This window comes from Dysidea avara, chromosome 11 (assembly GCF_963678975.1).
Source record: "Dysidea avara chromosome 11, odDysAvar1.4, whole genome shotgun sequence".
Taxonomy (NCBI): Eukaryota; Metazoa; Porifera; class Demospongiae; order Dictyoceratida; family Dysideidae; genus Dysidea; species Dysidea avara.
In genome coordinates, this window is record NC_089282.1 from 25,037,411 (window position 1) to 25,181,589 (window position 144,179).

The 144,179-nt window shown below is 38.4% G+C and overlaps 9 protein-coding genes and 3 long non-coding RNA genes across 18 annotated transcripts in view; 6 read left to right on the plus strand and 6 right to left on the minus strand.

Moving 5' to 3' along the window:
* Positions 1-2,183: 2,183 nt before the first annotated feature.
* On the minus strand, positions 2,184-8,144 carry LOC136239533 (fatty acid hydroxylase domain-containing protein 2-like). The gene is made up of 6 exons (XM_066030277.1): positions 8,014-8,144; positions 7,643-7,767; positions 6,658-6,770; positions 6,113-6,321; positions 4,557-4,829; positions 2,184-2,479 (listed from the first exon to the last, which is right to left on the minus strand). The coding sequence occupies exons 2-6, from the start codon at positions 7,743-7,745 to the stop codon at positions 2,311-2,313; spliced, it is 867 nt and encodes a 288-aa protein (XP_065886349.1). The 5' UTR covers positions 7,746-7,767; positions 8,014-8,144; the 3' UTR covers positions 2,184-2,310.
* Positions 8,145-8,158: 14 nt separating this feature from the next.
* LOC136239534 (uncharacterized) lies at positions 8,159-52,579 on the plus strand. Its single transcript, XR_010693511.1, has 4 exons — positions 8,159-8,366; positions 14,709-14,823; positions 51,979-52,050; positions 52,106-52,579. It is a non-coding gene; the product is annotated as an uncharacterized lncRNA (long non-coding RNA).
* LOC136239192 (uncharacterized) lies at positions 24,623-45,285 on the minus strand. The gene is made up of 7 exons (XM_066029922.1): positions 45,263-45,285; positions 42,238-43,149; positions 30,022-30,146; positions 28,651-28,757; positions 28,088-28,296; positions 26,736-27,008; positions 24,623-25,734 (listed from the first exon to the last, which is right to left on the minus strand). The coding sequence occupies exons 1-7, from the start codon at positions 45,283-45,285 to the stop codon at positions 25,596-25,598; spliced, it is 1,788 nt and encodes a 595-aa protein (XP_065885994.1). The 3' UTR covers positions 24,623-25,595.
* Positions 52,580-60,644: 8,065 nt separating the features above from the next.
* LOC136239599 (fatty acid hydroxylase domain-containing protein 2-like) lies at positions 60,645-66,241 on the minus strand. 3 transcript variants are annotated; one of them, XM_066030363.1, is made up of 6 exons: positions 66,133-66,241; positions 65,684-65,803; positions 65,037-65,149; positions 62,451-62,659; positions 61,052-61,324; positions 60,645-60,908 (listed from the first exon to the last, which is right to left on the minus strand). In XM_066030363.1, the coding sequence occupies exons 2-6, from the start codon at positions 65,784-65,786 to the stop codon at positions 60,740-60,742; spliced, it is 867 nt and encodes a 288-aa protein (XP_065886435.1). In that variant the 5' UTR covers positions 65,787-65,803; positions 66,133-66,241; the 3' UTR covers positions 60,645-60,739. The 3 variants fall into 3 exon arrangements, with proteins under 3 accessions (XP_065886435.1, XP_065886433.1, XP_065886434.1); XM_066030361.1 differs by having other exon boundaries at positions 60,645-61,000; XM_066030362.1 differs by lacking the exon at positions 66,133-66,241 and adding an exon at positions 65,970-65,988 and having other exon boundaries at positions 60,645-61,000.
* LOC136239603 (uncharacterized) lies at positions 65,924-68,570 on the plus strand. Of its 2 annotated transcripts, XR_010693531.1 has the most exons (5): positions 65,924-66,280; positions 66,386-66,467; positions 66,756-66,819; positions 68,145-68,226; positions 68,273-68,570. It is a non-coding gene; the product is annotated as an uncharacterized lncRNA (long non-coding RNA). The 2 variants fall into 2 exon arrangements; XR_010693532.1 differs by lacking the exon at positions 66,756-66,819.
* Positions 68,571-69,400: 830 nt separating this feature from the next.
* LOC136237795 (uncharacterized) lies at positions 69,401-71,243 on the plus strand. The gene is made up of 2 exons (XM_066028003.1): positions 69,401-70,498; positions 70,569-71,243. The coding sequence occupies exons 1-2, from the start codon at positions 69,401-69,403 to the stop codon at positions 71,241-71,243; spliced, it is 1,773 nt and encodes a 590-aa protein (XP_065884075.1).
* A 1,359-nt stretch (positions 71,244-72,602) lies between these two features.
* Positions 72,603-80,849, minus strand: LOC136239601 (fatty acid hydroxylase domain-containing protein 2-like). 2 transcript variants are annotated; one of them, XM_066030364.1, is made up of 6 exons: positions 80,524-80,849; positions 79,846-79,963; positions 78,966-79,081; positions 78,709-78,917; positions 76,596-76,868; positions 72,603-72,873 (listed from the first exon to the last, which is right to left on the minus strand). In XM_066030364.1, the coding sequence occupies exons 2-6, from the start codon at positions 79,946-79,948 to the stop codon at positions 72,705-72,707; spliced, it is 870 nt and encodes a 289-aa protein (XP_065886436.1). In that variant the 5' UTR covers positions 79,949-79,963; positions 80,524-80,849; the 3' UTR covers positions 72,603-72,704. The 2 variants fall into 2 exon arrangements, with proteins under 2 accessions (XP_065886436.1, XP_065886437.1); XM_066030365.1 differs by lacking the exon at positions 80,524-80,849 and having other exon boundaries at positions 79,846-80,472.
* LOC136239598 (uncharacterized) lies at positions 80,611-92,935 on the plus strand. Of its 2 annotated transcripts, none has more exons than XM_066030359.1 (17): positions 80,611-80,908; positions 81,109-82,562; positions 83,106-83,203; positions 83,262-83,292; positions 83,476-83,625; positions 84,093-84,220; positions 86,070-86,272; positions 86,849-86,941; positions 89,372-89,547; positions 89,595-89,665; positions 90,959-91,067; positions 91,402-91,449; positions 91,511-91,612; positions 91,700-91,804; positions 92,410-92,564; positions 92,619-92,688; positions 92,736-92,935. In XM_066030359.1, exons 1-17 carry the CDS (start codon positions 80,746-80,748, stop codon positions 92,799-92,801), a joined length of 3,222 nt encoding a protein of 1,073 aa, XP_065886431.1. In that variant the 5' UTR covers positions 80,611-80,745; the 3' UTR covers positions 92,802-92,935. The 2 variants fall into 2 exon arrangements, with proteins under 2 accessions (XP_065886431.1, XP_065886432.1); XM_066030360.1 differs by having other exon boundaries at positions 91,511-91,606.
* Positions 92,936-92,969: 34 nt separating this feature from the next.
* On the plus strand, positions 92,970-93,742 carry LOC136239602 (thioredoxin domain-containing protein 9-like). Its single transcript, XM_066030366.1, has one exon. It carries the CDS (start codon positions 92,990-92,992, stop codon positions 93,647-93,649), a length of 660 nt encoding a protein of 219 aa, XP_065886438.1. The 5' UTR covers positions 92,970-92,989; the 3' UTR covers positions 93,650-93,742.
* Positions 93,743-109,563: 15,821 nt separating this feature from the next.
* LOC136238197 (uncharacterized) lies at positions 109,564-111,737 on the plus strand. The gene is made up of 2 exons (XM_066028545.1): positions 109,564-109,580; positions 109,676-111,737. The coding sequence occupies exon 2, from the start codon at positions 109,746-109,748 to the stop codon at positions 111,636-111,638; it is 1,893 nt and encodes a 630-aa protein (XP_065884617.1). The 5' UTR covers positions 109,564-109,580; positions 109,676-109,745; the 3' UTR covers positions 111,639-111,737.
* Positions 111,738-123,921: 12,184 nt separating this feature from the next.
* Positions 123,922-138,838, minus strand: LOC136239135 (uncharacterized). Of its 2 annotated transcripts, none has more exons than XM_066029876.1 (5): positions 138,567-138,838; positions 126,605-126,733; positions 126,448-126,544; positions 126,261-126,390; positions 123,922-124,533 (listed from the first exon to the last, which is right to left on the minus strand). In XM_066029876.1, exons 1-5 carry the CDS (start codon positions 138,696-138,698, stop codon positions 124,101-124,103), a joined length of 921 nt encoding a protein of 306 aa, XP_065885948.1. In that variant the 5' UTR covers positions 138,699-138,838; the 3' UTR covers positions 123,922-124,100. The 2 variants fall into 2 exon arrangements, with proteins under 2 accessions (XP_065885948.1, XP_065885947.1); XM_066029875.1 differs by having other exon boundaries at positions 126,605-126,739.
* A 1,125-nt stretch (positions 138,839-139,963) lies between these two features.
* Positions 139,964-144,179, minus strand: part of LOC136239146 (uncharacterized) — a 223,461-nt gene continuing 219,245 nt past the window's right edge. Inside the window, exons 2-3 of the long non-coding RNA XR_010693367.1 lie at positions 140,140-140,329; positions 139,964-140,091 (exon numbers count right to left, since the gene is read on the minus strand). This is a non-coding gene — a long non-coding RNA (uncharacterized lncRNA). The remainder of the gene's footprint in view (positions 140,092-140,139; positions 140,330-144,179) is intronic.

Consider the following 144,179-nt stretch of genomic DNA (forward strand, 5'->3'; position numbering starts at 1 on the left):
GAGTTCACAATTTTAGTATACAAGTCCAAATTTTCAGGAGCAAAAGCCATTAGCTACAGTTTACTAGATACCACTAATAAAAAGCTAAATTAAGTGCTCCGAGTAACCAGGGGCGGATACAGGGGGATCAAAGGGGGCTCTTGACCCCCCCTCCAAAAATTTTAGTATACCAAAATCGAGATACTCTAATAGAGCAGTCACAGTATTAGAACAGTGTGTAGTGAGCTATTTAAGGATTTTTATGTACTATAAATGGGTGGTTGGTGAGGTGGGCAGCTATTTATTGTCAGCTGGTTGTGACCTTTTTTTTTTGGTCTCACCTTATCAAACCAGAGACAATATAATGCCTCAGTTCAATTTTGACCCCCACTTTCCATCAGTCTGGATCCGCCTCTGCGAGTAACTCATTCAGTGCTTGTATTAAATGCATTGCAAGATCGAGATACTCTAATAAAGCAGTCAACTGCTCTAATAGAACAGTCACATTTACATTTTCTATTAAAAGCTACTTAAGTTACATGTAGATTGTCTAAACCGAGCTTTCATTAAAATATAAGATTTTGGTGGATTAAGTCCCTCCATGCAGAGCCCACGAATAGCATTCATGCTTCAACTTCATGCAATGTGTAAATTTCATTGTTTAAGACACTCTTTTGTTCTGCTCCACAGCCCCTGTTGATCATGGCAGAGTGCTCAATCTTTCCCATTCTTATTCACTGCGACATTCCAGTATATTATATTTAGACACATGTATGTGCAGATGGTACAATTATTATAGTAGCAGTAGAGATATTTTTCCAGATATCATCCGTACAGCTGGTCTTCAGCTTACCTAACAAAATTGTTATTTTTATTGACTGAAATGCCACTAAATCCAACCTTTAGTATCTATTTTCAAAAATTTTTCTGGGGGACATGCCCCCAGACCCCCTAGTTTCAGTATGCAAACACACACCATAATATGATCTGAATTATGTCATATAAAAAGGTCCACTTTTCTTCTAAAAGAACCTACCCATGCAGATAAAAGTCTGGCTACGGCCCTGCTGTCTGATTTGTATAACTATCTAGAAATATATGTGTCATCAGGGAGCTAGAGCTATAGATTGGACATGCAGGTAGCTCTTGATAAGGCCAGGCAAACTTGATTAATTGCTTCTCATCCCAGCCTGCAGTCCTTTATACTCCACCGTCTCTAATTTCATTATTGCTGCTATCAATCACATGCACATGTATTTTGATGCTAAGAAGTGATGGAAATCACAGCACAGCAAATGTTATACTTGCACCTCAGAAATGGTAAAACACAGTACTAGTGCTTTATAGCTGACCTTTATAGTAACCAGACAGCTTGATTTGGAGTATGTTATTTAATAAATAATGAAAAATGACCTCCCACCTGGATGGAAATCCGAATTTTTGATGAGAAACAAGTAATCAAGTTTGCCTGCCATAATATAAAAATTTGATAATATAATACTTATTGATACTGCGTGCATGTTCTTCACAACTAACACAAATAAAAAATTAGCTTCTTTACCATTTCTACCACAATATATATATTGCTATTGACCATCACTAAGTGGCTCTGGTAGTGTAGTGACCATCACTGATTACTAGGGAGTCATTGTGGCAGAAATTAATAGTGGCCTATGCATACTACATTTTTATTATATAAGGCCACTCTGCATGCTGGCTATGGGGATACTATCAGTAAGGCTGATGAAGCAGTGTTTTCTGACAAGCTAGTACTTGCATTGAGCTGGATCCTCAAAACCATTTAATAACTCATGGATGCAATTACACAGTCTTAAAATTTGGCTCAACCTGCTACAGTAATTCAAAAATCTTTTTGTTTAAATGCCAATATTTACAATTTCACCATACATTTCCTATGGGAAAGAAGTGTAGCTTCTATTTCAATTCTTTCCTGGATATGTAATGGAGCCAAATCACATTTGTCTCTTGTTGACACCTTTACTGTCAATCATCTGGTTGATTGAAATGTTAATTTTCTTCATTTCAGGATCCAGTTCAACTTGTAGCTGCATGCTATATGCTAGAATCATGTCCCTGCATTTGATCACGATGAAGTATTTTGTACATGTCAATAGTTATATATATAGTGAATCAAACAGCATACCCTCTTTAATGCCTCCACAAAATCATCTGGAAATATCTGATTCTGATCACTACATTTCATAGTTAATATGCCATAAATAAATACAAACAAATACAAGCATTATTGGATAGATGATCTGATAACATATTTTACAGCGCAGGCAAAGTACATGGATTAATTTGTACCCGTCAATCATCTTTTTCCTTCAAGCTTTCTTCATAGTCAGTGTAGAGCCGGTTGGCAGGTGTAAAACTGAACATTATACGATGTCTCTTGTAAGCAGCTGTCTTCTTGAATGCTTCATCAGTACCATGGAGATGATCCAGTATACCCAACACTCCAAAATTGTTAGTAAACCTGTAACAAGATGTGTGGGTGTTGTGATTGGAACACCTACAAGCAACAAATAAGTGTAAACTACATTAGGGGAATTTTAAAAGAGGGTTTCCAAATTTTGTAGTAGGTTATAGTAGCAGGGTGCAGCCCCCAAGCTGCTGACAGATTTGAACGTGAAAATGCTTCAAAAATTATTGGTATAAATTTTCAACACATGCTTGGTCCAAAATGTCATTATTATGGCTGGTCAGGTAATGTAGTGATGTAATAAATATCCAAATTCTCCAAACAAAATGGAAAAAGTCAAGATTTAGTTAAGTTGCTGTTATCTTAATTGTATCGTTCTGTAATAACCATTTTAATATTACAGTGGAACCTCGATTATCCGAACACCAAATTGACTGCTCAATTAGGGTATTTTGTCAACAAGTGTATGTTTTATTAGCGTAGTTGAGCAAAGCTCTGTATATAAATGTATGGAAGTTCAATTTTACGTACTATTCAATTATATGAACACCCCTTCCCCCCGATTAGTTTGGATAATTGAGGTTCCACTATATAGCTACTAAATATTTCAAGGGGGAAATTTTTCACTGATTTTGTGGTTTTGGGGATTATCAGCAAAAATTTTAGCTCCATATAGTCTAATAAATTTTGGAAGTGTTTGCAAATCCGCAATTTTTAGCAACCTCAAAATACTTGCCCCTTGAAATATTTAGGTTATACGGTATTCTGTTATGAATGTTCTATTAGAGTTGTTTGACTATTAGGATACATCTGACTAGATCTTAGGTTTTTGCATACTCTTGTTCTCCCTTTTCAAGGAATCAATGCAAGTTCCTATTACCTTCCTTTGTTCCCATTTATTCTGTATATTTGTGTTGCTAAACTAAAACATGACCCACTGAGTGAAAACTCGAGTTGTTTGCATAATTCTGTTTTTGAGATAAATTCCATTGAAATACTTCGGGTAAAAAACACATGCTACATAAATAAGTTTACGCATGTTTAATCACTTCAGTAAACAGTGAAGGAAGATTCAAATTGAAATACACCAATGAATCCGCCTCTTCATGGAGAGTAAGATTTCTGTACCAGCAAATTTGAGTTTCATGTGTTTGGCACATTGCGGTAAAACGTAACTTTATCATCGCCGTTTCTAAGCTTTCTTGCTTAATAGCATGGCTGTATTTAGGCCATAAACTATACCTTGATGAATGCCACAAGTCCCAACTCTGTAGCCCATTGCACTCGAGACTTATGATCAATTAAACAAATGCCTTAGTTTTTTCCCCGTAACGCACAATACAAATTATTTGTGTTGCTCTTCTTAGCAGCCCATTGGTTTTTCCCTCTAGACAACAAAAAAGTCGTAAAATAAGTTCAAAGAAAATGCAAACAAGTCTCAGGGGGTCACAAATAGTTTAGTGTTCCAACTGCAAGCCCACCAGTTAAGAGGGGGTTTCTGGACCCCCCCCCCCCCCCCCCAAATACACCCCTGTACACGTAATACACTGTAGTTGAAACATGGGCATGAGTGATTTGTCTAAAAAATATACACAGTTATGAGAGCCACAGGCCCGAGTACATACATGTCAGGCACATATAAAAAAAGTTTGTGGAGATATGCCAAGATTTTGTACCAGCCGCACCAATTTATTCACAATAAAATTGGATAGTTTCTATTCCTGTCTAGTAGCTCAGTACACCAGAAATAAATACGTACTTCATGTGTGGGGAATCTAAATTCATATCGCTCTGTGTACTGACAACTGTTGTGTGCTCATTGCTGTAAGTCACATGTGTAATCCAGAATCATAATCCATTGCATTGAACAACCCTGAACCCATCTAGTAACTATACTTTACTACAACAACCTGAACATATACTGAGCAACTAGAGGCTTGCAAACAGTTTGCACTACAGGCGGAGCCTATGGGCCAACCAATATATCAAGGTGCTATGATTTTCCAAACTAGTTTATGTCCTAAGGGATATCTTACGGATATCTTAGTCCCTTAAATAAGTGTCTAAATTATGTAGGTATCCTTGAGTGTCCAGGTTGTAGTAGTGTACAGTAAAGTAGCAGGTTACTTACTTCAAATGATGGAAATCATGTCCTTCAGACGACAGCAAGAAAGGCAAGTGATATCCTGAGTGAGAGTTCAATGTGTTCACAATGGCAATGGTATACCACAACCATGTCAGTGACAGGTGAGCCTTCACTACCAGTGGTCCTAGTATTATGGGGGCAGTGTTGCTGATGATATGCTCCAGAGGGTGGGCATAGATGGACACTACTCCAACTGGTGCAGTCCACTCATGATGAGTCTTGTGAACGTGTTTGTAGAAAAATGGATGATGTAACAACCTATAAAATGTGACGTGGACAACACCACAATAAACATCTTCGTTTCTAACACAATCTATATGATGCTAAAGTGTCCTTATTAGTGAGGTGTCCTGATTTCAGGGTGTGTATACACTAATACAATTGGGACCATGGACAAGTGTCCTGATTATCTGAGGTATCCTGTTTAAATGTACACCAATACAAAACAGAAACCGAACAAGTACCTGATTACCAAGGTATCCACATTTCAAGGTAACATATTGACTCCATTGTACACTATTGGTCTAATACACAACTACATTACTTTATCTGGTTGATTCCTTTCATACTGTATAGTCTAAATATTTCAAGGGGGAAATTTTCGCTGATTTTGCAGTTTTGGGGATACCATTGAAAATTTCATCCTTGAAATATTTAGACCTCTATAAAGTCTAATTCATTTTGGGATTGTTTGCAAATCAGTGAAAAATTTAAACTAGGTAGCTAATATTGCTCAACCTCGAAAAATTTGCCCCTTGAAATATTTAGGCTATATGGTAACCTATTTAACTATGACAAATTAATCTATCAACTTATGTTGCAGAAGCCATGATGTTCTAAATATCAACTATAGATGACAGACATCATACAGAACAAAGCAGTTGGAGTGACATCCCTTGATTGTCTGGTGGACCTCCAGGTATCATATAGATGTAGAAAATCATGAATAGCCACACCAATACACTGCACCATAACCATGTTGCTAGGTTGCTTGGGAGGTATTGGGAGCCCATAATCATGCTAAAGGTTCTGCTCAGCCACTTTTTAGTGATATACCTTTTGCCCACCCACTAACAATGGCTAAGTAAATACAGTCTAAATATAAAGATGAAACTAATACATAGCTCTGTCACAAATGTGATAACCGGGAAGCCATCAGGATATTTCATACTAATATTTTTGGTACTGAATCACCGTCACTACACAGTTTATTGCCACACATTCCCGTTCCCAGCCTAAAGTACTCACTAAAGCATGCTCAGATGATATCGCTATCCATGGGATATTCAAAATAGTTCTATTTGAGCGTAAATTGGATGGCTACAGGTTCGAGGCTACCTAGGTCCAGTCATGGATTTTTTCTCCTTTCTCCAACTTTTCAAACACACCTTCTGTAGCTAAAGCCTTTGAGCAGGCTGTAGGACCAGGTGTCCTATAGACCTTTAGCACTTGTGCTGTAAAGCATTAGTAAATAAAATAAAAAAAAATAAAAAAATTAGGACATCCAGATAGTAAAACTATCAAAAGCGTGGTCTACGTACCTGTGAGAGTAATAGAAACATACTTCTTCTATCAGTGCTATTGTAGCCAACTGCCATACAGCAGTAAACAAGTCTGGTATACCATCATAACCAAATGAGACACCACGCCACACAGCTATGTGATACATCATCATTGTCATCGGTACATTAACAAAGGCAATGTTCAGTATCGCCCGGATAACAGCCAACTTGTACTTCTGAGGGTCAACCTGTGGGAAAGAAAAATCAAAAAGTGAAGTCATTAACAGGGCCATATCTTCCAACCAAAACATAGTAATAATGAGGTGGTTTCGTTACCAAAGTTATGACAGATACCTTTGAGGTTTACTAACTATAAGGAGGCCATTAGCTACCTTTAATACCCACTCAGCATGGCCACCCACTCCCATACAGAAGGAAACTGGAATTTGACAAATTTGTGTGACTTTTTGGGGGGTATTGCTGTATGCTTTCACGACTTTCTTCAAAGCTGATAAACTGAGGATATGTCAAAGGTTCATGCTGTGCTGTTAGTGGAGCTTTGTGCTATAACATTATTGCCTTACATGTTCTCCTTGTATCTTATACTTGTACAAGAAGGCTGGTCTGCCAGTCAGGTCCATCATACCATAGAATAAGTTAACACCAAAAAAGAGACCAATTGTAACAGTCAGTGTACCTGTTAAGAAAACCACATCATGTAAACCCTAATCTTGTGTCAGTAGCCATGCAGACCACTTATTTACTTTTCTTTTAAGGTAGAAAAAGGATCTGATACAACTCCAATAACCGTTTTGTTCAGACCCCACAGAATTGAAATATCAACCACCTAATACAGCAGGTGCAAATGACATGTGTGAATGATCTCTGATCTCATGACAATTATACCTGTTTTACTAGCTATATACCTTAACCAATAGAGGATATGCATACTGCAAACATTCTAATAAGTATGTGATTTTTTTAAGTCATGTCGTTTTTGGAAATCGATTCATAATGTGAACAGTAGACCAGTTATCAGCACTTCTTACAGAGCAGTGATTTCTACCTAGGAGGTAGTACAACTGGCGAGCAAAAGCCTACCCGTAGCATTATAGTCTGAGCTGCATTGCTACCCATACCTTTATAGGGTATTTTCGATTGTTATTCACCATCAACTTTTTTTGGAAAGCGCCACCACACCACTTTAATTGATCATTTTTCTTTCAAATAATATAGCATGCATATCCTCTATTAGCATCTGTGGTATATTAGTGGAAAAAATAGAATCAGAGTTGTACTATCATGGAATATTTGGATCCCAAAATATTAGTTCCCCTGGTACAGATTTAACTGAAATATTTGTTACCTTTTGAAGTATTTTCTCCCCCTTAGTCATGCCTGACAGTACCAGACCCTTTCCTTACGGGCCACACAGGACCAATAAACCCCACCCACAGGACCTTGAAATACTAGAGGTTATCGATTATAGTCTTGTATGTTTTATTGGTAAGGCAAGGGTCTGCCGGTAATGCTACACAGACTAGTCACATCCATACCCAGTCACCTCACCATACACAGCAATCACATAATCATCCTCTCCACACAATTGGTACAGTGTACCCCACAATGATGTTATGAACATCTTACAACTCTGCAGGACTGTCACCAACATATCTGTTGTCTGTAACACACACCTACAAGACAAGAACAAATTGATGCTGGGCGGATGATGCAATAGTGGCACATCAAGTGACAACACTCTGTCCATTCAACAACGCTGCATTATTTTATTAATACTTATGGTCATAGATGTAGTATAAATGATGGCCCTTGTGAGGAACTGTACAAGGAACTGTACGGCACCCGCCCAAAGGTGGGAAACCACACCAGTGGAGCACAAGATCGTATTGTACACTACATAGCTTTAGGCACTAACTTACCAATACACAATCGAACAAAACCAAGACCGGTACGGCTGCGTCTCACTACGTCCGCTACGTCCCCTACCTCGTCCCTACGTTGTAAGCGCGCATACAAAATTTTAATTCTGCGGGGGTTTTCGAGGGGGAAAATTTCAGCATAGATACGGCCCGCTATTTCCAGGAATTGAAACGTACGGGAAACGTGATCTCAGTACTTTCTGACTATGAGCGGTGAAAATAACAATACTTTTCCATTTCAAAGGCTGTTAAGGTGTCCTGGTCTAGGTATACTGTTTGTCCGGACCGCACTGACAGTAGTGAGGATCTCAGTGACGATCCGGCGCGCAGATGATCGTGAGGAGCCACTCGAGGTACAGTTCCATATAGTGTTTTTTTTTTTTTTTTTATAAAGAATTTATATGATAATAGGATATATAGTGTACTAGTCTGGCGCAGCCGCCCCTTCGCAAACAATAGTGTACAGTATTACTCTACGCTATCGGAATGTGCAAGCTAGTCTTAATTGTGCGCATGCAGACCTAACATGTGTCACAGCGAGTGCAGTAACTATATTAATTTCTTTTTCCCATGGTGCAGTTCTAGTGGGGTTTCCTGAAACCACAATGAATCGGCTTTTAAAATAATATTGTTAAGGCCACATACTAAAAATAGAACTGTGGGGGACAGATTTTTTATTTTATTAGAGCTAAAAATGATTACTAACTTTAGCAGACGCTGGATGGTTACAGTCCAGGAGCTTAAAAAAGGGGCTAGTTAGTATGTATGGCCAAAAGGCTAGTTGTAAATGGTGACTTGGCTAGTTGTAAAAGTCAGACTAAATAGCAAGCTGTACCATGCACAGAAAAGAATAAGTCAAAAATTACATACCGTATGCAAGGAAATTTTGACATCAGAAAAATTTGACGAAGCGGTTTACTTCGTAAAATTCAAATGCTTATAAGTTCCCTTAAAAGTACAGGTTTTGTCTACAATTTCTTGATTTTGTCAACGTTTTATTCATCAAATCTGCTGAAGTGTATTTTTCTTACGTCAAAATTTCCTTTCATACAGTACATGTGGTGTGCATGTAGTGTAATCTCTCAATTATCGGCACATGAATTATCTAACCTTGTAACTTCCAGCAGGAGTGTTGCACAATATATAGTCAGACATGCCTCTACAAAATAGGTTACAAGTTAATCTGATTGGTAGTTACAGACGCTGAAGTACTGACAAACGATTTTCAATTATCGACATGTGTACTCTATTATCAGCACTCCATTATTATTAATTGTCGACACTTCCACAACTACCTTCCCATTTACAAGCCTAAAAAAATCCCAAAAATCCCCCATATTTTGCCAACCACACCCATTAATTATTGAAAAAACCACAGCTATAAAACGCTTTACATTGGAGTTACATTTAAAAATAATAAATAAATAAACAATACCTCCGTGTATAACAAAATAAAAAGTTACAATAGCCTACTGTCATGTGACATCAGTGGAGTCTATAATATATACAACAGTAACATCTATTATGGAATCTACAATAGTCAGCAATGAAACACAGTAAGGACATGTAGTTCCCTTCCAGATTTGTCCATAACTACTTTGGAACACCAGTATTTGTGTACCCATATTTCACAAACACATTGTATTCAAAGAAATCTATGTGGTTCTCTTCATAAATCAAAAAAACATACATAACACTGATTATCAGGATCAGTAGTGTCAACAGTTCATCTTTTATGATGTCGTCTTGTACTGAACAGGTCGAAGAATGCAATAACTCAACATGGGAAACTAACCTTTCATAAAATGATCACTGTCATTGTCTCTTTCAGTTGTGTCGATAATTGGGAGATTACGCTATGCAGGGATTTGATTAACAAGATCCAATCTTGAGATTGCCACTTGTGGTCCACTAAAATTGCAACTGGTCATTTTCACAGTCCACCATTGATATAAAATAATTGCCTTAAAATCTTATAAGGCAATAGTTTGATCTAAAGAATTGGCTTGTACTTCACTGTAAGTTTGTTTGCTATTTCCTAGTTCCAGGTCTCAGTCACTTATCGTCTCAAATTGCTTCCAGATTCAATCTTGCCACAATTATGTTTCATCTAAGTTAACTGTGTTCCCACACTCCCCTGAAATCCCTTCAATCATTCCCTTCACTGACATTTTGCTACACAACAATCATGACAATATAGAGCACAAAATACAAAATATGTAATTCAGACACAAAGAAAATTTTGTTTATATGTACTAATACTACACCCCAGTCTCAGGTTTGGGCTAATTGTAAAAAAATAGTGTTTTTGGCCACTGTACTGGGCTACACTCAGGTGAAAAACAGCAATGCAGGCAAGGGTGAGAAACTAATAGATGTGTTAACTGCAAAATTTAAAACCAACAATGAAGTTAGTAAGGAAGTAATTTTATGGTAATCCAGCTAGTTTTATGAGCTGCATCTGCTAACCGCCGGGGAATGTGTATGATACTGTCAGTGTAGATATATAGACTAGTATCCAGAATTGGAATCATCCAGTTTTTGAGCTAGTTTGTAGGTCCTCTGAGACAGCAGCCAGTTTCAACACTGGTGAGTGTCTGGTAACTCCAGTATTGTGGGAAGGCATAATAAGTGCAGCAGATGCTAAGTCCAGTGATGCCTCCTTGGTAGTGTAGTTTGATTCTTTTCGGCAGTTATATGGCCAGTTATTACTGCCTGGTAGACTCCTGAGCGTAAATCAGATGGCTGCAGATTTGTATAGTGTCTTTAAACAAGCTGTAGGACCAGGTATCAGAAAAATAAATACATAGTGGTACTCAACATACCTGCTGGAAGCTTTATGGTGGTACAAAAGTAACCATCAACATCCTGTCCTTACAATAACAGTTATTACGATTACCAAGAGTTCATAGTATTGTAGTGGGGGTTAAGAGCTTAATCCTAAACTGCACTACAATAATTATTATGAACTCTTGCAGCTACATATTTTGAGGTTATGTTATGATGTTAACACTTGTCAGCAGGGGTAATTTATGGTTAGTGGGCAAACCAGTCTTAGCCACTTGATGTAGTTCTACCAGTTCACAGTGTACATAAGTACAGCAGACTGAATTGTCACAGAACTCTGTGTAAATGTGATGTAGTTGAAGCTGTCTGTAATGAGCTTTGTTTAAAGATCAATAGAGGCTCAGGCAGGTAATAATTTAGAAGTTATGTAGCTATGTACATATTTGGGATGTCTGATATTGGAATACGATATGTCAATAGCATTTTTGATAAGTTACCATAAAGGGTAATAATGTTATGTAATGTGTCACCCCCAACATTGGGAACTGGCTGGAGAGGATTAAAATGCCATGGGCAAATGAGTTGGGTGCTGAATATATTATGTGATAAGTGTTTGTGTATTAACCCTTAAACGCGCACGCAGGTTTTGAGAAATGCGTGTTTACCAAAATTGGTTTTATATTGAAAGTGGTGAGAGTTTGCTAAACTGAATTAGCCTAACACCTTATATAAACAGAAAGTTTATTCAATAGGCTATCAGGGGAAGTTTAAATAACCACTGTAACAACAGGCGCTCACTTGTTATGAAGTGATGAAGAACAGCATCTTGACTTTTCACGATTTCGTATTCCTTCCGGTGGCAGCCATATTTGTAATTGGCTGAGTCATGTGACCCATATATGGCCTGAGGCATAATTGAATGGCGAATCGATCGGCGTTTATTGCAGAACAATAGAATGAACTGGGAAGGAGATACGAGTCTTTTTCCAAAGGTATGTAAACAGTTTTACGTGTTCATTTCGTAAAAAGTTAGTTTCATGGCAAGTTTTGGCCCTGTGTTTCAGTGTAGGGTAAAACCCTACCTATCATTTCATTTGCTATTACATCACGAATTAAATGATGGCAGTTGCGTAGCCATAGGGACAATGGTTCGGAAGTTACAGCGCTTTGTTTACTGCCATGCGTGAGGGCCACTATAATGGCCTTTGCGCGTTTAAGGGTTAAGCTTCATAATGAGCAGATAAGCTTCATAATATCATCCTGATGCCTTGGTAGTATTGGTTAGTTATAGCCTCTGATAGATTGTTACAAAATTTTAAAATATATATTATTTAATGGACTTTTTTTACTGATGCATATGCTGCCTGCCAGCCCGCCCGCCCGCCTGCCTGCCTGACTGACTGATTGAGGTAAGCGTAACTCGATAACGACTAAGGCTACAGACTTGATTTTTTATCCTGACACATGCCTTTTAGCATACCGCAGTACATACAATGCACACATCATGGTCTCACCTTTGTCCTCCATTTCTTTTTGCTGACAGTCCAAGGTGTAACACAATGCATGGCTTCCCTACATTGGTAAATGGGAAACATCCATATTTTACGTGGTGACTGCAGAGGTGGTTCTAATACTGTTCTTCATTTGTAACACTGTGTAACTGGGTGAAAGCAAAGCATAATGACTACTTCACTTTGGAGTCAATAATTGATAGTTGGGGCACACGAATCATCCATATTTTTGTGGTGTCTGGATTGATTGCAGAGGCGCTTCTCCTGCTGTTCTTCATTTGTAATGCTGTGTAATGGGATGAACATCAAAGCGTAATGGCCACTTCACTTTCAAGTCAGTAGTTGATAGCTGGGACACGCATTCAGACAGAAAAATTAGGATTTTTAAGTTTGATTAGGGATCATTGGAAAAAAGTAGGGAAACAAGGTAGGTTGCCTATACTTGCAGAATGCAGATACACTAGTGAACATTTAATCCCTAACTCAGTCATGATTATAGACTGAAGTTAGGGATTAACTCATACTTCCGGGAGATAAAAAATATACATTTTTTTGTAAAATTCATACCTTTAGATAGATCTACTTGTGGAAATAAACTAAAACTTGGTGGAATTATTCAAAATATATCACATTATGTTTGAACAAAGTTATATGGACAAGAATTCTTCTTACCCACTCTTTCAATTCTTACCCACTCTGTGACAAGAATTGTGCACCTGTCAACATTTAAAAATGATCTTTGAAAATTTGTACAAAAATTTTTATTTTGCTAATAACTTGAAAAGTAAAATAGGTACAACTTGCAAATTTGGTACACAAGTTGGTGGACAACTCTGCTGAACACACACCAAACTTGAAGGAGATTGACCACTCCTTTGCTGAGAAACACCAGCCGCAATCTCAATAAAGACATTTATTTTTGTAATAACAATCAATTTCTTTGCATATAATCATCACAAACACTACAAACTCAATATAACTGTTATTTGGCATCAGTAATGATGGTTTAGGATGGTTAGTTCTTGATAAACTTCATCACAATCATTGAAGAGTACAGCAGCATTGTCATAAAGGATGCTTGCGACTATGTCTGCTAATGGTGCCATTTTCGACTAAACTACTTGCCTCTCTGCCTTCTTCGGCCTCATTGTAGTAATTAGAGTGCTGAAGTGGTTGTATTTCACCAATTGTGATTGGTGTCAGGTAGTGCTGAGCGATAGTAAAAATTTTACTATCACGATAGTTACTCATTAAATATTGCGATAGTGAATACTCTCCCGATAGTTTATGAAACACTTTGTTCTTAACAAAGTCTCAGTTGTATAGCTATGATTTGTAGTCCTATAGAAAGTTATTTTGCATGCACAGGACATTTATTAATTAACTGTGTGGGGAGCCGACTAATATGGACTTTTGGTATAGCTTTTACAGGCCACTCCTTTGTAAGAAAGCTGGTAATACCACAGTATAGAAGGGTTTTTAATACCATTTTAATGCAGATCTGAGCTTATCATAGCTATCGCGATAGTGATATCTCTACTATATATCGCGATAACGATAGTGATTTACTATCACGATATATCGCAATATCAATACTATTGCTCAGCCCTAGTGTCAGGTAGCGAATCTGCCAAGATGAGGGTAAAGACTTGAATTTGTTTCATCCCAAACGGCTACGTTTTATTGCAGATCTTTTGACCAAATCCATGGTGCTGTATCTCTCTTGGAACACAGTGTTGTACCGACTTGTAATCACCACCATCTTGTTGGAAATTAAATTATCATTCAAATGGCGTCTAGTATAAGGGCTTAGGATGTTCGGTTTACACGCTGTGCGTAATATTTGAACTCACGTATTTTACGGGTCAATATGACCCCCCTCATATTTAATGAGATAATTATTAATTAAATGTCCACTAGTATATCTGCAGGTGTAGGCGACCTCCCTTGTTTCCCTACTTATGATCCCTAATCGACTTAAAATTCTAATGTTTGCTAACGGGCTTTATTTTGGTCTGGTGTGTTCAAATGCCATTCCTACATTCATTTGGAAATGACCACCCAGATGTGACTACTTGTACCTCCGGAAAACAACTAACTGTCTTAAATGTCTATAGGAATTACCTTGATATTCTTGAAGGCAGCATAGATGTAGCTTCATCCTGTATGCATGGCTGCTGGGAACTACAGCACTTTAAATATGTTTATCACGAATGCATCTGTACTGTTGATTTTTCAATATTACAGTGGCACAGTACATTCCACTAATACCGTTGTGCATATAATGCTAGAAATTAACAATTGGTCCAAAGTTGCAGTTAACAACACCACTATACTGATAATATTTAGTTACAATACTTTAATGTTAGATTTAAGAGAATATCAATCATTTTGTAGGGCTATGGGGAACAACATGTTCAAACCAGGTCTACCAGACCTCGTATTGTTAGAAATGGCTATTCATCAATTGAAATGGAAGGTTCATCAGATGATTACTGAAAAACCTGCATAGGTATGTATTATACCATATTTTTTTCTTTTCATTGTAAAAGCAAAATTTTGCAAAAATTGTCTCATCCCTTAACATAGATGGTTGAGTTGTCAGTACAGGCTTAGAAACTTACGTGACAAAATGTATGGTCAGGAAATGTAATACCAGTCTGCATGCAGTTTGTTTGTATAGCCATGTAGCTATTCCACTTAACAACACTACATTAAAATAAACATCTGTGCCTGCCAGTGTGAGGATTTAAAGAGCAACTGTGTATAAGTTTTGGGGCATACAAATGCTTTCTTACAAATTTTGCTTAGCTTTTAAACTTTATGCAAGAACGTAATGTGAAGAAAAAAATTATGCTTATACGAATATTGTAAGGAAAATTTAAAATGGAAGGATTATAGAATTAAAAACAAAGGAACAAGAGATAGGTCATCCACATGCAACTGCAACCTTACTAGTGGACATTTAAAATTTATTTCATACTTCAGTCTGGCAGAAGAAAGCTCTAGCTTTTTAGGGTGAACCTTGCAGTATGGCAAAATGTTTCTCCACATTATGGATTACTCAAAACCACCTGCTTGACTTCAGCATTGAGCAATTTAGGATATTGACTCAGGAAATTCTAGCATTTCAATCATTCAATAACAAGTCGAAAATTTTCTTATTTTTTCCAAACTTCCTCAAATTTGGCACAGAAACAGTCTACCATGAATCAAAATCATAAACCAAGTTTCATTTGACTCCTCGCATCAAACTCTGTGTTACGGCTGCTTTAGTATTTGTGGTTGCACAATAGTTTACTAACCAGTATGAAATAACAAACATTGTGCTATGACGTATTCACATCAGAATTATTCTGTATGTCATTCAACGAATAAAATTCAACTTACTCAAACTGGTTTAGAGTTATTATAACCAATTGATCATTGATAAGAATGTAATGAGTCACAAAATTCATGCAATTGTCAACCATCGTGTTTTTGTTTGCAGAGGCCAATTTATAATTTTCATGATTTTGATTTTGTCCTTAGTGATGATCAGTGTTGGGAGTAATGTTATTACTTTTGTGGTATCTAAGTAATATAACGAAATACGTTATAAAAACAGGTAATATAACTCAAGTTACTTTACTTACAAATGTAATCCGTTACCTAAGTAATGTAGTTACTGTAATGAATCTAATATCACGTAATTCTATTACTACAAGTAACGAAGTTACTAATCTCGTTAGTAGTCCACTGAGTAATGCCTAGCCACAACAAAGTAATGAAGCCTACTGAATGAAGCTTATTCACCAGCTTCTTACTTATAACCCAGATTTGCACATTGTCCAACTACACAATCATGTCACGTGATAAGGTGGAAGTTTCACACGTGACAGCTTAAGGCTGTGGACACAAAGTAATATAATATGTAATATTATTATAGTTACTTTATTTTATGAGTAATATGTAACTGTAACTAAATAGTTCAGTTGCAAGTAATATGTAATATGTAACTAGTTACTTTTACAAAGTAACTTGCCCAACGCTGGTGATGATAGTTTTCCAAATTACTTGTTTATTTACCATAACAAGATATTAGTTTCCTAGTGATTACACAACATTAATGTGTGTTTGGAAAAATCTAAAGACAAGGTGGTCACTAACATGTGTATTGTTACTTCTTGTACATTTGATGTCAGATTGGTGACTTTATTTGCTGGCAAACAACGGTTGGACAAGTGAGCAATGGGAATCCAGCATTTTAGTGTATTCATGTCATATTAGCCAAGCTGTGTAAAAGGGGAATGGTATTAAACCCTTGGTGATTTGATCAATTATTGTGGACTGGTCTGTGTAAACGTGGGCAGATAACTAAATTGTGACCCAATTTTGGAAAACCATCCTTTTCTGCACATTGGTGATTATCTCTTTTAGCTAAAATGAAACACTGGGTGTCTATCTATCTTGTGTTAAAATTTTAGTTTGATATCTTGAAGCATTCCTGAGATATGGGCAATTTGCTGTCTAATATATTACAAACTATAACTTTTTACCGCATTGAGTTCTGTGAGTGATTAAGTGTGACAAATCACTTTGTTGACAAATATTTCCATTCCCACCATCTAAAATATATAAAAACAGATTAAAATGAAATGTTCTTGGACCTTTTCTTCAATTAAATAACTTGTATCATTGCTTAACTCATAGTTTTATCCATTCCATAACATGAACAAATCACCCAATTTGTAAGTTAATTGTTGTTCCATGCATGTAAAAATTGCTACAGGGTTTGATATAATCATCCATATCTCCTAGGAAAAAGAAGCTTTGGGTATGAAATCAGTGGCGTAACTAAACACGGGCCTACCCAGGCCCAGGTTTATGTCAGCAAATTATTAGATTGAAAACAGACATTTTGTATACCACGACGCCAATATAGGCTTGGCCAATCGTCACGGATCATGGGCAATTTATCAAAACAGCAAAGAATACTTACTGGTCTTAGGTCTACCATATAGCGCCAAATTTTTGTAGTGTAAAAATTTTGTAATTTTCATAATGATTCAGCAATTACAAAAATTTTTACTACGAATATTTAGGTTATAAGTGAAGCGCGTGTTAGTTTACCGAGTGGTGTTGTGTTGGCACGAGTTGCTGCCATAAGCCAGCTTAATTTGTTTAAGTTTTTTAAGATGACTTCTTCATCACCTCAAGTAGTACTACCTTCCCCAGATGGCCAGCTGTCACGCGAAGTCTCATCAACAGCAATCAGTGCCGTGAACAAGGAAGTTGAGAAAGCCGTAGTGAATCAGTCTGAAGGCAGTATTACAAAGAAGAGAGGTTGTTATCAGAAGTTTACACCCCAACAGAAGGCCATCGTAGGAAACTATGCACTGATAAACGGCCCCAGTGCTGCAGTTCGCCAATATGTAAGGGAATTTCCTGGTTTAAGATACACCACAGTGTGTGACTGGAGAAAGGCAATATCGATTCAACAGCGGAGGGAGCACGAGACAGTGACAGAACTACACAGTAAGAAAAGAGGACAGCCACCAACACTTCCTGAAGAAATTGTAACATATGTGATGAAATATATTCATACTGTGCATGAAGCAGGAGGAGTAATAAACACTGCCATTGTTATTGGAGCAGCATCAGGCATTGTTAGACGATTGAGGCCAGAATTGTTGGAGTGTAATGGTGGCTATGTGGTATTGCCCATGAAAAAGGATTGGGCAAAGTACCTTTTATCCAAAATGAAGTTTGTAAAGAGAAAAGCCACAACCAAAAAGTCGAAAGTCACAGTGTCTAACTTTGATGAAATAAAAGAAAACTTTTTGATGGATATCAAAGCAGTTGTTGTCATGGAAGAAGTGCCTGATGATATGATCCTAAATTGGGATCAAACCGCAATCAAATATATTCCTGTTTCTAATTGGACTATGGCTACTGAAGGTTCAAAGAGGATAGAATTAATTGGACAGGACGACAAAAGGCAAATAACAGCCACGTTTGCTGGGACCCTTACTGGAAGATTTTTGCCAATACAATTGGTATATGAAGGAAAGACACCAAAATGTCATCCATTGATTGACTTTCCTGAAGGATGGCACATAACACACACTCCCAATCACTGGTGTAATGAGGACACTATGATCGACTACATCAAGTTAGTGATTGTTCCGTACATGAATGATGCTAGGAAGAGATTGGGTTTATCACCAACACATACTGGGCTGGTGATTTTAGACCATTTCAAGGAGCAGACAACTCAGAAAGTCTTAAATTTGTTGGAAGAAAACCATCTTGTGTATGTGTAGGTGCCTGCAAATTGTACTGACCGTTTGCAGCCCCCTAGATTTAAGCGTAAACCGGGCTGCAAAACACTTTATGCGAACTAAATTTGAGGGTTGGTATGCTGATAGAATTATTACTCAGCAGGATAGTGGACAAGATATCCATCCAGTTGACTTGAGACTCAGTGTTGTCAAACCTGTTGGTGCCCAATGGATGATAGATTTATATGACTATCTTAAAAGACATCCTAATATAATCACAAATGGTTTTAAACATGTAGGTATCTCTGACATGTTAACTTTGTAAAATGTAATAATGTGTATTATAATGTTATATTTATACATGTTGTAACAAGAATCAAAATTCAGTTATTAATAAATTGATTAACTACATTCATTAACAATGGCATGATTGAGTTCTTAGGGAAAAGGGATCATCTGTTTGTTCTCAATACAGTGAATTAAGTGGGGACGAAGAAGTGACTGTGTGAATGGCCCAGGAATTTGGTCATGTAGCAGTGAAGTGGTTACAGCAATGCAAAAAATACCACAATCTCTATCGCCTTCCTGCTTCTGAGTATCCACTGTGACTGTGATATCCTCATCAAACATGTTGTTCAGGAAATCATGTGTTTGCTGGTCAATGTCACTATAGATTGTATCATAATATCGTATTTCATTGTCAAGACAATGGAGATTTGATATCACAACCCAATGGTTATCATGGACGTGTAATATCTGTATCATTTTGGTAGACACGCTGTATTTATGTCGATGTTGAAGTAGTGTGTTCTGTAATCCACAACATCGTGGAAATTGGTTTCTAAGCATGGCATGTACAAAATTTATATGCTTGTCATTTAACTGGCTATTACCCTCTATCAAGACTTTGTCTTCTTGAAATAATTTTATCTTGGTACCTGTACACGTAGCCCAAACTTCTTGGAAACTGCAAGTCTGCTTCTTGTCAGTGTCCTCCACCTTTATTCTTTTAGCTTCAGGCAGTGCGAAATCTTTTTTCTTTGGCTCTTGTTTCATCTTTTCAACATCACCATGAACCTGAATTTCACTTGGCTTATTAACCAATATGTTCTTCTCGCTAAGTGACAAAAGCTTTTGAGCCGTAGCCAGTAGCTCACATTCACCCTGAAACAGTAACATACATGGAATTTCAAGGCCGCCTTGCTCTAGATCTCGTGAGTATCGTTTCTTAGGGTCAGTTATCTTACAAGTGATTATCCCTCCGTATCTCAAAAATAGAGAGCCATGTAGAGCTAATCTTTCTGGGAACGTGGCCCACGATAACTCCAGTTTTTACCACCTTGACTGCAAAGGGATCGTATACATTGCCTGTCTCCCGTTTGCAAGCCAGCATTTCATCTTGTACTGGTAACCATCTGTCCTGGTACACGTGGTATCCTCTCACGCAGGAACTAAACTGTAATTCTCTAGCCTTGTTCGAGCTGGATCCTGTAACGTAGTGCTGAATCAACGAAACGCATGACGGCAGCTGTGTATATATGAAATTATTTTCTACGAAAGTTTTATTTACCAAAATATCCAAAAATTTATGAAATTTTAGCGCTACGAAAATTTCACGCTATACGGTATACTCAAGAGTATCTCTTAGTGAGCAAAAGTGGCTTTGATTGAGGCTCAAACTACCACGCCCCTTAAATTAAATTTCACGTGCGTAAATAAGGCTGTGGCGTTTAGACCATGTAAACAATGTTGAGCACGTGTCCTAGCACATGGTAACAGTCGTGCTAAATGGCCAGCTTCTTCAGTGCTATTCTCTTCAACACTTCCACTCACTCCATTTAGTGAACATGTGATGCAACAGTTAACAAAAGGATCGTCCATGCTTGAGATAACAGGTAACGAAAATTTTAGTTACTCACACTAATTATTGTTTTATTTTTAGACTACTTTACTCACATGATATTGCGTTTAAACAAAGGCAGTTGACCTTCTGCAATTGAGGTTTGAGATAACAGTGATAAACTGCACTACGAGGCTATGAATTGTTGAGAGAGTTGGTCTGCTATATATTAAAGTAGAAGGATTACTCGGAAATAGAGATAAGGAGTCAAACTGGAATCTGGAGTGGTAATTCACTAAATTCAGTGGACGAAATCAGTGTCGCCAGGAGTGTTAAGCTATAATACGTAATTCTATACTGCCAGTAATGTATAGTTCTACTTGATCATGGACAAATATGTTGGAGTACAGCTGAGACACGTGAGAGTGAGATGAGGCTAGATCTGCGGTGGTTATATTGTACTTACATAGATAGTTTGTAATAAAGCAGCTACTTGGATATGATATAAGTTAGCTAATACTACACCGTATGTTGGTTAGCCCATCATTGGGTCATTAGCCTTTTCGTACAATCATGACATAAGTGTTCTGTTGGGGGTGTGTCACCCCATCGCCTTCCGGTTAGCTACGCCACTAATTGCACTAGGCCCTGGTGTCACTCTGGTTCTAGTTACACTACTGTATGAAACTTCACAGCAAGAGGGTTTAATTGTTAAATGTGCAAAAAAATGAATTTTTTTTAAATGTTGAAACTTTCAAATGAGTTTTCCTGCAATTTTTGCATGTGCCGAAAAGGATGGTTTTCATAAATTGGGTCACACATTCATAATTTATTGTTTTTCATGCAATTATGGTGTAGACAAAAATCTTCAAGACCAGGTGTAGGCGACCTCCCTTGTTTCCCAACTTTTTTCAATGATCCCTAATCAAACTTAAAATTCAAAATTTTTCCTTATACTTGCCAGTTTGTTTAATCAATAAGTTATTATTATGACTGGTGAACCCGTGCATACCGCATCAAAAGAAAGGATGGTGCCAGAGCTAATGTTTTCGTCTGAATGCGAACCACAGCTATTAATTGCTGACTTGAAAATAAAGTGACCATTACACTTTGCTTTCAGCTATATTCAGCCCATTACACAGTGCTACAAATGAATAACAGCAGTGGAAGGTCCAGGCCTGTAGCTAAGGGGTTCAGGGATTCTGAAGAAAAGGTCTGCAATTTCAATAAAAGGATCCACAATTTTAGCAAAAAGGTCCACAATTTTAGTATATAAGTCCAATTTTCAATAGAAAACATCCATTAGCTACAGTTTACTAAATGCCACTAATAAGTAGCAATGTCTGGCTAAATAAAGTAAGTGCTCCGAGTAGCTTATTCAGTGCTTGAAATGCAAGGTTGAGATACTCTAATAAAGCAGTCAACCACTCTAATAGAACAATCACTCTAATGGAACAGTCACATTTACATTTTCTATAAAAGCTGTACTTAATTTAATTACAAAATATACTAGTTAGATCGTCTAAACTAGTTTTCATTAAAATGTGAAAATTTTGAGGCTTGACCCTATGAATAACATCCATGCTTTAATTACATGTAATGTCACTGTACATGTCTTAAAGCACTCTTTGGCTTGCTCCACTGCCCCTGCTGAGAGAGTGCTCAGGGTTTCCCATCCATATTCACTGTGGCATTCCAATACACTTAGACACAGATGGTATAATCACAGTAGCAATAGAGATACTTTGCCAGATGTCATCCATATAGCTGGTCTTGAGCTTGAATTTGCTACCTAAAATTGTGTTGTTTTTATTGACTGAAATGCCATGAAATTCAACCTTTAGTATCTATTTTCAAACCATCTTTCATTGTATAAGAACCTACCCTGATAAAAGTCTGGCTACAGCCCTGGAAGTGCCTCTGCAAATCAATCCAGTCACTGCAAAGAATATGGACGATTTGTGCACCCCTCAACTATTAATTACTAACTCGAAAAATGTTATGGCCATTACTCTTCGCTTTCAGCCTATCACACAACATTACAAATGAAGAACAGTGAACACCTCTACAATCAATCCAGTCAGCACAGAAAATACGGATGATTCCCATTTACAAATGTACGGAAGCCATGTATTGTGCTACCGTGGATCGACACCATGGGTTGTCAGCATCAAGAAATGGGACACAAAGGAGGACAAAGGCAAGTCCATGATGCTAGTACTATAGCATATTCACAAGTGGTTTGCCTCATTTTCAAATACAGACCACGCCCACTTTTTGAGTAACACAAGATAACACTCTGCAGCGAAGCTTACTCCTAGATGTTTAGTAAATGTTGTAAACAGTCTGTAAAACGATGCAATGGCTTTAAAATACTTTGTTTAATTTACCTTTTCCGTGATACCTTTAGGACTTGCCCGTTCATGTTAACAAATGTGGTCACAACGTTAGTTGCTGCTGACCCATAATCAAATTGTACAAGTTGGTCTATATAATGAATTCAGTGATCGATCTCATATTGGTTTGGGTGATTGATCACCTGTGGACTCTTTGCAATTGGCATGGTACATATCAGTTGTATCACATGCCCTTGTGATTTGCCTGATATATACACCCACGCTCTCAGGCCTGACGGCTCTCAAGCTTGGGTGTACATATCAGACAAATCACTTGGGCCCATGATAAAACTATTACATGATTGTAGTGTTTGTTGGACTATTGTATTAAGGTGATTGCTGTATTTCGAGCTTGAATTTTATAGCAAGCTTTCTGCCAAATACATACCACCTAGGAAATTTTTATACCCTAAGCCAGACTGACCATAACTGAATGTTTGCCTGACTGCTGTAATAGGGTGACTGTTCTATTAGAGCTTATCTAAAAGTCACACTGTCTGTATCAGTGCCTTATAAGACATATCACAAGTAATGGTTTGCTGCACTGTATTGCTATGGATCTCATTGAGCTTGGATGGTATTTCTATACTAAGGCTTCTTATGTATCTTTGAGTCTACAAGGAAGATTTACACTGTTGTACATATGTTTTATTGTAGCTATGTGTGGATAATGTAGCTTTGGGGCAGCTTCTATGAGACCCCTGGAGGCCCCTTACAAAGTAGGGCCCAGGGCAAAATGCTCCCCCCGGCCCTGATTGTATGTGCTAAGCACATACAGCATCCCAGGCTAGAAAGGTCTGGGGTGCCAATTAATTCAATTTCTTAGTCAAAAAATTCTTAAAGTGAAAGTTTAGTTCTTTGATGAACAGCAGCAAATTTCATTATAATTGCTAATGCATGATGTGATCAATTAGCATACTGCAACTCACTGGAAAACACATAGATGTAATGGCTTAGACTAAGCAGTGTATTGAGTGTAATTAGAACAGCGGTATATTCTATGCCGAATGCTCTATTAGAGTATCACAATGACTGTTATATTGCTTTGACCGCCCTATTAGAGTATAAATTCAAGTACCTGAAAAGTGGTCCAGCCAATGCCAGACTAACCAGACAATGGGCTCCAACCATGGGTTCCAGCCCTGGGCGAAAAGGCATGTCTTGGGCCAGTGACATCAAATGGTGAAGAAATTAAGTCCAAGTCGGTTATGTAAAAAAAATTTTTTACAACTTGTTGGAAAGATATAGGATTGCTCTTGGTGCCTTGATTACACCTAACAAACACTATAAAGCTATTATGAAGCTGGTTTTAGGGTGATTAGAAAAGCCCAAAACTTCATGACCCCTAATAATATAGTTATACCATATTGTATATGTAAAGTTAAGTCAAGTACATAGTTATTACAAGAACAATAACTAATGGTATGTATTGCCAGGTATTTTTGTGTGGTGCATAAGAGGGATTTTTCTGCTATGGATCATTGCAAGCATATATTTGATTCCAACAGGTAAAGTATTAATTTAACTTCACTACTGTAATAAATGATGTTACTATACATGTAGGAATATTTCTTGATTGTCCAATTGGACTTGATTCGTCAGTTGTACCCATCACTACATATGCTATTGTACAAGGATGTGTTAATGCAGGCATAGTAATATGGTTTGTGGCAACACTGGCACTAGGAAGATTGTTAGTTAATAGCCACCGTGGCATATTGTTTGACTTGCTAGAAGGTTTTCTCTTTTCATGTTTATTGGTTGCTTTCATGTTTCAAATGACGTGGGCCATATTTGGGAGTATTTTTGTATGGAGCTCATGGTCTGAATGGATAGATGATCACTCAGAATGTAATAGTGCATTGTTTATTGGTGCTGTGGTTTACGTCTGTATCCACTATTTGATTTTTATATATTTCTTCTGTAGCTATTGTGTTGTACGATGTTTTCAGTAGTTACAAGATGTACATGCATACACATGCTACTTGCTGTATAGCCATTTTGAAGGTGCTAATTAAGTGTCAAAGTGTATTTTTTTCAGAACAGCAAAAATCGAAATAGCTGGGAAATATCTGGGTAATTACAACACTATAAACTTATAGTTATGTAATTATTATAACTACATCTACTAACACAGCAAAAACAACATTGTGTGTATACATGCTTTAACAAAGAACACGTTATAAACAACTAATCTTCCATACAGTACTGTATATTAGGGATCATGGCTTTCTCCTACAAAACATTGGCCAAGAACCAGCCTCACAATATTTTCATGTAACCTTTCATGGACCTGAAATGCTTCCAATAGCTAGGTTGTTATGAATTTTTTCTATTTAAACATGTCCACTTCACTTTTCAACCAGTAATTGATAGTAGGGGGAACATTCACATGATAACATCAGCCTTTCTTTCTTTCAATGCAGTATGTGTAGATTCATAATAATAACTTCAAGAATAGCATAAACAACTAGCAATTCGAAAATATCATCAATTATAAGTTTGAGTCATTATACTATTCTGCGAGATATATCACTTCAGCTAAGTTAACCTTGTGTGTGTACTGTTAGCCAATTTTACAACTAGCCCAGAGCACCTTATCTTTTTACCAGCACAAGGTATAATATTATCACCGACCGTATGACTCCATGTTGACAGCAAGAAACCCTGCTTGCAAGACCAGCACAATTTTCACTTTATATGATCTTTCTAATAGCAGTTAATGGTTGAACAGAGATCAGCAGATAATATCACTCCAAGATCCTACATGAAGTGATACTGTTTACTATAGTACTGGTTCAGTAAACGGATTGCGCTGAGCTTTAGGTATGCACTCATCAGACATTTCAGCAGTTACAAGTAAATTATCACACTGTGCATATGTGACTTCATGTAGCCTGTTACTCTGGCCACATGCTATACTCCTGAAAACACAAAATGAGTGCAGTCACAATTACAGCACACCATGAATACTGCTACTTATGTTTACTTTCTATAAGTATTCACAGGTTGATTGTTATGCAGTGTTGACAAGCCTCAATGACAAATAGGAGAAATAAAGGACATTCCATGGGAATTTCAAGGAAACAAATGACTACTAACCCTGACTACTAGTATGGAAATAATGAAGTACAGTCCACTAAAGAAAACGTATTACCAATACAATTATGGTAAGAAATCACAATCACACTGAATCATCACAAAATTAATATACACATTGTAACGGCAAAACAACACTTTTCATTGGTCTATAAATAATGATCTTAGTTTTAACTTTGCAAAATTTGTCCACATTCAGTTTTGGTCCAGAACCACACTTGACACATCCAACACCACCTTCACAATGGATAGCAAACCCATTGCTACTGCTGAGTGTGTTAAAGATCTCGGAGTACTAGTGGCACAGGATCTATCCTGGGATAGTCATTATAAATTAATATCAGGTAAAGCGTACAAGATGTTGGGTCTCATAAGAAGAAGCTTCTCGGATAGTTGCCCAATTTCAGCTAGAAGACGTTATACATCAGTCTTGTGACATCAGTCTTGTGAGATCTCAGCTCCTATACTGTTCCCAAATTTGGAGGCCCTCATTAATCAAACACATAAACATTCTTGAAAGAATACAGAGGAGAGCAACTAAATTTATTCTTAATGACTTTCATTCAACATATCAGTCTCACTTGGTGACCCTAAAGATGCTACCTTTAATGCTACCTACATATACTGATGAGCAACTAGAGGCTTGCAAACAGTTTGCACTACAGGCGGAGCCTATGGGCCAACCAATATATCTAGGTGCTATGATTTTCCAAACTAGTTTATGTCCTAAGGGATATCTTAGTCACTTAAATAAGTGTCTAAATTATGTAGGTATCCTTGAGTGTCCAGGTTGTAGTAGTGTACAGTAAAGTAGCAGGTTACTTACTTCAAATGATGGAAATCATGTCCTTCATACGACAGCAAGAAAGGCAAGTGATATCCTGAATGAGAGTTCAATGTGTTCACAATGGCGATGGTATACCACAACCATGTCAGTGACAGATGAGCCTTCACTACCAGTGGTCCTAGTATTATGGGGGCAGTGTTGCAGATGATGCGCTCCAGAGGGTGGGCATAGATGGACACTACTCCAACTGGTGCGGTCCACTCATGATGAGTCTTGTGAATGTGTTTGTAGAAAAATGGATGATGTAACAACCTATAAAATGTGACGTGGACAACATCACAATAAACATCTTCGTTTCTAACACAATATATATGATGCTAAAGTGTCTTTATTAGTGAGGTGTCCTGATGTCAGGGGTCTAAATGTGTGTACACTAACACAATTGGGACCATGGACAAGTGTCCTGATTATCTGAGGTATCCTGTTTAAACGTACACCAATACAAAACAGAAACCTAACAAGTATCTGATTACCAAGGTATCCACATTTCAAGGTAACATATTGACTCCATTGTACACTATTGGTCTAATACACAACTACATTACTTTTATATGGTTGATTCTTTTCATACTGCATAGTTCAAATATTTCAAGGGGGAAATTTTCGCTGATTTTGCAGTTTTGGGGATACCATTGAAAATTTTATCCTTGAAATATTTAGACCTCTATAAAGTCTAATTCATTTTGGAATTGTTTGCAAATCAGCAAAAAATTTAAACTAGGTCGCTAATATTGCTCAACCTTGAAAAATTTGCCCCTTAAAATATTTAGGCTATATGGTAACCTATTTAACTATGACAAATTAATCTATCAACTTATGTTGCAGAAGCCATGATGTTCTAAATATCAACTATAGATGACAAACATCATACAGAACAAAGCAGTTGGAGTGACATCCCTTGATTGTCTGGTGGACCTCCAGGTATCATATAGATGTAGAAAATCATGAATAGCCACACCAATACACTGCACCATAACCATGTTGCTAGGTTGCTTGGGAGGTCTTGGGAGCCCCATAATCATGCTAAAGGTTCTTCTAAGCCACTTTTTAGTGATATACCTTTTGCCCACCCACCAACAATGGCTAAGTAAATACAGTCTAAATATAAAGATGAAACTAATACGTAGCTCTGTCACAAATGTGATAACCAGGAAGCCAAATGTTTTTGGTACTGAATCACCATCACTACAAAGTTTATTGCCACACATTCCCATTCCCAGCCTAAAGTACTCTAAAGCATACTCAAATGATATCGCTATCCATGGGATATCCAAAATAGTTCTATTTAGGAAATCCAGACAGTAAAACTATCAAAAGCGTGGTCTATGTACCTGTGAGAGTAATAGAAACACGCTTCTTTTATCAGTGCTATTGTAGCCAACTGCCATACAGCAGTAAACAAGTCTGGTATACCATCATAACCAAATGAGACACCACGCCACACAGCTATGTGATACATCATCATTGTCATCGGTACATTAACAAAGGCAATGTTCAGTATAGCCCGGATAACAGCCAACTTGTACTTGTGAGAGTCAACCTGTGGGAAAGAAAAATCAAAAAGTGAAGTCATTAACAGGGCCATATCTTCCAACCAAAACATAGTAATAATGAGGTGGTTTCGTTACCGAAGTTATGACAGATACCTTTGAGGTTTACTAACTATAAGGAGGCCATTAGCTACCTTTGACACCCACTCAGCATGGCCACTCACTCCCATACAGAAGGAAACTGGAATAAAAAAATTGACAAATTTGTGCAACTTTGTCAACCCAAAAAAATATTTTTGGGTATTTAGCTGAACATGGATGTATGATTTCTTCAAAGTTGGGACATGTCAAAGGTTCATGCTGTGCCATTAGTGGAGTTTAGTGCTATAACATTATTGCCTTACATGTTCTATCTTATACTTGTACAGGAAGGCTGGTCTGCCAGTCAGGTCCATCATACCATAGAATAAGTTAACACCAAAAAAGAGACCAACCGTCACAGTCAGTGTACCTGTTAAGAAAAACACATCATGTAAGCCCTAATCTTGCGTCAACAGCCATGCAGACCACTTATTTACTTTTCTTTTAAGGTAGAAAAAGGATCTGATACAACTCCGATAACCAGGTTCTTTTTTTTCCCACAAAATAACAGATGCTTAGAGAAGGTTGGACATGCTTTAAGCGCCACTAAAACTAATTTTACAAAAGTCTGTTTTATGAAGCGAAGTAAAGGGTTGTCTTGATACAATTCAGTGAGACATTGTGATTTCTGTCTACAAATACAAGTCAGGCGAAGACATGCATGCGAAAAAGTTTCACCCAAATCCTAAGCTCTTTTACAAAGCAAAGTATATCTTCATGAAGCTTACGTGAAGAGCGATCTGACTAACCACACCGTTTGTATTTTTTTGTATTGAGACAGTGCCTATTGAGGGTCACGTGAAATACTTTATGTTCAGACCCTACAGAATTGAAATATCAACCACCTAATACAGCAGGTGCAAACGACATGTGTGAATGATCTCTTGATCTCATGACAATTACACCTGTTTTACTAGCTATATACCTTAACCAATGGAGGACATGCATACTGAAAACATTCTAATAAGCATGTGATTTTTAAAGTCATGTCGTTTTTGGAAATCGATTCATAATGTGAACAGTAGACCAGTTATCAGCGCTTCTTACAGAGCAGTGATTTCTACCTAGGAGGTAGTACAATTGGTAAGTGAAAGCCTACCAGTAACATTATAGTCTGAGCTGCATTGCTACCCATGATATTTTCACAAATTTCCGATTGTTGCTCACCATCAACTTTTTTGGAAAGCGCCACCACACCACTTTAATTGATCTTTTTTTTTCTCCAAATAATATAGTGTGCTTATCCTCTATTAGCAACTGTCAGAGGAGGTTGGACATGCTTTAAGCGCCACCTAATATTATTGCTGTTAATTGCATTCTTTTAATTTCATGGAATATTTGGACCCCAAAATATTAGTTCTCCTGGTCCAGATTTAGCAGCAATATGTGTTCCCCTTTCAAGTATTTTCTCCCCCTTAGACAGTAGCAGACCCTTTCCTCACGGGTCACACAGGACCAATAAACCCACTCACAGGCCCTTGACATACTAGAGGTTATCGATTATAATTTGTATGTTTTATTGGTAAGACAGGAGTCTTCCAGTAATGCTGCACAGATTAGTCACACCATAGATAATAGACACCCCATACGGGGTGTCTATTATCTATGGTCACACCCATGCCCAGTCACCTCACCATAAACACCAATCACATAATCATCCTCTCCACACAATTGGTACAGTATACCCCACAATGATGTTATGAACATTTTACAACTCTGCATGACTGTCACCAACATCTCAGTTGTCTGTAACACACACCTACAAGACAAGAACAAACAAGGTAACTCAAACAGGTGTACATTACAGCTATTTGATGATGCTGGGCGGATGATGCAACAGTGGCCACATCAAGTGACAACACTCTGTCCATTCATATTATACTAATCAATGCTGCATTATTTTATTAACACTTATGGTCATAGATGTAGTATAAATCTAATCAAAAACAGCCAAGCTGTAAAAAAAGGAGTGCGGCCCTTGAAAAGGCTATAGTGAAAAAAGATGTGAAATCCAAGGTGGCGGCCAAGAAATGGCTGTGACGGTAGGTTAATGGTAAAAATTTTAATAATGACAATTCAGGTGAATTTTGTGCCAATTGACCAAGCGGCACCAAATTCACCTGAATTGTTGTTATTAAAATTTTTACCATTAACCTACCATCACAGCCATTTCTTGGCCGCCACCTTGGATTTCACATCTTTTTTCACCATAGCCTTTTCAAGGGCCGCACTCCTTTTTTTACAGTTTGGCTGTTTTTGATTAGATTTCACTTCTTTTTGTATTTGTATACCCCAAAGATGGCCTATGGCCAGCTTTGGGGCTTTTTAACCTATATATTTTTCTTTACCACAGGAAAAAGAAAAAGATGAAGCAGATTTTATAAACACTTTAACTCATTCTGATTTTATCAGTAAATGTACAAATTATATATATATATATAATGCATATATCAAGAGTTCATAATATAAAAAGAGAGCATATATTTATTATATGTCAATTAATCCCCACAGGATAATTTGCAGCTGATCTCTCTACTGGGTGACTTGAAATGTAGCTGAAATCTCTACAGGGTGATCTGCTTGTATGTAGATGAACTCTTTACAGGATTCTCTCTACAGGGTGACTTGACTCTAGCTGAACTCTCTGCAGGGTTATCTGTTTGTAGTTGAATTCTCTACAGGGTGATTTGTTTGCAGCTGAACTCTCTACAAGGTAACTTCTTCTAGCTGATCTGTCTACAGGGTGACTTGTTTCTAGCTGGTCTCTCTACAGGACGATTTGTTTGTAGCTGAATTCTCTACAGGGTGATGTGTTTGCAGCTGAACTCTCTACATGGTGGTTGCTTTGTAACTGAACTCTCTAAAAGGTGACTTCTTCTAGCTGAACTCTCTACAGTGTGATCTTTTCATAGCTGAACTCTCTACAGGATGATTTGTTTGCAGCTGAACTCTCTACATGATGATTTCTTTGTAGCTGAACTCTCTACAGGGTGATTTCTTTGTAGCTGAACTCCCTACAAGGTAACTTCTTCTAGCTGATCTATCTACAGGGCGATTTGTTTGTAGCTGAACTCTCTACAGGTGATTTGTTTGTAGCTGAACTCTCTACAAGGTGATACTTCTAGGTGATCTCTCTACAGGATGACTTGTTTCTAACTGAACTCTCAACAGGGTGATCTGTTCATAGCTGAACTTTCTACTGGGTGATTTGTTTGCAGCTAAACTCTCTACATGGTGGTTTCTTTGTAGCTGAACTCTCTACAAGGTAACTTATACTACCTGATCTCTCTACAATGTGACTTGTTTCCAGCTGATCTGTGATTAGTTTGTATCTGAACTCTGTACAGGCTGATTTGTTTGCAGCTGAACTCTCTACAAGGTAACTTCTTCTAGCTGATCTGTCTACAGGGTGACTTGTTTCTAGCTGGTCTCTCTACAGGACAATTTGTTTGTAGCTGAATTCTCTACAGGGTGATGTGTTTGCAGCTGAACTCTCTACATGGTGGTTGCTTTGTATCTGAACTCTCTAAAAGGTGACTTCTTCTAGCTGAACTCTCTACAGTGTGATCTTTTCATAGCTGAACTCTCTACAGGATGACTTGTTTGCAGCTGAACTCTCTACATGATGATTTCTTTGTAGCTGAACTCTCTACAGGGTGATTTCTTTGTAGCTGAACTCCCTACAAGGTAACTTCTTCTAGCTAATCTATCTACAGGGCGATTTGTTTGTAGCTGAACTCTCTACAGGTGATTTGTTTGTAGCTGAACTCTCTACAAGGTGATACTTCTAGGTGATCTCTCTACAGGATGACTTGTTTCTAACTGAACTCTCAACAGGGTGATCTGTTCATAGCTGAACTTTCTACTGGGTGATTTGTTTGTAGCTAAACTCTCTACATGGTGGTTTCTTTGTAGCTGAACTCTCTACAAGGTAACTTATACTACCTGATCTCTCTACAATGCGACTTGTTTCCAGCTGATCTGTGATTTGTTTTTTGTATCTGAACTCTGTACAGGCTGGTTTGTTTGCAGCTGAACTCTCTACATGGCGGTTTCTTTGTAGCTGAACTCTCTACATGGTGACTTCTTCTAGATGATCTCTCTACAGGGTGACTTGTTTCTAGCTGAACTCTCTGCAGGTGATTTGTTTGCAGCTGAACTCTCTACATGGTAGTTTCTTTGTAGCTGAACTCTCTACAAGGTAACTTCTTCTAGCTGATCTTGCTACAGGGTGATTTGTTTGTAGCTGAATTCTCTACAGGGTGATTTATTTGCAGCTGAACTCTCTACAAGGTGACTTCTTCTAGCTGAACTCTCTACAGAGTGATTGATTTTTTTTGCAGCTGAACTCTCTACATGATGGTTTCTTTGTAACTGAACTCTCTAATAGGTGACTTCTTCTAGCTGAACTCTCTACAGGGTGATATTTTCATAGCTGAACTCTCTACAGGATGATTTGTTTGCAGCTGAACTCTCTACATGATGATTTCTTTGTAGCTGAACTCCCTACAAGGTAACTTCTTCTAGCTGATCTATCTACAGGGCGATTTGTTTGTAGCTGAGTTCTCTACAGGGTGTTTGTTTGCAGCTGAACTCTCTACATGGTAGTTTCTTTGTAGCTAAACTCTCTACAATGTGACTTCTTCTAGCTGAACTCTCTACAGGGTGACTTGTTTCTAGCTGATCTCTCTACAAGGTGACTTGTTTCTAGCTGAACTCTCTGCAGGTGATTTGTTTGCAGCTGAACACTCTACATGGTGGTTTCTTTGTAGCTGAACTCTCTACAAGGTAACTTCTTCTAGCTGATCTTTCTACAGGGTGATTTGTTTGTAGCTGAATTCTCTACAGGGTGATTTATTTGCAGCTGAACTCTCTACAAGGTGACTTCTTCTAGCTGAACTCTCTACAGAGTGATTGATTTTTTTATATTTTGCAGCTGAACTCTCTACATGGTGGTTTCTTTGTAACTGAACTCTCTACAGGGTGATTTGTTTGTAGCTGAACTCTCTACAGGGTGATCTGTTCGTAGCTGAACCCCCTACATAGTAACTTCTTCTAGCTGATCTTTCTACAGGGCGATTTGTTTGTAGCTGAGTTCTCTACAGGGTGATTTGTTTGCAGCTGAACTCTCTACATGGTAACTTCTTCTAGCTGATCTGTCTACAGGGTGACTTGTTTCTAGTTGAACTCTCTACAGGGGATTTGTTTGCAGCTGAACTTTCTACATGGTGGTTTCTTTATAGCTGAACTCTCTACAAGGTGACTTCTTCTAGCTGATCTCTCTGAAGGGTGATTTGTTTGTAGCTGAACTCTCTACAGATGATTTGTTTGTAGCTGAACTTTCTACAAGGTGATACTTCTAGCTGATCTCTCTACAGGATTACTTTTTCCTAACTGAACTCTCAACAGGGTGATCTGTTCATAGCTAAACTTTCTACTGGGTGATTTGTTTGCAGTTTAACTCTCTACATGGTGATTTCTTAGTAGCTGAACTCTCTACAAGGTAACTTCTTCTAGCTGATCTTTTTACAGGGCATGTTTGTTTGTAGCTGAGTTGTGATTGGTTTGCAGCTGAACTCTCTACATGATGGTTTCTTTGTAGCTGAGGTGACTTCTTCTAGCTGATACAGGGTGACTTGTTTCTAGATGAACTCTCTACAGGGTGACTTGCATGTAGCTGAATTGTCTATCAGATTAACTGTTTGTAGCTGAATTCCGTACAGAATATCCTGCAATGTAATATAATTCTGTAATGGAGTAAGTTATAAACGTAGCTGAATGCTCTATTAGGGTGACTGTTCTATTAGAGTATCTCGATCTCGCATTTGCTACACGTAGTTGCCTTTCGAATCATAACTCAGTGGTTTGTAATCCGATTCTTCTGTACTACTGCAAGGACTTTCTATGATGATTATTCCAGCTACACACTGATTTTCAGCTCATTGCTCTAAGCGGTTTGCCTGATAGACACGAAAACTAATAGTATTTTTATTCATAAAAATCGATCGCGTAATTTTGACACAGGTCGGGTTTTGTGTCATATCTCCGTGGTCTTTATCCCGATTCCTTTCAAACCACAAAAAGGCACTCCTACGATGGTTGCTCCATCTACATAGCAATTTTCAACTGATTCCTCAAAGGAGTTTACCCTGTAGGCGTGACAGACCTTCGACCTTATTTTACGCAAATAATCGGTCATAACTCCGTGAATGTTCATCGGAATTCTACCAAAGTTGGTACAGAGATCCGCCTTAATGAGCCCTTTAAGTGTGCCAAATTTCAGCCCGATCCGAGCACGCATTCGTGTTTTAAGGCGGATTTTGCGAAATGTGCGAAATGAAGTAGAAGAAAAAAACGAAGAAATTAAAAAGAAATTTTGTTCGCTCGTATCTCGGAAATGGCTAGAGCGATTTTCTTCACATTTGGTGTGTAGACTCCCCTTGCTGGCCGGCACCTCTCTAGCAAATTTGGTTCCAATCGGATAAGGGATCACAGAGCTACATAGGTGTGAAAATTGCGTTGTCTTTCTTCCTGTTAATATACTCACGGGTGGCACGCCGGCTTCTTGGGCCGCACGACACACTACCGTGTGTCTTGATGATGGCCCTTGTGCAAGGAACTGTACGACACCCGCCCAAAGGTGGGAAACCACACCAGTGGAGCACAAGATCGTATTGTACACTACATAGTTTTTAAGGCACTAACTTATCAATACACAATCGAACAAAACCAAGATGGGTACAGCTGTGTCTCACCGAGGTCTCACTGCGTCCCCTACCTCGCCCCAACGTTGCAAGCGCGCATACAAAATATTATTTTAATTTTGCGGGGGTTTTCGAGGGGGAAAATTTCAGCATAGATTACTGGCCCACACCACATTATCTATAGGGATTATTTCCAGGAATTGAAACGTACGGGAAACGTGATCTCAGTACAGTCGATTGCAGAATTGTTGAAATTCCTCTTCCCGTTCCGTAAACATTCCGTGGGCTGGAAAACTATTTGTAGTGACGCCGGATCACCCGGATTGAGGAAAAAGATTAGTGTGGTTCAGTTGCTGTTGAATCCGTGGCAAGAACAATAAAATTTACTCACAGGGAGCCTTACGGAAGCACTCACGGTACGGCATACTTTTTTCAAGAATTCTGCAATTGACTGTACTTTCTGACTATGAGCGGTGAAAATAACAATATTTTTCCATTTCAAAGACTGTTACGGTGGTCTGGTCTAGGTATACTGTTTGTCCAGACCGCACTGACAGTGAGGATCTCAGCGACGGTTCCATATAGTACACGTGCACAGTATTAAATTACTCTACGCTATCGGAATGTAATGTGTAAGTGCAGGCTAGGCCAGGATCACAGTGAGTGCAGCACTTTCTTTTCCCATGGTGCGATTCTAGGGGGTTTCCTGAAATTGTAAAATTAATTATAAAAATAAAAAAGGCCACATAGCTATAGAACTGTGGGGGACAGATTTTTTATATTATTATGGTCAATCACTAATTGTCAAAAAGATACAGCAAATCAGCATACAATAAGTCGACATACAACTCTTAAGTACAGCAATAACAATCCAGTACTATATGATAAAGGTTCAGTCTATTTATAGGTTGCACACACATTGATTGCATGAGGTTAGTTCTAGAACTTTCACTGTTTATTGTTTCTGTAAAGGTAAATGCTGAATATTTTCTGTTTGTTATTTGCATATCAAGAAGTTTGCGGAGATTTGGTCCAGCTGCACCGATTTGTTCACTATAAGTTGCGTAGTTTCTATTGTACTGACACTTTGTACTCACATATCTTTTCGCTCAAAAGACGAATTTCAGATTCGCAAGTACCATGAGAAAGAGCAACTCTTGACGAACAGGATGGTACCAAGTGAAGCTCAGTACACGAAAACTCCACTCGTCATTTTCACAATAAAAGAACACAATCATCTGCAATACATTTCCAATGGGAATTTTGATTATTCATTCATATCTCGTGACATGCTTGGATTATCCCAGATTCGCTGCTAGATTCTTTTAGCTTATTCTTGAGCGATTCCAACAAGCTATAGTGAGCACATATAGCGTAAACTATCACTCGTCAAAACAATGGCAAAGTTGGAGGTTAAATATGTGCGTGATTCTGAGCAAGATTATTGCTTCGATTTGGCATGGACTCCGTCTGGCTAGGTCTGAGTAGTAACGCACAGCAAGTCTTTAACTATAAATAACTCCTTAGAATTAATACAGAGCTTTAAAACGATTTTATTAAAGAAGTTCTGTATGTGTACTAAAGTTCTAATGTTCCAGTGCACCTGTCATGAATACACTATACGCAACATAGACAGTCTGTGATGACTCCTTTAAGTAGAAATCTGGAAAAATAGCAACAGTAAAGTCATTAATCAATGAAATATAACAAGTAAAAATAATTGCAGCTGCTAAATTGCTTTGGTTATAATTAGACTTATCACCTGCAGCTGGCCTCAAACTTCCATTTTTGAGCCAAATTTCCTGATATGACACTTGAGTACTGCTTATTATTTGACACTCAGATTCTGTAAGATAAATCTCTAAATCTCTGATTTCTACAAGCTGATTATCTGCAACTTCAGACAACAAACATATCCATCATTTCCTGGATAGACTTCAATTATTGATCCTAATGGCCAATAAGCTCTGGTGTTTTCACTAGATATTAACAATACAATGTCACCAACTTTAAGATTCTTATTGGAATGATACCACTTCTTTCTAGAACTCAAACTTGGAACCCACTCCCACATCCACCTGTGCCAGAAGTGTCTACTTAACTCCTGGACTCTTCTTCACCGCTTCTTCGGATTGCTGTTTACTTCTTCATCAACTTGAGGTGTAAATTGACCACTACTCTGGCCATGCAAAAAATGGTTGGGAGTTAAAGGTATATTGTCTTTTGGGTTGGCCGACTGATGTCGAGAATTTATCAAGGACTCGGCTTCTGTAAATGCTGTTATCAATTCTTCATCATTGACATCTGCATTGTCTAGTATGGCTAAGATAGCTTGCTTTGCTGCCTTTATCATCACTTCATACACTCCTCCAAAGTGTGGAGCTGACGGTGTATTAAATTTCCATTCAAGTTGATCTTCTGATTAATCAAGCTTTCTTCAAGCCTTTATCTTTAAATACTTTGTCTCTTAACTGACACAATTCCTGGTTTACACTAACAAAATTTGTACCAATGTTAGAAAGTATTTCTTCAGGCACGTCTATTGCACATTCTACACAAATCTCTTAAAAATGAATCTGTATCGAGGCCATAGGCCACCTCCAAATGAACTGCTCTTGTGGCTAAGCAGGTAAATAAACACAAATAACGTTTCTGCCACTGTTTTCCTAGTCCCCACATTCATTTGGAAATGACCACCCAGATATGACTACTTGTACCTCCAGAAAGCAACTAGCTGTCTTAAATGTCTATAGGAATTGCCTTGACATTCTTGAAGGCAGCATAGATATAGCGTCATCCTGAAAACTTCATATGCAGGCTGCTGGAAACTACAGCACTTTAAATATGTTTATCACCAATGTAACTGTACTGTTGATTTTTCAATATTCAGTATTTCAGTGGCATAGTACGTACATTCCACTAATACCATTGTGCATATAATGCTAGAAATTAACAATCAGTCCAAAGTTGCAGTTAACACTTAACAGTACTGTCGTGTATCACTATCTGATAAGCTAATAGCTATCACTTGCACGCGAACGACCACAGTTAATATAGTTAATAACTCAATAGATATCAGGAATAACATAGACAACTACAACTAACTGAATACAAGGTGAAACACAGTAGTGCTGTACACCTACAAAATTTTTGTCACCGGTTAATTGCCTACCAATAATTGGCAATAACTGGTTAATTGGTTTGTTTGTATATTGGCAGACATAATGCTAGTCAACAAGCCTGCTGGAAGGTTTAGGGTGGTACCAAAGTGACCATCAACATCTTGTCTAGCAGTAACAGTTATTACAATCACATTCTTTGAGGTTATGTTATGATGTTAACACTTATCAGCAGGGGTAATTTATGGTTTACCAAGTGGGTGGGCAATAACCGGTTTAAGGGTAGTTGGAAAAGGCGGATACGGTCGGACGCGGACACGGGCGCGGACATTTTCAAAAAGCACTTTTACATTTATGTAACAGTTATTTTTCATACCTAATGCTGTTTTTACAGCAGTCTTCGCTTCGAGACCCAGGTGTCGATCCTTTCATAGCGCTTATCCATTTATAAGCGAACGTGCGAAGGACTAGACAAGCACTCCACAGCATGCCAAAGACCATAATGGTGTTGTACACATGTTCTAAAGTCTAATACAGAGTTATATAGTTGTAGAGATTAGCTTGTAATCCACAATCTTACGCCTTTTTCAGGCGCTTATACCGAGTGTTGAAGATTTCAAGGACCTGGCCTACGAGATTAAGTTGGGACATGCTAGATTAATCTCTGTGACTCTGAATTAGACTTCTAGAGCACGTATACAACACTATAATGGTGCTAGTCTATCCTTTGCACGTGCGCTTATAAATGGATAAGCGCTATGAAAAGATCGACGCCTGGGTCTGCAGGCGAAGACTGCTGTAAAAACAGCGTTAGGTATGAAAATTAACTGTTATATAAATGTAAAAGTCCTTTTTGAAAATGTCCGTGTCCGCGTCCGACCGTACCCGCCTTTTCCAACTACCCACCAGTTTAAAGGTTTCTTCACCGGTTATTGGCTGACCTAGACAACACCGGTTAATTACCGGTTAATTGGACACCGGTGTACAGCACTAAAACACAGTATATATAGATACAGGTACCATTAATGACGTCATAAAACATTACACACGGTTATAGCTATACTAGTCAGTCTATCACATCTCCCCCTCTCTAGCTTAAGTGTCATCAGTTGAAGAATCTTCTTGACCATATCTCTTAGGAGGTCGACGGATACGGGTTGATCTGCGCAGTCCTAATGAAAGTTCAGCTGATCCATCAGTAGCCAATCCCACAAAAGTAGGAGCTGACGAAACAAGTTCAGATGAGGTCACATCTTGATCTTCCTGAGTAGATTCAGATATAATTCCCTCTAACTCATCATCAGATGATGTCTCTGTCAAAGTTTCAGTTGCACTAGCATCAGTGATCCTTGCCTTAATACTGTCAACATGTCTACGGACTAGATTTCTATCCTTCAGCTTGATGTTGTATGATAGTGGACCATTAACTTTAGCAACTATTCCTTCCATCCACTTCTGGCTAGATGAAGTAAAGTCTCTTGTGTATACGCTGTCCCCCTCTCTAAATTCACGAAAAGGCTTTTGATTGTCATGAGCTCTCTTCTGGTAATATTGGCTGTCATCTACCTTCTTAGATAAGGTGTATTCTGGGTGTAGTAGATCAAATCTGGATCGTAACCAATGGCCCATCAATAACTCGGAAGGTGCCACACCTGTGGAAGTATGTGGGGTTATACGATACATGAATAAAAACCTAGAAAGTTTGTCGGATATTGTTCCAGAACCTTGCATCTGGCGGAGAGCTTGCTTCATAGTTTGGACTGCTCTCTCAGCTAGACCATTTGAGGATGGTTGATACGGTGCTGAAAATATGTGCCTGATGCCATTCTCTTTAGTGAATGCCTGGAACTGTTCACTGCGAAACGTCGGCCCATTGTCTGTGACTATCTTCTGTGGAACACCATGGGTAGAGAAAACAGATCTCAACTTCTGGATTGTCTTCTCTGCTGTGATCTGTTGCACAACTTCTACATTCATCCACTTTGAGTGGGCATCCACGATCACTAAGTACATGTGTCCCATGAAGGGGCCTGCAAAATCAAGATGTAAACGACCCCATGGTTGAGTAGGCCATTCCCATGGATGAAGTGGTGCCTTTGGTGGTGATGCACCAGTTAACTGACAATTAGGACACTCCCTAGCTATTTTTTCTATATCATTGTCCAGTTTGGGCCACCAAAAATAGGAGCGAGCAAGCATCTTCATTTTGCATGCTCCTGTGTGGCATGAATGCAGTTCTGCCAGGACCTTAGCTCGTCCTTGTGGGGGAACCACAACTCGTGAGCCCCACAAAATGCATCCATTCAGGACACTTAGTTCATTCTTCCTAGCTATGTAAGGCTTAAAATCATCACCAAGTGTAGCTTGTGGCCAGCCTTGTAGGATGCAGCGACGCACTCGGGACAGCACTGGATTTGTATCAGTCCACTGCTTAATGTGTGCTGCATTTACTGTGGTTGATGAGAGGTGATCTAGCAAATGGACCCAATCCCCAAGTAAGCAATCAGATGAAGTTGTGACTGGTCTCAGTAGGCGACTTAAAGCATCAGCATTGCTCAGGTGTCGGCCTGCTTTGTGACGAATAGTGTACTGGTAAGCACTGAGTGTAAGTGCCCAGCGTTGGATTCTTGCAGATGCAGTAGAGGAAATTGCTTTTGCTTGATTGAACAAATAGGATAGTGGCTGGTGATCGGAATCTATGTGAAATTGTCGCCCATAAATGTAATTATGAAATTTCTTTACCCCAAATACAATAGCAAGGCCTTCTTTTTCTAGTTGACTGTACCCTTGTTCAGCTGGTGTTAGAGTTCTCGAGGCATAAGCTATTGGACGTTCCTGTCCATCGTCCATTACGTGGGACAATACAGCACCCAAGCCCTTAGGCGAAGCATCACAAGCAAGAAGTAATTGCTTGGAAGAATCAAAGTGTACTAACAATGAGTCAGCTTGAAGGGCCTGTTTAGCTTCCTGGAATGCCTCATCTTGTGTGGTTTTCCAACACCAACGTGAACCTTTCTTTAACAAGGCATACAGAGGGGCTAAGCGAGTAGACAAGTTGGGTAAGAAGCGACTGTGGTAGTTAACTATCCCAAGGAATGATCTTAACTCAGCTACGTTCTTTGGAGCAGGTGCATCTTGAATAGCCTTCACCTTCTCCTGCGTTGGATGGAGACCAGACTCATCAATGATGTGTCCAAGGTACTCAACCTTTGGAAGCAGGAACACACATTTAGATTTGTTCAACTTAAAGCCTGAATTTTCTAAAATTTGCAGCACTTTATCAAGGCGTTCTAAGTGTTCCTCCATAGTGCTTCCCTGTATGAGAAGATCGTCAAGGTATACTGAAACATCCTGACAACCTTGCAATAAAGTCTCCATGCAATGCTGGAAAATTGCAGGTGCAGCTGATACACCAAAGGGAAGTCTATTGTACTTAAACAGCCCCTTGTGGGTGTTTACTGTGACATATTGTTTGGAGGCTTCATCTAATGGCAATTGGAGGTAAGCTTGGGAAATGTCTAACTTAGAGAAATATTTGCCTCCTGCTAAAGCTGAAAATAAATCCTCCACTCTGGGTAGTGGGTATGAATCTACCTTGATTGCCTGATTTACCGTTACACGATAGTCACCACAGATACGAATACGACCATTTTGCTTCATTACTGGAACTATGGGTGCAGCCCAGTCTGAGTGACTAACTGGAGAGATAATTCCAGCAGCTTCTAGGGATTCCAGCTCAGCCTCAACTTTGCCTTTTAAAGCAAAAGGAATGCTTCTGGCTTTGAAAAACTTGGGTGGGACATTTTGGTCAACTTGTAATTTGACTTTCACATCTGTTAGCATACCAAGCCCATCTTTAAATAGTAAGGCATGTTTGTCTAACACTTTATCTAATTTGCGTGGTGCCACTATGGTGTGAATGTCTAATTGGTTAATATTAAGCTTACTTAGCCAGTCTCTACCTAACAAGTTTGGTCCCTTCCCTTCCACTACATGAACAGTCAGGTGTATGCATTTCTCACCATACTTCACTTCTACAGTGGTGCTCCCCAACATCTTCACAGCTTCACCAGTGTAGGTTCTCAAATTCACTACAGATTGCTTAAGGGCAGCTTTCCCATTCTGTGCAATGAGATAATAGGAAGCCTTATTGATCAAAGTCAGTGATGCTCCAGTATCTAGTTCCATCCTGACAGGAACATTGTTTAGCTCAAGCTGTATCAGTATTGGGTCATAGGTTTCACTTTGTAGAGTGAACAATCCATATGAAGAGTCCTCTGTGTCTGGGAGGTCTGGGATTTCCTCCAAGTAGTGGTAAGATTTCTTGCCACTGTGGTGAGACTTTTCTTCTGGTTTGGACTTACACACCTTTGCAATGTGTCCAGTCTTGTGGCATCGGTGGCATTCTGCAGTCCGGAACTTGCACTGGGATGCTAAGTGTCTGTCTCCACAACGGTAGCAAGTTTTGATCTGGGGCCCATCTGGTAGCTTGGCCCGTGATGAGTTGGTTGTCTTTCCTGATCTTTGCTTAAAATTGACACCTTTCGTGTAATTTACAAATGGCTCTATTTGCTGAGTGGTGGTGGTGCTGATGTCTTTGCTGCCTTTGGTTGCAGCTTCCAAAGTTACTGCTAGTTCGTGGGCCTTCTTGTACGTGAGATCTTTTTCAGCCAGGAGTCGGCGTTGAATTCCTTCGTGATTTACGCCACAAACCAAGCGATCTCGTAGCTTAGTAGATAAGGAATCTCCAAAGTCGCAGTACTCAGCTAACGCGCGTAGCGCAGCTACATACGCAGCGATGGTCTCTCCCTTCGCCCTGGCGCGATTGTAGAACTTGAACCTCTGCACTATAGGTGACGGTTTAGGGTCGAAGTGAGCTGTTAGGATAGCAATTAAGTCTTTATACTTGATTCCCTTCCTTGCTTCAGCGTCTACCAAACTTCAAATAGTTCCATACACTGTAGGTCCACTGTTAGACATCAATATCGCGGCCTTCTTGGCGTCATCCTCAACGCCGTTTGCCACTAGGTAATAGTCGAGACGCTCAACATAGGCGTTCCACTCTTCTTTCTCTGGGTCGAAAGGTGAAACAGAACCATGAGTAGCCATTCTTCCAGTTTATCTTGTCGCCAATATATCATGTATCACTATCTGATAAGCTAATAGCTATCGCTTGCACGTGAACGACCACAGTTAATATAGTTAATAACTCAATAGATATCAGGAATAACATAGACAACTACAACTAACTGAATACAAGGTGAAACACAGTATATATAGATACAGGTACCATTAATGACATCATAAAACATTACACACGGTTATAGCTATATTAGTCAGTCTATCACAAGTCCAAAGTTGCAGTTAACACTTAACAGTACCACTATACTGATAGTTACATTACTTCTATGTTAGATTAATATCAATCATTCTATAGGGCTATGGGGAACAACTTGTTCAAACCAGGTCTACCAGACCTCGTATTGTTAGAAATGGCTATTCATCAATTGAAATGGAAGATTCATCAGATGATCGCTGCAAAACCTGCATAGGTATGTATTATACCATTTTTTTTCTTTTCATCGTAGAAGCAAAATTTTGCAAAAAATGTCTCATCCATGGTTGAGTTGAGATATCTGGTCAGTGCAGGGTTAGAAACTTATGTGACAAAACGTACCGAATCAGTTAGTCAGGAAATGTAATACCGGTCTGCATGCAGTTTATTTGCTTAGCCATGTAGCTATTCCACTTCTCAATAAAATAAAGATCTGTACCTGCCAGTGTGAGAATTTAAAGAGCAACTGTGTATAAGTTTTGGGGCATAAAAGTACTTTCTTACACATTTTGCTTAGCTTTTAAACTTTATGCGAGAATGTAATGTGAAAAAAAAGAAAGTTATGAGTATACGAATATTGTAAGGAAATTTTAAAATGTAAGGATCATAGAATAAAGACAAAGGAACAAGAGAGGTAGGTCATCCACATAGTGGACATTTAAAATGTATTTCATACTTCAGTGCGGAAGAAGAAAGAGCTTTTTAGGGTGAACCTTGCAGTATGGTATATAGTTTATTTTATGCTACAAAATGTTTCTCCATATTATGGATTACTCAAAACCATCTGCTGGACTTCAGCATTGAGCAATTTAGGATATTGACTCAGGAAATTCTAGCATTTCAATAATTCAATAACAAGTCAAAATTTTTCCTATTTTTTCCGAACTTCCTCAAATTTGGCACAGAAACAGTCTACCATAAATCAAAATCATTTCATTTGACTCCTCGCATTGCACTCTGTGTTACAGCTGCTTTAGTATTTGTGGTTGTGCAATAGTTTACTAGCCAGTATGAAAACTAACATTGCGCTATGATGTATTCACATCAGAATTGTTCTGTATGTCATTCAACTAATAACGTTCGGCTTACTCAAACTGGTATGGAGTTATTATAACCAACTGATCATTGATAAGAATGTAATGAATCACGAAATTCATGCAATTGTCAACCAACGTGTTTTTGTTTGCAGAGGCCAATCTATAATTTTATTTTGTCATTAGTGATGATAGTTTTCCAAATTATTTGTTTATTTACTATATAACAAGATATTAGTTTCCTAGCGATTACACAACATTAATGTGTGTTTGGCAAAATCTAAAGACAAAATGGCCATCATACAATACAATAGTAACTGTATAGTAGGGACCACAAAGCAGTAGGCGTGGCCCACGAAATAAAATCACCCAAAAACCAGCCTCAATTTTCCCTGACGATGATGAGTCAGCTAGTATTGGTGAGGTAAAACTAAGTCCAAACAAGCTTTCAGATCAACCTGAAACGTTTTCAACAAGTTGCTATGGAATTTAAAAAAAAATTTTATTTGACGGAATTTTCTACCGATTAAGTAAGTAAATAACTGGCTGATGCCTTCAGACAAGCGTAACTCGATAACGGCTAAGGTTATGGGCTTGATTTTTTCACTGTTCGATGTCACTTCGGCCCGACAGGTGCATTTTGGCACACCGCAGTACGCACAATGCATTCTTCATGGACTTACCAGTGTCCTCCTTTGTGTCCCATTCTCGATTTGGCACGAGCACGTGATGGCTTCCCTTCGAAATAGAAATCGTCCGTATTTTTCATAGTGGCTATTTTGATTGCAAAGGCGCTTTTCAAACAGTTCTTGATTCGTATTGCTGTGTAATGGGTTGAAAATAGCCGACAGCGGAGCGTAATGGATACTGCACTTTTCGTTGAGCATAGCTGACAACCAAGCACAATGGATACTTCACTTTTCAGATAATAATTAATATAGCTGGGGCGCGCGGCGCCATTTCAGATGTGGTATGCATGGGTTCACCAGTCATAATAAAATTATTTACAAAAAAAGTTAATAAACAAGTACACGAAAAAAATTGGAATTTTCAGCTAGAGTAGGGAGGGACCATAGCACATCGATAAAAAGTACTGAAACAAGTTGGAGTAGTCCATGATATTAAATCACAGTAAAACAATAAGAAGTATTATATCCCTACTGTGCATTTCCGTCACAGTAGGGATATAACACTTCTTATTGTTTTACTGTGATTTAATATCATGGACTACTCCAACTTGTTTCAGTACTTTTTATCGATGTGCTATGGTCCCTACTCTAGTTGAAAATTCCAATTTTTTTCATGTACTTGTTAACATGTGTATTGTTACTTCTTGTACATTTGATGTCAGATTGGTGACTTTATTTGTCGGCAAACAACAGTTGAACAAGTGAGCAATGAGAATCCAGCATTTTAGTGTATTCATGTCATACCGTGTAGTGGGTTATTTTTGAAACAGAAAATATTGTACAAGAAACAAAATCTGAATTCGAAGGATTTTAATTTCGAAAAGTGCATAATTATTTCGAAGTCCAGATGGATTTTAATAAACAGAAATTTGTGTCACAAAATGTGAAGATGTGCGAATGTTTGCCCAAAACTGACTTACTGATGGAATAATCCACATCCCTTGTGCACTGGAGAGAAGACTGAGGGAGTCTCAAGTGGAATAAATCCATTGGCTCGATCGCGCTCAATCGTAGCTAGCTATCTACCATAGATTCTAAAGTAAACGGCATCAATTTCCATTCTGGATCACCTGTTTTCTGGTTATTGGCACAGTAATGATACAGTTTACCCATTATCATCAGTAATGCTGAGCTAAAACTTGAGGAACACACAAACAAATCACCAAAAGTTGGATTGTTGCTTCACTTTATTTTCAAAGAACAACCGGACGTGGGAATTTATTTTCGAACAGAAGAGCTCTTCGAAATATCCGAGAATAAAAACTTTTCAAAAATTACCATCTATACGGTATGAGCCAAGTTGTGAAAGGGGAGTGGTGTTAAAACCTTGGTTATTTAACCAATTGTTGTGGACTGGTCTGTGTAAATGTGGGCAGATAACTAAATTTTACACAAATTCATAATTTATTGCAATTATGTTGTAGACAAGAAATCTTCAAGACCAGCTGCAGGTGTAGGTGACCTCCCCTTGTTTCCCTATTTTTTTCAATGATCCCTAATCCAACTTAAAATTCCTTATACTATTTTGCTTAATTTTTTATAACATCAATTATTATGAATGGTGAACTCTTGCATACCGTGTCAAAAGAAAGGATGGTTCCAGAGCTAATGTTTTTGTCTGAACACGCACCCCAGCTATCAATTACTGACTTGAAGATAAAGTGACTATTACACTTTGCTTTCAGCTATGTTCAGCCCATTACACAGTGTTTCAAATGAAGAACAGTAGAGAGAAGGTCCAGGTCTGTAGCTAGGGGGGTGCAGGGGTTCTGAAGAAAAGGTCTGCAATTTTAGTAAATAGGTCCACAATTTTAGTATACAAGTCCAATTTTCCGTAGCAAAAAAGTCCATTAGCTACATTTTACTAAATACCACTAATAAGTAGCAATGTCAAGCTAAATGAAGTGCTCCGAGTAGCTTACTCAGTGCTTGAAATGCAAGATCAAGATACTCTAATAGAGCAGTCAACCACTCTAATAGAACGATCACTCTAATAGAACAGTCACATTTACATTTTCTATATAAGCTACTTACAAAATATACTAGTGAGATCGTCTTCATTAAAATATGAAAATTTTGAGGCTTGACCTTATGAATAACATCCATGCTTCAATTACATGTAATGTCACTGTACATGTCTTAAAGCACTCTTTGGCTTGCTCCACTGCCCCTGTTGAGAGGTTTCCCATCCATATTCACTGTAACATTCCAGTACATTTAGACACAGATGGTATAATAATACAGTAGCATTAAAGATACTTTGTCTGATGTCATCCATTTAGCTGGTCTTGAGCTTGAATTTGCTGCCTAAAATTGTGTTGTTTTTATTGACTGAAATGCCACAAATTCGTATCTATTTTCAAAAAAATTTGTAGGGGGGCATGCCCCCAGACACTTCTAATTTTAGCATGCATCCTTTACACACACCCTGCAAAATAGCCACCATACAAAAGGTCCATCTTTCATTCTATAAGAACCTACCCAGATAAAAGTCTGGATACAGTCCTGGAAGTACCTCTGCAAATCAATCCACTCACCACAAAGAATATGGGTGCCCCAACTATTAAGTACTAACTCAAAAAATGTTATGGCCATTACACTTCGCTTTCAGCCTATCACACAGCATTACAAATGAACAGTGAGCACCTCTACAATAAATCCAATCAGCACAGAAAATATGGATGATTCCCATTTACAAATGTACGGAAGCCATGTATCGTGCTACCGTGGATCGACACTATGGGTTGTCAGCATCAAGAAATGGGACACAAAGGAGGACAAAGGCAAGTCCATGATACGTGGATTTTGTGTACTGCAGTATGCCAAAAGGCACATCTCAGGATGAAGTGATGTTGAACAGTGAAGAAATCAAGCCCGTAGCCTTTGCCGTTATTGAGTAATGCTTACCTGAAGGCAGGCAGGAAGGAAGGTAGACAGGCAGTCAGAAAATTCCATTGAAAATTTTAAAAATTTTATAACATCTATTGGAAGTGTTTAGGGTCATACTTAAGGCACTTTTGGACTTGTAACCAATACTGCCAAGGTACCAGTGTTCTTGATTTGTAGCATTGTGAAACAGGCTAAACATGAACTGACCTAAACTGGATTACGCCCTTAGCTGTGTGCATCTCAGTCATGCATCAGCATTAGGTATACTTGTGCACGTGAATATCAATAGTATGCATGCACCAACAATATGAGAAGCACCTCTGTAATTATCCAGTCACTACGGAAATAACATGCAATTCTCCTGTACTGAAGGCACCATGAGTTACTGTGAATTAACACTTATATATTGTAGTAGAGAAATAATAGGACACAAAAGAGGACAAAGGTTAATGCATGATGCTCTGTAGCTGCTGCAGGTGGTGAAAGCAGTGCTGGAGCCTGAGTGGTCAGGCCATCCATGGACTGCAATGAAGTCATAGTCATGCACGCTACTTATTATTGATCAGTTTGATCTAAATCAGAAACTATCTGCTTTCATGTGATACTTAATTGCATGCAGTGCCGCTGAGAAGATTTTAAGGGGCCCTGGGAAAATTTAAGAATGTGGCGCCCTGTAACTCATAACTTCAAGGAAAAAACAGCGAAAAGGACATTTCAAGAACAAGCTTAGCTAACTAGCTACTAGAATACAACGAAAGGCAAACTCTCTACTAACTGATAGCTAAGCTTATCAACAGTTTTAGCATGCAAATCATGCCAAGCAAGAGGGTCATGCTCCCCAGATTAGTTTTGAAAATTAGACCATTTGAGATTAAATATGAGAGGATTTAGTAATTTATCACAGTATTTATTGTGAAGCCACCTAACTTCAAAGGCAGATTTCAGGTTACCTATCACATAAATCCTGGATGGCCATGGTTGGCATGGTACCATGGCTTTGATGTGGGAGCAGTACGACTAATTTCTTTATATAAAAAGTCAAGCTGAAATCAATTGTGGGAATATATTGTTGGTCACATGATGAAAACGATGCATCTGATTTTGCATCGTACACTCAGACAGAAGTAATTTGTCACCCTTGCCATCCTATGAGTTTAGAAACGTTGGTTTAAGGTGAGAACTAGTACTATAGCATATTCACAAGCGGTTTGCCACATTTTCAGATATGGACCATGCCCACATTTTGAGTAACGAGATAACACTCTGCAGTGAAGCTTACCCCTGTAGATGTTTAGTAAATGTTGTAAACAGTCTGTAAAACAATGTATAATAGCTTTAAAATACTTGTAAAATCACTTAGGACTTGCCCATTCATGTTAACAAACGTGGTCACAACGTTAGTTGCTGCTGACCCATAATCAAATTGTACTAGTTGGTCTATATGATACAAGTAGAAGGAAAATTAGGAATTTTAAACTGGATTAGGGATCAAAGAACAAAAAAGCAGGGAACAAGGGAACAGCTAAAAAGTTGTGAAACAAGGGAGGTTGCCTATACCTGCAGATATACTAGAGGACACCTAATTCCTACTCTCAGTCTATACTGAATTAGGGAGTACATGTCCTCTAATATATCTGCAGGTATAGGCACAACCTCCCTTGTTTCACAACTTTTTAGCTGTTCCCTTGTTTCCCTGCTTTTTTGTTCTTTGATCCCTAATCCAGTTTAAAATTCCTAATTTTTCCTTCTACTTGTTTGTTTACTTTTTTGATAACATAATTATGACTACTGAATCCACGTGTACCACATTAAAAGAAAGAATGGCACCAGGCATTCCGTAAAACAATTTGGCATCTAAACGTGCACCCCAATAATCAATTGAACACTGCAAAGTGAGATGACCATTACCCTTCGTTTGTAGCTATGTTCCGCTCGTTACACAGCATTAAAAATGAAGAACAGTACAAGAAACTTCTCTGCAATGAATCCAGTTGCTATGGAAAATGTGGGGGGAAAGTATGACACAGCCAGAGGGAAGCCATATCACGCTATCACAAATCAACACCTTGGGTTGTCAGTGAAAAGAACTGGAACACAAGAGAGGACTAAGGGAAGTCCATAATACGTGTCATTGTACGTACTGCAATTGGCAAAAAAGCACGTCTCGGGACGAAGCGACGTTAAACAGTGAAAAAATCAAGCCCATAGCCTTATCTATTGTTGAGTTATGCTTGGCTGAAGGAATCAGTTAGTTAGTTAGTTATATAGTCAGAATAAAATTCTGTTAAATAAAATTCCATAGAAACTTGTGGAAGGGTTTGGGGTCACTCTGAAGGCATTTTTGTGTTTGGCTATCCCTAACCAATACTGCCAAGCTGTTATGAAGGAAATTTGAGGGTGGTTTTCGGGTGATATTTTGGGCAGGAAAGTCCAACGCTGCATGATCCCTAATGTACAATACTACCACACTGTATAATATTCAGTGTGTTGTATTGATTTGGGTGATTAACCACCTGTGGGCTCTTAGCTTACAATTGGCATGGTACATATCAGCTGTATCACATGCCCTTGTGATTTGCCTGATATATACACCCACGTTCTCAGGCCTGACGGCTCTCAAGCTTGGATGTACATATCAGACAAATCACTTGGGCCCATGATAAAACTATTACATGATTGTAGCGTTTATTGGACTGTTGTATTAGGGTGATTGCTGTATTTCGAGCTTGAATTTTATAGCAAGCTTTCTGCCAAATACATACCACCTAGGAAACTTTTATACCCTAAGCCAGACTGACTATAACTGAATGTTTGCCTGACTGCTGTAATAGGGTGACTGTTCTATTAGAGCTTATCTAAAAGTCACATTGTCTATATCAGTGCCTTATAAAACATATCACAAGTAATGGTTTGCTGCACTGTATTGCTATGGATCTCATTGAGCTTGGATGGTATCTCTATACTGAGGCTTCTTATTTCTAGCTTGGCATTCTGTACATGCTTAGCACATACGGTCAAGGCCGCCAACGGGGAGGGAGGGGGGGGGTCACTTTGCTCTGGGTCCTACTTTGTAAGGGGCCTCAAGGAGGCCTCCAGGGGTCCCTGCCCCATAGCTACATTATCCACACACTACAATAAAACATATGTACAACAGTGTAACTCTTCCTTGTAGATTCTGGGTACCAATTTTTCTTAGTCAAAGAATTTCTGAAAGTGTAAGTTTAGTTCTTTGAAGAACAGCAGCAAATTTGATTGTAATTGCTAATGCATGATGTGATGAATTAGCCCAATGCAACTCACTTGAAAACACATCGACGCAATGGCTTAGACTAAACAGTGGCACATTATGCCGAATGCTCTATTAGAGTATTGCGATGACTGTTATTTTAGAGTATATTGCTTTGACCGCTCTATTAGAGTATAAATTCAAGTACCTGAAAAGTGGTCCAGTCAATGCCAGACCAGCCAGAGAAAAGTCATGTTTTGCGCCAGTGATGTCAAATGGTGAAGAAATTAAATCCATAGCCTTTAGAAATTTAGTCAGCCTTATCCATAATCAAGTGGCCAGAGGCATCAGTAAGTCAGTTACGTAAAAAATGAATTTTACAACTTGTTGGAAAGATTTAGGATTGCTCTTGGTGCCTTGATTACACCTAACAAACACTATAAGCTATTATGAAACTGGTTTTAGGGTGATTAGAAAAGCCCAAACCCAAAACTTCATGACCCCTAATAATATAGTTATACCATATTGTATATGTAAAGTTAAGTCAAGTACATAGTTTATTACAAGAACAATAACAAATGGTATGTGTTGCCAGGTATTTTTGTCTGGTGCATAAGAGGGATTTTTCTGCTGTGGATCATTGCAAGCATATATTTGATTCCAACAGGTAAAGTATTAATTTAACTTCACTACTGTAATAAATGATGTTACTATACATGTAGGAATATTTCTTCATTGTTCAATTGGAGGCTATTGGCCATATATGCACATCAAAACATATGCTATTGTACAAGGATGTGTTAATGTAGGCATGGTAATATGGTTTGTGGCAACACTGGCACTAGGAAGATTGTTGGTTAATAGCTACCGTGGCAAGTTATTTGATCTGCTGGAAGGTTTTCTCATTATATGTTTAGCAGTTGCTTACTGCTTTCAAATAACGTGGGCCATATTTGGGAGTGCTTCTGTATGGGACAAATTGTCTAAATGGATAGATGATCACTCACCATGTTACAGTGAATTGTTTATTGGTGCTGTGGTTTACCTCTGTATCCACTATTTGATTTTTATATTTTTCTTCTGTAGTTATTGTGTACGTGTTGTACGATGTTTTCAGTAGTTACAAGATGTACATGTGTACACATGCTACTTGCTGTATAGCCATTTTGAAGGTGCTAATTAAGTGCCAAAGTGTATTTTTTTCAGAACAGCAAAAATCGAAATAGCTGGGAAATATCTGGGTAATTACAACACTATTAAACTTATAGTTATGTAATTACTATAACTACATCTACTAACACAGCAAAAATAACATTGTGTGTATACATGCTTTAACAAAGAACAAGTTATAAACAACTAATAACTCAGTAATTACCACAGAACCTTTCTGTTTAGATTTTTGGAATGCTTACTAAATATTCTTCATGTGATATATAATTCATAATTACTCAAAGGAATAGGTCAAAACCACAAAAATGTGACTTTTCCTTTGATCTTAGTATTTTCAAGAACCGATATTTTAATTGCATTCAATGTTCTTCTAGTACCCTTCTTTCATGACAGTAAGTCTGTAGACTATATAGACAGGTTAGTCACTATAGACTGTATAGACATGTTAGTCACTATAGACAGGTTAGTCACTATAGACTATATAGACAGGTTAGTCAATATAGACTATATATACAGGTTAGTCACTAGCTATAGACTATATAGACAGGTTAGTCACTATAGACTGTATAGACAGGTTAGTCACTATAGACTGTATAGACAGGTTAGTCACTATAGACTGTATATACAAGTTAGTCACTATAGACTGTATAGACAGGTTAGTCACTATAGACTGTATATACAGGTTAGTCACTATAGATTGTATAGACAGGTTAGTCACTATAGGCTGTGTAGACAGGTAGGCTATAGTCTCTATACACAAGGTGGTTAGAATTATTAGTATACTAGTAAAATCCCATTATCCGTGTTACGGATAACATCCTGTCTCTAATGGCTACTAGAGAGTTCAGCTAGAACAAGTCACCTTGTAGAGAGTTCAGCTACAAAGAAGCCACCAAGTAGAGAATTCAGCTGCAAACAAATCACCCTGTAGAGAGTTCAGCTAGAAACAAATCATCCTGTAGAGAGTTCAGCAAGAAATAAATCAACCTGAAAAGAGTTCAGCTACAAACAATGAGAGATTCAACTACAGTTCAGTTATGTAAGAAGTCACCTTATTAACTACAGTATGTGATAATCATCATTCAATGTTAAATATACAAATATTTCATCAGACAAAAGCTATACACACTCCTTTGTTCCACAATTCCTACAGTAAAGAAAAAAAAAACAAGTTAAAAGAAGCCATATGGCCAGTTGTGTGGCTTGCAATACAAAAAGAAGTGATATCTAAACCAAAACAGCCAAGCTGTAAATAAAGAGTGCGGCCTCCAAAAAGGCCAAGATGAAAAAAGATGTGAAATCCAAGGTGGCGGCCAAGAAATGGCTGTGATGGTAGGTTAATGGCAAAAATTTTAATTACGACAATTCAGGTGAATTTGGTTCCGAATCCTAGTGGAGGAGGCAATGCAAATTCACCTGAATTGTCGTAATTAAAAATTTTGCCATTAACCTACCATCACAGCCATTTCTTGGCCGCCACCTTGGATTTCACATCTTTTTTCATCTTGGCCTTTTTTGGGGCCGCACTCTTTTTTTACAGCTTGGTGTTTTGGTTTAGATTGTCTTATGCGTAAACAATTTACTTGGTTATGTGTGACCCAGTCCTAGTAAGAATAATCAAGACACACGGTAGTGTGTCGTGCGGCCTAAGAAGCCAGCGCGCAATCCCGTGAGTATATTGACAGGAAGAAAGAAAACGCATATTTCGCACCTCCGAAGCTCTGTGCTGCCTTGATGAAACAAGACAAATTTTGCTGTGTACATTCCCTCCACCTTCAGCACTCCACATTCCAAATTTGAGCGAAATCGCTTCAGGCATTCCTGAGATATGCGACTTCAAAACTTGGCTTAGTTTCTTCGTTTTTTTTCTTCTTCTTCTTATTTTTCTTCCTCTTTTCACACACTTACAAAAACTGCTATAAAACGCGAACGCGTTATCCGATTGCCTTGCAATTTGGCACACAGAAAGGGGGTATAAAGGCGCATCTCTGTACCAACTTTGGCTGGAATACCATAAACAGGCAAAGAGTTATGAGCGATTATGCACGAAAAATAACACCAATATGTTGTCACGCCTACAGGGTAAACCGCGTATGGGAAGAAGCTGAAAATCGGTGGGTGAATAGGTTAACTATTGAATCTCAAACCTTTTGTGGTTTGAAAGAAATCGAGCTAAAAACCAGGAAGATACAGCGAAAAAATCAACAGTGTGTAACAATTACGCAATCGAGATTAGCTAATTTTTTATTATTATTATTATTATTATTATGCTTGCCACGCCTACCAGATAAACCACTTGGGGTAATGCTTTGAAAATCGCTGTACAGATGGAGTTATCATCTTAGAAAGGCTCTTCAATGGTGTAGAAGAATCAGACTTAAAGCCACGGAGTTATAACACGAAATCCAACTTGGTGTAGCAAGTGCGAGATCGAGATACTCTAATAGAGCAGTCATCCTAATAGAGCAGTCACCCTGAACAGAATTCAAGAGATCAGTTAGAAATAAGTAACCTGTATAGAGATCAGCTACAAACAAATCACCCTGTAGAGAGTTCCAAACAATTCACCCTGTTTAGACATCAGTTAGAAGAAGTTTTCTTGTAGAGACTTCAGTTACAAACAAATCACCCTGTTGAAAGATCAGCTAGAAGATGTCACCTTATAGATAGTTCAGTTACAAAGAAACCACCATGTAGAGAATTCAGCTACAAACTAGTGACCCTGTAGATACATCAGCTAGAAGAAGTTACCTTGTAGAGAGTTCAGCTACAAAGAAACCATTGTGTAAAGAGCTCACCTGCAAACAAATCACCTGTACAGAATTCAGCTACAAACAAATCACCCTGTAGAGAGATCAGCTAGAAGAAGTTACCTTGTAGATAGTTCAGCTACAAACAAATCATCCTGTAGAGAGATCAGCTAGAAGAAGTTACCTTGTAGATAGTTCAGCTACAAACAATTCACCCTGTACAGAGCTCAGTTAAAAGAGGTTTCCTTGTAGAGAGTTCAGCTACAGACAAATCACCCTGTAGAGAGATCAGTTAGAAGAAGTTACCTTGTAGATTGTTCAGCTACAAACAATTCACCCTGTAAAGAGATCAGCTAGAAGAAGTTACCTTGTAGAGAGTTCAGCTACAAAGAAACCATCATGTAGAGAATTCAGCCGCAAACACATCATGTATAGAGAGTTCAGCTACAAACAAATCTCCCTGTAGAGAGATCTGCTAGAAGAAGTTTACTTGTAGAGAGTTCTGCTACAAACAAATCACCCTGTAGAAAGATCAGCTAGAAGAAATCATCTTGTAGAGAGTTCAGCTTCAAAGAAACAATCATGTGAGAGTTCAGGTACAAACAAATTGTCCTGTAGAGAGATCAGCTAGAAGAAGTTGCCTTGTAGAGAGTTCAGCTACAAAGAAACCATCATGTAGATAGTTCAGGTACAAACAAATCACCCTGTAGAAAGATCAGCTATAGAAGAAATCACCTTGTAGAGAGTTCAGCTACAAAGAAACTATCATGTAGAGAGTTCAACTACAAACAAATCACCCTGTAGAGAGATCAGCTATAGAAGAAATCACCTTGTAGAGAGTTCAGCTACAAAGAAACCATCATGTAGAGAGTTCAGCTACAAACAAATCGGCCTGTAGAGAGATCAGCTAGAAAAAATTACCTTGTAGAGAGTTCAGCTACAAAGAAACAATCATGTGAGAGTTCAGGTACAAACAAATTGTCCTGTAGAGAGATCAGCTAGAAGAAGTTACCTTGTAGAGAGTTCAGCTACAAAGAAACCATCATGTAGATAGTTCAGGTACAAACAAATCACCCTGTAGAAAGATCAGCTATAGAAGAAATTTTCTGTTACACCTTTCCAGCTACTGTATAAGTCATTAAGTCTAAGTCCTTGAAACTAGGTTAGGTAATCCTAAGGCTGCAGCACATGTTGTTGTAGACCTTCAGTGCTGGTCACTGTAAAGTGTTAATAATAATAAATCACTTTGTAGAGAGTTCAGCTACAAAGAAACTATCATGTAGAGAGTTCAACTACAAACAAATCACCCTGTAGAGAGATCAGCTATAGAAGAAATCACCTTGTAGAGAGTTCAGCTACAAAGAAACCATCATGTAGAGAGTTCAGCTACAAACAAATCTCCCTGTAGAGAGATCAGCTAGAAGAAGTCACCTTGCAGGGAGTTCAGTTACAAAGAAATAAACCATGTAGAGAGTTCAGCTGCAAACAAATCACCTGTAGAGAGTTCAGCTAGAAACAAGTCACCCTGTAGAGAGATCAGCTAGAAACAAGTCACCTTGTAGAGAGTTCAGCTAGAAGAAGTCACATTGTAGAGCTACAAAGAAACTACCATGTAGAGTTCAGCTGCAAACAAATCACCCTGTAGAGAACTCAGCTACAAACAAATCGCCCTGTAGAAAGATTAGCTAGAAGAAGTTACCTTATAGGGAGTTCAGCTATGAACAGATCACCCTGTAGAGAGTTCAGCTACAAACAAATCACCCTGTAGAGAGTTCAGCTACAAACAAATCACCCTGTAGAGAGTTCAGTTACAAAGAAACCACCATGTAGAGAGTTCAGCTGCAAAAAAATCTTAATCACTCTGTTGAGAGTTCAGCTAGAAGAAGTCACCTTGTAGAGAGTTAAGCTACAAAGAAACCCCCATGTAGAGAGTTCAGCTGCAAACAAATCACCTGTAGAGAGTTCAGCTAGAAACAAGTCACCCTGTAGAGAGATCAGCTAAAAACAAGTCACCCTGTAGAGAGTTCAGCTAGAAGAAGTCACATTGTAGAGAGTTCAGCTACAAAGAAACTACCACGTAGAGAGTTCAGCTGCAAACAAATCATCCTGTAGAGAGTTCAGCTAGAAGAAGTCACCTTTTAGAGAAACAAGTCACCCTGTAGAGAGTTCAGCTAGAAGAAGTCACATTGTAGAGAGTTCAGCTACAATGAAACTCCCATGAAGAGAGTTCAGCTGCAAACAAATCACCCTGTAGAGAACTCAGCTACAAACAAATATGCAGTGTAAAAAGATCAGCTAGAAGAAGTTACCATGTAGAGAGTTCAGCTACAACGAAACCACCATGTAGAGAGTTCAGCTACAAACAAATCACCTGTAGAGAGTTCAGGTCACCCTGTAGAGAGATCAGCTAGAAACAAGTCACCTTGTAGAGAGTTCAGCTAGAAGAAGTCACGTTGTAGAGAGTTCAGCTACAAAGAAACCACCATTTAGAGAGTTCAGCTGCAAACAAATCACCCAGTAGAAAGTTCAGCTATGAACAGATCACCCTGTTGAGAGTTCAGTTAGAAACAAGGAATCCTGTAGAGAGATCACCTAGAAGTATCGCCTTGTAGAGAGTTCAGCTACAAACAAATCACCTGTAGAGAGTTCAGCTACAAACAAATCACCCTGTGGAGAGATCAGCTAGAAGAAGTCACCTTGTAGAGAGTTCAGCTATAAAGAAACCACCATGTAGAGAATTCAGCTGCAAACAAACACCCTGTAGAGATTTCAGCTACAAACAAATCGCCCTGTAGAAAGATCAGCTAGAAGAAGTTACCTTGTAGGGATTTCAGCTACAAACAAATCACCCTGTAGAGAGTTCAGCTACAAAGAAACCATTCTGAAAAGAGCTCAGCTGCAAACAAATCACCTGTACAGAATTCAGCTACAAACAATCACCCTGTAGAGAGATCAGCTAGAAGAAATTACCTTGTAGATAGTTCAGCTACAATCAAATCACCCTGTAGAAAGATCAGTTAGAAGAAGTTACCTTGGAGAAAGTTCAGCTACAAAGAAACCATTTTGTAAAGAGCTCAGCTGCAAACAAATCACCTGTACAGAATTCAACTACGAACAAATCACCCTGTAGAGAGATCAGCTATAAGAAGTTACCTTGTAGATAGTTCAGCTACAAACAAATCTCCCTGTAGAGAGATCAGCTAGAAGAAATTACCTTGTAGATAGTTCAGCTACAAAGAAACCACCATGTAGAGAGTTCAGCTGCAAAGAAATCACCCTGTAGAAAATTCTGCCAGAAACGAATTGCCCTGTAGAAAGATCAGTTAGAAGAAGTTACCTTTTAGAGAGTTCAGCTACAAAGAAACCATTCTGTAAAGAGCTCAGCTGCAAACAAATCACCTATACAGAATTCAGCTACAAATACATCACCCTGTAGAGAGATCAGCTAGAAGAAGTTACCTTGTAGATCGTTCAGCTACAAACAATTCACCCTGTAGAGAGAGCAATTAGAAGAAGTCACCTTGTAGAGTGTTCAGTTACAAAGAAACCACCATGGAGATTTCTGTAATCAATATATGTGACCGGATTTGCGAAAAGGGGTCTTCCACACACATCTTCCATACAGTACTGTATATTAGGGATCATGGCTTTCTCCTACAAAACATTGGCTAGGAACCAGCCTCACAATATTTTTGTGGAACCTTTCATGGACCTGAAATGCTTCCAATAGCTAGGTCAGGGGCGGATCCAGAGTTTCGAAAGAGGGGGGGCACCTTTCTGAAAAACAGTTGAAGACCAAAAAAACTTGCTGAAACCAGTTAAAGACCAAAAAAAAAAAAAAAAAAAAAAAAAGGTCACAACAATAATAGCTAGTTATCCTTACCTACTATATCACGTCTGTTATGTAAAATAAAATCCTATTTGTAGCTTCATAGGTAAGCTACACTGCCTCATGAACATTGTGACTGCTTTATTAGAGTAATTGACTGCTCTATTAGAGTATATCGATCTTGTATGCAATTTCTTGAAGGGGGGGGGCATTTGCCCCAAATGCCCCATCCTGGATCCGCCACTGTAGGTTGTTATAATTTTTTTTAATTTAAACATGTCCACTTCACTTTTCAACCAGTAATTGATAGTAGGGGGAACATTCACATGATAACATCAGCCTTTCTTTCTTTCAATGCAATATGTGTAGATTCATAATAATAACTTCAAGAATAGCATAAACAACTAGCAATTCGAAAATATATCGTTATCAAGTTTGAGGTAATTATACTATTCTGTGAGATATATCAGTTCAGTTAAGTTAACCTTGTGTGTGTATACCACTTGTGTGTGTACACCACTTGTGTGTGTACACCACTTGTGTACACATGCAGTCTGCGTGCAAGTTATTGTCATGGCGAATTCTGAGACTCTGTATCACTAGCAATCCTGTCCTTTATTCTTTGTGCCACTTCAGACACCCTACTCATTGCATGCAACGTTGGCACATACAATGTGGGACAAAGTGCAGATTATGTGGTTGTATACTACCACTGATCATGTTTAAGGTGGCTGTCCCAGTGTCTTGACACACCATGTACAAGTCACCACAATAAAGCTATAGCTACCTGTTCTACTACAGAACTTTATCTGGATGATCAGAGGTAGGTAGGAGAGAATGAGGAATCGTTGCTTGTGGAGTCACTAAACCTTGTTAGAACTGACATGCCCTTTAGATTTGATAGAACATCTTAAGTCTGTCAGGGTTGGAAAACCAAGGAAGAGAGAATACCAAGAGCTACTGTCAGATTCCCTGTTTTTACAATACAATTGAAACAAGTGTCCTAGCCCTTTATCTACCATCTTCTTTTGTGGTCATTAACTACATTCAAAATGAGAATAGTAAACCTACAGCAAAACTTTTCTGCTAGGCAGCTGCTGTTGTAATCTCAATATTCATGGTGAAAGAATGGTCAGGGGAATCTTGAATGGTTGACCACTTTCTATTTTTTTCATTTCAAGTACATATACTTTTTCACTGTATGGTATGCAAAGCCAAGCTTTTTTCTCCATTTCCTTGCCACACTCACTAGTGAGATATTCTATTGCCCCATCCATGCAAAGATTCATTTCTCTCTAATGACTATTATTTCTCTCTTTTGTTAGTCACATGATGCAGGCATCATGTCTATAGGTACAGTAGAATATTGAAGGTAACCCTGCACATGGTATAGGTATTTTTAATTCAATCTTCATGATTGCATAGTTTTCCTTGCAACTCTATACTGCTTTCCCTAGTGTTCCTCTTAGGGTCAGTAAGGAGTTCAAAAAACTCTATAATTATTCATTTCAGTAAAGAAATGCAGTTATGTCATAAATCATAACACAACAGATATATAATCAGATAATGGGATGGGGTAATTTGTACAATATAATATAACATGGCTGTCAATCATCTTTTTCCTTTAAACTTTCTTCATAGTCAGTGTAGAGCTGGTTGGCAGGTGTAAAGCTGAACATTATACGATGTCTCTTGTAAGCAGCTGTCTTCTTGAATGCTTCATCAGTACCATGGAGATGATCAAGTATACCCAACACTCCAAAATTGTTAGTAAACCTGTAACAAGATGAGTGGGTATTGTGATTGGAACACGCGACATGTCTGATCCATAATTGCAACAATAAAAAAAGAAACTGAGCTTTAGTATGCTGTAGGGATACTCAAGTGTCCACATTAACAGGATTTAGCAGGTTACTCACTTCAAATGATGGAAATCATGTGCCTCAGGAGAAATCAAGAAGGGAAAGTGATATCCTGAGTGAACAGTTAGTGTGTTCACAATGGCGATGGTATACCACAACCATGTCAGTGACAGGTGAGCATTCACTACCAGTGGTCCTAGTATTATGGGGACAGTGTTGCTGATGATGTGCTCCAGAGGGTGGGCATATATGGACACTACTCCAACTGGTGCGGTCCACTCATGATGAGTCTTGTGAACATGTTTGTAGAGGAATGGATGATGTAACAACCTATAAAGTTACATCAATCACATTACAACATCATTAGTGTAACTCCTCATTTCTGACACCTTGCTAAATTGTCCTTATTACTATGATTTCAGAGTGTGTGTGTGTGTCTCTGTGTGTGTGTGTGTACTAATATAAATGGGACCATGGACAAGTGAACACAAATGGGCTACTGAACAAGTGTTCCAATTAATCAAGCTATCCACATATCACGGTATCCTATTTTCACTGTATGCCACTGTGCGAAGCGTAAAACCTCCTTCTATCACAATTCAAAGTGAAATAGCTTGGTTCCTTGCCTCCAAACATGAGCTACTATTTGACTACTTACTGAGTTAACACGTGAACTATCAGTTTATGATGTAGAAGCCAATATCAAAGCATTCTTCTATCTCAACAGATGACAGATAATAAAAACTTTACAGTGGAGTGAAATTCCTGAATTGAAAACAGCTGGTTTAGTTACAAGCAATTGTCTGGTGAAACCTCCAAAGACAATTCTCTAATACATACAGCCACATCAAAAGAGCTACACAAAACTTAACTATATAATTATACAGGTTAGTTTGCTTCTACAGGCAGATTTTTAGAGACGCATGCTAGTTATTGGCAATACTCTGGGACCTTGTAATCCAACCAGAACACAAAACTAGAGACATGTATACATCCTTGAACAGTTGCCCATGTGTTCTTCATGTATGCCTTTCAACTTGAGTACATCAGAAGGTCTTGGGAACAGTTAGCCTCCATACGTCCAGCATGGTCATGTGATTGCATTGTAAATTTAATGGTGAAATTACTATGGATTGAGTTGAATTCAAAAAACTAATTCAGTATCTATAGGATAATTGTCAAAAATATAAATCCGGATAGTAACCTGGAATAGTTCAAGCAGTTTCATGCTTTTGCTAAAGAGCATTTACAACCGTCATCACTACAAACTTCACTGTCACAAAACTTTGCATATTTCTAATCTAAAATGCTAGCACCAAAATAATTACTGTGTATGGCAACATTAAAAGCAGTAATAATAGGTTATCCTTTGTTTACGATATTTGAATAGTAAAATTGCTTAACCAAACATGTGCATAAAATGGATCACTTTGACTATACTCAGTAGAGTGTTTACCTGTGAGAGTAATAGAAACACACTTCTTCAATCACTACAATTGTAGCCAACTGCCATACAGCAGTAAACAAGTCTGGTATGCCATCATAACCAAATGACACACCACGCCACACTGCTACATGGTATGCCAACACTGCTATCGGTACATTAATAAAGGCAAGGTTCAGTATCGCTCGGATTACCGCTGACTTGTACTTCTCAGGATCAACCTGTGAAAGAAATGAATAAGCCATTAACAGGACCAAAAAGCATAGTCTAAACAATGAGGTAGTATTATTAACTAAGTCACTATGTATACATTTGGGACCTACTTGACATGGTCACTATAATGAGGTGGTCTTATTAATGAGGCCATGAAGTACAGATTAGCTATGTTTGGGACCTACTTGACATGGGCTTATTATTAATAAAGTCATGAAGTACATCTTGGCTGTTTAGATTCTACTTGACAAGGCCACTTCTGTATTAAACGAAGCTTTGACAGAATAAGGGGTTAATGAATTTTGTCATTACTCAAATAAGGAAAAATTAGGAATTTTAGGGATCATTGAAAAAAAGTAGGGAAACAAGGGAGTTTGCCTATACCTGCAGATATACCAGTAAACATTTAATCCCTAACTCAGTCATGGGTATAGACTAAAGTAGGAATTAAATGTTCACTGGTATATCTGCACCTCCCTTGTTTCCCTACTTTTTTCTATGATCCCTAATCAAACTTATAATTCCTAATTTTCCTTATGCTTGTTTGTTTACTTTTTTTGTAACATTGTTATGACTGGTGAAACCATGCACACCACATCAAAAGAAAGAGTTAATGTTTTCGTCTGAACGCATGCCCCAGCTATCAATTACTGAGTCGAAACTGAAATGGCCATTCTGCTTTGCTTTCAGCTATGTTCAGTCCATTACACAGTGCTACAAATGAAGAACAGTGGGAGAAGCACCTCTGCAATCAATCCAGTTACCACGAAAAATACAGATGGTTCGTGCACCCCAACTATTAATTACTGACTTGAAATTGAAGACAAGTGGCCAATACGCTTCGCTTCACCTATTTTCAGCCCATTACAGTGTTACATACAAAGAACAATATTAGAAATGCCTCTGCAATCAATCTAGTCACCATGGAAATACAGACAATTCCCACTTACAAATGGGAAGCCATGCATTGCGCTACCGTGAATCGACACCTTGGGCTGTCAGCAAAAAGAAACAAAGGAGGACAACGGTAAGTCTATGTGTGCATTTTACGTACTGCGGTATGCCAAAAGGCACATCTCGGGACGAAGCGACATTGAACAGTGAAAAAATCAAGCCCGTATAACCTTAGTCGTTATCGAGTTATGCTTGTCTGAAGGCAGGCAGGCGGGCGGGCGGGCAGGCAGGCAGGCAGGCAGGCAGGCAGTTAGAAGAAAATAATTTTTTTTTAAATTTTGTAGCTTTTGTGATTGGAAGCATTTAGGGTTGTACTGAAGGCACTTTTGGGCTTGTAACTAATATTGCCAAGGCACCAGGATGGTATTGTGAAGCTGGTTTTTCGGTGATATTTTAGGCCAGAAAAACCCATCCTCCATGATAATACGTACTGTATATTGTGTACCAGTTCAGGTGCCAAAGTCAACAGTTGATAGAGTTGTCAAAGTATCCTATAACTTCATACCAGGATAAAAATTAACTAAACAGTTTATTTTGTGATATGGCAATGCATGTACATGCATCATAACTACGTTTTATAACAAAAGAAAAACGGCATCAAGATAACTGGACTCTCTTCTGGAAAGAGTATATAAAGTGTGGCAATATTTTGACTTTATAGATATAATAATGCTACCAGGATTGGAAACGGAAGTTGCGCACATGATAATTTTATATTGAAACAGTGCGCAGTAAATCCCTTTGAAGTTATCTGTGTTTCTCCTTCTCTACTTCCGAGTGTGGCAGACTGCTTCGTACAGTACGTAAACTGGAGTTGTATCAGGCCGTGTCACTCGTAACTAAGTATACAGATGCTTTGGAACACCCTTAGATGACTAGCGAAGCTTAAGTTAGGCCATATTCGGGCTATTACAAGCTGTAGGAGTGTTTTATGCACTAGTGCAGTTGTATCTGGCAGACTGCCACTTTTCAGTAGGTTTCAAGACAAAACTCACTTTGTGTTTTGGCTTCCTTTTGGTACATACATCACCCAGACAAAGCATTTTGAAATTCGGTGTGGTGACTCGTAATTCCTTCCGCTATGTGCTCCAATTATTGATACAACAACACGGCACTGTATTTTCCACTTACAGCAATGATTCTGGACCCTGCCTAATGCCATGCATAGTAAATATTACAACAGGTAAAACACGGATACCTGTAACCGCAACTTCCGTTTCCAATCCCGGTAAGCGTTAGTATATCTATGAAGTAATGGAGACAGTATAATAACAAGGGGAATGTAGACTAGTGTTGTGTGAGCTAAAGTACTCAGGAAATAATTGTTAATGCTTAGTATGACTACAGTTGATACTTGAAGTTTTGTCAATTACCATGATTATTATCGTGATTATTGTAATCGTGCTATTTTGTATAACATTATTCCCTTACATGTTCTCCTTGTATCTTATACTTGTACAAGAAGGCTGGTCTGCCCATCAAATCCACCATACCATAGAACAAGTTAATACCAAAAAACAAACCAATTGTCAATGCCAGAGAACCTACAAAAAAAAAAAAAATCTAATCTCAGACCACTATTATCCTATTGCACTTAGTCTGGTATAACTCCAATAGCTATTTTGATCTCAGCTGCCCTCAACTACCAGGGGATGACTGATTAATGAAGAACACACAGGTTTACACTTTATGAACTGTGCTTAACTTTCACTTTGACCGAGGACAAAGCTTGGAATACAGGATATATTGGTATGCCATGTATAGATCCCCTTACTATATAGTAGTAACATGAGTCCACAATAGAGAAGAGTATCTAACTCAGTATTGATCATTAAAAAATGAGCCTGGTTAGTCCACAATGGTAATTGACCACATTTTAGCCATATATATTTCAAAGAAGCTTTGCTATGAAGGGGTGTCAAGGTATTTAAACGGATGACAAAGTGTTTCTTCTTTTATTTCTTGGTAGCACTATGTCAAAAATGTCATCATCACTGTGCTGACTGACTAGGAGTTGTACCATACCCATTCCCCACCCAAAAACACAAGAAGTTTGGCCAGTAACAAAGTCACCTCACCATACAAACCAATCACGTAATCATCCTCTCCACACAATTGGTACAGTGTACCCCACAATGATGTTATGAACATCTTGCAACTCTGCATGACTGTCACCAACATCTCTGTTGTCTATATACCTACAAGACCACATAAGGTATTTAACAATTAACACATGTACAAATTAAGGTGTACATCGCCATATCACATTACATGATGCAAGCCATATTAATACACAACCCCTCCTACATAACATTGGCAACACTCGAAGTGTTTTCCTTTACAAGCAGAACAACGTCGTATTACTTAAGCACGATCAGTCAAGAGCTCGGGTCTGTACGTCACCCACTCAATGCCAGGAAACTACCGAGTTGTTACTACGGGCGACGGACCCGATTACAGGAGACCCGATAGAGTTCCAGAAACACAAATTCTACATGATTGTGCATAGAGACGGGAATAACCTTACCAATAAGTTACAGTACACGGTCGAACAACCTCAGAACAAAACACTGCGTGAACAGTCGAGACGCAACCGTAACAAAACCGCATGAATTTAGTTTCCCAGTCGCGGCGCGCGCACGTGTGAATATGGCGTTTCACTCCTTGAATTCAAGGTAAGACCACTGGTTGTGTATCTTCCCTAGTTGATTAGAAACTTTATTGCAGCGTACTGTAAAGTGTATTTAATCGTTTCTGTGTTTTTTCTTCCTTGGTGATAGCATTACTTCCTCCCAATGAAGCGTTTTTTTTTTATGTTGAAGAAATGAAGCATCTTTGAAAATCAACTAACTACGACCAGAGGTAACTGGAACAGTTGTTTTTATTTTATCTGTTGTTTCTTTGTTGTGTAAGTTATCTGTAGTGTAAGTTATCTGTAGTGTAAGTTATCTGTAGTGTAAGTTATCTGTAGTGTGAATATGAAAGGTGTAGCTTGTCCCAAACAATTTTGTACGTCACTAAAAGCTGATTTATTGTATTTCCACCCATGATTTATGTAACTATACACACAGATACTACTGTAGAAATATAAATAACATGCACGTTTCTATAAATTTTACACATGTGTCACTATTTCTGCTCCTTCACCAGTGTCATTGTTGATATCACTTCTTCCACTGTCCACCATGCCATTGTAGTGTGTGCTGCATTGCTAGTAAGTTTGTATACACTTAATAGTAACCTGGTCCACTGTAGTAGTGTGCGAACATTTTATCTAACTTCCCTCACTTTGTCATGCATCGTATAATGGTTTCAACTAAAGCCATGAATGTGAGGTTAGCAGTTTAGCAGCACTTAGCATGTGTAAACATTCTAGTACTTGTGAATGCTTTCCAAGAATTTTCCTTTAGAATGGAGACAAACTTGTAAAATGTCCTATTCAACTGTAAGGTCAAGCTGTTAGCTTGTACTGTGGTAGTATTGTTGGCTGTTTTGGTGATCAAGTAGCCAGTAATGATTTGCCCCAGGGCAGGGCTGTGCACTGCTTGCATATTACAATCACATAATTGTAGCAGTCTAATCACTGGGTCTCAGTGATAGCACTTCACTTAAACTTCAAGGCCACGCACTTTGTGTGCACCCCTGGATTTCTATTTGACAAAAAAAATCACTGCTTTGCATGTTGAACAGGCTTCTTTCAAAAACAAAGGACATGCTTATGTGAAACGTTATCTATACTATAGCGACATGTGTTTACCGGTTTTGTATTATGACTATTGAGAGTCACGTGAAATTCCAAGCAGTAGTTTTAAATAAAAGTGGCACATATGCATGTCCTACCCCCTCCGATTTTCCCAACTAAAATGCTTCTGTGATGTAAACGACCTTGGCCATTTTACACGGTTCATGCACCCAGACTCTAGTAGTCCAATGCGGTGTTGTGAGTATCAACTGATTGGTGCTTTAAGCACTTAAATTAGTGCACAGGGGTAAACTTCAGTAACAGAAGTTTACATACATCCACTTGTAGTGTCATGTGAAATACTGTCCTGTTAGTATCACAGGAAATTTTGATGAAAGGTTCAAAACTTCATTGGTTTGATGAAGTTAAATTCTATACATGTTGTACTTACCATTTTCCCTCATGTATGGCAACATATTCAGTAGTTTTAACAGCAAGTTTAAGTACGGTTGGCAAATTCACACCTGCCACTTTTGTCAAATGCACCACCATTTTCATCAAAGCTTCCTGTTTTACAGCCACTATGTTACCATTGCATTTATACAATTGCATTGCAAAACTTTAGATCCCAGGTGTGGGGGTTTAGGCTATACTTGGTAACAATGGAGAAGGAAACGGATTACATTCTATTTTGTCCCACAGTAGAGGCATTAAGATTTAGAATGTCCTCCTATCCCCCTCCTTGCCTGCATGTGGATAGGTTGGGCAAATTTTGATAGGTACATTATTTCCCACATTTAGTCAAGATATAGAGTCTATTTATGATTTCATAATGACATGTTTTTGTTACCTCCTAGGTGCCTTTTCTGTCATGTAATGATCGGACCATATTGAAAGATCGGTCCCAGTATAGAAACTGATGTAACGAACACTGATAAGGTACAGTCTTGGTTAACTTCTCCATTTACTGAATTGTTGTTCATAGGAATAGTTTACCAAGAAGGGAATCAGACTAACTATGCCATGCGAATCAGAGGTTGCCAGGTTATGTATTTCTTCCATGACTCCGTAGCAACTGCAACAGATTGAAATCCGTTTCCTGGGCTCCATACCAGCTGTGGTGGATTTGAATTACTCTGTAAAGCACCATATTGTTTTAAATTGCTTTAAATGTGTGTTTAGCAAACTATGGGTTTGTAGTGTTGGTTCTAGGAGCCATGTATGGCGACTTCATCACGAGCATTTGTAAAGAAGCTTATACACACTTGTACACACCAGAACAGTTCTTTTTACGGCGTTATAATTTGGTTCTGTTCTTAAACTACTGCTTTGAACTATTACAGGAGCCATGCAAGGCTCCAAACAAATTTGTACAATCGCTAAAGTGGAGGTATCAAAAACTCACAGAGTCCAAAATCGCTAGTTTAACATCAGCGAGATGTAACACAAGGCCGGCTCGTTGATACCACAGGTAGGCTATTTGCTCGACAAATTGTGAAGCCATACGGTGCACCGTTGGGAAGCAACAGCGATGCGCGCAGCGATGCAAATCAGGAGAACGATATGCGCCACAAAATTATAATTCCACAACTTGGATACGCGCTTGCAACTAAATCTGCGTTTCTACGAGTATTTTGTTACGGTTGCGTTTCGACTGTGAACTCCTACCCCGAGCCTTGCCCCATACATATGCTTGCCTCGAGCTCAACACCTCTCTATTCTAAGCGCGTATACAGGCGCAATTTTAATTTTCAGGCGCATATAACTACTAAGTTTAGCACAATTATGACCTTTTAGAATATCTACTCTGTTCGCGAGCGGCTGTTCGTCAAGCCATAGATGTTATGATCCAACCGGAGGTGTAGCTAGTAAGGTCGCTATCCACAACAGTGGCGGATCGAGGGGGGGAGTACTCAGTCAGGTATACTCTAATAGAGCAGTCAAGTTATGAGAAGGATCTTCATTGTTAGAAACAATAGAGTGCTGACTTTCAGGGTTGTCATTCAAACTATACATCAAACAGTGTAACATTGTAAAAGCGTAATAAACTTGGGAAACTGAGCCAATTCCATTTCAAAGAGGCGTTTTTCAAGGTGATACTCTATCGCCTGTAATGTTTTTACTTGCCTTTAATCCCTTATTAAAGTTAGCTGAATCTTTGAACCACCCACATGGTTATCATATCAAGATTCCGATTGAGGACTCTGAAGCTCTTCCTCCTGTTGATTCCTATGTGTATGTAAAGTGGACAGAAGCTGGAGAGGAACCACCTGGTTGGTACAAGGCGCGAGTTGGTCAGTACTTCCTAGATAGATCGTGTAAAATTGTTTATGATGACAGTGATGATCAAGTTGTTTCTGAAGTTGTTGCTTTACATACAATAGAGTGGAAACCATGTGCTAAAAGAGCAAGGAACTTTGTCTCCCTTGATGGGAAACCTGCTTTTACCAAAGCCAACGGGAAACCATCAGTTAAATTTGCTGACTCAATGGAACACTCACTCAAAGGATATGCTGACGATGTCACTTTGATCTCCTGTGATATCGATGTTCATAAATCAGTTTTACAAACAATTGACCTGAAGGCAGCAGATTTGGACTTGACTTTTAAACCATCTAAATGTATTTCCTTTCTATTTGATGGCTCCAAAGTTGCACCAAGGGGCTTGCCATTATCCAAAGGTACAACTAGACCCATCACAGAAGGCCAAACCAAATTTTTAGGAAAGTTAATTGATGTCTCTTTGAGTGCTACCAAGAAAGCTGCAGGCAAGCGTATGATAAGCCATCTTACTGACCTACTTTCTGCATCTGACTCACTCCCCATCCGTGGTGAGTACAAACTGTGGATTTACCGGAACTATATTCTCTCACTGACACGGTTTCATTTGTGTGTTGATGCTGTCTCCAGGGGGACCATCTCCAAGTTAGAATCTATTGCCACACGGTTTCTGAAGAAATGGCTGAATTTGCCCCAGAGTGCTACACGAGTTATTCTGTACTACCCAGGTGTTTGTTGTCCTAGTATTTCTCATGTCTCCAGGGAGGCAAAACTAAGTTTGCTAGCCTGTGTCAGTGCCTCCTCTGACTTGCGGCTCCAGGAACTTAACCTCCATTTGCGTCTTGGGAATGTTGCTCTACAAATCCAAGACAATGACTATTCCATCCTGTCGATTGCTCAAAAACAATTATCTGCCTTCCCCATCAGCTCGGTCGTTATATATTAAGGCTAAGCACCAGTTGTCAGATTCCATCAAAGCTCAATGCAAAGATCATTTACAGTCACTAACTGTTCAGTCAAAGTTTGAGAGTTCCGCTGAACTAGAGAGCTCCTGTAAAACTTGGAACAGGCTACTGAAGGGATTCCACCCCGGTCAATTGTCATTCCTCCTTCGTGCAGCATCTGACACTCTACCCACCGCTGTGAATTTACAGAGATGGTCCATCCTATGTGAAGCGAAGTGTTTGCTTTGCGATTCACGGCGCCCAACAACTGCTCATGTTTTAAGTAGCTGCCCTGCAGCATTAAATCAACAGCGGTATACCTACCGTCATGATCAGGTTCTTCGTGTTTTGGCCACTAAACTTTCTGAAGCATTTGCTGACATCCCTTTTGTTAAAGTGTTTGCTGATATACCTAATTTCCATGCCGATAATTCTCCACAGTCTACAATTCCGATGAGTCTCCTTATTACATCCTACCGTCCAGACATTGTAATATATAATTCCCAGAGTTCTTCCATCACTCTGTTGGAACTAACATGCCCTCTGGACTCCATCCATCACATCCAGTCTGCTCGCAATAGGAAGCAGAGCAAAACTGAGTATCTGCAGCTGTTGGCTGAATTTGATCGCCTAAATATTGCTAACTATTATGACACCATTGAAATCACGGTACTTGGTCATTTTCAAGTGTCTTCCATCAAGAATTTATCTAGTTTGTTAAACTTTGTTTAAGCTGATATAAGCGAAGGAATGGTTAGATGCTGCTGCCTCTGCCAGTATCTCTGCCTCTCAGAGAATTTTTCTAGCACGAAACTGTACAGAGTGGTGCACAAATTAGACAGTTTTATTTTTGTAATTACAGTAATTAGTCTTTTTTGTTGTTGTTGTTTTTGCCTTGCCATGCCCACAGTGTAGTCCTCTACTTTTTGTGTTCGCATGCTGTCCGAGGTTTCACATGCCTATTTGTTTTGTTGTACATCTTTTCATCACAATTGTTAATGATGGTTATCTCTCTTAATAATGCAAAACTGAGCGCAACCACTAGTCTGCAGCTTGTCTGTACATAGTGCTTATTTTACTAGTGTGATGAATCCTCATCACACTTAATTGTAGTTAGAAACCAAAATAATAAAACTTTGACTGGTTTATAAATATTGTCAGTGGATTCACGTCTGTATCTATATAGCTGTTCCCAGGGGTAACTGATTCAGTGTTGTATTAATGTATGCAAACAATTCATGCATGAAAATTGTAGCAATTGGTTGAGTTATGAGCACTTAAAACCTCCCAGTAGCTGCTCTGCATCATCAGATATCTCATGCAGTTGGGACTATATATGCCCCAATATAGTGGCTGTTAAACTGAAGGGCAATGTGGCATCTATAGAATGGTTGAGTCATGGTAGTTGAAAAATGTTGCCTACATGTGCATGCCTGGCCCTAGCCAACTAGATATAGCATAATTCCACCCTGTGGATTTTATAGCTAGCAATTCAATGTCTGCCTCAAAATTGGGATGAACTGGTTTTTGACTCACAATGTGTTGATGGGCTCAGTGAATGGGGCCCTCATATGGTTGTGTGAATCAAGATTGCTTATACTGTGCTCTTGGTTGCATACAGGTGACTTTTTATCATTCCATTTAGCCATTTTCAAAAGCCTGTATGGATTATGCAATCCAATTATTTCCATTACCTGACAAGATACGTAGTTTGTAAAATGGTACTTTTGTAGATTTTTTTGTGCTAAATTCAGTCTGATGTATTCACGTATATAGGTAGCTTAATACAGATCACCATGGTCTCTTCCCATAATCTCCCAATGCAAAATTCAAAGTTTAAACTGGTGGCCAAAAGATGGGTATAGTGATGCTTCCGTGTTTTGCTTTTTTTTTCCCATTGTAAATCATATGAAAACATTTTAACACGAAAATAAAGCGAATTACAGTAATTTTTTAACAACACAACACTGTGCTCTTTTAATTTTGGCTGTCTTGTCCATGAGCTGTTTGGATAACTCAGACAACCAGACATTTTCCATTGTATATATTACCTTCAGACAGTTTTAGCTAACCAGCTAGAACATCATTAAGTGCCATAAAAATGATATATAATATATTAATGGTACTGCGTACACATGGATCGACTATATATATATATTCAGAATATTGTTATTTGTATACAATGTAAAACTGTCAATCATCTTTTTCCTTTAAACTTTCTTCATATTCAGTGTAGAGCTGGTTGGCAGGTGTGAAGCTGAAGATCATACGATGTCTCTTGTAAGCAGCTGTCTTCCTGAATGCTTCATCAGTACCATGGAGACGATCCAGTATACCCAACACTCCAAAATTGTTAGTAAACCTGTAACAAGATGAGTGGGTAATGTGATTGGAACACCCAACATGTTTACACCTACAACGACACACTTAAATTCACACCACCGGACATTTGTACTACAGTGTTCCTCGGGCCCTGGGTGAGTTCAGACTCAAATAATAGAAGTCCATTTATATACAGAACTTCATTCAAATACTCTACTGGAACGTACGCCTTTGTCAAAATACTCTAACAGATCAGTCAATTCCACAGTTCAGATAATCAATGGCTGGGACTACTGTGTTACTGTCGAGTGGATTATTTTAAGTTGCATACAAAAATTTCAGGGGTAAAAAGTTAGAAATTTGCTAAATTTTCTCCTCTAACTGTTGACTGCTCTATTAGAGTTCCAACTTGTAGTCTGTCCTCAGCCACTGCATTTGATCATGCAAAGGTCGTCAGATGACTTTGGTCAACACTCTTGGCCCTAGTGGAATATTATTACAAACGCGTATCTTGAGTTTATTCAAATGAATGCACCATAGCACTACTCCAGCTTGTTTCGATGAGCTATGGTCTACTCTAGTTGAAAATTCCAAATTTTTTGCTTGTTAACTTTTCTTTGTAAATATTATTATTACGACTAGTGAACCAACGCATACCACATCTGAAATGGTGCCGTGTGCCCCAGCATATCAATTATTGCCTGAACAGTGAAGTATCCATTACGCTTCATTGTGAGCTATGTTCAACCAGCATTTCAGATCTAGAACTGTTCGAAAAGCACCTCTGCTATCAAAACAGCCACTATGAAAAATACTGACACGAAAGGAAGCCACCGTGTGCTATTGCCAAATCGACACTTTTCGCTGTCAGCAAAGATGAATGGGACACAAAGGAGGACACTGATAAGTCAATGAAGAATGCATTGTACATACTGTGGTATGCCAAAAGGCACCTCTCGGGTCGACGCAATGTCAAACAGTGAAAAAATCAAGTCCGTACCCTTAGTTGTTATTGATTTATGCTAACCAGCTGCAATGCGCTTCCTTGAGGGAACTGCCATTGACACAAATTTGGTGTATCCTAACTGGTTGTACTGGCCTGTACTGCTACTGCTATACCAAAACGTGAGACAATCTACAACAGTGTACAAGAACATTTGCATGCTGTACTGAGCTTCGTTTCAGCTCTAGGCGTATCATTGTCTTCTCTCTCCTCAGGGGGTGCAACAAGGTGATCTTTCAGACCCTTTGCTTTTTTTTCTTTGTGACATGACATACTCAATAGCTTATTTCAGAGGATAAATATTTATTTTGGTTCCAGCAGTACATGTTCTCCAGTCAAAAATATTCAATGTGATGCAATAAAAACTCTGTAAACTTTTGTACACTATATTAAAATTACTAGATAGCTGAATAATCATACTATTGTTACTGGAGTATATAGTCACAGTACACAACTAAAATTATATGTATAATAGGGCTGCCATTTTAGTATCACGATCGATACTGAAGCCACTATTCACGATACTGAATAGTTCACGATACTTATGAATAAGTCAGTCATAGCTGCTGCTACATACTGTATTGTTCAGCATTCCTGCAGGAAGTGCTTATAGGTGATAGCAAACTAGCCACTATCATTCTTGTTTTCAGAAACAGTTATTTTAACGCATGCTTTGAGGTTGTTATGGTGTTCACACCTCTCTGCAGGGGAAACCAGGTGGGTGGACTTTATCATTTACAAAGATTCTTAGCCTAGTACTGCATAACAAACGGATTTTTAGTGACAGTAATGTGCAGGCATGGTATCACAATCGTTAATAACAAAATATCACGATATCGATACTTTCAAAATATAGTGATATATCGCTAAAACGGTAGTATCGTTCAGCCCTAATGTATAACACAAGTTTTGAAATATTACATTGAGTTTGTAAAGTTACAATGTTTTGCTAAATTTTCAAGATTTTATATATATTCAGACTACAACAAGTTTGATACTGAAATTTGATTGGCTGAAAACGTGGTCTCTAAATCTCGTAGAGCCACGGTCATGTCCAATAGAGACCACGCTCTGAGGCGATACGAAACACGATAATTACGCGCCTGTAACATTGGCAACGCATGGGCATTTAAATGGCTAGTAACAGCCGTACTGAATTAGAGGGAGGCGTAATGGGCTTGTTTGTACTAATCAACACTACATTACTTGCTTACAAGCAGCTGTCGAGGCACAACAACAGGAACAATGAGTTGTAGTCCACTCGCTGAGTCCAGTACTTCGATACATAGCACGCGCCTGTAACGTTGGCAACGCATGGGCGTTTAAACGGGTAGCAACAGCCACGCTGAGGTCCCGCCATGTCGGGAGGTGTAGAGGGCTTGTTTCTAGTAATTAGCCATACATTTCCTATTTACAAGCAGCTGTCAACTCAAGGTACAATAACGAGTTGTAGTCTAAATAAGTTAGACGTCAAGAACCACTGGGTTCTACGGGATTTAGAAAACCCTCAGGCGCTACAGCCCAGGGCCTTCGAGTTTTCTAAATCCCCTAGAACCCTGGTTCTTGACGTCTAACTATTATATATACCACACCTGTGGTTGAGATCATAAGCGCCGCGCTGTGGTATATAACTGATATACTATGGCAAACTGTGGTATATAACTGATATACTACGCTTTGTGGCTACGCTTACCATATATGGTGTAACTTCACACATTCCGCGAAATCCTTATCTAAACGGTAAACAAGTCTCTAATAACAAGCGCCTAACTCAACCAACAATTATTCACCTCAGAAAATGGAACAAGTTTCGATGAACTCCTGTCTCCTTCGTGGATAACTCACTAATCGCGACTATGTGGGCATGGCACCGTTAAAAGTACAAAACGTCTGATCCATCAAGAATTTCTATTGATTTCCATCTCCAGGAGGTGCTGTTTCACTATAACTTACAATCTATAATCGTTTTCATCTACTGGGGTGTAGAATATAACAGTCATAACACGATTACTCGGGATATGATTAAATATACGCACTCTCTCGTGAATCGTGCATATATTTTAGTCATATCCCTCGTAAGCGTGTTATAACTATACAATATCGGTTGTACATGTATAGTCTTGTACATGATCTTTAGGAGTTTCAGGCCCTCACAAAACTAATGTCCAAAGTGAGTTCATCCTTCTGGCCTTTATACTATAGCCATACTGGGAGACTACAATTTCTAAATTTCTAGTTGCTTGTTTAATCCTTTGCATTTATACTGTTAGTGCTGACAGTGCAGGAAATTAAATTATGGCACCTCAGTTGGTCAAACTTTCAGTTAACCAGATGCCAAGAATGACTGTTCTATTAAAGCAGTGAGTGTTCTGTTAGAGTAGTTGTTTGAAAAAGTATTAAAGTAGCTTTTACCGGAAGGAATTTTCACGTTATATGTTCCATTCATGAAATTTTTACCCATGAAGTGTTATGCATTGTTAGCAGTGATTGTGTGTACGTGTTATCCCTCTAGGGCTCATGAGGAAGTTAAAGCCTATACAGGAAGGAGTTAGAATTATTATCTTAAACTCTTTTGAACACACGAAAAAGGCCATCAGTGAAAAATGAATTATAATAATTAGTAGTGGCAAGCTTTGTCCTTGAATTTGACATTTTCCCTCAGAATATCCCACCCTGTAGCACTAAATAGAGCATACTACGGGCAGTATGCTTAGTAGGAATTCACAAACAACTTACAACAAATACAACAAGTCACTTACTTCATATGATGAAAGTCGTGTTTTTCAGGTGACACCAAGAATGGCATGTGATATCCAGAGTGAGAATTTATTGTGTTCAATGTAGCGATGGTGTACCACAACCATGCCAGTGACAGGTGAGCCTTCACTACCAGTGGTCCAAGTACTATGGGGATTGTGTTGCTGATGATTTGCTCCAGAGGGTGGCAATAGAAGGAAGTCAGTCCAACTGGTGCAGTCCACTCATGATGTGTCTTGTGGATGTGTTTGTAGAGGAATGGATGATGTAACAGCCTAGAAACAAATATCCAAACAGTAAGCTTATTAAGAATGAGCTCATGTAATGTCAGCTTTTTCATTAGCAAAAGCTAGCTAGCACTGTAGGCAGCACTCAATTGCAGTGGCGGATTTAGAGGGGTTTCAAGGTTTCCATGGAAACCCCCTTTGAAAAATTATTAGGCAACAGTTAAAAATATTTATTTTTCACACTAAAATTGTTGCCAAATAATGCAGTCTCAAAGAATCAAAATTTCAAAAATTTCCTGGGGGCATGCCCCCAGACTCCCTAGCACAGGTGAGTGTGCTTTTTCGCACACTCATGCATAGGCGGTGGAAGAGGCGGTGCTGTAACTATTGTATTAGGGGTGCTCACTGGGGGTGCTGAGCACCCCAACACAAAGCTACATTGTGCAATAGTCGTCACGTGAACTCCCAGGAACTTGTCAATCACGATCGAAATACTCTAATAGAGCAGTCACCCTAATACAACTCGAGCATGTATTATAATAGTAGTACTATAGTATTTGATTAACAGCTAAAACCACCGAAAATTCCTCCAAATTCAATCTCCTGACACCTAATTTTCAAAATTTTCCTAGGGGGGATGCCCTCAACCTCCCTACAATTTACTACTACCACAATAAATTTTGGGCACCCCCAACTGTAGCATCCTTCCGCCTACTATGCAGTGGATATGTCCACCTTTTAAACTGGAAACTCCCTTTATAAATTACTAGATCCGCCACTGAATTATACGGGCTCCTCAACCCAAAATGACACACGCAGCTGCAGCTATCAATCTGCTTACCCCGACTATTGGATGCGGCGCAAAAATGACAGATAGTTTCCTTTTATTCTGACAATAGAAAACATATTGATTGACATGCTACTAAAAATCTTTGCAGTGCATTGCAAACAAAAAGGACTTCCAATGATATTTGCATTATACAAACTACAGTATGCCAAAAGACAATGTCAGGATGAAGCAACATCTAACAATGAAAAAATCAAGTCTGTAGCCTACACTTGTCCGAAGTCATTTGTAAGTCAATCAGTAATTAAAATTTTACGAGTGCTTTGAGTTGCACCGAAAATACTTCTATGCTCGATTATACCTAACTAATACTGCCACAGTACTGTGAAGGTATGGTGAGGCTGTTTTGAGGGAATGTGCAAACCATTTCTTTGTTTACATCAATTGAAAGTCGATACAATTACACATTATCCACAAAACTAAGATTGATAGTGCCAGATACCCAGACGTAAAATAAACAACCCGTCATTTCCAAGTAGTTAGGAAAGCACATACGTACAGTAGTTATGCTCAGTTAACAACAGTTATCCAAACACTTTTGTTGCTGGGGTTAGTCAAAAGTGCTTAGAAAAGATAGAGTACCGTATAGCAAGATTTTTTAAGGAGAATTTTTTTTGCAGATTGCCACCTTGGGGGGGGGGGGGGGGGAGTTTAAGGGTTATAATACTCAAAAATGTCATTTTGATCAAGCTGCAAATCTCAAAGGGGAAATTTTTGTGGATAGTTGTCAATCCACAAAAATACCCCCCCCCTGCTATACAGTAACTGAATCTCATTGATTTATACAGAGCTCTGCTCAATTACTCTAATAGAACACACACCAACAATGAAATATTGTAATAGAACAGCCACTTTAGACGTTCTGATAATTGTGGTGTTCGGATCTATTGTGCAAGTAAGTAGTTAGGTTGTGATTTGTGGCTACAAATATTTAGCATCAAAAAAGATCATACCCAAAAAATTACACTTCTCCCTAACAGTATGATAGGCTTGCACCATTCCTGGCTCATTTATAGCTGTGCACAGTATACTAAACTTTACCTGTGACTGTAATAGAAACACACTTCTTCAATTAATAATATCACAGTGAACTGCCATACAGCAGTAAACAAGTCTGGTATGCCATCATAACCAAATGACATACCACGCCACACTGATGCATGATACATCAACAGTAATATCGGTACATTAATGAAGGTGACGTTTAATACATTTCGGATCACAGCCAGCTTGTATTTCTCAGGATCAATCTGTGGAAAAAAAGAAATAATAACATAATGAGGATTAGCTGGTCTCACAGGTTCATCTTCTTGAATCTTATATTTGTACAAGAAGGCAGGCTTGCCAGTCAAATCCATCATGGCATAGAACAGGTTAACACCAAAATACACGACAGTTGTTAGCATCACTGAGCCTACAAAAACATCACCATGGTAACCCAAAAGAGAAACCTAAGAGTCTGACACTTTGTATACCGCTTGGGGGTGAAATTAGAAATCGCTTTGGTTAGGTAGCCAGTAATCCCCCGTAAATTCTAAATACACTAAATACCAGTACTTGTTTTAACAAAAGTTGGCCAACAAGTTAAAATTAAAGGTATACCAGTAACTGGATCTGCTATTGGTTATATTGGCTTTGTTTTTGCATCAGATCGGTAACATGTATAAACCAGCAGTAGATATGCAAATTTTCTATCTATGGGTACACATGCTCTACTATGACTACAATGTTAACTACCATACTATTACTTTATAACTGAATTTAAACAGAAAGGTCTATGCTACCAGGTCAGATCAGTTTGTTTTTAACTTGACAATTTGGCATTAAATCAGAATATCTGCTAAGTCATATTGGTGCACCTATAAAAAATCTGCATATCTTAAATATCAAATTGATCAGAATTTCTCTAAATTTAACATATACTAAGACTTTAGTGATCGAAAATTATGGATGTAATTGTATTTTCTGGTTGACAATAGGTTTGCACTAAATCTAAAATCTCTACAAATATCTTAAATGTTGTAGTTTCACCCATTGCAGATGCCTCATATTAGAAAGCCAAGGACTGAGCTAGATTCCCAAGCTTTTAATTTCTCCGCCAGTAACCATGAAATCACACATATGGTTAAAATCATCACTGGTTTCAAAGTCTGGAAAACTGCCACAAAATCACCTTACCATAAACACCAATCACATAATCATCCTCTCCACACAATTGGTACAGTGTACCCCACAATGATGTTATGAACATCTTACAACTCTGCAGGACTGTCACCAACATCTCTGATGTTTACACCTGCAAGAACATTCAGCATAATACAGTGCATTTATAATTAGAGATTGCAATTTCCCCAGTTAGCTTGTCAACATTTTATATCTTGAATCTATCTTCTCGACATATAAAAGGTCAGGGAATTATGACACCGTCGGACAAATGCAGCTTAGGACTTTCCTTACACTGTTAAAAAAGAAGCTATAAGAAGCAACTAAGAACCAGCCAAGCCGATTCAAGACAAACACAAAATTGCCACACTTGACTTGACCATGTGGGAAAGTGCTGTGTTGCGCTGGTGTCTGAACTTTGTGTATTGTAGACCTGATACACCAAGCTTAAGGTCACGACCCATTGCTAGAGGAATGTGATATTTGTAGTAATCATGTCAAATGTGTAACAACAGCCCGTAACAGCTTTGACAGCACATTTTTTACACCCATCTTTTCTTTCCAGACGTAGTCTCCTTAATTATCGTGCAAACAATCCCGCAGGCCTATCATGCTACGTCACCTTCGTGACCTTTGTAAAAAAAATTCCACGGCACTTTTGAGAGAAATTTACTTTTACAGGCAAAAGCTTACCAATAGGACTGCCACATAAGGTTTGCTTCGTGTGAGTCTGAGGATTTACTCTCGCGCACCTTCCGCTTCCGAGTTGCAATCAAATTAACGCGCACTGTTGTAAACACCCCCCGGAAAATGGCTACCAGATGAAGCGATCAAACAATTTATGATCGATTATGGACCTACTAGTGAGTTGTTGACCTCGTTGTTGACAGTGTGCATTTCGTGGATATAATAATAATGGCGACTACAACCAGCGCAGTAGATAAAAAGAAAAGTCTAGAGAGAGTGAAAAGCGATTTGCCTCCAGACTGGCAACTTGTGGAGACGGAAGATGGCAAAAAGCCGTATTTCTGGAACACAAAAACTGGGAAGACATCTTGGAAATTTCCCGCAGCAGAAGGTAAGAAATGTGAAAAGAGTTCGCCTAATTTTGTTTTTAATACCTCGATGTGTTGGTATTAACACCTAGCTTATCGGTTTGGCGGAGACATGTTGTCTTGAGGTATACATGTTTTATGGTGTACACACAGCCTTTTGTATATTGTGTTGTGTATAAAGAGATATGATATGACTAGGATGTTGTGTTTTGTTCCACCTCAGCTGAGGCACACAAAGCAAAGGTAGAACAACATTTGTATCAGAATGTTCGGTTGAGAGAAAAGCCCAAGCCTGTTACAAGTTTGTCATCAAAACCAGCAAGCCAAACTGAGCCAAGTGATTCAGAGTATTCTGTCGTCTCTCAGGACTGGATAAAGAAGAAAAAGAAGTCAACTGCCCCAGAGCCCAGCTCTGAAAATTTAGACATCGTACCACCTCCTCTGCCACCACGTAGTGAGCTCGCAGATCAACTAGAAGATGACAAAATTGATGAGGACATGTATGATATTCCATTGGTTCCTAGAGATTTGGTTAAGGTTGCAACATCAGATGACAAATCGATGTCTTCATCTTCAATAACAGTTGATAATGGTTTATACCAAAGTGCTGCTGCTAAGGGAAATACGGTGTTACCTCCGGTAGAAGAAAAGCCTCCTAGCAGTCCAGGGGTTAGGAAAGCTTCAACTTTAAAAACATCAGAAGCAACTTATGATGTGATTGGGGACGTTCCTGATAAAAAGGCATTGACATTGCCAGCTACACGCCGTTCTACTTCTCCAGAATATGCGGTGGTTCAGCAAAGCCCTACAATAACTCATCCAAAACCTAACCTAACTAGTCCTACTTCCAAGTCTCCTAAGAATTCTCCCATTTTGTGGAGGCCACCGCCTTCTGCTAGAGAATACGATTACATCTCAATTGCTTCAGCGAAGGAAGCAGCAACTAAAGTAGTTGTGAGTGAATCAAGTGACGAGTATGACCTACCAGTGACAGCTCGACAGTACGAACTAAAAGTCAACTCACCTCCATCACCACAACTTTCCAACTATGCTAAATTACAAGATCCCAAAGCTCTTAAGAAAGCTGATAAAGCTAGTAAGAAGGCAGAAAAAGAGAGTAAGAAAGCTGACAAAGCCAGTAAGAAAGCTGACAAGCAACAATGGGAGTTGCCCAAAACTAGTAAAAAGACAAGAGCTGTTTCTATGGATGTTCCAAATTCCCCACCAACTGACTCAGTGGATGAAGCAATTAAAGCACTTGAAAGAGGTCTCGATGACCCAAATGCACGGATCAACAAGTCTCAGTCATTGGATTTATCAAATGTGTTAGACACAGAACCATCTGGTGATTTGTCTTTAGACTGGGACCACTCGGACATGCAGGAAGGTCGTGAGTCTACCTCTGCCGTGCAGCTGGCCTGGATGGAGAAACACAAGAACATGCTTGTCCAACGTTCATATGAAGACGTTGACTTGCCAATAAATGGTGGTGCTAGTCCCTCAGTACCAGATAAACTAAGACGTGGTTGGAGCCCACGAGGTTTTGATAAGGACGACGGCGAGAAATTGCCAGCTGGTTGGAGCAAGGTAGTGGGAGAGGATGGCGTGTACTACTGGCACGTGAAGAGTGGAAGGACACAGTGGAAACCGCCAAAAGAAGGAGATGCCTCTAACAAGGTACATAAAAGATGTGTATTTACAAGTAGCGCCAAAAATAAGTGAGCACATTTATCTATTGCATTGCTTTAAAGGTATTTAAATGTTAACAGTTTCTAAGCAGTAAATAGCAATAGTATTACTCAGATGGTTTGTTAATATATCATGGTACTACTTTCAAAAGGAAATGTACAGCATTTCAATATAACATGTCATAACTACTAAATGATCGCATTGACAATATACCCTAAGAAATGTTCACAGGTGTTGTTTTGCAGTTGTATGAATCTGTTAAAAATTCATACTGTGGTGTATGAATTTACCATGAATTTACCTACTAATTTAATAGAGAAAATGCCTATATAGTAGTGTAGCATTTTAGTGGTATGTCTTGGACCAACAATTTTGGCCAGTTTTTGCTGCAATAAAGAGGTTTTCCACAGTCACTTTTAGATAAGGAGTCAGGCCTGTTGATGGCAAAATCTTTGTCCATATAATGGAGGCTAGGTTTCTTTCTATTGTATAAGAGAGATTATTAAAGGAGATTTCACTTGACCTGTATAGCTCCCAGCAAGTGCCGATAATGAATTGAATGAGTTGAAGTCAACATTGGATGATCTTCAAACGCACACAATCAACTATGCTACTGCTCTAACATCAAGGTACATGGCTGTTCTCTGTGTTGTTGTTTGTACTATGGTGGTCATGATTGTTTTGTAGCAATGACTCGGCAGACCATGATAGCCCAAAGGTAACCACATTATATTGACGATATGTGTGTACAGACAATGTTTATGTGCACTTGTTTGTATGCACACAGCCACACACTACACGCTTGCGCGCGCACACACACACACACACACACACACACACACACACACACACACACACATGCATGCATGCATGCACACAAAGTCCCTTGTATTCACCACAGACATTCCGTGCCATGGCACTTGGCTGGGAAGAAGTAGATGAAACTGAGTTGGTCAGAGGCCAGATGGTGAACGTTGTTCTAGCATGTATTAGGAGAATCACAACAACTAAAGGAGACAACATGAAAGATGCTTTAGCCACAGGAGGACAGGTATGGTGTCTGTGTTTGTGCAATGTGTGCAGTGGTGCTACACCAAGTAGACCATCATAAAATATGGACACCTTGATAATCAGGACATTTGTCCATGGTCCCATTTGTATTAGTGTACACCACATTTAAACTCCTGAAATCAGGACACCTCACTAATAAGGACACCTTGAAAATGACACTTATGGGGTGGTCCCATAATTTTATCATATGCATATACATGCTATTAGCCTGTAGACACCTGCACACTTAATAAGCATGCTCCTGAGGTGGCCAGAATAGAGTTTTTAATACTCTTGGAACCTATTAGCATCTCCTTATGAAACACCACTTCAATAGGCAACCTTTTTGAACATACAGTTGCCTTTCAGCTTGCATGACTAGCTGAAGCAATACATGTGAATATGATGGAGTATAGTATATTATTGTACTTAATAGGAAGTGAAGTGATTGAGTGATTGTTGTCATAGGGCAAAGAAGTATTCATTCAGATCAGTGGCTTGGAACTGAGACTTCTTGATCCTGGCTCTAGTACAGTGTTGAGTGCACAGTTGATCAACAAGATCCGTGTGTGGGGAATAGGAGTGGAAAATGACAGGTGTGTGCATGCCTGTGGGTGGGAGGGTGTGTGCATGCATGTAGAACCATTATTCATGCAGTAGTTATCCAGGGTTTGGTTTGAATTATGATCACTCTATGTTTTGATTGTAAAGAAGGGGATCAAGACAACAGTAAACTTCTTTGAGAGAGTAATTTGAGTAAGATCAGAGTAAGTAACGACAGTCTACTGTCCACATTGTGACAGAAAATATCTTAGAATAGTAGATAGTATCCATATAAGCTAGAAGTCTAATCAAAATTGTGATTTTTTTTGTCCCCTTAAATCTCCCACAACTTGCTCAAGTCTCCAGTGGAGGACTTATTTGGCAGTTTGTTAATGTAAGGAAAGTAGTTTCACTTTTAGTAACACACCTGGACTTTACACATGCAAAACTTTCAGTTTGTTTACAAGTAAATTCGCTGATTGTGGGACTTACTGAGGGCGCAAATGTTACACATTAATTTACACTACCACAAACACACATTAACAAAAACCACCTCCTTGTAAGGAACAAGAACTTCCTTATTAAGGGAACACAAACCACCTCTATATTATCTAGTAGGGCTGATACAAATTACAAGATACTGTTTCAGGTATTCAAATAAGCCTTTTCCATAATGACATCACATCAATTTTCTGTTTGGGGTACTCTTATATTTTTGAGTGTTGATTGCTATGACAACAAGTTTTCATAGGCCATTTAGTTGTTAATAAAGATGATATTGAAGCCAAGTTACCAGGTATGGTTACACGTACATAAAGGAATGCTATTTCTACTCAACCTTCAAAACCAGCTGAAATTTTCAAAACCCACGTAAACGATTTAATTCCACTGCGTTATACCCATACTTGTTAGTTTTAGCTCGATATTTTCTTCCTGAATCACACAAACTATCGATCTTCATTTGTCGCCCAATATCACCTGTACTTGAAAACATTAGAGTACCCCAAATAGAGGTTGCCATTTTTTGCTCTGACGTCATTATGGAAAAGGCTTACCGTATAGCGGGTTTTATTGCGAGGACTTTAATGTTGCATTTTGGGCACTTCGCAATATTAAAATTTGCGACATATTTTATCACATGGAGTTTTGTTGATTTGTGAGTTTTTTAGCACCTATAAAACTGCCATGTTAGAACATTCACCAACAAGCCATGTGCTTGTTTATGTACATAACAGCTTGCTGATTGCTCGTCCCTACACAACACATGTTTCTTCACCAAACATCGCTGAAGATGGCTGCCCTACCCATTTCCTGGAGAACTTCAGGTGCCTGCACCAATTCATTGTGGATACAAGCATAGATACAAAGAAACACAGCTAACATGACAAAATTCCACTGCTTTCCATCTCGTATACAAACACTTTTACAATGAGTAATAAATTCGCACGAGGAATTTAATATTGCGAATTTATCATCTCGTAAGATTAAGTGTCACGTGATTTTACTTTCGCAGGTAAATTTGTCCACGAGAAAAACCCGCTATATGATATAATGAAATTGGTCCGTGAGTACAAGATCACATGACCCATTATTTATCAGCTCACATGATCAAGAAGAGAAGGCTGTGGAGTTTGGTTTGTGGTACTTTATGCACTTCACCTTTTGTCAGGAACACTACAGAGGGTCTAATAGTTCCACAGAGTTAAAGCAGAAGTCATGTGCAGTAATTTTTGTTTTAAGTTCAAAAAAAGAATCAGTTTAATTGGTCAAAATCTTGTGCATGTGCTAATGCACAAAAAGCTATGCATTAGAAACTTTGTTATGTATTTTTGATCCCAAGTGCACACACCAAAGTAATATAGTGTTCATGATGTTTAAAAGTAATATTGTTGACTATTACAGAGACTTTGGTTACATTGCTCGTGACCAGTCAACCAGACGATACAAGTGTCATGTCTTTCGGTGTCAGGTTCCTGCTCAAGCCGTTGCTAGGGCTCTAGTGGATAACCACAATAAAGAGAGGGGGAAGAAATCATCAGATAGCAACCATGAACTTGGTGAGCTGATGTCACCTCATATCGGTGGAGGTGGAGTGTTCAATGAAGGTTAGTCTTTGAGTAGAAGTCACCTTGATTGTGGTTTTTAAGTGTCAGTGCATTCAAAGAGACAGCGGATCCCTGTCAGAAAGAAACGTGGATACTTCAAAATAATCAGGACACTTGGTCCCCTTTATTTTATTGTATAACCAAGCAGCTTCTGAGGTCCCTACAGGACAACAGTAAAATTCTTTCATAATCAGCTGCTGGCTCCTGATACGAAAGATATTCCACTGTATAATGCACTAGTGATGCACCGATAAGAAAATTATCCGATTGGCTGATATTGAAATTCACATAATGGCCGATACTGATAACTGATCCAATGTTTGTGTTTACAAAATTTCACACCTATTTTGTAACATTGTAATTTTAAAACTTTATTTTTGTCTTATTGTTATGGAAACAATAGCATCAGGGTTAGTCAAATTAGTTGGCTAAATAATTACCGATACTGGATACTGATATATCTGAAACATTGGCCTATAAACTAATTTCACCGATTAATCAGTGCATCACTCTAATGCACTATATGGACATCAGACATATTGACTGGGTGAGAAGTCACTGCTACTTGTGTTACAGAACATCACCAAGGGAAGCCAATGGGTGGAGGTAGTGTTGATGAACATGATACTGATGCCGTCAATGAATCTGCCATCCCTCCTTCCCTCACTGGTGAGTTATTTCTGTAGAGCAGACTGTAACCTCATCTTGTGTCCTGTAACCTCGTCTTGTGTCCTGTAACCTCGTCTTGTGTCCTGTATTCAGTGTAATGACTTTAACTAATGCCTGGGGAATACCAAAAAGTCTATACATACAAGCTGATTCCTGAGAAAGCAGTTCAAAAGAATGATGTTGTATGATGAAAACTTTAAAATAAAAGTCGGACATTTGAATAAACGATTTTTTTAGAGGGTCAAGTAGTGTACTATGTACAAATTGGCCTAATTTCAAAATCTTATGTAATTCCATCCACAAGTAGTTAAATGTTTTTGAGGCATCATCATCACCTCAACATGAACATACAGGGACCACAAAGGTTTGGGCATGGCCCATGAAAAGCATCACCCAAAAACCAGCCTTACTTTTCCCTAATGATGATGAGGCAGTATTGGTTAGGCCCAAACAAGCCTTCAGATCAATCCAAAACGCTTTCTCAACAAGTTGCTATGGAATTATTATTTTTTAATTATTAAATGGAATTTTCTAGAGTAACTGACCGATGCCTTCAGACAAGTGCAACTCGATAATGGTTAAGACTACGGCTTGATTTTTTCGCTATTTGACATTGCTTCAGCTGGACATGTGCCTTTTGGCATACCGCAGAACGAATAATGCATTCTTCGTGGACTTACTGGTGTCCTCTTTTGTGTCCTATTCATCTTTGCTAACAGCGAAAGGTGTTGATTTTGGTGGTACTGTGTGATGACTTCCCTCCGTAATGGAAATCATCCGTATTTTTCATAGTGGCTATTTTGATTACAGAGGTGCTTTTCGAACAGTTCTTGATTCGTACTGCTGTGTAACGGATTGAACATAGCTGACAATGAAGCATAATGGATACTTTACTTTTCAGATGATAATTGGTAGCTGGGGTGCGTGGTGCCACTTCTTTCTTTTGATGTGGTATGCATGGGTTCACCAGTCATAATAATCTTATTTTACAAATGAACAAGTACACGAAAAAGAATTGGAATTTGTTAAATTGTGCACTACAGCTTGTTTCAGTACTTTTTATCAATGTGCTATGGTCCCTACTCTAGTTGAAAATTCCAAAAAATTTTGTATGCTTGTAGTTGGTCACATCAAAATTAATCATGGTACTTCTCATTATTCATTTAAGAAATATTGAACTAAATTCATCGTTCACACCTCTTAATATTCTTAAAATATATCCATAACAGTGTGTCGTAGGGCCATTATCAATACAACATGCTGCTATCCTAACCAGCCACAATGCTTGATTGCCAGGAGGTTGGAAGCATAATAAGTGCTATGATTTTTCTGTGCTAATTGTGTTTTTGAGTTAGTAAGGTGGGGTATGAGGAGGGCAGCAGCTCCCACCTATTTGTCGTATTTCTTCAGTATTTCAGGTTCGGTATGCTTTTCAGTATAAGGCTCACATGCATACTCATAGGCTAGGGTTGTCACAATGTCTTCCTCTGGCATCAAGTAGTGCATAAGTGTTTGTACTGTAGTAACCACAGTTTGGTGTTAACAGAAGGTTTGGTGCTACCCCCACACCCCCAAACCATCACGTTTTTAACATTTACTATTTCTTATGGATCGCTCCATGAATGTTTGTGATTGGACAAATTGCATGATGATTGAAAGTAGATGTCAAATGTAAATGCATGCAAGTTCATTCGTGAACTATCTCAAATCTTGTAATTCGCTTTTAGTAGTTTGTTCTGTCATGCAAAACATTTCCATTATAAACTCTTGGTTCTAGTACACAACTTTACCTCACTACCAGCTAGTCTGTGAGCAACAGTATGTGGTCATAACCAGACCATATATGGCTATGGTGTCTTGTAAGTACATTTGTCAATAGCACGTCAACACATTGATGATGTGTTGTTGATACTGAATGTTTGGTGTGGGTGAAGAGTAAATATTTACTCGTATAATCCGGAGTGTGGGCAAAAATTGTTAGACAGGAGATGGGCAATGTGGCTGTGTTCTTTTGTTACATTTGGGGGGTTTTCATTGCTCTGTGATATGGTCACCTGTCTAAACCAGCCAACCTTATTAGATCAGCAGTGTAAATTGTGTGCTTAGGAAATACCCTTAGCAGTTATTTTAGTAATGGATAAGGCTTCCTAATGCAATTCACTGTACCAGCACTAAAGTCTCCATAACACTGTACTCTCCGTAACACTGTACTCTCCATAACACTGTACTCTCCGTAACACTGTACTCTCCGAAACACTGTACTCTCCATAACACTACTCTCCATAACACTGTACTCTCCATAACACTGTACTCTCCATAACACTGTACTCTCCATAATACTGTACTCTCCATAATACTGTACTCTCCATAACACTGTACTCTCCATAACACTACTCTCCATAATACTGTACTCTCCATAACACTGTATAGAGATTGAGTCTTACCAAAGATATGAGTGTACCTACCTTGGACGGGTGGAGACTACGAGTGCCTATGGGATTGACACAATTGTCGAAAGTTTGACGAAGTTGTGTGCTGATGATTTGAAATGGATTGAGGTGTATGTGGACATTGCTTCATCTCATATCAAGTTATTGAATAGACAAGTTAGTGTGTAATAGTGTTGTTGTGTTAGTATGTGTTGTATTGGCAGAATGAGGATCTTTTGCAAGAGCATCGAGTTAGATTTCTGTCCTTTCTGGGGATTAATCCTAAAGATGAGAAGTATGTAAAACTTTGTGTGTGTCTGTGTATAGTGTGTCTGTGTATAGTGTGTCTGTGTCTGCATGTGCAAGGGGGCATAGCCAAGTGGTTAGAGCACTGGCCTGGTAACTGCAAGGTTCCAGATTTGATACTTAATGCCCAGTTTCTGTTATAATTGTTGTTTCTTGAGTGTGAAGCTTCACATTACCCCAACTGTATAGTGGGAACCTGGTTTTGTCTAGGGAAGTGAATGCTCAATGTCCTGCTTAGCAGTGTTAGGTTGTTGTGAAATTGTGGGTTCTACAATGTCTGTCTGTGAGACATGGCACAGTCCTCCTGTGGAGTTAGAGTACTAGTCCTTCCTCCAGGCTCCAGTAAAATTTTCCTGCGCCAGCTCTAGTATCTGATCAGTACCTCAGTTCTGATTTACTAGGCTGCAGTAGTAGTGTTTCAGATAATTTCCGAGTGGCTAAGCAACAAATTTTGATGAAATTGTTTACTTTGTAATAAAAGTACCATATTTTCTGTGGAAGTTGAGTAAGGTGTACTAAGTCATAGTGCCACGTCAAAATCATTACCTTAGGGCATGTTTTGAAAGTTTTTAAAAACTAGGTTATAAGCCCATTTCTAGTTGGTCAGGAAACCATACTAGTGCATTTAAAATCTTTATTGGGTGGTATGTCAAATTTACACCTGTAATCAGAAAATGTGGTGAATTACCTGTTTTTAGATACTTCTAATGGAGCCAATATTTCAGTGTTAAAAATACAATCCAATGAAAATAATAATATATTACATATCTATGGCTTCACATACTGTGCTCCTTAACATGACCTGGATGGACACCTCCCTTGATCAGCTTTTGGATGTGACCATCCCTTGCTTGTGTATTCAGATGCAAAGTTTCAGTACATTCACTATTGAGCCAGCTCAGAGCACTTTTATGGCTTCCCAGTACATTTTCTATTCATTTTACTTTTCAGGTTCTTTGAGTGTGATATGATTGGTAACTTTAATGGCACCATATCTAATATGAATCAAGCAAATGTTGTACCAAGTTTAATGCTTTTATCAAAAAGTGAATGATTATTTCACTTAGCCGCTCTACTAAAAGATTTTGTTGTTGTCTTTCTGTGTAAGCATACGCGTGTGTGTGTGTGTGTGTGTGTGTGTGTGTGTGTGTGTGTGTGTGTGTGTGTGTGTGTGTGTGTGTGTGTGTGTGTGTGTGTGTGTGTGTGTGTTGTGTTGTGTGTGTGGTATGTGTGTGTGTGGTATGTATTAAGTATGTGACATGTTATCAATGTATTACCATAGATACTGTGGCTACATTGTTGACAATGGTGATGGACAATTTGTTTGTCATGGTTTCATGGCTGACCCAAACTCCAACAAGATGTGTATCTCCCTACACAGTGCTTGTCAGGTTAGTATATATATATATATATATATATATATATATATATATATATATATATATATATTACCATGGTAACCTATGTCTTCCTGAAACCACATATGCATACAGTGGAGCCTCCCTTTAATGGCTAACAATTTCTGCTCATTTTTGGCTGCAATATGAGGTTTTCTGCTTTCAGGGAATAAAAATGGACAGAGCCATATCTAGATCTGTTGGGACCAAAATCTTTTTCCTTATTTTTTGAATTCTGTTGTTGAGTCCTCAATTCCAAATGTTTTCAATCCAAGTCCAATTAGCCTGTGCTCTGTGTACCAGATGAATGTGTATTGTTTCACTGCAGTCAAGATTCCAGAGAGTTTTGGATTCACAGCCACAAATGCCTAGCACGGTAAGTTGGAGATATGATCCTACAAAATACTACAAGTTGTTGATTCTCTTTCTCTTGTTAGCCTAAAGAAGAAAGGAGGAACACATTTTCTTTGTTCAAGAAAAAATCTAAGAAGCAGGCACAAACTCCTTCGGCAACTATGGGAGTATCATCCTCAGTATGTGTATGTGTGTCTGTCTGTCTGTGTGTAGTGTGTGTATGTGTAGTGTAGTGTGCGACAAGCAGTTCACTGATTGTTTTCCCTCTACAGAAGCCGTCAGATAATGAGACACTCTACAAGTTCACAGTACAGATATTGGGGTCACAGTCTATTGCTCAGGCTGCCACCCTGGAGAATGTGAAGGAGTGTGTTCATGTGAGTATTGCTGTATGGTTCACTAAATTTAATTGCTGTTTTTCAAACAAGTTGATGTTATGCTACTTCTAAAAACGAGGCGCCTATGCAAATAGGCAGTTAATCAACCATCATGAACCATGTATATAAAATATTAATGCTTTGTAATTTGCTAAGTAACTAGAACAAACCACTTTAAACCAAAAATTATGTGCAGAAGTATCTTCTAAACTGTTTTATAATGTGTCTACGTGTTTTCTCACGCAAATTGTTTAGAGAAAGCCTCAAGGCTGCCCTTCATTTTTGTTCGCATAAGTATGGGACATGTCCCTTTTCTCTTCAAAGGAATTAGTTATTTTCTGGTAGCCTATGAAGCCAGATTTTTATGCCCATACAGCCCGTTGTGACGCATGTGCACGCGCACGCACGCACACACACACATTTTTTAATTTCAGCAAACCAGGTGTATGCCCAGCTAGCTGGGCTGAAGTCCGGCTGTGGATGCACGCTTGGTTTTAAAATGTTGCTGCCATATTCCGATTGAACATGGCCAACAGCAGAAACTGTGTAACTGTGACATGTGTGTCTGTGTAAGTCATTGTGACTGCCTATTTCTGTATTTATAGCGATTAAGTGAGAAGTTCACGTCTTCACAAGTCAAACAGTCTACAGGTGATTTTGAAATCTCTTCCAGTGGCCTCACTGTAATTGGCCACCAAAAGAAATACTTTGCAAAGAAGCACTACAGCTTTAAAAATGTAACATATTGTGTGAAGTTAAAGTGAGTACGCAGTGAACATGTGATGTGATGTGTAAATTATTCTCTTCATGTCAGGAACTACTTTGCATTTGTTTACCGAGAGTCCTCATCTAAATGTGTCTGCCATGTCTTCGCTGAACTCGAGGTAAGCCCTAGTAGTGACTGCAATGTTTCCATTTTTTTCATCCACAGGTGGACGCTGCCACAATAGTGTGTGCAATCCAGAGGACTATCATGCCCTTTAATCCAACCAATTAACTAGTAGCTGTGGCAGCTGCTTCTGACAAATAACTTTATTTTGTATGCCCTCAAACATATACATTTAGTTTATAATGAGAACTCACTACTGTGTTGTACAATGTTGTCCGTTTTAATTTATTGTATCAACGTCATTATTTTCAGCGGGTCTTCTGTTGTACGCTAATATTTTCGTACAAGTGTTAGACATGGAAGCGGTGGAGAAGACGCTACTAAACGCTGCGAAGGTCGTTGAGCAGCAAGTGGATGAAGAAATAGAACGCTTAGACCAATTACAAGATGACGACATTGAAAAACTACGCGAGAAGCGACTACGACAGATGAAACAATTGGCTACGCAACAGCAAGAATGGAGGAGTCAGGGGCACGGAGAATACCGGGAAATCTCTGAAGAAAAAGCGTTCTTTGAGGAGTGTAAACAAAGCGACAAAGTCGTGTGCCACTTTTACAGGGAGTCAACCTGGAGATGTAAAATTGTGGACAAACACTTGGCCATTCTAGCTCCTAAACACTTAGAAACAAAGTTTATTAAGCTGAGTGTAGAAAGAAGTCCTTTCTTGTGTGATAGGCTGAAAATCCGTGTAATCCCCACCATTGCTATAGTTATAGATGCTAAGACAAAGGATTTCATTAAAGGGTTTGATGACTTGGGCGGACATGATGATTTCCCTACAGAGATGTTAGAGTGGCGTTTAGGTTGTGCCGGGGTCATCAACTACAGTGGCAACCTACTGGAGCCCCCGACAACTGGTGGTGATAAAAAGACACACAGTTCACTACTTGCTAATAAAACTGTCCGTGACAGACAAAGAACTGCTCTAAATGATGATTCAGATGATGATGATTGAGTGTATTATAGTGCTTGCGTGTGATGTATGGTTGCTATTATTTCAGTGTTTTAATGCGCGTTGTGTTTATTTTCATTTTATGATATCCAGAAATTCGTGACTGTTCTATTAGGTGGTTTTGTGAAATTAGAATTGCAACTTGTACTGACATAGTTAGATCATAGATAATAGACTATTATCTATGGTTAGATATATACTACTGGATGGTGTAGCAAATTAAATTGTATAGACTGACTCTGAATTGGTGGCATGGTTTGGTTTAATGGTATCTCAACTTTTATTTGCCTTACCTTTGGTGACCATGCATAAATTGCAAATTGTTTGACAATGATTACTTTTTTATTTATTTTTTTATTTATTAATGCTTTACAGCACAAGTGCTGAAGGTCTGTAGGACACCTGGTCCTACAGCCTACTCAAAGACTTTAGCTACTTACTCTCAAGGTCAGTTAAACTATAGGAGTTTTGTTATAGACAGCAAGGGCAAAGAAAATGATAAGTTTATGCCAGAATTATTGAAATGTATGCGTTGATGCATGCCTTTCCTATATGGATAACCAACAGTGCAGAGGTCAAGAAGGAAAAATCCACTTCACACATGTACATGATAGGTCCTAATTTAGTTGACTGTTCTATTAGAATATATTCAAAAGCTTATAATTGCTTGATACTGGTTTCCAGATCATTTACTTGGTGTTAACTGGGTAAGCAAATGTCAACTGCCCTTGCTCACATAATGGATGATGTTCAGGTGTGATTATGTGTGCCCATAACTTCCCCGTGAGACAGGGTACTGCATAATCATTGATATTAGTCCTGCACCAGCAGGATTTGTTCACACAGATTCATGGTGCACAGAGTTGTGTACATGGCAGCTGATAGCTTTACATTGTGTTTGTGTATATGTACATGTGTGTGTGTCTGTATGTGTGTGTGCGTGTATGTGTGTACGTGATTCTGGTCATGACGACTTATCTATCCTGTACTAGCTAAGATCCAGCCTTATCTTTAGGATCTACGTATATCTCAAAACAAATATTGGCACTTAGAACTTCTTCAGTCACAAGCATTCTTCCAGGACCATATATGGTAAGTTTACAATACTTTTACCTGCAGTGGTACAAAAGCACAATTTATGCAATTAGTGATATAGCTTAAAAGAAAAGATAATGACATTAAAAGAGTAAGGGGAGTGGTAGTTTTGCATGTGCATGCATGGCTTACAATTAAACTGAAATACCCTAATAGAATGGTTAACTACACTAATAGAACAGTCAACTTCACTAGTAGGGCACCCAGATGGATTCCAGCTGTTTAACAAGCTTGATCAGTATACACATGTACACATGTGAGGGGAGTGTATAAACAGTGGAATGGACTACTGGAATGGTGAAATACTGGAATGGTGGAATGGAATTTTTTAAATTTCAATATAATTTTTTACATCCAAATAAGTACAACTCCTCCCCTTATGCATAAGCAAATAAATAGAATTCTCCTCAAAGTCAGCTCTTTTAGCATACTTTTCCTCACCACAACACTTGTATGACTTATAACTCAATACTTTATTAATTGTCTGAAACTAACTGTGGTTCAGTTCAGTGTGCAATGTGGCACTGCCACAATGAAGTTTGGCTTAAATTTGTTCTGACATAATTGTGGAAAAGGCTCATTGTAAATGCTTACAAGATAGTCGCATTTCACTTTTCCCAAAGATTTTCACTTAGGTTCCTAGGTTAATGGTAAACAGCTCATACAGGCTCTGCCTTCTGTGTTTGTCCTCCAGTGCCTAACTGGTAAAGTTGATAATAAATGAATACCATTATACAGTGAATGTACTTTTACAAGCAATCAGCTAGCTAGCTAACTTTTTATCATTTGGGAACAAGGGTTAAGTCAGGAGTCTTCTTGATGTTCCCAATAAACTGCCATTGTGCATGTTCATAACTGACTTTACATCATTACATTGGTAAACTTTGTCTATGGTGAGGTGAATTATGCTTAATAAGCTCACTGCAAGGGAAATCCAATTTATTTGCTTACATAAGGGGAGGAGTTGTACTTATTTGGATGTAAAAAATGATATTGAACTTTAAAAAAATTCATTCCACCATTCCAGTAGTCCATTCCACTGTTTATACACTCCCACATGTGAGCTGGAATTAAATCACTTCTTACTTTTGACTTCCACAATGCTTTCATGATGATCTCTGTAAACCACAGCTACTTCTTTTTCCAAATCCTGTTCCAGCTCCATTACCTGCTTCCTTTTTGTCCTGCAGATTAAAGCAGTCCCTTAGAATCTTTTTAATGTATACTATAGCCACAGATCAGTTGAATTGTAAGCATAGGAAATGAAAAGGTAGAAAGAGTTAGAGCAAAGGGAAGAGCTAATCATAGTTAAAATTATAAGACATTTTTGTTTTGCAGAACATAAATGGAAGTTGATAAAAATCAGAATACTCTATTAGAACAGTCAACTGCTCTAATAGAACATATACAAAAACAATTTTATCTAAACTATAATCAATTAAAGACCAGCGTGTGAGATGAAATAGAATCTCTTCTTCCTGGCTTCGGCACTACTGCTATCTCAACATTGTGCCAAACACCATGCCATACCAAATGATCACACTAGAACCTGTTAATGTGGACACTTGAGGATAATCCAGACACTTAGTTACCAAAATACACCACATTGTTTATGTATGCATCTGTTTCCATGGATTTATCAGCCATTTTTTGTCATTCTAGCCTTTTGTAGCAAACTGGAACATCTTATTGCAAAATGGGGTGGGTCAAGGTCACCAAACCTTACCCAATGCAGTAGGTTGGGTATAGGACTTGCACTGGTCATGACATCATTATATTTTATGTGCTGACTCAATACAACCACAACTGTATAACTACCATGCTACTCAGTGTTCTCAGGAAGGTCATACAAGATGTCATCACTGTGTATGGTGATGTATCAATTTCAGCAGTGATGTATCTGGGGGTGGTTGGTCTAATATATAGGACCTGTGATGTTATTGAGGCAGTGTAACTGCTATAATTTATTTTTTGAGTGACAATATGCTCCTTAGTATCATGATCACTATAGGTGGCTACATCTCTAGTCTTTGTTAGCTACATCTATTCATTAGTATTAATTCATGTTCATCTAAAGTAGTGTTTGTGGCAGTCTATGTCACTATACAGATGTTAATCCAAATCTATACTATTTCATGGCGGAGTTAATTTGTGGATGATACTCCAAACATTTGTTGACAACCAACCATATTTGACCAGTGGCATATTTTATATAGACTATCTATAGTTTGGTGGGGTAAAGGGTTAGCTACTTGCTGCCAAGCTACTTGCTGCCAATGAGAATGTAAACTAGGGAGCTTGGGGACATGACTATAATAGAAGATTTCATAGTTCCAAGAAGGAAACTTTAGCCTATTTCAACTACACAACTCTCACTGGTAAAGTATGACTTCTGACAAGTAAAATTCTGACGAAATGCTCCAATATTGTATAAGAGAATTCACTAAATGAAATTTTGATGAACTGCAAGGTAAATTGTCGAATTCATTAAAATTCCCCCCTGTTAAACTTGCACTATTATGGTATCATCCTAACCAAGACCCTGCTGGTGCTGGTGACCTAAACAATAATTACAGATAACATGCCTTCCCTCATACGTGCATAGCACCACAAGAGACAGCTGCAGAGAGCACACACACACACACACAACACACTTAGGCTACCATGTATATAATATTATGGTCACGCTACCCAGTAAACCAACATTGGGATACATGTGTACTGTGCTACAAGTCAGTGCAAGTAAATCAAGTTACTGCAGGGGGCTGTAAATTGTCTCACAGATAAAGGTGTGGACACCCAAAGTCCCACTTTAAAAGTTTACTGGCTATAGGTGAGACATGGTCACTTGGAATTTGCTTCGACAGTTAACATCTGCAGCAGGTCTCCATTGATGCTACAGCTACAATAGTGTGAATATATTTATTTATATCACAATAATGATAGGAAAAATTGTATTGTGATAGTGCTCATGAGACCTAGCCAGTACTACGTCAGCTATTTCCAGGCCTCTCATTGATTTGTGTACTATATGTGATTTAGCTAACTCCTGTGTAATGCATACTGTGTAACACTTGATAAATCACATAAAATAAACACAAAATAACCATTTATGTAAAAAAAAAAAGTATTGTGACATAGGTATATTTATGTCATGAATAAATTTTGCCATGATATACCATGGTATCACATAAGAAAATCTATCTCACCAAACATTGAACTTTGCATGATCAAGGGGCATACGAAAAAAGGGACCTAGCTAAGCTGTTCAAATTTCAAATTTCAAGTCAATACTAAATGAAGTTAAAAGAAATATTATTATAAATACAATATGCTTATGTACTAAAAAACGGAAAGGCTATAGGTCTTTTTTCCTGCCTCCTCACATATTTTGTCACATTGAATCATACTGATGTCTGCATACATAGTCTGGTCTCTGCAAAGGTTAATACCATGGTTCTGTGAATGAGTTATTTATTTTTATCGGCAATGACAACATATGAACAGAGTATTTGTATACACAGTACAAGCTATATACAAAGCATGTTGCAAAATAAACCAAACGTTATTAGCAATGCATAGTCGACCACAGTGAAACAATGTCCATGTTACGTTCCACCAAAGTATTGTCAATGTTACGTAATAATGTGTCTTTGAGCTTGCACAACTCAAAACTTCCATGTGTAAACAGTTTCCTATCAGAAAATTTCCACTGCTTTAGTACTGATGTGAAACTTGTTATTGTAAGTTGAATAATCCCAGTGTTTCTGATCTTAGATACATAGATATGACATGTCATGAGGTTAGGAGAGCATTTTATCAGAGCAGTAATATCATCACCAGAAACACTACCTGCACACACGACTACATGTACCAGTCCACCATGAGCAGATACTGATTGCAAAAACGTGTCCGGAATTGACAAAGAATATGGGTTGACTGGTTTAATCCAAGTTATGATGCTGCATGGATGATGATGAGGACACCTGCAAAGGGAAATATGTTAGGTGGCTTGAATCCATGAAGTATTTGATACCAGCACAACTACTGATAACTGCATCAGAATTACAATAAATTTTGTCAACAATGCAGTGAACAAGTGATGGAAAGTTGGACAAAACTGATAGATTGTAGTAGTTTCTTTGCGGGTAATGAATAGCACATTTAGAGCAATAAAGACTTCTACGTACTTCTAATGCTTTCAAACTTAAGCATTTTTGATATGAACCAATAATCCCTTCCTTAGTTTGTGAATCATCTTCCCACGGGATTAGAGCACATAGTTCAATGGCCAGATAGGTCAACCTCATATCAACAAAGATTTTCCACAGTTGAACACAACACTCCACCTCTACCCTGGAAATATCTGACAGATTTAGTCCTTGCAGATTTTTACAAGCTAATATTGCTTGTAAACCTTGTAATCTCTCCAAACAAAGATGATTACCTTGTAAGTTGAGATGATATAAGTTAGGACAAGCCATGGCTAGTTGTTCAAGGTGACCAGAGTGAAGTATCATACAACGTGAAGCATCAAAATGCGTCACAAAACTGAGACGAGTAAAATCACTACTGAAGTGACTACGTTCAACATCAACTCTCATGAGATCAACGATTCTTGCCCTGTGTACTACCTTACCACAATAAGTAGAGTCAGTCAATAAAATATCTTGGTGTTCCAATCCTAACAACCCAAACTGGCTGGGTTTCACAAATGGCAGGGTACACAATTGACCAAACTGTAACTGAAAGTCTGGGAGTGGAGGATAAAGATCCATAGAAACTTTTAAACTACGAAACACTTTAAGACAGCCAGTGCGGTCTATGGGTGAATGAGGATTCAATTGGAACCAATGTTCTACTAATTTTCCAAATGGAACATCTTGTCCGAAAACGATCTTCAATGTCCGTGGTAGAAACCCATGCCTTACCCACTCATTCAGCCATGAATACAGTGATGATTCAAATGTTGCGGTTATTTCAGAATGTTTTTTTCTTTACTTCTACTCTGATTGTAAGTTCATTGAGTTTACCACAAGTCCACAGCAGATGATTAATTAGTTCAGTCTGTCGGCCATAAAATATCTAAACATCGCAACTTTGTCAAACGCTTTACAATCTTTCCTACTTGGTGAAAATTTAGTTAACTTGTTGGAATACTAAGCTCCACCAGGTTACTACAATGTTGTAACATCTTTGTTAACTGAGAAGGCTTTACGTGATCAGGAATACCAAGACGCTTGACGTACGATCCACACGATTTCAACACACTGTTCACACAACGCTCCTAGTTAATATCCAGATGTGGCCAAATAAATTCCCTCCACAACGACGGGGTTTCGCTAGCACATCGCAATTTTCTTGAAACACATCTCAGCTGCACTATGTCACGGACGTCAGTCAAAAATGAAAGAATCATGCAAGGGGGTGTCACGTCGGCTCACGCTGTAGGTAGATCTGCGACCGCGGTCAAAGTCTTGACCGGGGAAAATTTCACCTTGACCCTTGACTTGCAGCGTTTATCGTCTTTGACCTGTGACTTGAGCGTTTCTTGTCGAACTTTTGACCTACACTTATTTCTCTATACGCACCTGCGCTTGTAACCTAGTATAATATTTTCTTAGTGCGTGCTACCAGCAGCTGGGAGAGAAAATCGTTATAATTACAGCGAGATGCCTGTTGGAACTTTAAAACATCTTAAAGATCTTTACTTTCTTGTGAGTTACGTATAATCCCGTAAACTTGATAATAGCTACGTATAGTTTTCGATTGTTCTGATGTAGTTTTGTCCTCTTCAGCAAGCCCTGATAAAGTTGTTACTATTCCAGCAAGTCCTGATAAAGTTGTGCCCTCTCCAGCAAGTTCAGACAGTCGTGATTTGTCTCACACTATGATGCAGTCATCTTTGCAGCCCTCACCAATGATGGCGGATACCCCAGCCAGTGCTTCCTCGGCTGATCACTTTTCTTCACTTCTATCTTGTCCTATTTGTAATAAATCCTGTTCCTCCTGTTCTCTTTTATGGCAACACATCAACTCGGTTCACATATCTAGGTATGTTTTTCCATCTGCGACTTTCTTTGCTTGCTGTAACCGTCTTATTTGCACTGTTCCCTCCTGCCGTTGGGCTACTCATGAACGTTTTCGTAAAACAGGCTGCAGACGTTTACTTAAGCCTGGTCAGCGCTGTAATGCTCCATTAGTTTCTGCTTCTGATCTTCCTTTCTTAATTTGTGATCAGTCTGAAAGTCAGTCTCCCACTTCTCCTTCACCACCTTCCTTAGCTTTCTCCACCAGTATTCCTTCTGATCCTTTAGGGTTAGCCCTTCTGTCAGCTTCTACATGTTCTTTTGTTGGCCCTCTTCATGTTGAGTCTGAGGCCCTTTCTGTAGCGATGAATTATGTTATGACCTGTCCTGTCTCAACTGTTGTTCACATTCCCCGCAGTGTTCGTCCTTTGCTAGCTAGAGTCTTGTCTACCGAGTTTCGAAATGCAATTTCTTCAGTCTGGGGCTTTATGCGTCTTTTTCTGTTTGCTAAACTGGCACTACGTATGCCTCCACTTCGTCAGCGCCGCCGCCGTTTTATTTTAGCTTCTGTTTTGCTAGACCGCCTTCATCTCTGGTCTCAGCCCGATGGTTTGTATAATCTTTGGAAAGCTCTACAAGATGATTTACATGTCTCTCGCTCCAGTCACTGTATTCAGTCTTCAAAACACAATATTTCTCGAGCTTTGTTCTGGGCTCGGGAAGGTAGGTACAGTAATGCTGTACAGTCTCTTACTTCTACTGGTGTGGCTGATAAGAATGATGATTTGGCATTTCAAGAGTTGCTTCAGCGACATCCTGTCTCTGATCCACCTTCTTGTTCGGCCCCTAAGACTGCTTCTTTAGTTATAGATGAATCTGCTGTATTAATATGTTTGAAGGGTTTTCCTCGTGGTACCAGTCCTGGTGCCTCTGGTTTACGGGCACAACACCTTCTTGATGCAGTCAGTGGCCACACTGCACCTTCTGCTGAACTTTGCCTTACCACCCTCACTCGTCTGATGAACTTTTTGCTTTCTGGAAAAGCTTCTCCATCGCTTGCCCCTTGGTTGTGTGGTGCCCCTTTAACAGCTCTTTTGAAAAAGAACGGGGGTGTTCGCCCTATTGCAGTTGGTGAAATTCTTCGTCGCCTTGCCAGTCGTCTGTGCTGTCAGTTTGCTCGTCCCTTTCTCTCTGATTTTTTCCTACCTTATGGTCAAGTGGGTGTCGGTATCCCAGGTGGTCTTGAGGCAGCTATCCATGCTGTCCGTCATTCTCTTTCCCAATTTGGCAATGATGAATCTCTAGCTCTACTCAAAATAGACATGAAGAATGCATTTAATGAATGTAATCGCTCAGCTTTTCTTGATGGTGTGTGTAAAGAGTTTCCAGAGATTTCCCCCTGGGTGTATTGGTGCTACAGTCAACCTGCTGAGCTGAGGTTTGGCCACAGGCGTCTTCTTGCTTCCACAGGTGTCCAACAGGGAGATCCTCTTGGTCCCTTACTTTTTTCTTTGGTGTTGGTGCAATTTCTTCGTTCCATCTCTTAGTGAAACATGTCTTCTTAACCTGTGGTATTTAGATGATGGCACATTTATAGGTACTAGATCTTGTCTTCACGCATTACTTTCACATTTTACTGAGTCGGGTCCCAGTTTTGGTCTTTACATCAATCTATCCAAGTGTGAACTATACTTGCCTTCTGGTGACAGTTCTTTTCCTAACTTTCATCCTGCCATCAAGCGTATCAACCCCAAGAACAGTGGTTTGGAGCTTCTTGGATCTCCTATTTGGGGACCTCCACAGTTTTACGATGCCTTTTTATCTGTTCAATTTGATAAAATAGTTGCAATTCAGGATAAATTGGTTGACCTCGAGGACCCTCAAGTAGAGTTGCATCTGCTTAGGAGCTGTCTTAGCGTTTGCAAGGTCACTCACCTTTTACGTTGTGTGCCATCTTCCTCTTTGGGTTCCTTTCCTTCACATTTTGACCTTAGGTTGCGAGAATGCCTTAGTAGAATCTTGTGTTGTGGAATTTCTGATAGTAGTTGGACACAAGCCACCTTGCCATTTAGGTTAGGAGGCTTGGGCCTACGTGAATCTGAGCGTTCTGCTGCTCCCGCATTTGTGGGGTCCTGTAATTCTTCCCGTATTTTAGTGTCGCATTTAGTGGAAACTTTTGATGTTTTTATGCCATTTCCCGGGGAGGATTGTTCCCTCGCTTTCTTCGAAGGTATGTCTGTTTCTGTGTTGCAAAACTCCTCTCAAACTGACCTTCAAGCCATTTTAGATGATTCACTTTTTAAACAGCTTGTAAGCAGTTCCACCATTCGTGATCAAGCACGTCTGCGTGCTTTATCACATTCTTCTGGCACCAGCAGTGGTTGGCTTAAAGCACTTCCACAGCCTGCTTTGGGTCTAGCTATTCCTCCTCATGATTTTACTATAGCTTTACGTTTGTGGCTTGGCATTCCTTTGTTCCCTTCTTTACCACTCTGTACTTGTCTATCTGTCATTGACCAGTTTGGTGATCATCTGCTGGGGTGCTCTCATGGTCCCTTGAGGATCCAGCGTCATAATGCTTTAGTGTCTGTTGTACACCATGCCTTGCTCCAAGATCACCCTGGTGTTCTTAGGGAGCAAGGCATTCCATCTGACCGATCTCGTCCTGGCGACATATACCACCCTGACTTTCATCTTGGTCGTCCTGCCTATTTTGATCTCTCCGTCAGGAGTACCACTCAGTCTGCTGTCATATCTTCTGCTTCTTCTCAGGCTGGGGTGGCCGCTGCTGTTGGTGAGATAGCTAAGGACAACCAATACCAGGACATTGTAAATGATAATGGAGGAGATTTTATCCCTCTTGTATGTGAGACCTTTGGTGTTTGGTCACCATATGCCCTATCAATTTTAGGATACATAGCTGACATAACAACTGTTAGAAACGGTTTACCACGAAAGTTTGCTAGGCGCCAACTTCTCCAGCAACTGTCTGTGACTTTGTGGAGGTACAATGCAAAAATGATACTCCGCCAGTATTCGCTTACTGCTGAGGACGAATTTCCTGACTTTGACATTGGTTAAGTTAAGTACGTATAGGTAGTAATAAGTATACAGTTAGGTAATAAGTAGTAGTATGTTGTAGTTTTTTTTGATTTGATTAAAAAAAAAATTGTGGGTTTCGAACCTTCCGTATCGTTTTGACCCTTGACCCACTGTAAGAGCTATTTAGTGGCCTTGACCGTTGACTTGGAGTTTGACCGCGGTCGCAGATCTACCTACAGCAAGAGCCTGAGTGACACCCCCTTGTCATGACCAGCAACTCAGTAGGAAGAGTTACAATGTTCAGGGGTTCTCCCTAGTCTCGCGCAACCAGACCACTATTTCTCCCAACGGCGCTTATCGATTAGAGATTATAACCGCCTATTTCGAGCAGGCGCTTATAATCTCTAATCGATAAGCGCCGTGGGGAAAAATAGTGGTCTGGCTGCGCGAGACTAGGTTCTCCCCTCTGCTCTCTATTGGAATCGAGATTCGAGTCACCGGGGTTAACGCTCTGGTCCATAGTAGAGAAAACACATGTAGTTGCTGTGTGTCCAAGTGCTTGTTCAAACACGCTTCGGTTCCAGCGCGCGCACTACTTCGCAACATTTTTTTGCGCGAAGGGGCGGTCGCTCCAGACTACTCGCACGTGCTGAAAACGTGCGGATTCGCTGGAGAGGCACAAATTCATATCCATAGGGAAAGCCACTCTGAGTCTGAGGAGCTAGTATATAGGCAGCTACAATCTGTTATAGTTGATACATGGGCGGTGGAGACCCCCCCCCCCCCACTTTTATGGGACAATGTTTGCAAGAAAAGATAAGATACTCTAATAGAACAGTCAGGATCTAGATACTCTAATAGAGCAGTCACAGTATTCATAGAAGCAGTGTAGCAAGTTACTTAGCTACGTATGTGTAGTTATAGATAAGGAGATATAGTTAGTGGAAGCAACTATTGTGAGCAGGTAGTTACCTATTTTTTTGGTCTTCAGCTTACAGCTGGCCTGGCCCCCTCACTCTTTGGCCTGCTCCACCACCCCTGAGTTGATGTATACACATAGCAGCAAATAATCACCTCTCAGGAGTGTTCACTGTTGAAGTTTATCAATTAGGTCATTGCAAAAGGTTGTGAAGTCTTAACAGCAGTCAATTCTTGAGCAATAAACTGATTTTGGTCCTACTGGAAATCTGGAATATCAAAGTAATAGCTAAAAGGAAGTGGCAGAGTGAAGGGCCGTGCTGGATCCGCCATTGCTGTAGGTTGGAAACGTGTAGCTAGTGGGCTAAGACTTCACATTTGAATGAAGTAAATATAATAGTTTATTAATTTCATTTTGGATCATGATCATTTGAACAACTTAGCTAATAAGTCATAGTAATACTTCCCTAATGAGACATATCACTTGGAAAGCTACATGAGCAAGACACTTTCTATAGCATACTTAAGTGCTATACATTAGTTGTTTTAAAGCAGTGTAGCTAGCCATATGCATGGTCCATCAACAATTTTCCTAAAGCATTTTTGCAGAAGCATAACTACTTATACTGTTCGTTAAGTTTGACTAAAAATAAAATCAACATGAATTTGCTAAATTGAGCAAACAATAATACTATACATTGGGTCATCACAGTATACATTACTGGTGTGTATGTAAGGGTCTATAGTCCTGAAGTCCTGATCATCCACCCGCCCGCATCCATTTGTTGGCTAGGGAGTGACCAGAAACTAAGGTATGACTTGGAGTGGCCTATATAGTTACTTACAAAATGTAACTGTCCCATGCAACACTGCTAATTGGCTAGTAATTTGGACACATTTTTCTCCTCTACAATGACTATTGAAAAAGGTACCAATTTGCTAGCCAATTAGAGTTTAAAAGGGAATTAGTTTGGAATGCAGACAGACTGTACGAGTCAATGATAAAGGATCAAGATTTTTGTAAATTATAGTTGCCAGTAATAACATTCATTTCTTGGCCTCACCAGATATTAGCTCCTTTAGTTGCTTAGCTTCACAGACACATCTTTTTTGTACAGTTGTATGGGAGTATTGTTGTTTCATATGTAAATCACTCACTCAGGCTTTTCTAGGCATAACATGTGGCGCACAATTCATCAATAAGACCGCTCTAAGGCGATACATTTAAAACAACAATTTAGACATTAAAGTAAAATGGTTTAATTAGGTGGTATTTATTAGAAGGTGATCTTATAAAGAGGTGACCACTACCTAATTAACATTCCATTTCACCATTCCAGTCCCACTGTTCCATTCCACTGAATGCAGACAGTTGTTCTTCAGCAGTGTGCCCTGTGACATAACATGCCAACTGTGCATAGCAGCTACCAGTTCATCACATGCAAACACTACAGTCAGTGCACATGGATCTGCATGGTACACTTAAATTGGACTGAACCCACTGTGCCTAAATGAGTCCAAGGGGAAAGACAATTGTTTCTTTTCCGACTGTTTTTATGCTTGCCTGGAAAAACCTTGTGCATACCATCCTCAGTACTAAACATGTCTGTATATACGAGTCCAACAATATAGCTCTCTGCTCCTGAGTCTTCAGTACATTGACTGGTTTGTCTCCACAGTAGAACTCTGAAATCTAACAGTCTACCCAATCACTATATAGCCAAACAGCCAATTACTCTGGTTGTAGCTACAAGTGAACAACAACATAAAATTGAAAACATGTTCACACATTCACATTTTTATGCCCTCTTACCATCTAATTCACTTACATAAAATACACCTCAGCTCCTTCCTCATACTTAACATAAAACCACCCACTACTCCATACAACATAATTGTGTAGCTGCTAAGTGCGGCTATGTTTTATCATATGTAACTAACACACTAGGAACAGGGGAGTTGAAGGACCATTTCCAAGATCTGATTACCATGTTTGATTTAATCAATACTGTTTTGAGAGACACTTAGTACAAAGATATAACTCTGCATGTAAACTCACATAGTGTCACTTAAATGCATCTGACTGCATAGTTAGAGTACATGGGTACTCTTATTTAGAGTAGCTAACTGCTCTTCATAAGTGCAGTAGCTAAAACCACCTTTAAAATAAAGTTGAACCCCCCGGTGGCCCCAGCCCCCCTTCCTTAGTAGTATATCAGACATAAAAGTAGAAGAGATGTGCAGTGGTAGTATTTCAATTAAAGAGGAAAGTTTAGATATCTGTGTGGTGGAGTTTGATCAAGTAGTGGGGAGATGCTTTAGCCCTGTTGGTTTCAACAGTGTTTAAAATTTTACTAAGCATAGGTGGTGGGAAAAGGAGGCTAGGGGGCTGAGTCCCCTTGGTCTGCTGAGGGGGGATAAGAGTGATATCTTGCTGAAATTATCCTTGGGCTGAAAACTGAAAAATTGATAATTATACTCTAATAGAATGCTCAAATACCCTAATAGAGCAGTCAAAGTGCTTTATAAAAACAGGTTCCTAAAGTACTAAAAAAACCTACCTACTTTGAGAGTTGGTGTCATGCCACTGTACCAAGTGTTTCCAGGTGTCTAAAGGCTGGTTTTGTACTACTTAGGCCATATTCCTTGTTTCCCATCCCCGCCTGCCCACATCAATTTTTACAGGTAGCCGCACCAAATTTTAATTATTTGATTAGTGATCATGAATGCACTATTAGTATGGAGGGAGGCACAAAATCAACTACTCAGCTGTTAAGGTAAATGCATATAAACATTAACTATAAAGGGTTGGAGTACCTCCACTCTTGTTGAACAGGCTGCATAATCTTGCACCTTTTAAGATTGAGGTACTCTAATAGAGCAGTCATGTACTCTGAGACAGAGAGTAGTATAAATCACCTCCCTCCTGCATCAGTTTTTGCTGCACTAGATGAGTAATATAATAATGATGGCCTTATAGTTGAAATGCTTCAAATTGTACCTTTACATTAATTCTGCGAAGTTTGAGACATTGTAAAATCTAAATGGCTATAACTTCTGGGGTGCCACTGTCAGAGATTCTATACTCTGGTCAGCTCTTCTTACATCAACTACTTTGCCACTGACCAAACAGTATAATAGTTATATTTATAAAGAAAACATTTTTACTAAGGCATCAAGTAAAGCTGCAATATACGTTATATATATATATATATGGCCACTCCAAGTCATACCTTAATTTCTGGTCACTCCCAAGCCTACAAATGGATGCGGGCGGGCAGATGATCAGGACTTCAGGACTATAGACTCTACTGTGACAATATACTGTATGGTATTATTATTTGCTCAATTTAGCAAATTCATGTTGATTTTGTTTTTAGTCAAACTTAACCAACAACATAAGTAGTTGTGCTTCGGCAAAAAATGCACTAGGAAAGTTGTTGATGGATCATGGCTAGCTATACACTAATGTATAGCATTTAAGTATATTTATTTATTTATTTATTTAGAATATACTATAGGAAATGTTTTGCTCATGTAGCTACTTATGCTTTCCAAGTGAAATAAATGTCTCATTAGCTATGTCAGGAAAGTATTACTATGACTTATAGCTAAGTTGTTCAAATGATCATGATCCAAAATGAAATTTAACTTCTATTTTCACATCAGAAATTCTTCATTCAAATGTGAAGTCTTAGCCCACTAGCTATGTGTTTCCAGCCTTCTATTCAGTAAACCTTGAGAAAAGTAACTGTCAAAGTTTTGAGTCATTGAGTGCTCCAGACTAGTGTTTTTTAGTGATCATCTGGGAATGTTTAAACTATAAGGGTTTCTACTTGCCAATCTAATTTTAGTTATGGAAAAGTTTAAGTTTAAGCTCACCGAATGTTGCCGGCTTTCCATACCACTGTAGTGTTCAGTGATAAGGAATTTGAAGTTACTAGACTAATCATTAGAGGACTACATTTGAATTATAAAGTAAAAGCTATGGCCCATCTGCATGGACTAGTAGTTAATGCTACTGAAATTACTTTGGTTACAAAAGTATTAGTAACAGTTATAATCTGAACAGCTATATAATCAAGGACAAAACTAACTATAGTTAGAAACATTTTATTAGTGTCGCATATATACCTAATATTAGAGTTAAGAGTAGTGTGACTGCTCTATTGGAATCCCTGACTGCTCTATTAGAGTATCTCGATCTTTTGCAGTAAAAAAATAAGTGTCTTGCTGGGTCACACGCACTTAAGCACCTGTAATATTAATAATAGTCCTCATAAACTAGGGTTCCAGGTTTACCATGCGGGCGGGTGACCAGAAACTAAGATTTGACTTGGTGTGGCCTATATTTAGCCAAAAGTTATCTTAGAATGATATTTCAGTAGCTATATAGCACTAAAAAGAATTGATTTATGGCTCACTGTATAAAAAGATCATGGCATTGGTGTGTCATGCAGCTATAGCCGGTGTTTGGCACTATAGTGAGATACAATGTGTTCAGAATTACGAACGATGCCCTCAATCTACTGTTAACACGCGTATAGAAAGTTTTTACACAAAAATATTCTACATGCGCAAGCAAATCATGACGAATCTCACTAATCCTTGAAGCTATCGAGATAAAACTTTGGTATTTTATAGCACACAAGTGGGGTACTTAGGCACTCAAACCTAGCCTGATTGGTTTCTATTCCATCCTTCAGTAGCGGATTAAAAACGAAGTGTCCGGAATACCCAGCTGTCCGGAAACCCTCTTACTTAACTTAGTGGTCGCGTGTTTATTATTGTGGGCGCGCGCTTTGTGCTTCCTGGCCTCGCGACTCACTACCGTGAGTCTTGACACTACGGTGAGTCTTGACACTACGGTGAGTCTTGTCTACCGTGGGTCTTGATCTTGATTTAAAAGCGCACTATAAGGTAAGCGTGGCTTGTTTTTATATAGACGAACAGGATAAGCCGCAGCATTGGCCGCAGAGAGCACGAGACGAGGCACGAAGTCCAGCCAGAGGAGCATGTATGATCAGAATATGGACTCAAATGGAGAAGAGCCTCTTAGTAACCTTGTAGCTCTTCCTACTGAATTGCTAGTTTATATCATATCGTTTTTGGGCAACATCCGTGACGTAGTGAAGCTGCGATATGTTTCAAGAAGATTGCGAAGTGTTAGTTGCGAGACTCCGTCGTTATGGAGGGAGTTTATCTGGCCACACCTGGATAATAACGAGGAGCGTTGTGTAAAGAACCTGTTGAAGTCGTGTGGACAGTACATCAAACGGTTGTCTTTTCCTGATCACGTGGCACCCTCCAAGTTAACAGCGATGCTACAACATTGTAATAACGTGGTAGTACTTAGCATTCCTACAAGCAAACTGAATCCTGACCAATTAAGAAAGCTTATACGTTCTATGGAGAGATTACAAAGTCTGGACATTCCAATAGTGAGTAGTGCTATTCATCTGCTGCTTCCGATTTGTGCTAGACTGAAAGAACTCACAATCCGAATACCAGCACAACTGGGCAATGTAGCTCTTTATCAAACAATACTCACTGAGTGGGCAAAAAATACATTTGTACCGTGGACACTGAACATTGTCTCAATCTGGAAAGTGTCTCAATACGAACAACAACAACTAAGACAGACATGGTTAAGTTTCTATCCCAGTTCACTTTCCGATCATGTTGGCTGTTTTAAAGTTTTCAGTAGTTTAAAAGTTCCTATGGATCTTTTTTGTGCACTACCAGACTTTCAGTTAAAGTTTGGTCAGTCATGTACCCTGCCATTTGTGAAACCCAGCAAGTTTGGGTTGTTAGGGTTAAGGGAAGATTTGTTGCTGTTGATTGACTTTACCAGTGGCAGTCAGATTTTACACAAGGCAGTAATGATCTTAGCAGGTAGTCATGATGTAACTCATTTAAACAGTGATATCACCAGTCTCAACTTTGTGACACATTTTGATGCTTCGTATTGCCGATTATATTCTGGTCACTTAGAGCAACTGGCCATGGCTTGTCCCAATTTGTTAGAATTGAACTTACGAAAAAATTTCAATTGTTTGAAAAGCTTAGCGGTAGGGTTACGTGTGATTGCTGATCGTTGTAAGAATTTACGAGGACTAAATTTGCTAGACATTTCAGTGGTGGAGGTGGAAAATTACATTCAGTTGTGGGAAATCTTAGCTGATATGAGGTTAACCTATCTAGCCATTGAAGTGTGTGCACTCATACCTCGTAAGAGATACAAATACACTAAGAAAACAATTGCTGGCTTATATCAGAAATGTTTGGATTTGAAAGCTTTGGAATTTGGATATTACTTTACATGTGTTGAATGTAGAACAATTGCAGATAGACAAGGTGAATTACTGTTATTATCCAACTTTACATCACTGATTCACATATTTGCCGACTGTGATAGTTATCAACCAAATGTACTGCAAGACATTCTTACTGGTTGTGAAATGCTCAAGTATTTGAACTATTCGAGTAAGTCTTTTGACTCTCCAAGTTCAACGGTAGTAAACAACAAGTTGGAGCAAATATACTTAAAACTTTTTTCACACATCTACAGTACATTTATGGACTCAATATCTGCTCATGGTGGACTGGTGCATTTATTTCTCTGTACATATAAAATAGCTGGTGATGGAGTTTATACTCTCATACAAAACTCTCCAAAGCTATTAACATGTCAGATTCATGTATTTGAGTTTGATGGCTCCTCGACTTTTCCATCAAACCTACGAGATTTCAAGATGGCTTTGAAGAAATCTTTTTCTGGCAGGAAACTGTTTACTTGTGGAAATTACCATTTGGTCAGAGAGCGATTAATGCAGGGGTCACCAGATTGTAACAATACGGATCTCACTTCATTGTGGTCCCAATCAACAAATTTTCGATGCTGGTAGTTTTTGTTTTAAGCTGTAGTTATAACCTCTAAGAAGTTGTAACTAGGTAACTGTGATGGTTTAAATCTTGGTGATAAATAAACTTTATATATAGTGGAACTTTTCTATAATGGACACTTAAATGCCTGTTTGGGCTAAAATCTTAGTCAGGTTTTTTTATCTAGTCACATTTGTGCATACAAATAACAGTTGTATGTAGCTGATGTGTATCATAATTTAATGCAGTTTTAGTATATAAGAAAAAGTGTTCATTGCAAACAGCAAAATTCATGCAGAAAGAACAATGTAATACTCACTAAATGCTCACCAAACAATGTTAGTAACCAAATAAAGTTCCACTATAATATGTTTAATTTGTGCAAGGTATGTGTGCAGCTGTATCCATCCAATTAAAGTACCCACACTTAATTGGTTGTGGAAGCCATAGTTACGCTCCGCCTCAGGCTCATATTAATAACTAATTAAGATATTCTACTCTAAATTGTTGTGATATAGCTATGTTGCTTGCTTGAAATCCTATGGCAGGCTGCTCCAATGCTTCAGTATCCTCGTCAATATGTATATACCAGCTGACTGCTAGACTTATGATGAGCACTTCAAAAGCTATGTAATGCTATACAGTGTGAATACACAGTAAAACAAACTAGTGAAGGTCACTACTAATTTCTGCCACAATACTCACTAGTGACGTTCACTACTTGACCCTCACTACACAAAAATAGTGAGTATTTTGGCAGACATTAGTAGTGACCTTCATTACATTCCGTAGTGACCTTCACTAGTTTGTTTTTACTGTGTGTTCTAAGATTAAAAGTTACATTAGTGACTGTTTTATTAGGGTAGTTATAACCATTTTAACTGTTGATTCAGTGTAGTGTATTTTATGTGGTTTCCATGCAGTTGACACATGTGTGAGCTTTTGTAATTGTGCCTTTGTACTAAATTTTTCCATAATTACTAAATTTTGGGTAAACAGCCATCAACTGCATGGTAGCTATATTATAAATAGAGCATCAACCATTCCTCGTCAAACTCTTCCATGCATAAAATAGTGCACTGTATTAAGTGTAGTCTATATATATATATGATTTGAAGTAGTCAAATCTTCTACTTTAGGTAGGGTCTGCAACGCAAAAAATTGATATCCTCAAATCAACTACCTAACTCGGCTATTATCATGTGTTAGGCTAAGTGTAACTTGAATAAAACCAGCGTGGCAGCCAAGTTTGTCACTTTCTTCTGGTAGAAAATGATACACACTTAGGTAGTGCTGCAGATGAAAATTGTAACAATACACACTTGGATAAATTGAGTAGTAGATTGTCTCTTATACTCCAAAAAAAAAAACAGAATCAATTATTTATTATATTGTTAAGGAATCCATTAACTCCTAATTGCCTTTTCTCTCAGATTTAGCAGAGATGTAAGATTTGTTGTGATTTCACTGGGATTCATCAAGATTCAAATATCATAGAAGGTTAGATTCAAAGCATTGCAGACCCCTCATTTTCTCTGAGCATGCAGCCACCAAATCTTGAAGGCTTTTATCAAGTAGAATTTGCTGGCTGGGTGTATCATACTTGTGGTCATAACACTAATTTAGCCATCAACTGCAACAGTACGAATTTTCCATATGTTCCACACACATAATAACAGATTGTTAGATGAGTGGGACTTATTAATCCATCTCGTTCACCAATGGCTACTTGAAAAGATCTGCTGTTTGTAATCCTGGAAAGGATTCAAACTACATAGTTATTCATCCTTTTTGGCACTAAACAACATCAGAAACTCACTACCTTTCCAATGATACACCATGTGCTCACACTGGTACTTATAAGCAAAAACAATTAGATCACGTGACTATCAAATGCAATAATAAATTTGCATGCAGCTCTAAAATTACCATGCGGATGGGTGACAGGAAACAAGGACTCTACAATTGGTGGCCTAAGGCCACATAAACTTAATTATTAGTTTCTCATCCTCCTGCACTCAAAATAGCAGTGTGGGAGGGAAGATTTTTATTTTATTTTTACTAACTAGATAGCTGAATTAGCTAGCTAAAATAACTCAGAATGTAGTTTTCTTAGACTGGTCTAGCAAGGTACCAACTTTAAAAGGTGCTGGATGGCTGCACTAAGCCACCAGTATAGTACAAAAAACTAATGTGATTGTATTTTTTGGGCTGGTCCCCTGGATGCACCAGACACTGCATGACTGTCCAGTAAAAAAAACCATAGCTACAACAGAACATGATGCACAAAATACTTAGCTATACAAGAACAAGACAAAAATAAATGAGACTGAGATCAGTTAACTATAGTTAAAAAGAAAACGACGAAGCGCTAACCGAAAAGGCTTGAATTGGTTATTTGCAACTTCTGCAGTTACTGAGTTCTAAAGGAATGGAGAATTTATAAAAATGAATAGAGATACGTACTGATGGTAGATGATGATGATGTGGCTTCAATTAAGTGACAATGAATGAGATCTAGTACAATTGTTAGAGAATTTAAAATGTGAATTAAATGGGATGGAGATCCTGTTATGTAGAATGTCATGTACTTGAGCTATAGCAAGGTATGTCCGACGAGAATGCAGTGAAGGCCATCTTAGATCTTGTAGACAAGATGTGGAACTAGACAGAATTATCCCATCTATCAGCCATTTTCCATATCACAACAGATTGAGACACTTAAATCTACTTTGTCAACTGGCTACAACAAGAGGCCACACGGTGGAATTATTCAAGCACCACACAAATTCATACAATTTTTATAGTAACAGAACAATAATTAATCACTGGAATTCATTACCCCAATCTATTGTTGATTCTCCCCCTGAGTTTATTTTTTTATAGCAATTACAGTAGTATAGCTAATTTTTATTTGCTTGCAGGCACGAGCCTTTATATTATACAATTTAGTAGTTCATAATTCTCTGCAACTATGTAGTTGACTCAAGTAACTAAGTCTTGCACAACCAGATCCTTTTCTTGTTTTGTCATTGAGTAATAAAGGAAAGCTTCCTGACCCAATGACAAAAGAAGAAAGGATCTGGCCGGACAAGACTAAGTAAATTACATAACTGTAGGCAATTAACTACTCAAATAAAACAATCAAGTGGAGGAGATTGTTGTACTGGACCTGCATAAATCTTCCAGACTACAAGTCTTACAATGTTCCACTGCTAAGTACTCATATAGTAGTAGTTTATATCTAATCAAAAACAGCCAAGCTGTAAAAAAAGGTGCGGCCCCCAAAAAGGCCATGGTGAAAAAAGATGTGAAATCCAAGGTGGCGGCCAAGAAATGGCTGTGATGGTAGGTTAATGGTTACATTTTAATAACAACAATTCAGGTGAATTTGGTGCCAAGGCCAAGCGGCACAAAATTCACCTGAATTGTCGTTATTAAAATGTAACCATTAACCCACCATCACAGCCATTTCTTGGCCGCCACCTTGGATTTCACATCTTTTTTCACCATGGCCTTTTTGGGGGCCGCACCTTTTTTTACAGCTTGGCTGTTTTTGATTAGATATCACTTCTTTTTGTATTTGTATACTGCAAAGCCGGCCTATGGCTGGCTTTGGGGCTTTTTTAACCCATGTGTTTTTTTCTTTACTACAGGAAGAAGAAAAGAACTAAAAGAAGAATTTTAGTACTTCAATTATTTTTGATTTTATTAGTAATTATACAAATTATATACATATATTTATTACATGCCCATTATTCCCCACAGGATATTTATTGCAGCTGATCTCTCTACTGGGTGACTTGAAATGTAGCTGAACTATATACAGGATGGTTTCTTTGTAGCTGAACTCTCTACAAGGTAACCTCTTCTAGCTGGTCTCTCTACAGGGTATTTTGTTTCTAGCTGAACTCTCTACAGGTGATTTGTTTGCAGCTAAACTCTCTACATGGTGGTGTCTTTGTAGCCGAACTCTCTACATGATGGTTTCTTTGTAGCTGAGCTCTCTATAAGGTGACTTCGTCTAGCTGAACTCTCTACAGGGTGATTTTTTTTGTAGCTGAACTCTCTGCAGGGTGATTTGTTTGCAGCTGAACTCTCTACATGACGGTTTCTTTGTAGCTAAACTCTCTACAAGGTGACTTCGTCCAGCTGATCTCTCTACGGTGTGATTTGTTTCTAGCTGAACTCTCTACAGGTGATTTGTTTGCAGCTAAACTCTCTACATGGTGGTTTCTTGTAGCTGAACTCCCTACATGATGGTTTCTTTGTAGTTGAACTCTCTACAAGGTAACTTCTTCTCTACAGGGTGATTTGTTGTAGTTGAATTCTCTACAAGGTGGTTTGTATGAGGCTGAACTCTCTACATGGCTGTTTCTTTGTAGCTGAACTCTCTACAGAGTGATTTGTTTGCAGCTGAACTCTCTACATGATGGTTTCTTTGTAACTGAACACTCTACAAGGTGACTTCTTCTAGCTGATCTTTCTACAGGGTGAATTGTTGTAGCTGAACTATCTACAAGGTAACTTATTCTAGCTGATCTCTATACAGGGTAATTTGTTTGTAGTTGAATTCTGTACAGGTGGTTTCTTTGTAGCTGAACTCTGTACATGATGGTTTCTTTGTAGCTGAACTCTTTACAAGGTGACTTCTTCTAGCTGAACTCTCTACGGGGTAATTTCTTTGTAGCTGAACTCTCTATACGATGGTTTCTTTGTAACTGAACTCTCTACAAGGTAACTTCTTCTAGCTGATCTTTCTACTGGGTGATTTGTTTGCAGCTGAACTCTCTACATGGTGGTTTCTTTGTTGCTGAACTCTCTACAAGGTGAATTCTTCTACCTGATCTCTCTACAGGGTGATTTGTTTGTAACTGAACTCTGTACAAGTGCGTTTTTGTGGGTGATCTCACTGCAGGTTGATTTGTTTGTAGCTGAACTCACTAAAGGGTGATTTTGCTTGTAGCTGAACTCCTTGCATTGTATCTAGTTTCTAGCTGATCTCTCTACAGGGTGATTTGTTTGTAGCTGATCTCTCTACAAGTTGATTTGTGTGTAGCTGATCTCTCTGCAGGTTGATTAATTTGCAGCCGATCTCTCTACAAGGTAATTTGTTTGTAGCTGAACTGTCTGTAAAGTGATTTATTTGTAGCTGATCTCTCTGCAGGTTGATTTGTTTTAGCTGAACTCTCTACAGGGTGATTTACTTGTAGCTGAACTCCTTACATTGTGTGTAGTTTCTAGCTGATCTCTCTACAGGGTGATTTGTTTGTAGCTGATCTCTCTACAAGTTGATTTGTGTGTAGCTGATCTTTCTACTGGTTGATTTGTTTGTAGCCGATCTCTACAGGGTGATTTTTTTGTAGCTGACCTCTCTTCAGGGTGATTTGTTTCTAGCTGATATCTCTACAGGGTGATTTTTTGTAGCTGACCTCTCTTCAGGGTGATTTGTTTGTAGTTGATCTCTCTACAAGTTGATTTGTGTGTAGCTGATCTCTCTGCAGGTTGATTTGTTTGTAGCCGATCTCTCTATAGGGTAATTTGTTTGTAGCTGAACTCTCTATAAGGTGATTTGTTTGTAGTTGATCTCTCTGCAGGTTGATTTGTTTTAGCTGAACTCTCTACAGGCTGATTTGTTTGTAGCCGATCTCTCTACAGGGTAATTTGTTTGTAGCTGAACTCTCTACATGGTGGTTTCTTTGTTGCTGAACTCTCTACAGGATGTTTTGCTTGTAGCTGATCTCTCTACAGGGCAATTTGTTTGTAGCTGATCTCTCTACAGGGTGATTTTTTTGTAGCTGACCTCTCTTCAGGGTGATTTGTTTCTAACTGATCTCTCTACAGGGTGATTTTTTGTAGCTGACCTCTCTTCAGGGTGATTTGTTTCTAGCTGATTGCTCTACAGATTGATTTGTTTGTAGATGAAATCTCTACAGGGTAATTTACTTGTAGCTGAACTCCTTACTTTCTGTCCAGTTTGTAGCTGATCTCTCTACAGGGTGATTTGTTTGTAGCTGAACTCCTTACATTGTGTGTAGTTTCTAGCTGATCTCTCTACAGGGTGATTTGTTTGTAGCTGATCTCTCTACAAGTTGATTTGTGTGTAGCTGATCTCTCTGCAGGTTGATTTGTTTGAAGCCGATTTTCTCTATAGGTAATCTGTTTGTAGCTGAACTCTCTATAAGGTGATTTGTTTGTAGCTGATCTCTCTGTAGGTTGATTTGTTTTAGCTGAACTCTCTACAGGGTGATTGCTTGTAGCTGAACTCCTTACATTGTGTCTAGTTTCTAGCTGATGTCTCTACAGGGTGATTTTTTGTAGCTGAACTCTCTTCAGGGTGATTTGTTTCTAGCTGATCTCTCTACAGGTAGATTTGTGTTGATTTGTTCATTGCTAATTGCTCTAAAGGTTGATTTGTTGCAGCTGAACACCCTGCAAAGTGTTTTGTTTGTAGCTGATCACTCTAAAGGGTAATTTGTTTGTAGCTGAACTCTCTCCACAGTGACTTGTGTGTAGCTGAATTCTGTGTAACTGAATTCTCTAGAGAGTGACTTAATTGTAGCTGAATTCTCTACACAGTGCATGACTTGTTTATAGCTGAACTTTCTTCAGGGTGACTTGTAATGTTCTGAATCTCTATAGTGATATATTTGCTTAACTCTCCACATGGTGACTGTCTTCTTGCTGAACTGTCTATAAGATTAACTGTTTGCAGCTGAACTCCCTACAGAATAACTTGTGATGTAATAAAATTCTATAATGGAGTAAATAAATTAGCCGAATGCTCTATTAAGGTGACTGTTCTATTAGAGTATCTCGATCTCGCATTTGCTACATGGAGTTGGCTTTCGAATCATAACTCAGTGGTTTGCAATCCGATTCTTCTGTACTACTGCAAGGACTTTCTATGAAGATTATTCCAGCTATACACCGATTTTCAGCTCATTGCTCTAAGCGGTTTGCCTAGTAGGCGTGAAAACTAATACTTTTTTATTCATAAAAATCGATCGCGTAATTGTGACACAGGTTGGGTTTTGTGTCATATCTCCGTGGTCTTTATCTCGATTCCTTTCAAACCACCAAAAGGCACTCCTACGATGGTTACTCCATCTACATAGCAATTTTCAACTCATTCCATGAAGCGGTTTACCCTGTAGGCGTGACAACAAATCGATCTTGTTTTACGCGAATAATCGGTCATAACTCCTGAACCATTCATCGGATTTGTACCAAATTTGATGCTAGGATTCGCCTTTGGACTCCCTTTCTGTGTGCCAAATTTCAAGGCGATCGGAGTACGCGTTTGCTTGTTATAGCAATTTTTGCAAGTGTGCGAAAAGACGAAGAAGAAAAAAAAAACGAAGAAATAAAAACGAAACTTTGGCAGCTCGTATCTCGGAAATGACTGGAGCGATTTCCTTCAAATTTGGAATGTAGACTCCCTTGGCTGGCGGGCAACTGTGTAGCAAATTTGGTTCCAATCAGATAAGTGATCACCGAGATATAAAGGTGTGAAAATGACGTTTTCGTTCTTCCTGTCAATATACTCACGGTGTGGCGCGCCGGCTTCTTGGGCCGCACGACACACTATCGTGTGTCTTGATTCTCTCTACCATAGCTAATACTAGCTATTTGAGCCATTGGCAGGAAAAGTTGTGAGCATTCAATTAGAATATTTCAAGAAACTGAATAGTGGGTTTTGATGACTTGAGAGAGTGTATCAAACGGTACAGTAGTACCATTTAAGTAAAAATTACCCTAGAGACATTTTACACGACGAAAATCACCTTTAAATTTACCTTTAGTCTATATAATATATAAAACAACATTAAAACACTTACAGGTGGCCGGATATAGAATTGATACTACAACATAATGCTATCCTTTAACTATGTTAAAATTACGTAGGTGAAAATGACACCAGATTCATGGTTATAGTATGCCAAAAATCTGGGGACTGGGCATTCCCGTAATGGGAAACACACAAATAGCCAACAACCAGAAAACCCTATTTTCCAACTTTTTGTCGCTGATCCACCTATTTCAGACTGTACTGCATGCAAGACATTCCTACTGGTTGTGAAATGCTCAAGTATTTGAACTGTTCGAGTAAGTCTTTTGACTCTCCAAGTTCAATGGTCATAAACAGCAAGTTGGAGCAGATAAACTTAAAAACGTTTTACTCACATCTACAGTACTTTTTTGGACTCAATATCTGCTCATGGTGGACTGGTGCATGTATTTCTCTGTACATATAAAATAGCTGGTGACTGGGGCGGATCCAGGACCTGACAAGGGGAGGGGCACAAACAGGCCAAGTTGTAGGTGGTTGGGGAGAGCCAGATTATCTTGTTAGTATTTTGAAGCAGCAAATAATACACCTCTTAGTTGTATCTCACTGTTGATTTTACCATTTTGGCCTTTGCAGATGGTTGTGAAGTCCTCCTAAAAGCTGTTTAAAAGGCTGTAAATTAAAAGGCTGTAAATGTTTTAAGCAACACGATAATTATTTTTAGAGGCGCTTAGTACGCACTAAGGTGCTGGGTGACAATTTCATAACTATACAGTTTGACTTTGGTTCGCTTTGATTTCAGGTGAAAATGCCAGCTATATAGTAAAATGTGCATATTTTCGTGAGTTTTATAAGCTGATCTTGGCCTGACATAAAATTTAGTTTTTTAATCAGGAGTATGGCTCCTCCACAAAACGAGGGGGGGGCATTGCCCTAAATTCCCCATCCTGGATCCGCCATTGGGTGATGGAGTTTATACTCTCATACAAAACTCTCCAAAGCTATTAACATGTCAGATTTATGTATTTGAGTTTGATGGCTCCTCATCTTTTCCATCAAACCTACGAGATTTCAAGATGGCTTTGAAGAAATCTTTTTCTGGCAGGAAACTGTTTACTTGTGGAAATTACCATTTGGTTAGAGAACGATTAATGCAGGGGTCACCAGATTGTAACAATACGGATCTCACTTCATTGTGGTCCCAATCAACCAATTTTCAATGCTGGTATATAGTTTTTGTTTTAAGCTGTAGTTACCTTATAAGTAGTTGTAACTAGGTAACTGTGATGGTTTAAATCTTGGTGATAAATATACAATGGAACTTTTCTATAATTGACACTTAAATGCCTGTTTGGGATAAAATCTTGGTCAGGTTTTTTATCAAGTCACATGTGTGCATACAAATAACAGTTGTATGTAGCTAATGTGTATCATAATTTAATACAGTTTTAGTATATAAAGTGTTCATTGCAAACAGCAAAATTCATGCAGAAAGAAAAATTTAACACCCACTAAATGCTCACCAAGCAATGTTAGTAACCAAAATGCAGATATGTTTATGTAAGGTGTGTATAATGCAGCTGTATACATCAAATTAAAGTACCTGCACTTTACCCCTTAATTGGTTGTAGAAACCAGTTATATTATAGCATACCAGCAGGGATGACTGCTCAGTATAAATAATGAATAAGTAAATATCAGTATAAATTGGCTTTAGTATTGGATCAGTAGGTATTTTTCGGTATTAAGTAGAACACTATATACAATGATTTGTGTAAAAACAGACCTCAAAGCCAGTTATGGTTGGCTTTGGGTATATATTTAAACCACAAAAAGAAATTAAAATTCATGCAAAAACAGCCAAGCTGTATAAAAGGGGTGTAGCCTTCAAAAGGCCTGGGTGAAAAAAGTTGTGAAATCAAAGGTGGTGGTCATGAAATGGCTGCAATACACAAAGGCCATTATTAAAGTTTATTATCATCCACATAATTGCAGCCATTTCATGGCTGCCACCTTTGATTTCACAACTTTTTTCACTCAGGCTTTTTAAAGGCTGCATCCTTTTTATACAGCTTGGCTGTTGTTGCGTGGGTTATAGTTACACTCTGTCCTCAACTCTGCCTCAGACTCATGTTAATAACTAAGATATTCTACTCTTGTTGTGATATAACTATAACTTGGCTTGATTTCTGTGATGTGCTGCTTACTTTGTAACACTTGAAAATACTCTGATAGTATAATTTATTGTGAACTTCAAGGTGATGTATTTCTATATGGCTGACTGTTCCCATACTTCAGTATCCATCAGTCCATGGCCACCCATTGATCAATTATAGGCTGCTAGGCTTATGCCTATTATGGTAATGCTTCAAAAATTCCCCTGATGTAATGCTATACAATTGTGTACATTCTAAGGTCAGAGTATTTATTTAATTAGCGATTGTTTTATTAGGGTAGTTATAACTGTTGATTTAGTGTATATAGTGCGGTATCCATGCAGTGGACATGTGTGTGAGCTGGTTTAATTGTGCCTTTGTGATTGAACCATGAACTAAATGTTGCCATATTTGCTAAATTTTAGGTGAACACCCATCAACTGGTACATAGCTATATTGACCATCATCTATTCCTTGTCGAACTCTTCCATGCATATTACTGTGAACTGTTGCACTGTATTATATAAGTAACTATGTGATTTGGGATAGTCAAATCTTTTTACCTTAAGCAAGGTCTTGTCATTAAAAGAGCATTCTATTACGGAGAGTTATTTTCTAACCTGCAGCCAATAGCACATTTTTGTCATAGAATGTTTCTCAATCTCTAGCTCATGCTTGTCTATTTTATCGCACCAGGTCTAGAATATTGAATGTATCCATCCTGTTCTTTCTTTTTCTGTTCATACATTCTGTGAAGCCAGGACATGCAACAAAATAATTATATAGCAAGTGTATGCTGAGTCTCTATGTAATATTGTGTGAATGTATATTTTGTGTAGTCAACACTCATAGCCATGTCCATTGGTGGATCTAGCATACAAAGGGCCACACAGAGAATTGCAAACAAAAATTTCATGTTAGATTAATATTAAGATACTCTGATAGAACAGTTAAGCAAATACTCTAATAGAGCATTCACCAAATGTATCACTAAAATTATCCAAGGCTCCAAGTATGTATGCTATTTGTCTACATGCTCATGGTATAGTATATGATGCTGCAAGTACTGCGGTTTTCCAAGTTCTTGCAATGCAAAGCGTCATGCGCTATACAAGCATGTATGTGCGCAGCTGTTCAATAGTGGATTTTCAGTGACAACTACTGACTCACAGGACTTCAAGGATGCCTACGCATACAACTCGACAGCCACAGAATGTTACAGGAGTTTTTAAAGAACTGCGCATACTGACACATTATTAGCGCATGGCGCTTTCCATTGCAAGAACTTGGAAAACCGCAGTACAAATTCATATACCGAACAGCAAAACTGTGTAATAAGCCAGTTGTTTAAATCCTCACTGTGACTGATTCTTACATGCACACTCAGGAGACGCAGTAGCTATCTGGAGGTGATTATGCTTCATTATACCTAATCAATACTGCCAAGTTGTCATGAAAAGAAACAAGGCTGGTCAAACCTTCATGTATTCCAGTACAAGTCACTACTACAGCCACAAGAAGGTATGTAGTAACACAGCAACTGGTGACAGTGACAAGAATCGGAGGCAAGTAAGAGGGAGGGAAAGAGGGAAGACTGCATGCAATGGTTATTAGAATGGGTTCAATTCCAGGTAATAGTGAAACTGGTTCAACAGGTTAGTCCTGTTATTGTTGATGTGCTTCTTCAGCTCTTTAATGGTGGACGACTCTATCACACTAATTCTGTAGGACAGTTAATGAATGATATAACAAGTGGTACACTACAGGTCTGTGTCTTAATGACAAATTTAAGTTTATTAGTGTTGAAAAACTGCACAAAATATGGTTCCCTGTTAGGAGTCATCTTAAGATAAGCTCCCTTTACTACCATGTTGATAATAATTGGATTGAGGAGAATATTGTGATCACCTGATACAGTTTAACATCACATGATATACTACCTTGTTGCTATGGGTATAACCTCATACATATGCAAAAATCTGGGGCTGGGCGTTCCCCTATGTCCCTTAATGGGTAAAACATGCACCACTAGCCAGTGAATACCAGAAAACCCTATTGTTTCAACTGCACAAAGTCAAGTAATTCTTATGCTCTAATAGAGCGGTTACCTGCTTCCTTCAGGAAATGCTGATATACTCTAATGAAGCAGTCAACATTCCGATTTAATACTTGAATCATTACAATAATTGTATACAATGCTGGTAGGGGCTAAAAACGGGTAGTTGTGGCCAAAAAGCTAGACTTTGGGTGAGTTGTGAATGGTGATTGGACTAGTTATAAAAGTCAATCTGTAATAACAACTTGCATCACAGAATAGCTGCATAAATTCAAATGTATTTGCTTATCAAACTTTGAACTACACAGCATGCTAAACTGCTGAAAAGTAGAGGGAGTGATGAATAATTCATATCTTTACAGTACACAGTCATGTTACAGTATGGGTCAAACAACTTTGGACAATGACACATCAACATGACATAATTATACATTCAATAATATTAATTTTAACAACAAAAAATGACACAGTTCAATTATCATTACCAATAACATTCGCCAGTAATGCTATCTCTCCAGGTAGACCCAAGAATTGGCTTTATAATCTTGTTGAACTTCCCAAACATGAGGTGATCTTTGTGCTGTTCTATGACTGGGACAATTCCTTGTTGAATCATTTTTGTCCATAATCTGGCAGTTATTACAAAACCAAGTCCCTTTTGTTGATGCTCTGGCAGCGTATTCCAGTAAACTGCATGTCCATAGTCACCATACATTCCCCATGACACAGGATAAGTTGGATTTGACCTTATGAAAGCTGCAGCTGTGAGGTTGTATGTGGCGAAGATGTGTTTGAAATATTTTGAAACATCACTTTTGTTTACTGCAAAGTGACTGTTCATGAGAAAGTGTTCAGCAATGAAGTCAGCGTGATCCACCGAAAGTTCATCAATGAAATACTCATCTGTTTTAATCCTATATCGTATATGTAGCACAAAATTAGTATTAGATTATCCATTAGGGTCTTATTAACACAACTTAACTAGCTACCATATAGAAAGTTGACTTGAAAACTTTTGTGATTGAAATTCCATTCATGATTATAAATTATTGCTAATTAGTTATTCAACAGACTATATTATAGGCTGTGGGTAATAGTGATTCATAATATTTTACTGTTTGAATTTTGGGAGATCAGATAATTATTTACAAAACCAGTTACTCTCAAAAATAACCTGTGCTATTATGGTATTCAAGGTTACTATAGAAGCTGTAGCAAAGCTAAGTGGTTGACTATGACATTATCATTACAGTCATTTCTTGGCTGATGACACCTTTGATATCAATACTATCCTATTTTTGCAAAGCCGCACTCTTTTTCACAGCTTGGCTGTTGATATCATTTTTATACCAAAGCCAGCCTCCAACCAACTTTGCAGCTGGCTTTTGTCTATCATTTTTGTTTATTTTTCTACAGGAAGACAGAAGAACTAGATTTTAAGTCACATTCTGCTATTATTAATTTTGCAACTTCGTATTATTTTTCACATGCATGTTTTTGTATTATAACAGAAAATAAACAGATTTCCACTGCTAAAGGTTTGTACTTCGATAATTTACTGACATGTGAAAGAAAATTCAACTAGTTTGGATAAGAGGTTCAGGTGATATATAGGCTTGACAACAAATTGGACTACAGAGTATTTCGATTGTGTGATTTTTCAGTTTGTATGTTTGGTATATGTATAGCCTTTTTATTTGACTATATTTAATACTTTTGTAGTACTCTAATAGAGAGCACATTTTCTGAGGATTTTTAATACATTACACATAGAACAAGCTACAATTTCCATTATGAAATTATAAAACTTTACCATTCTGGTGTAGCTAGTAGATTTCATTTATAACGTAGAAATTAAATGAAGCCAGCAACTGTCAGCAGTAGCTAAGTGGTAAAGGGTATATATGGGCATTAGGTGTGGAGGTTCCTGGGTTAAACCCTGGACAAATCTTTTTCAATGTTTTGTGCATTTTTTTACTTCTTAAAGGTTGTTCTACTAAAGTATCTCAGTTTCACATGTTCATTTTTTTGCTTTATACTTTAGCTATATAATACTTTCAGTACCTTCAAATCATAAAAGGTTTGATAGTCAACCTATCTGCAGACTGATTTTTACATGTTTCTTTAGTAGTTTAACCTTGCAGGCATGAAAAAAAATGCACTTGTAATTTTGAAAATTCCTCAGCACTACTTCTACCAATCTGTACACAAATTGGATGATAACTGTGCCATAATAAATTATGCTCTTTGTAACCTCCACATTTGAAGAGAATCTAATAAAGCTTGTGTAAATTATGACAACATTTTTTGTAAGTGTTGAAATTTAGTGGAAGAAAATATGAAGAACAACTTTGAAGGCACATATTCCAAAGACAGCTGGCTAAAATTTAGTAGGGCCCACCCCAAAGGAGGTTGCTCAGAAAAAAATGGGCTATTTCTGTTTAGCAAATAACTGAGGTATGAATGTGTGGAATTACATTTCTTGGCTTCTGTATAATACACACTTGTCTGTCAGTGTCATGTGCCCGAATGCATCTTTTTCCTGGCTGCATGACACACTATCGTATGCCCTAATATATTAGAGTGCACATTTTCATGAAGAGTAAAGATGAATGCATGGACAATGACACTGTACACATACTCAGTGTGTAGATCATCTATATTGCCTGAAAAATGACTCATCTGATAGGAATATGTAGTGGTTTCTTGCCACTGAGGAAACATAGTCTTAGCTACTCTGTCCAGATATCCATTAGTCACAGAATCAATTGCTGTGTACAACACCACACATGTACATACAGACCCACTAGCTGTAATGCTGGACTAACCAGTTATCATGGCTCTTTCTTCTAGTAGTTTTGAGTCATGTATAAAACAAGTAAAATCCTCTTCTGAGTCAGACAAGAGTAACAACCTGCAGGATTGCTGTAGACACAATGCAATATTATTTACACACAATATAAAAAGGTGGTGTAATCAACTAACCTGATTTCTGGTAGGGAAACACTGTGTGCTAGTCCAGTGTTGTAATATTGCAGTACAACTGAAGTCTGGCCACTTGTCAGTCAGTATTGCTGGTTGGTCCTTTCCTCTCAACTTGCAGAGTGCAACATTCTGAAACTATAATAATAAGCTGAGCATCTGTATAGCTGATATGCATTAATCTGTGAGATTATTCTGCATCCTGCATGTTTTAGCTATAATGTATGTAGTAGTATAAATTATTTGCAATTGTATGCATATACTGTAGACTACAATTAAGTTATAGTGAGGGTGGGACACAACTTTGAAGAAACATGATAGCTTCTTACCAAACATAAGGCCAAGTTTTGGGAGTAATGAAGAGCACAGGAACTATACAAGCCACAACTCCAAGAACACCTACAAGAACATTTCACATAAGTGTGAACTCTATGTACTCTCTCCCTTAACAAATTTGCTGTTTGTGGGTCATGTATATAGTTTTGGTCAATGATTTTTTGCGTTCCACAATCTTCTGTTCTCTATATTCTAGCATTCACGCTTAGTATGCAGGCAATTGGAAACAGTGAAAATGGATACCAGAAATGGAAAACTGAAATGGTTGAAACTTTACATATGTAGAATAAAACCTTACTAAGTGGCCACCTTTTAAAATCCACCTTGTTACAAAGACTGCCTTTTTACAGAGAATGCATGCATACATGGATTTTTGGCTGATTACACAAAAATTAATGTGAGCTATATGTTCTAAGCTCCTAACCCATATAATGTACACCAAGTGTAAAGTCTACTGGTAGCATAATTATGTACTTAACTATGGACAATTGGAAATGGAAACCAGAAACAGAAAACCAAAAATAATAGCAAAAACTTTAGGATTGCCTGCAAGAGAAAAAAGTAAATGAGTATAGCTCTGTGGTAATCACAGATATTGTTAGAATTTCAAAATCTGAGATACCAATTTGCGTATATGTAAAATTAATGTGATATTGCATTGCAAACTTGGTAAGAAAGGGACACATTTAAGGGGTTTCCTGCATGGGGTTCCGGAAACCTCCTTCAAAATTTGAACTTGTGCATGGGCTTCAGCGAGAACACCAAACCATACTAGTTTGGCTGTACATATGTACAGAAAGATGGCAATAGAGCAGAGCTACAGTACATGTAATAGGAAACTTACTCAAAGAAGAACAAGAGTATGAATTTAACTGTATAAGGAAAAACACAAATGAAGATTAAAAATACTCTAATAGAGCAGTCAGACGTATTCTCAAAAGTGCTCTAATAGAACATTCATAACGGATTATAGGTATACTTTTATTGAAGAATAACGTAAATGCAAGACTAGCTTGAAACATTAAATTTTGAGATTTTAGCTGGAGAATTTGGATATAGCACCATATTAATTTGATAAAGGGAGCCAATCATAATATATTAATAATATTATGTAGTTGGTATTATCCATAGGGAATGACCTAGGAGCATTTGATGTTCAACTTGAAATCTGTCAGCAACTACCAAATCTGGAAAGTGGAAACCCCCTTGGAAAAATCCTGGATACGCCCCTGTAAGGGCTAGAATTTTCACAAGAGATTTTCAGGTTACATGTATACTGGCTGACAAGTACAAAACTCAAACCTCAAAGTTTGGTTGGTGTTTTAGGTTGTGGCCACTGCAACCACCAACAAATTCTGTAATGAAATTCCACCGCCTTTTTGAGACTGCTCTCCACAGCAGTAGTGTAGTGTTCTCAGTTATCCGGACACAATGTCTGATGGACAGTATAAAGTTAACCAGAAATATGTATTGACCAGAAATTGTCTGGTTGTCAAACGTTAAGGTATTGAATATTGTATCGAACCGAAAAAAAATCATTAAGTATTGCATGCAGTAAATAACGTGATGCAATAAATTTATGGTATAGTACCTGTTTTCCTGCTGCATTTAACTAGAACATCTACTATTCATGCATCTAGATAATTGTGTTGGAGTACAAATTTATACTATGACAGGTCATTTATGGTTTCAACCAGAGACTGTGACACTAATACACTGTTTCGAGCACTATTTACTAGCTACACCAGAATGGCAAAGTTTTATCTATCAATTGAAATAATAGATTGTTCTAGAGCATTCTATGTGTATTCTATTAAAAGTGCTCAGAAAAAAATGTGCACTCTATTATATTATAACAAGTACTACAAAGGTATTTTTATAAATGGTCAAATAAGTTTGCTAAATACCAAACATACTTAAGGTCACATGATTGAGATACTCTAATAGAGCAGTCAGCGATAGTGTGATTTGTTGTCAAACTCCTTATGTAAGTTTTCTTGCACATATCAGTAGTACAAACCTTCAGTATTGTAGTGAAAATCTGTTTTAGTATCAACGAGTTATAATGTGAAACCAACCAACCATACATGCATGTAACAAGCGCATTTCAAGATCCCTTAATACATGTGACATTATTTTAACAACTAGCTAATATGAAGTTCAAAATAATACAAAAAAATAATTTCAAAATAGTACAAATGTCACTTAAAATCTAGTTTTTCTGCTTGGGTTTTAGTTTTGTGACTATTATGAACTTGGAAATGATGATAGTTTGCTGAAGGTTACAGGTTAGTTTATGTTGCTGTTTCGATTGATAATAGACGCCTGTCACAATGTCACATATAGCACATATTGTGGCACTTAATGGATTTGTGGAACACAGCCATTAGCATATTCACAACATTATTCACGATATTCATTTAAGTACTTAAGTGCACTTAAAGCATCATTATGAGCTCACATTTTCAGTTTTCTGTCACACCCACAATCGAAGTTCTCTGCATACCCATGTCATTACACTACTGTTCGGCCTCAGTAACAACTTGTCATTATTATATATTATTACGTATGATTGAAATTCACAATTCACATTGCCAATATAAATACACTCGTGGAGCATTCCTGCAGTTTCCCACACTTGCAGGTGAGTCACCCAAGTGGAATATTTTAGTTTGGGCACTTGTGATTTGCCTGATATATATGCACTTGCACTCGGGACTGCAACCCTCATGATTGAGTGTATATATCAAAGAGCAAATTACAACTATTACTTAAAATAGGTGACCGGATTTGCAAAAAGGTAGCTACCTTTTTCACACACAAAATTTGACCCATATTTTAACTTTGAAGCTTCATAACATTTTAATCATGGTGTATATTTTCCTGAAAGTTTACATGGGTGTAGCAACAGTATCCAGCTGCATTTTGATACTAAGAGTAAGTTAATCAGTATAAGGAGTCAAGTGTTACATCAGTTTATTTGCTGATATGTAAAATGTGTGGAAAAGGTACCTTTTCGCAAATCCGGTCACATATCATTGCAGCCATTTCTCAGCCACCACCCTTGATATCACATCTTTTTCACACTAGCCTATTTTGGAAGGCTGTGCCCTCTGGGCTGTCTTTGATTAGATAGTAATTAGCTGTACTGCATTAGCTTTATGTAGTAATTACTACTGTTGTGCATTAGGTAATATTATCATGTAACAATATTATACTTTTCATGTTACTAGTGATGGCTAGTGTTGGGGGTAACGCGTTACTTATACGCGTTACATAATAATTATTACTTTTGTGGTAACTAAGTAATATAACAAAATACGCTATAAAACAGGTAATATAACTCAAGTTATTTTACTTACAAATGTACCGCGTTACCTAAGTAATATAGTTACTATAACGAGTCAAATATTACATATTATTACTACAAGTAACAAAGTTACTAATCTCGTTAGTAATCCACTGAATAATTCCCAGCCACAATGAAGTAATGAAGCCTACTGAATGAAGCTTATTCACCAGCTTCTTACTTATAACCAAGATTTGCACATTGCCCAACAACACAACCATGTCACGTGATAAGGTAGCAGTTTCACACGTGACATCTTAAGGCTGTGGACACAAAGTAATATAATATGTAATATTATTATAGTTACTTTATTTTTTGGGTAATATGTAACTGTAACTAAATAGTTCTGTTGCAAGTAATATGTAACTAGTTACTTTTACAAAGTAACTGTCCCAACACTGGTTATGGCTTCTTCAAAAGTAACTTAAACTATTTTAGGCCCTTCAACTTGATTAATTGTTTCATGGGCAATAATCTTGAGAGTATAAGGTTGGTGGGTTGGCATATAAATAAAATATAAACAGAAATCAGCAGAAAGGGAGAATGTAGACATAAATAATCTTGACAAAATAGCATAGCTCATTTGCAACCATAGTGTTTTTGAGAAGGTCAAGTAACTGTAGCTAATGCAGTGCCAGGATCAAAGTGCCATAACAAGTACTGTATTTTCCATATATAATACTGTATGGCCAGTTATCCACATAACTGTAGTTATACAGTACAGTTGTGTGGACAATTGGGAAATACAGTGCACTTGGGCAAATACAGTATAGTTAAAGAACGTTATGAAAACAACTCATTCAGACAGCACGATTGATCATGTTTGTGACATTGTAAATCACTAAAACTAGCTAAACTAGTCCATCCAGTTTGTTCTACAAATAGAATATAGGAACACTCACTGATATTATCACCAAAAATTGAAGTGGTTTGGGTGCTCAAGATACAAGTGATAAACACTCCAGGAAGTACAATGTATCACTTAAAGCTCCACCTATGTTTGTGTGTAAGAAAAATACAATGCTTGGGGAGGGGGTCTCAAGGGTCTACAGCACTTGGCTTTGCCTTGTGCTATATTAGCTTCTCAACACATCCCCTTGTGCTGTATTTTCTGTGCACACACGCAGCGGTGCTTTAGTATTTACTGAGAAAATCCTTGAAGCTAAGTCTGAAGTGAATGTAGTTTACATGGATTTTAGAAAGAAATTTGACCATTTGACTGAAGTGCCCAAGAAAAAAATTGACTCAGTATCCCACAATGGCCTGATCAAAAAGTTCTACTGTACCGGAATAACGGGTAAAGTATAGAAGCAATTCCAAAAATATTTGCAACATTTTAGTGTGTTAGAATTAAAACTCATTGTCAACATTTTGTGTTCTCTACGGAGTTCCCCAAGGGAGTGTACTAGGACGACCACTCCAGATCTGAATGTCCTTCTTATCTGCATTGGGCTTTTGAGTGCTGCCAGGAAATAGAGGCTCTCAGCCTTCTTTTGGAGCAATATGGCTTTTCACTTAACAAGGGTGAGTTTATTTATGCCTTGTGCCTTTACTATGGCCTAATCTACCTTCTCATTGTGTGTGCATGTGGCCATTGTGTCCCATGCCTTTAGCTGCACACATGGTGCTTACGTCATAATGATATATAAGAGATCTGACTGCCAAATCATTATCCAAAGGTGTGCAAGTTGAGCCTTACCCGTAATCCCTTCATGGGGAGGTCTTGCATCATTGTTCTGCTGTGGTTGAAGATGATGCAAGTGTATACATGCAGGATGCAAGAGTATAGATATCCCAGCTGCAAGACTTTGGCAATGCTCACACCATAGAATTTATTAATTTTGATGTACATGTGATAGTGGGTGAGAAATAATAAACAATTATACATTAGGTCAACATCGTATAAAAACTATAACCATTTTTTAGTCTCTAAGTTCAGTCTATAAAAGTGGTTGTCACTATTGTTCCTGCTAGAGAATTTTGTTGGGGCAGCCGGTGCTGCTGAAATGGAATGATACATGCGTGTGTTTTAACAGCTTTGCACCAACCAATCATTCTTCGACCCTTGCTACTACCTATCATCAACATGAATGTGAAAAGCGTCGTGCCTATGTTCAGCATAACAGTTTTACCCCTCTTGTATTTTCCAGTTCAGGTGGTATGGCACTACTATGTACAAGCAGCTGGCACATTTGTTGAGTGTGAAGTGAAATTCTTTTACATTGTTGTTTAAGTTTGAGACCTGGATCTGGAAGGGAGGGACATTAGGGCCGGTATAAAGAAAACTTGACATGGCTTTGCCACACTATGAATGTAATGAATATATTACATAATGCGTTACTTTAGTATAATGTGTTACTTTAGTCGAGACTACCCCCTTCCTGGGATTCCTGGGAGATTTGGCCCTATTTAATCTGAAATTCTGCCCAACTTGTGGGACATTTGACCACTCAAAATTTTTGGCATTTGTTTAACTTGCAATTAACCTGTTTCCTAAAGTGTATTGTACCCATGCTACATGGGGATTTAGTATTAGATTATGGACAAAAAATGTACAATTAAAATAAATTAAATGTTAATAGGCCAAAGGTCTTTTAGTCTGTCTGCATCTGATTTCATTCCAATACTGATCTAGATTGTTCTTAAACTTCATTAAACTATTCGACTAGTCGTGCCCCATATAGTTGTAGAATTGGAAAAGTCAAATCCCCATCATTATTATTGTATTATAGGTAGAGGATAGAAAACCGGCAGAAGGAATGTTAATTAAACAAAAAAACTTTGACAAAAAAAATGCCACTGACAGAGGTTAAAAAATCCATGGTGTATTGGTGATTTGAACCTGAGACATCTCGCTCTTTGGTTCATCGTCGTAACTACTGTACCAGCCAGGTGTTCCTACATAGATATATTAACCTGGGGAGTATATCTATGCTTCCAGCTACCCAATTCCCTTAGTTTCTACATGAAAAATGAAGAAACCTCCGGTAAACAAAGGTGAAGAACAAGACAAGGCTGAATCTGACCCTAACCCTATAGGGGCACTGTTCCTTATCCTAGGGGGGTTGTTGTATTTGGAGGATCACGGATTGACGGATCACATGATGAGCATATCCCACTACTCATTGGAGATGTTTAAAGTATTGTGTCAGTGTTGTAATATACTTGATATATTTTAATAATTAAAAATTTCAAAAGGAAGTAGGGGTTGATATAATATACACACTACAAAAAGTATGGAAATAAGTCTAAAAAATTTTACAGCTGAAATGAGAAATGATCCAGTAGTAAAAAAAGTAGGGATTAAAGTGTGTCTCATTTTAGCAAGTAGTCGTCTAATCTTGTTTCCTTGCTTTTTACTGCTGGATCATTTCAGCTGTAAAAATTTTTAGACTTATTTCCGTACTTTTTGTAGCGTGTATATTATATCAACCCCTACTTGCTTTTGAAGTTTAAAATTTTTTAACTAGCTAGTCTTGTTAACTTTTTTTGTCTAGCTAGCTAGCTAGCTAGCTATATTATACTCTTTTGTTTTCCACATAGTATAAATATCACTTGAAGCAGCTCTTTACCATCGTACGCAATAAGCGCCTCTAAAATAATTATCGTTTTGTCTTTTAAAGCTATTACAGCAATTGTTTAAGGCTTCAGCTGCATTTCTAATGGCCTAAACGTTGATGATTTTACAGTAAAACATCGCTGGAGAGTCCACCATTATAAGAGTGTAACCCTCGCTATTAGAAGTCTGGATCCCGAGGTGGATCCGCCCCTCAAAGACATTATTAGCTAGCTACCTTACAAAAAAAAAGCTAAGCTGGTAATTAAGTCTATATAAAACGACTACCCAGCATTAATAAATGTTAGAGACGACAACTCCTTGGGTACTACACCTGTTCACCCTCATCTTACGTACACGTATTCACACTTCGTTAAAATCACGTGTTTGGGTTGTGGCGCGTCACAACTATTAAGCGCCACAACTATTAATTATCCTTCGAGAAGAACAAAGAAATGAATGAGTGATGAAAGTAAACAGCATGGTGCAGCAGACAGAACGTAATCAGAACAACAGATTCGTGAATCCACCGTCATTACCTTGGCTGTCTGAAATTTCTGGAGCCATACACCTAGCGCAACCGGGTCTTACAGCAGGCAGGCAGGCAGGCAGGCAGGCAGGCAGGCAGGCAGGCAGGCAGGCAGGCAGGCAGGCAGGCAGGCACGCAGGCAGGCAGGCAGGCAGGCAGGCAGGCAGGCAGGCAGGCAGGCAGGCAGGCAGACAGGCAAAATGTAGGTGAATTTTGAAATTTTTAAAACTCACTGCACATCGAAACATTCAACTTTTTGCTTCAAAGTACAGCATCATTGTAACAGTACTAATGCATTCCAGGTGTTTTTTCGTTATTGCAAGGCCATTTTTTAAGGTGTGAAAATCCATGAAACCATATGATTTCTTACCAACCCCTACTATGATAATAGCAAAACACTGCACACTTTAGATACTCTCACTTCATCGCTAAAATTCCCATGCACCGTTCCAGATTTACTACACATTAGCAGAAATTCGGTCAAACTTGAACGTTCTATTAGAGAGTTTTATTATAGTAATTTTGTGGATTTCAGTTAATTGAAGGTAAACGATCATGCTACAGTAGCTTACTATACCACGATCCATTAGAAGACTACAAAATGCACCATAAGTGGTAATAAATTCATTGGTGGTATGAATCACGTTAAGAAAATCTTCGGCGATAGGTATTTACCACACATGACCACGAATGTCGCCGAAAGCCATATGAACATGCTTAGCATTTCTAAGGATTTAATTAAGTAGACATACCATAATGAACCACCACTCAAGGATCCACTGTATACTGAAGTTAGATCTACAACTATACTGGAGATGCAAGTTGAATTACAACAAAACTCCCTAATAGAGTAGTCACCGCATTTCTGCTAATGAGTCATTTAGCTATGTGATCACTATGACAATTGAAGGTAAAGCCTCGAGGTGCCGACATCACATATTACAAGGCTTTGTAGATAAGACAAGTCTACTACCTTTGATCAAAGTGAGAGTCAGTGAAGTATTAAAGCCAGCCCATGCCACTCCTACGTACGATATAGGTGTTCAATCGGTAACAGAGACCTTTTGATAATACAACTTTTCAAATCAAATCTACCTCGTGATTAAACACTGGCAGGTAGTTTACTGCTGTAACCAATTGAACAGGATTACAGCGAGAATTACAGCTAGCTGCAGTTGCACAGGCTGGCTTTAATACTTCACTGACTCTCACTTTGATCAAAGGTAGTAGACTTGTCTTATCTTAATCTACAAAGCCTTGTAATAACGTGATGTTGGCGTCTCGAGGTTTTACTTTAAATTGTTACAGTGATCACGTAGCAAAATGGCCATAGCTAAATCCGTAAATCTGTAACGGTGCGTGGGCATTTTAGTGATGAAGTGAGCGTACCTAAAGTGCACAGTGTTTTGTCATTATTTTTAATTACAACACTGACACAATGCTTATAAATATCTCCAATGAGTAGTAGGATATGCTCATCACGTGATCCGTAATCCGTCAATCCGCAAAATACAGTAACCCATCCTAGGGGAACTATTCCTAGTCCTAGGGGTACTGTTCCTAATCCTAGAAGTGCTGTTAATAATCCTACAAGCGTGTTTCTAAGCCATAGGGAGGCATTCCTATTTCCTAATGTTAGCCAGTAAAATATCCATTCCTAGCTCGGTGCCAGCTTTATAATAATAATGGTGGGGATTTGACAGGCTAACAAGTACATTAGGTACATCAGGTACACATTAGTAAAATGCATTATTCCCAACACTGCACATACTGAGTTATGCACCTATCAATGTATTGTCCCACCCCCCTCAATGCATAAGTGGGGCTTTACAGGAGGAATTGACACAAAACCGCTGAATCGTTTATTAAGCACCCAAGTATTTTTTGTTGTAACTTTCTATGCTATGTCAAATCGGGGCCTGCAGTGGGGATTTTACACAATAGGTTTGCCCTACTATGGGGCATTTGTGTCAAATCCCCCATATGGGTGGGGGGAGTGGGGCAATACTAGTCTCGTGTGCCAGACGGTTTGTGTGGGGGTGGCAAATAAACCATCTGGTAACTGTTGCACACATTCCATGACCACTGCCAGAATGTTGGCAGAGCCAATCAGATCACTTCGCACACTCTATGACAAAACAAACACGTTCTTCTCGACATTCTTAGCATAATAAAGGACTGAATCTAGTGTTTACGCAAGTTCAAAAGCGCCATGGGCTTTTACAGGACTCTGAAAAGCGTTGGTAAAGGAGGACTATCGTTTGATATGGATTTTTGAAGCATCAGAATCATCAAGGAAGACCTTCAACAATGTTTCAGATACATCACCAAGACATTTCCAGTACAATCTTCACCTCAGTCTGTTTACAGAGATGACTGGCACTATTATTACATCACTGTTGGTGCATAACATACAGTGATGAAAGAAAAACCATCATTAATAATTGATGAGTAAACACGCATGACTGATTACAAACAAATGATATACTACAAGAGAATGTGTCCTCAGACAACATGCAACCACATGTCTGACCAACAGTGGATAGCAGTGGGCATGGCAAGGAAAAAATAATTAATTACAAAACTAAAGTTACAGCTTATATACAGAATTAAAAGCAGTCCGGGTTGATTGTCCATTCTTTAGAGTTCCTACCATAAAATATTCTCTGCGAAGCAGAAATTGAGGCACTGGCCATCTTGAACAAAAGATTTCTAGCACTTCCTTTGGAAAATAGGGGTACTTGCTGGGTAAAATTTATCACATCTTTGATTGCAACAATAGAATTAGGTTGAAAATGGCCCAAAACACTGACTTCCACAGTTCTGTAGCAGTGAGGAATCTTCAAACGATCCAATTCAGCCAAAATCTGTACATACTCAGGTTTACACAATTTACGGCTGCGTGCAGATTCCATATGTTGTATTGAGTCCAATGGGCACGTAAGCTCTATAATGCCCATTGATGCAGAGTGTCTGTTATAGATAACAACATCAGGTCTGTAAGGAGTCACTAAAACATTGGAGGGGATGGTTTCTGGAGGAGCGTCATTAAAGCGAAACCCTTGCAGGTCTGCATAGACACTGACTATCTGGCAACACGAAAAGAGAGTAGTTAACTGAGAAACTAAAGTGAACAGTACTTGATTATGTCTATAGGTGTACCTTTGTTGGGATAGTGCTACTGGGCAACCACCTAAAATATGAGCAGTAGTTGGCCGATTAGAATCACAAAGGGTACACTTGGCACCACACTGTATGTGCCAACGATGTAGGTTAACAGCAGTAGTAATCTAATTTTACCAGACGGTTTATCTGCCGCCCCCACACAAACCGCAATACATTGATACTGTTGATAGGTAAGGTAGTCTCGCGTAGCCAGACCGCTTTTTTTCCTTTTGTGTTTGGGTGGGGAAAAAAAAGGGTCTGGTACAATGACAATAGAAATCTTGACTGATTAGAGGCGTGTTTGATCATGTTCGTAGCTCCCAGAAACTCCTCTTCGCAACCTGCGACTCGAGCTGCGTTTGACTGGCCTGTAATTGATGAAGAACTGTTTTCGTTAATGTCACCAGTACGAGAAGCACTGAACTGTGGTGCCATAATTCCCGTGCTTCCACTACTTGGGATGTAGTTGATCTGTTTACCTGTTGAGAAGCCATGTATAATTGTTTAGTTTTGTATGTAGTTTTTTTTTTTTTTGGTCTTGCCAGGGCTCCATACTTTTTAGTAATAACTTGGTAACCCTGAGACTGGACTCCTGACCCTTTGTTCATGTAATTGTCAATTATTATGACGTTTATCTCTCTGTTCAGACTTTCACCAGTTTTCAGTCAGTGAGCGTTGATTGACGAAGCCCTAAACTTCATACGCCTGTTAACGAGCAACGCGCGCGCCGTTTACAATACAACTTTACAAGACGAAATATCTCGCTCTATAGAATCATTATCCACTTCAGGACTAACAGTACTTTACACTGAAAGGTTAGGCGTCTTCTTTAAAGCTTTCAGATCGCTACGGAGCACCGCAATTAATAACGGCGCGCGTTGCTCGTTAACTGGCGTATGAAGTTTAGGGCTTCGCCAATCAACGCTCAATGAGGAAAAAAAGTGGTCTGGCTACGCGAGACTAGTTGATAGGTGCATTACAGTCATGATTCCACTAGCTAGCTACGCGTACACGTACCAGAAAGTCTTACCATATGTCCTCTAGATTTGAAGTATCTCAAGGAGTTATAATATTGAGTCAAATGCTCCTCAGATACAGTATGTATGCCGGCGCCGCATAGTTTCCCTGAATAGCAGAGGCGCAAACCAAGTTTAAATAACATCTTTACAGCTATCTCGCAATCTCGCCACTGCAACCAGATCTGTGATAACTCTTTTCACTGTAACCTGATACAGGATGGAACCATAAAAGTAGGTTGTTCGTCGTGCAGGTATCGTTGCCGGGGACGAGGCCGGGGAATAATTTTCCATAATGACGTCACATCGGTTTTTTGGGGTACTCTTATATTTTCGAGTAAATTAAATTCTAGCTAGAGATTGGGGAGGGCGAAATTTTTTTTGGGCCCACTTCTGACTTAGAAAAATTTCACGTTTTGTGAACGTTTGTCACTTTCAGTTTCTTTCCTCGCCATAAAGGCGAGGCATGAAGCAGTTTAGATTACATGACTATGATTATGATTAAAGTACCGGTAAAGGCACAGCCTGTATACCGGATTTGCACAATTAACCATTATACAGTAAATCTCGAGTCAAATAAGTGATTATCTAATAGCTAAGGATTTAAAATTATTTACAGAATTTACGTCACGTTAATTAAGGTGGCGCTGAAGTAATTATGTGAAGCCGTACAATGCCCATTTGTCACTATTAAAATTAGCCCACGTGCTTAATTAGCAATTTTAGGTGGTGGAGAACTCCGCTTGTGAACCATGTAGTCTACATTTATAGGGTTCTTATGATAGTCTTTAATGTTGTAGCGTAGCATGCCAAGTTCCGTGAAATCACCCGCTTTAATTTCGTGGCTATTAAACTCTGAACTTACGAGCCGATTTTAAAAATAACTCACCTCAGAAACAACCTAGCGCTAAGCCTCCTTGGCTCTTATGGTTTCTCACCTTGTAGAACAACTCTATGGAATCCTTTTTAACGATAACAACGTGGAAACTGGTTAAAATGCAAACCCGCATTTTTCAACAAATGATATCACGCCCGTCAACAGCGAATCGCGAAAAATCTTTCCATAGCCCTGTAAAGAAACGCTTCACCAGTGCCTCTGCCAAATTTTGAGAGTCTATGGTAAGTAAATAAGGAGTTATTTCACGAATTGTGAGACAGTGTAACTGGACAGGGTGCGCTCCGTAAAGCAGTAATCACGCGATGACAGCTGGTGTTGTTCGCTGTGAAGTTACCAGAGTTTTGACAAGGTGATGAAGTTAGTACGTGAATATCGTTACTTGTATCAGCAATAGTAGGCTTTGTTCTATTAGTTTTCCGTGTTTTTTCGTGCATGACCACAAACGTGATGTCCCATTGGCCTTGTAAGGCTTCATTTGATTATTTCAGCGCCACCTTAACTACAACTGCAGGCAAAGCGTTCCAATCATTTATTTTAAAAATATTTTGATCGACAGTTCAATCTTGAGTGACATTTGAAAAGCTTAAACTGATGTCCCCTTGTAATGGTGGTATCGGAGAAGGTATATAGAGTGGAAAAATCTGAATTGAAATAGTTATTGATAATCTTGTAAAGTAATATCATATCACCTCTATGACGCCTGTGAGCCAGGGATGGTAGCTGTAGCGCTGCTAGTCTCTCTTCGTACGGTTTATCTCTTAATGATGGCAATAAACGTGTAGCCCTACGCCGGTTGGACTTTCTCCACTTTCCTTTGATCAAGTACAAAGAAAGGCCCCCATACTGCGTTACCATATTCAAGTGTTGGGCGTACGAAAGCTGTAAATAATTTAGTCAACATATCAGAATCTAAATAATCAAAAGATTTCTTAATTAATCCTAGTAATCGATTTGCTTTTACAGCAACCTCTGTGGTATGCAGGTGGAACTTAAGTTGGTGGTCCAAGATAATGCCCAAGTCTTTGTAAGAATCAATATTGTCAATAACTGTTCCATCCAAATAATATGGCCCATAGTGATGCACCGGTCCAAGGTGCATATGCTTGCACTTCAAGATATTGAACTTAAGTTGCCAACAAATTGACCATTCATAAAGTAAGTCCAAATCATGTTGTAGTACTGAATAATCCTCACTAGGCGTTACCTAGCTATATAGTAGCTTTGGACTATAGCTATTAGTCAATCTGTAGTAGGACTTCTATGTGTAGCAAGACTGCTATAATGTAGCCTGGGATATGAATATGCAAGTATTTGTATTTACGACACCAAACAATGTGTCAAGATTATAACAAAATTTGTTGTGTACAAAAATAGCTAGGGGTGCATGGTGTTGAGGATCAGATGGCCATCTGCCCAAAATTTTTCATAATACAGAATATTACAGCAGCAGAGAGACATACGTATGTACCTATAGCCATCCTCACATGGGTGAATGGTTTGGTGGTTACTGCTATAAGTAAGGTGATCTTATCAATGAGATTATCTAGCTGAGTTTGAGGTTACTTGACATCACTGCTAATTGAGGGCAGCCATCCATTGGTGAAGTTTTGCAGTCTTCACATACTTGTCATGTCCGCTAACAAGTGAATGCAGTGCTTATGCATGCATGTCTGTGTATGCATAAAAAGAAAAACGGAGTGTGTATGAGAGAAATTTTGCACATTGTACATAATATGATGAACAAATCACTGCATGAACTAAGAACAGCCATGCACCATCACCCGTAGAGTCAAGAAAGAGCTCTCAGTTTGTCAATTGTTGCCATGTGGACATAGTGAGTTTCCTGTGTTGCCAGTGAGTCAAATCACATGCAGGCTCCACTTCTAGTGGCATCAATTCCTTGAAGTTTCAGCCTTGGCCAACTTCTTAGAAGACTATTGGTGTCCAACAGATGGAAGTTTGAGGCAGTTAAATATCTGTGTGCAACTAGTAATGGTGTTTTAAACTACAACCGCTACCAAATGACAGGAAATTTAGGAAAATTTGATAAATCCACACTTCATCAGCATTGACAAATTGAAAATCAGGAAATCATTATATCTAAACATGTACTGTTCAGGGGATTTCAGAAGGGGGCGTGCTAACATAATGGTTGGTTGCATGGCTAAGGAAAGTGACAACTGGTGAATACAGCTAGCTAGCTATAGTGTGCAAAGCACACTCAGCATGCGGAGCATGCTCTATCTAGGGGGCCACAGAAAAGTTTTGCAAATTTAGCCTATTCGGTATTAAAATTTGGCAATATTATTGACTGAAAAATGATGCCACCTTGTTTAAGTGATTCACAATGCTTGTAAAGCATTGTGAATCACTTAAGTGTAAGTGTAATCAGTAATGATGAAATGACACCATTATTCCAGAACAGTTGTAATAGCTACTAGCTGTCATATGTCATATAAGGGCACAGCCAGTAACTAAAAATATATTCTTTATATAAAGAACAGAAAAGAGAAGAATGCAGCTACACATGATCAATACTTGCCATTAATGTTGTGTTTGTAATACCTTATTTTAGCAGTATAGCTAGTGTGCTTTACAGTCTCATGGCTCAAACTATTATGTCCAAACAGTAACAATGAAGAAAGGGCTTGAGAGGGCAAGTATACATTCACCATGCAGTGTGTAGAGTACACATAGTATTACGTAGAATTTTCCAGCTAGAGGGGTCTGGAGTGATGCTTCCTTTGGAATATAGCTATCACAAGATTGAATCTGGAAGTTATTTTTAACCAAATACTCTATTGTACTGAAAGATTGTGGGGGTACAAGATGGATGAGTTCAGTTGTAAGCAATTTTAGAAAAACAGAACTACACTTTTAAATGCTATTGCGGGATTATAAGGCAATACATAATAGTGGATTGTCAAAGACATACACAGGATTGGACCTTAAGGTCACTGTAGAGATTTAAAATGCACACAAAAATAACTTCAACTTTGTAGTAAATAGCCACAGACTGTTCTGTTACTATTTCAATCTGACTGTTTACAACTATGTGGCACCATCACCATATTAATTTTGCAACCAGAGTCCAAAGTCACTTACATATACAACTAGGTTTTGGCCACAACTAACCCCCTTATAACATGACAGCGTAAATGCTGTGGTATCATTTGAGCTTATAAATTAGAGCTTCAAGGGGTTTGGGAGTGCAAACCCTGTATGACATTAAATTTTATTAGCTTCAATTGATGCTAGATACAGCATGGAACTTTGGTACTGATGAAGCAAAAACAAAGAGTTTTCTCAGATACTACAGCCTTGTTAACGTATACATGCTAAAAAAATTAACTGTTTTACTTAAGCATGTCAACCCAAGCATCAATGTAGCAACAACTGAAAATACCCACTATCATGAATATTAAACTATTTGACAGAAGTTGTTCTCAGAAAGTGATTAGTATATGGCAGGATGTTTGGAGCAATGGTAAGATTGCAGTGCAGAGGTCAAGAAAACACACTGGCAACTTCTTGAAAAACAAGCATTATGATGGATGTTCTATTAGAGTATTTTGATTTTTAGCAGCTTTTAGGTTAAGTCTCACACCAAAAGTATACACTTCTTAGTAATTCTAAATAAAGATTCTTCTCTTTCCATCTTTTCATTGTCCATGCATATGTATAAGATGCAATTGCATCTATACTGCAACTTCTAGAAGCTTCCTAGCTTATACATGGTAAAATTTTGGAGGGGGGTGCTTCAGCACCCCAAGCACCCCCTCTAAATCTGCCCTTGCTTTTAGGGGCACGTTTGGAAGTTTGATGAATTAAAATTTGACTGATTTGTCAAATTCATTGCCTTTCCTTTTGTCAAAATTTCCTGTCGTACGGTATAGTGCATATAAATGTTATACAAAACTTGTTAATGTATATGGTACATAGCTAATGCAAGTACGTATTAATCACCTGATTTATGTCTAGATCTGCAAGAACCCCATATTCCCATAATTATTATAAATGCATGAGATTCTCAGGTATCACGTATTAAATAAAGTGTTCAAGCATCATAACTCCACAGAATAAAGTTATGACCACATATTTCTTACCTAAAGTTCAAACCATCCAAGCAGCAAGAAGCTGCCTCTCGGTAGCCTTGTATGAAGATAGCTTTTGAAGTAAACATTATCACTAGAGTTGAGTCCAGATTCCAGAAACTGATGATGTACAGTGTAGCTACCAAATTTCAGAATCATTGGTTACGCCAACTAGTTGGATTTAGTCAGATGTTTCAAATCAATGTATGGGCAAGAAATACATTTAAATACTGTATTTCAATCTACAGAAAACTTGGGCTGGTCAGGCCTGTGAAATAACTATTTAAGCTAATCAGCAAAACTTGGGCTTGGGTACATCAAATATACAACGTAGTGATAGTCTTCATACATGTCGGTGAACATACATGTTGGTGAAATTTCCAGTACAGTAATTTAAAATGCATTGATAGGACTTTTCGCTGACACATTTATTAAACTAATTTAATTAACAAACCAATTTGATAGAAGAAACATTTTCTTCGGTAATTTATGACCCAAACGGAATCAAAACAAAATCCTGTTGTATAAACATGTGTTTAAGATATTGTGAGAGCACTGTATACGTATGGTGTTTAAATATGTACATACTTTTATAGAAACTTGTAAAGCTGTACCTGCTGCTTGTTCACTACATT

Bases quoted from the DNA above. Each gene is read 5' to 3' on its own strand.
- LOC136239533 (XM_066030277.1), bottom strand. From the start codon at position 7,745: ATGTTGGTGACAGTCCTGCAGAGTTGTAAGATGTTCATAACATCATTG. The intron at 6,771-7,642 runs GTGAGGTGACTG...TTTTCTTAACAG, and splicing joins TTATGTGATTGCTGTGTATG to GTACACTGACTGTTACAATT. The intron at 2,480-4,556 runs GTAAGTAACCTG...ATCTTGTTACAG, and splicing joins CATGATTTCCATCATTTGAA to GTTTACTAACAATTTTGGAG.
- LOC136239192 (XM_066029922.1), bottom strand. From the start codon at position 45,285: ATGGGACACAAAGGAGGACACTG. The intron at 30,147-42,237 runs GTATGGTGAGAA...CTTGTCTTGTAG, and splicing joins AGCACCACTGTAGAAGTGAA to GTGTGTGTTACAGACAACTG. The intron at 25,735-26,735 runs GTAAGTAACCTG...TTGTGTTTTCAG, and splicing joins CATGATTTCCATCATTTGAA to GAGTATAGCATGTGGCCAGA.
- LOC136239599 (XM_066030361.1), bottom strand. From the start codon at position 65,786: ATGTTGGTGACAGTCATGCAGAGTTGCAAGATGTTCATAACATCATTG. The intron at 62,660-65,036 runs GTAAGGGAATAA...TTTCTTTCACAG, and splicing joins ATAAGATACAAGGAGAACAT to GTTGATCCTGAGAAGTACAA. The intron at 61,325-62,450 runs GTAAACACTCTA...GTAACTTTATAG, and splicing joins TGTTTCTATTACTCTCACAG to GTTGTTACATCATCCATTCC.
- LOC136237795 (XM_066028003.1), top strand. From the start codon at position 69,401: ATGTTTTTACTTGCCTTTAATCCCTTATTAAAGTTAGCTGAATCTTTG. The intron at 70,499-70,568 runs GTCGTTATATAT...GATCATTTACAG, and splicing joins CTGCCTTCCCCATCAGCTCG to TCACTAACTGTTCAGTCAAA.
- LOC136239601 (XM_066030364.1), bottom strand. From the start codon at position 79,948: ATGTTGGTGACAGTCCTGCAGAGTTGTAAGATGTTCATAACATCATTG. The intron at 78,918-78,965 runs GTGAGACCAGCT...TTTTTTCCACAG, and splicing joins AGATTCAAGAAGATGAACCT to ATTGATCCTGAGAAATACAA. The intron at 76,869-78,708 runs GTAAAGTTTAGT...ATTTGTTTCTAG, and splicing joins TGTTTCTATTACAGTCACAG to GCTGTTACATCATCCATTCC.
- LOC136239598 (XM_066030359.1), top strand. From the start codon at position 80,746: ATGGCGACTACAACCAGCGCAGTAGATAAAAAGAAAAGTCTAGAGAGA. The intron at 91,450-91,510 runs GTAAGTTGGAGA...TTCTCTTGTTAG, and splicing joins AGCCACAAATGCCTAGCACG to CCTAAAGAAGAAAGGAGGAA. The intron at 92,689-92,735 runs GTAAGCCCTAGT...TTTCATCCACAG, and splicing joins ATGTCTTCGCTGAACTCGAG to GTGGACGCTGCCACAATAGT.
- LOC136239602 (XM_066030366.1), top strand. From the start codon at position 92,990: ATGGAAGCGGTGGAGAAGACGCTACTAAACGCTGCGAAGGTCGTTGAG.
- LOC136238197 (XM_066028545.1), top strand. From the start codon at position 109,746: ATGTATGATCAGAATATGGACTCAAATGGAGAAGAGCCTCTTAGTAAC.
- LOC136239135 (XM_066029875.1), bottom strand. From the start codon at position 138,698: ATGTTATTTAAACTTGGTTTGCGCCTCTGCTATTCAGGGAAACTATGC. The intron at 126,740-138,566 runs GTAAGACTTTCT...TTATTATTATAG, and splicing joins TCAAATCTAGAGGACATATG to TTTCAGAATGTTGCACTCTG. The intron at 126,545-126,604 runs GTTAGTTGATTA...TTGTGTCTACAG, and splicing joins GTTTCCCTACCAGAAATCAG to CAATCCTGCAGGTTGTTACT.